The following is a 125,759-nucleotide window of genomic DNA, read 5'->3' as shown; positions in this document are numbered from 1 at the left end:
GGAGATGACTGAGGGATTTTATGGTCCTGTCTGGAAATAAGAATGATGGGCAGTCTTATCAGATTAGTCCACTGCCCCATTACACATAAGCCAAACAGCTGTCCGATGGCAATGGCTAGGGAGACTCCATTACTATCATCATTTCTGTTGGCAATCTGGGCTGGATTTGAACAGCTGGCAACTTATTCTCCTATCAACACCCAAAAAACATTTCTCCTATTTGTCTAGCTTTATGTCAAGTAGACATGCAGTAGCTAAAATACCAACAAATTATGATTTAATTCTTATGTTGTTGAAACTGAAGTGATACAATACCCTGAGATTAGATTGTTTGTATTTCTGAAAGAATGTATGTACCTGTATCATCTTCTCTCTCAGAATGGTCAAGCACTCTAGATATTGGTTATTTTCTGCACTGAAATATATACTCCGCATCTTTTGATTATTTTCTATTTCCTTAAAATACTCACCAGGAAATCTTATGTGACCCAGAGCCTAATCTTAGATCAAATCATTTTCATAGTCTTGAAGACATGCTTTTTTCAATAACCTTCTGATTTTCTCCAGCTTTAGTATTTCTGTAATTGAAAATGCTCAGAGTATGAACTCAAAGCATAAGAGAATATTAGTTTATTGCAAAAGTTACACATCTTCCAAACTTTTCAATATATCAGTATGACTACATCAAAAGAATTTGCTGAAATTTTGTCTAAAATCTAGACATGTGGTGTCATCTTATCAACCTTTGCCTGCAGTTCATGTTGTAAGTCATTCTGTAGGATAGATTCTGTAAAATACATAGATGTGTAACTACATATCCACTTATGTATTTTCAAAGGGGGCAGTTTCTCTCTAAAGTATTCTATTTTCATGGATTTTGAAGCTATTGCATTGGATAGAGCAGTAGCAGCAAAGGATGTGAGGTAATACAAGGGCGCTGGGAGAGCAGGAGGAGCAGGATCTATCCGTGCAGCGATTGTGATGTCTGTGTTCTCCCATCAGTGTGTCCTGTCCCAGGAGAAGCCTCCAGGTTAAGATTCAACAAGCTCAGTTCCTTTTTGTAAAGAGAGTGACAGAAAGGTCTCATAGCATGCAACAAACTGAAAGTGGCAGCTGATAAATAATTACATTCCCTGCTTCCCTCCATTTTAATTCTGCAAACGTATAATTAGGGAAGACAGAAAAAGCTGTGCCATTCTCCTCTCTTGTCCTTTCCCTCACCGAAGTCTGCATCACTCCCATGGTATGTCAGTGGTCAGTACTTTGGAAAATCAGTCCGACTCCTTCCGTCCCTGCAGGTGCTGTGACTCATTCACATTGCTCTGGAGGACACTGAGGCTTTGCTCTGTGCTCATTGCAATGTTTTGAATCACAGCTTAGGCTTGGGTTTGGAATCTACAGATTTTGAAATGGCATGCAACTGAGTGATGGTCCAGAAACTCAGATAGCTCTTCAAAAGATAAATATTTGATAGAAAGGCTACCCACTGGAGAAGAGAAATGAAAAATTAGAAAGAAACTATGTTATAAAAACAATATGCACCTGCACCCTGATACAATCTCCATATCCTGAATCCATCACTCTGCAGTTCTTTGTAAACGAAGGTCTATTCCCTTTTTAGCTTTCAGTGTAGACAGATCCTCCAAGGCATGATATAACAGTGACACAGAACATGCTGGATTCTTTCAGTTCCACATGGTCAAATTTCAGGTTGTGTTTGCTACACGCTACAATGTTCATCTGCAGTCACAAGAGTGAGAAACACACTGTGTATTAAGGGAAGTGAAAATGCTGTGATTCCAGCAGCTGGGGCTGTACCACCCACTGCAAAGCCATGGCAAAGAAGTGTGATGCAGCACATTGCCCTGTCAGCCCAACTCTTCTGCCTGCACAGCAGTTCCACAGGAGTTCATAGGATATTTGGGGCTCCTTCTCTAAGACTTCATTCTCTGGGAAAAATACCAGCAATCAGATGATTTAGTATCATTGTGTGTGCAGCTATGTGACTTGGCAGAAAAAAAATTTCCTTCCTCTTGTTTTTTTAGTCTGGTAGTAACTCTTTAGGATGTGTTGTTAAACAAACCTATAATTTGCCTGGATAATCTTTAATAATTAGCAGTAATTAGACTAAAACTGAAGGAAAGTTCAAGGGTTATACTCAAAAGAGACCCAGGCACTGCCTTCAGTCTCAAGCACTCACATCCATAAAACAGGGAAACCATGGATTCACACACAGATTCACATTCATAGTCTCAAGAATTCCCATCCATAAAGCAGGGAAACAACTCCTACTTGTCTCTCCCATTTTCACAGAGGCCAGGTTTATACTCTGGCTCATATGCTGTCATTAGCATGCAATAATGTAAATATCCAGGCTGCCTTATCAAACAGAGTTTCTCATCTGTTTTTTGTCTCCTGCAGGTTCAAAGAGCTGTGTGTACACAATCACAGGTGTACATGTGGGGTCTGTTTGGGATTTGGCACTTCCTCTTCCACCTCATCCAATCCTCGGGAGGCAGAAAGGAGGGTTTTGTATCTCTGAAGTTCATTTCCTCTTGCTGCTCCTTGTCATTTCCCAGTGGGATATGCCTGTGTGTGTGAGCACACATCTGGGAAGAGGCAGAGGAGCAGAAAACAAGTGGGACCTTGAGATTTTCCCAGGATGCAAATACTCCCTGATTTAAATATTGTGATTCCAGGAATTATAGTTTTATGACCACATTCACCATTTTCTTCTTGGAAAAAAAAAAAAGGAATAGAGAACTGTAGAACTGTCTCAGAATAATTAGAAGAGGTGAAAGAGTGGGGATGTACCTCTAGGTGGAGAAGATGCTGGAGATGAACTAAAGTCAAGTCTGAGCCAAAGTCTGCAGCAAAAGAGCAGCTGAAGGTAAGGAAGTGGCAAAGTTGATGCCAAACAGCAGCTGCCAAACCAAAAGTAGGTACTATTAGACTTGTTTCAGTTTGCACCACGCCATAACTGCCATTTAACAATGAAGTTAAATGACACTGATAATTGAATATAAAAGATACTTTTCCAGACAAACTGTACAAAAATGGCCACCTGAGCTGTGCTAAAGCTGGATCTCTCAATTTCCCAACAGAATAACACTTGGTCTCCTTGCTCCATCTGGGAAGACTAAGCCTTGCCATGGGGCTCTCTAGCTTTGCGTGGTAGAGGGATGCTGCCAAAATGATACCTGCTTATTTCCTGAAATGAGTTAAAAGTAGCTTGAGGATTACACCTGTCTTTGCCAATATCTGTCATTAAACAGGTTCCTGTCTCCAGCTCTGTGCTTTATTTCTTGCTTGTGTATTAGGGATGCATGCTGACAGCAAAAGACAGCGACTGTTGTGAAACATGGGCGTTGCCTGTGGGGCATGTGAGCAGCAGTGGGACAGATTGATGATCCCTGGTGAGACTGCTGCCTTTGTTTCAAACAGATGCGTAGAGTGAGAACACGGTGGCATTGGCTGTTTTGGCCCTGCTCACTAATTGGGCTGAATGTGCAGACTGACTAAAGCATGAGCTGAAGTTTTGGGATAGGCATGTTGAATACCGCTGTCTGCTTGAAGCCACGTATTCTGGCAGGTGCAGAGCCTCCCTTGCTGAAGCTGTTATACTCTGCATGCAAATACTAAATATTTATGACAGCTGATGGTCCCCTGTGTCCCATCTCCCACCTGGGAGCCCTGATTGTTGCAATGCTCTCCCTAGAGCAATCTGTGTTTGAACGCAACACAGAACGAGTCTGGATCAAGACGAGTACCTGCAGAAGTCTTCCTGTACCACACAACATTTTACAAGGCTATGACCAATCTTCTGGGGAAGGGATGCAGGCATAAATCTCTTTGTACAGGGGAAAACAGGCCAGAACTCATGTTTTCTTTGGCCTTAAGACTTGACAAGCCCATAGCACTATGAGGTTCTCCTTTGGGCACATAGATGATTTCTCCATCCCCAAGCTATGTATAGGGTGATGAAAAGAAGCCTACACCTTAAAACCTTTGTAGCAAGTTTCTCACCTGTCAACCTTTGGGGATTTCAGTAGATCATAAGAGCTGGAAACAAATAAAGGAAATGATTTTGTAGAAGGGGTACAACACAATAGAAAAAGATGGTCTAGGAATAGATGCTTTTGTGACTTTCATCCGCTCAGGTGATAAGTGCTATAGTATTCTGAGGTCTAGAGATAGCCACAATCAACAAAACAACTGCAGAATTGGGTCCTTTCTTCAAAAGTTCACAGGCCACAGTGTTTAATATAGTTCAGACACAAATACGTTTTCAGATTGAGTGTTCTTTTAAATCCTCCCCCCCTCTTCTCCCCACCCCCCTTCCCACTTATGGGAGTGCAAAGTAGTGCCAGTTTGGAAGTAATTTCTGAAATGTGGACATCTGTCTTCTGGGATTTGTACTGAAAACACCATATTTTTTCATATGGCTCACCAAACAAGCCATTCATTAGTAACTAGTTTCAATCTGTAATGACTTTGGGTGTGATTCATCCTTGTAACTCTTGAGTGTTGCACCATTGTCAGTGGGGTTTGCGTGAGCATACATCTGGGATGTAGAAGTGAATGTGGCCCTGTTTCTGGTCAGACTAATGATTCTCATGTGATGTCTCACATCTCTTCATCAATCCTCTGAGCCATTCCAATGTCTGAGAAAAAGCTGCAGAAAGACATCTACACCATAACATTGCTCTAAAAATAACAGTTAATCTCCTGTTTGAGATGTTAATTTATAGGAGGAAAGGCTTTGGAAAAAGCCCCAAATCTTGTAATTATGCAAGTGGCTTTTTTTTTTCCTTGAGATTTATAACTAATTCTTCTGTTCCTAGCTTAGAAACAATGCACTATGTGCTACCCCTAGATCTTTTTAGCACTAGGTATTTCTCACTAGTCCACTAGTAAGAAAAAGCTTTTCATCAGTCTGAGGTATGGTATAAACAACCTCAGGAAGTTTGGAATATGTTGTTAAAACTGTTCTGCAGTATCCTTGTTGCAGGGTATTTTGGTACCACAGACTTCTGCACAAGCTTATTATGTAATTCACTCATCAGCTGGCCTCTGATCTGTCCCATGACCTCCCACCAGAAAATCACTACTTTTATAAGCAGGGTATGAAAAGGGAGAGAGTGCATTGCTGTTAATCTAGAATTCCATCTCTCTTGCTTTCCTCTTATCCTAAACCTCTTCTCTTTCCCCTATAACAACCTGCAGTGTCCCTGGTACACCTGCGCCCAAATTCATCCAAGATGGTTTTGGGCACTTCCCTGAGCATCATATCAGGGATGTGCTGGCTTTTGAGCCACATGGCCCTCAATAGAAAGGCTGAAGCACCCACTGCAGGTGTGTGTGCATGTGTGTGATGGGCAAAAAAACTGGCAGAAAAATATGGGTACTCTATCATTAAGGTTGGGAAAAACTAAGGTCATTATTGACCCGTCCTCACTAAGCCCACTAATGATGTCCCTTAGTGTCACATGCACATAATTCTTGAACAACTCCAGCAGACTGTTCCAAGGCCTCACTCTTTCTGAAGAGAAACTTTTCATAATAATCTGAAAGAGGAGTTCCTTGGCTTTCTATTAAAGGGGAGCTGCATCTCCTGAGGGCATGACTTTCTCCCAGCCCAGTAGGTGGCCATCTTAATGCCTCAAAAAGAGAGCCCTAAACTCCTATGGAAACTAGGAGGTGTGCCAAAAAGGGAAATCAGGTGCCCAGATATTTCTAGCTTCTACTAATTGATTTCTCTTACTTTATGTTTGACACACTAAAATGAAGCAAGCCACAGGCAGGCGCTATGTCTGGAGGAGTTTGAGGGTCAAACAAAATGTCAGTTTTGGAAAATAGTCCTAGGCCTTGTAGCTGTGGATATAACAAGGACAGTATTTATTATTGCCAAGGAGGTTTGAGCATATGTGGTTACAGGAAAATATGAAACTACGGAAACATGAATATGAACGTTTATAGTGTTATATGAGGGAAAGCATAAGGTACTTATTTTCTCTGACAGCAAAACTTGAACCAACTAGGTCAGTATGTTCCTAGTATGGCATCTGTCTCACTACTGCCCTCAGAGAGATCTTCAAAAGTCTTCAGGCTTTTGTCAGAGGGCCCCAGTTGTAGCCATCCATTTCCCTAAAAACCTCTTCCCCTTAACATGCTCATCAGGTTGAATGGGGCAAAGGTCATAAATCACCCCACAGATAGAGTAACAGGGATGAATGCAGCCAGACCACGGGCAGAAGAGCATTACCAGCATCACACTTAATTTGGCTCAGGCATCCAGTGACGTTATCTGACGTGACCAGGAGTTCCACAGCCATACAAACTGGCCTTCATCATAGCTTCCTGAACTGCCTATCAGTGTGTCAGGCAGCAGTGGAGTCACAGAAGGAGGAGAAGAGGGGAAAGACACACATTTACAAAAATGCAGGTCTGGATCTTTTTTTCTTTTTTTTTTTCTTCCATTGCTATAAATTTCCTAGGAAATCACCCTGCAAAGCCCTTGTAGGAATTCAAATATTTTTGGCTGCTGGCACCACAAATAACAAATTTCTTCAAGGTCAGATCAATCAGAGGTGTTGTTCAAAGCTTTTAAAATAGCTTGCTTAATGCTAAATCAGAAGTATTTTTTCTTGACTTAGGTTGCATAAAAGGATTGAGCTACAAGCCTTTATTTTAGTCAGACACTCCCTCAGTTTGGCTCCCATCACTTCCTGGTTTTGCTTCCTTTGGTGGAAGTAGATTTTCACAACATCCAAACTTGCACCTACAGTACAATACTAACCTTCCTTAAACAAGTAATCCTCACTCACCCAGTGCAGGTAGCAGATGTTACAGCAGATGTGGTAGCAACAGGAAGGGAGGACTCTGACAAGCTCAGGTGCTATCAGGTAAAGACATCTGTGGGACTTTCTCTTCTTCTGGAACAGCAGAATGGCTTTCCAATACACAGAAGTACCATAACACCATGTAGTTTTCCTTTGCCGAGGAAAATATTTTGTCCCAAACTAGGACTGCACTTCATTGATTCTTTATTAACCTCATGGTTGGTATCAAAGGGTTTCAGGGTTTAAATACTGCCATGTGCTGGTAATGGTTTTCCACAAGTAATTATCACCACAACCTGTGCCTCCTGCTTGCGAAGAGCAAGCAGGCTTTTGCAGAATCCCCAGCTTGGATCTTGCAACATTATTAGTTTGAAATGTCATTTTTGAGAGTTAAAAGGGTGAGGGCAGGCAGGTGGGGTGGCAGATGACAGAAATGTGCCAGTGTAGCATAGGTGTTCCCAAAAAATCTTTCAGCCCCGTGAACTGGGGAGCTCGCTGGAGGAGAAGAGGGTCTGGCTTGACTCTCAGATTAGTGTTTACCGGGCAGGCAGAGGAAAAATGGAAGTTTCACTTGAAATGTTATGAAAATGGTTGAGAAATAATGCCTGCAGAAGTCAGTTCTCAGAGTCTATTCCTGTTCATCTGAGATGAAAATGCAGGCAACAGAATTAAAAATTCTGCAAATCCATTTCCTTTTACTATATCAACCCATGGTTAATGAACTGTAAAAGGAGTTTGAGAAATGCAACTCAGTTTCTAAGTGCAATTATTAGGTTTAACTTTTTTTCTACTCAAACCAGTAGGTTGTTTTTTTTTGTGGTTTTTTTTTTTTTTTTTTTTTTTTTTTTTTTTAAGATGAGCTGGGTTTTTCCCTCTGTAAAACAATAGTTAAACTCAGTACTCATTTGCTTGGCTAAGAGATTCATAGGAGTGAAATCTAAAAATATAAAAGATAGAAACCAGATTTTGTTATCTAAAATATACATCCTCTCCTAACGTGCTGGTAACTTAAGTTCACACAGTGTAAACACAGAACTAACAAGCTCTGGTATTGTCATCTGGGTTAGGGTTTTTAAATATAAACTAGCTCCAAGCAGCTCGCAAGGCTCTCTGAGAGATCAGGTACGTAGATTTCAACACATCTTCAAGTCCATGAGTATTTGATTGATATAGTACAGTACTCCTGTTCATGTAAATATTTGAAGTTGGAGAAACCTTCTGTTTTAAATTCTGTTAAAAAAAGCCAGTTTAAGCTAACTTCCCACAGCAGAGCAGTTCCTTACACGCACACAAATATATGTGCTGCTCTGTTTCTCATACACAGATCCCTCTGCGAACATGGATTTTGTTTCTAACCACCCTTTGTTGTCGGGAAGGCAGCAGGGCCTGATCCCCAGGATGCTGAGGAGCACCGACTGACTTAGAAGATCACTGGATAGATGTAGCTTCAGTGCTCACAGAGGATATTCAGGGTTTTGTGTAAGCATTTCCAGGGAACTCAGACATTGTAAAGTGACTGCTATTGCACTAAAAGAGTCTCTGGTCCTGTACACTTGCATGTTCAGCTCACATGGAAGTATTTGTGTTGCTCTCACTGCTTTCTAAAAACATACGACCACGTTTTTGTCTTCTTGTTACAAAGCAGGGATGATGTTGTTTCTGAATAGAGACACTCTTCATAAATGAATGTCTGAGAGAAAGGAGATGAGGACTCCAGATTCTTGTCACTCTGGGGCATGGGCAAAAGCTGCAAGTAGGAAAATCCAGAAGAGAATTGCCAGCAAAGTAAGAATTTCAGCTGATGTTATAGAAAGATTTCTGAGATGCCTGGTCTGACAAATTCAGAACTGAAAACCATGTGTAAGGAGCTGCAAACAAAGAAAAGATCGTCTAAATGTTACGAAAGTCAAGAGGCTGATCTGTAATCAGGGAAGGCAAAAGACGCAGTAGAGTAGAAAGCATGAGACAAAATGAGGCACAAATGCTCTGGAATACTCTTGTCCTCAGGTTTGTGCTTTTTCCTGTAGCTTCTGAGGTTCTGCATTAGGATGCTCCCATGGCCTTTCAGCAATGAGAATGCCTTCTGTCTACCCACAGCTCCTACTGCACTACTCAGCTGTATCAGATTGTTGCAAAGATGCTCCAAACCCATTCTTCTATGGGCCTCAAACTTGAGGTAAACAAATCCAAGCAGTGGCAGAAGTCAGAGGCGGTTTTTCAGATCAGATCATGTCCTGACACCAACAGGACTTCTGCAGGAGCCGATGAACAGTGTGATCCGAGTGTTGTGATGCTATGTTTGGCACATCGAGAAGATGCTTCAGAATATCAATATCACCACCACCTGTTGCACGTCCTCTACTTCTGTGCAGTCATAGTCAGTGCCAGAGTGATTTGCAGCTCTTCTCAGCCCTGTACCCTTATGCCAGACATCACTTTTACCAGGAGAAATTATTTTGGGGACAGAAAATCTTGGGAAGGATTAAGAGGGTCAGAGGAAGTGAGCTCCAAGGCTTATGCAGAGGTTGCGTGCCTCCTGACATTTGAAACTGAAAATAAATGCGAAGTCTGTGAAGGGCGGCTGCCTGACACTGCTTTGTGATTTTTTTTTTGTTCTGTTTTGTTTTATTTTGTTTTGGTTTAAATCTTGTTCACACAGGAGGACACAGTCCATGAACTGGTTTATTCCCTTCTGCCTGTGACTTAGTGGTTTAGGTAGCTGAGGCATATATTTTAAGATCATTTTCCTTTACAGGAAGTGGGAAGCTGTGGAAAGCAAAATATCATTTTAGTAAAAATAATACTGCCTAACAAAACTTGAATGATTTAGTGTGTGTGTAAAATAGCAGATATACCAGAGAGACTCTCTTGGAAATGGTATTTGGTGAATAAACTTTTTCCACGCTGCATTATTTAAAGTTAGGTAGATCCATTCAGAGAGGCTGACATCCAGAGTAGGCGGTTTGTTGCTCATCACTTATTTCTCAGCCATTGCTCCAAGCATGCACAAAACACAAACAAATCCTGCTCCGATGTCCCCAGCATCCCTTCCACATCCAGAAGAGCCAACCATGAGCCATTTCTGCAGGGTTTTACTCTTTATAATATAGAATTGGCATGGGCAGCATGATGCCTAAGGAAAGCAGGCAGTTCCTTATCCTCAGGGATAAGTCACAGGTAGCCAAAAAGCAAATCTGAATGTATTAGGTATTCATTATTCACTGTTGAGAATTTTTTTTCTCTTCAGATGGTAGGAAACTATTTCTTTTAGCACTTTATTCAGGTTATTCTAAATAACTCTATTCAATCTGTAGATTTTCTGATTATCCAGAAATCAGGCTGTCTGCTTCAGTGAGGATTGGCCACGTGCATGTGTACCATCAGCCTGCTTCTGTTATCCTACAGGGTTGCTTCACACCTGTGCAGAGCCCAGCAAAACCAGATAAGCAGTCTGCAAGCTGTTCATCCATTTATGCTGGAATTAAACACTCACAGCAATTTCACTTGCATGTTTAATTCCACCTCAGCAGTGAGCAGTGAGTTTGCACATGGGCTGCAGGAATGCACCCAGACTTCGCAGCACATGTAACTGAATTTTGGACACAAAGTGCAATTAGAGAAAGTGCATTAAGTGAAGTATGCTTTAGTTTGTGTGTTGCAGAACATTCCTTTGGCAGATAGGATTACTTTCACATGCTCTAATAGGGTGACATTGCTCTGGCACGCATTGTGCACTGTAGTGCTGTCAGAGTGACTTTAAAGCACAGACAAGGATGGATGAGCAGCCAGTGCTGCGCAGGGCTGTGACTATCCCTGGGAGCCCTGAGGCTCTGCCTTGCCTGCCAGGAAAACGAGAGGGGAAGCACCGAATTGCACGGTGCCACGGCAGAAAAGGAATAATAAAGAAGCTGTGAATCCACTGACAAGCCAGGTAACCACACTGAGCATATCTCTGTGATGCAGCTGCCCTTATTTGGGGAAAATAGTTACATTAAATCCACATCAAACATATAAAGCACACTTGTTTCTTTAGTAGAAAAGGATGATAATTCTAATAGTATAGGTGTGAGAGATAACTTCTTATTTCATTAATTTTTTTTTCTATATTAAATCTTATAATAATGCACTGGTGGAAAAACAAAAGCATTACTACTGCAGGTTGTCCCTCATTCTGGCCAACGCCTCAGACAAATACAGCTGCCTAAGAGAGCATTTGGCTTACAATTTTGTTTCTCCTGGACATCAACTTGATGTTTTGAAAGAGAAAAAAAACACATTTGCCTGCTGTTGTCTCATGGATGCCTCATGCCTATTCATTTCATTTTTCTGTTTGTCATACACCAAAGTAAATGCATTCTTCCTGACAGCACTTGATTCTTTTCATGCACTGGAAAAAAGATGACTGGCGGCTGGTGCCTTCTCCTTCCTTGAAAAGGAGCCCAAACCTGCAAAGCTCAATCCCTGTGAGTAATATTCAAAATCAAATGTGACATAGCAGAGGAATTGTGGACGTGTTAATGATTACAAAGTCATTGTGTCCTTATGAGAATACTCTTGGATCTGAGCAGGAAGTGACAAAAATGAAAGTTGAAAGAATAAAACACTAGGAAAGAGAAACCCTGAATGCCAGACCTTCAAGTTTGAAAGTCTACCTACTGCATAGAATTTGAAGGTAAATGGATTACAGGCATAAATGTTATGCCTGCAATCAAGTGCTGAAAAGTTAATTCCATTTAGCCACTTCAGTGTTTGTTTTGTGGCTACCACCAGATGATTTATGGTTACTTCATTTCAGTTGTACCTGGGCATAAGCACTGGCTGTGAAAATTATATTTTGGTGTTTAAAACTCTGAAAGCAAAGGAGATGCAGATATAAGGATGGTGAGTAGCATGCCATGGTTATTTCAGATTTACATGTAACAAACACTGCATTGGTGAGAGTTTGTTGCTTCCAGCAGACATGGGTCATCATCATCATCACTGAGAGGAGGACACTGTAAAGAGAACTACTCAAACATATACTGAAGCTTAAAAGGGACACACCAGGGGGTTGGAACAAGATGATCTTTAAGTTCCTTTCCAACCTAAACCATTCTATGATTCTACTATACCTACTGTTAGAACCATCACATAAAACCTGCTCCTTCCAGTGAGATACAATAAAATCTCTCACCAAGATCAATAATGGAAGGACAGGATCCAAAATCTACAGTCAAGACTACTAAAAGCCATGTGAATGTTGTAGGAGTGCTCTCTGGAGAACAGGACCCGTGTGTGCTTCCTCGTGCCAGTGGGCATACAGCCCTGCTCTGGACAGGGCTAGCTCTGTCCTTGCTAAATGAGTGCCAGGTAAACTTATGCTCACCTGATGAACTACTTGTATTTTCGTAAGGGTGCCGGTGGGCTACCAAATTGAATAATTAAACTTTTCATTTCAGTCATGAGCAAAATATGATTTTTTTTAAACAGAAACCACAAGGGTAGATATAGGCTTTCCAGTAGCTTTTATTTAGCATTACCAAGATGTCCCGATTCACTTGCCATCTATTTGCAATTTCTTTTTAGTTATTCAACACAAGGTCTTCGTTTAAAGCAAAGTGAGAAAACAAAATAATTAGATTTACCCTTCACTAATCCTTCTGAATTGAAATGATAGAGGATCCCACACGCTTTTTAAATTTTCTTTAAAAATATAAATACAGAAATGTCAATAGCCTTTTATCTTGGCCTATCTGTTATGGCTAAGAGATGCATGCAGACAACCTGAAAGATGCATGATACTTGGACCAGATTGGAGTCTCCCCTCCTCTCCTTCCCAGGACCTCTTCTCCCACTTCAGACTGATCTATCTTTGGCTATCAGGCTCAGATACTGCATTGGTGGAAATCGGCTCTTTCCAGAATAAGACCTGGTGCCCCCAGTCCTCTGCTGCTGCAACAAGATACTGATAACAGGCTTCTTGCCTTGGGTTCAGCAACTGGAAACTGGAATAGGAGATATCTCTGAGTTTGGGTCTCCAGAATAGAGAACTGGGAATGCTTTTTTTATCTAGAAAAGGTTTTATTAGAAATTTTATTCAGTGTAAAGCTATTTCCCAGGAAAAACAAACAAAAACAAAACAACAACAACAAAACAGCATTGACACACTAACTGCCTGTGTCTTTTTCCCATCACAAAATTTATCATTTTGCACACCAATTTTCATACTCGCAATTGATTTTTCTTATTCTCACTCTTCTAGGGACATATTCATGTGCAGCTCACTTGCAACAATGTAAAACTAAGCTTTTGGTGCAACGGCGCAGGATTTTTCCTTGCCTGCATTCAGTTCTACTTCCTGGTATGGAAGTCTCACACCTGATATGTATGTATGAAAAGTGCTGCTATGGAACATTCAATTTGTTGAAAAGCATAGCCATTGATTTGTGACTCTTTTCTTCTGCCATAGTCTCATCCATTGTATTAATGCAAATCAAATCACTTTCTTAGTGAAACAATAGCTTTTGTACACGTGTATGGCATTATTATTACAGCTGCGTTTCACAGAAAGTATGGATTTACTTTAGAAATTCATCTTCTATGCTTTTTTTTTTCTTGATTAATGAAGAGTTTAGCCCCAAATAGATATTTTTCAGACTAATTTTTGTTAATCCTGAATAGCCCTGGCTGCTTAAGTGTTTGACAATATGACATTTTTGTTCACAGAGCACTTTTGCTAGTGCTGGTGGCATTTGGTATGGGTCATTGGGAAACTCTGAGGGAAGTTGTTGGAGATATAAATATGTGCATAGATATACCAGGGAATTAACTAAAATAGATTTGTTCCTATATTGGTGTAAATTCTAAAGTTATAAAGCTTTGTTTTCAAAAAATATCCTTCTCACTGTTTAATGACTGCCAGCCACTGCATCCCTCTTCTTCAGGCTGGCTCCAAAGTTTCCATGACACCCGATTACAGTACCAGAAGAAGAATGCCTCGCAGATTCAATTAAAGCGTGAGGGAAGAAAGGTGAATAAGATGGAAACTCGCAGCCACCGAGAGAAAAGCTTCTGTGTTTAAGGAGAATCCAGAATAATATACTTAGCAAAGGAGGATTTTTACCATAAATACAAAATAAATAAATAAAAATAAAAAATGAAATGGAACAGCAGTTGACTGAAAACAAAGTCATTGTGTATTCTCCTGCATGTGTCATTTCTATAGACTATCTTTTTCGGAAGCCGGTTAGAGTTGAGATTATAATTTGCATGTCAAGCGAACTGTCTTAATTTCCTTATTCTTGCTTCACTCCTAAGATGTCTCTGGCAGGTATGTGTTCTAACAGACATGTTTGTCAATGAAGAAATCACAGCAGATGCTTGAGTTAATGACAGTATTAGCTGTTAGATTGGCACTCTGCTCTGACACCATTGGTAGATTTGTCTACAATGATATCCAGGAACAGGCAAACTAAGGAGTTTGCTTAAGAGAGGGACACAACAAGCAGGCTCATTGGATGCATAGAACACTGCCAAGTTCGATATTCCTACTCAGTGTCAAATAAATTCTGAATTTGAAGCAATTTAATATTAGCAGTTCTGATGTGTGCTCTGTACCTGCATGCCCTGCTGGTCAGAAATGCATACAAAACCCAGTCATATAGCTCTCATTTAAATGACCTTGTAGCATTAGCCATTGTTCTGTGAAACCTAAATGCATTGCATTCATAATCAATCCACTGAGCTTTTCTAGCCTGTTAAAAATAAAAGTGAGAAAAAGAAGTTCCTCCCTTCTTCCCCTTCCTCAGAGGGTGAACTGGGAGACAAATATACATTGCAGAAGCTTCAGGTGGTAATGTTAATGACTTTATTGCTTCTGCTCAATAGCATCCTGTCATCGCAAATGTAAAAAATGTGGAAGCAAATGGATCTACAATCAGTAACACAACAATGGTAAGTAAATAACTTAGCCAAGAACAATTTTAATTACACGTACAATGCAATTGTTTAAATGAAGAAAACCAGAAGTGACCAAATGGAAAGAATTTTTTTAAAAAAAAGCAAGTTCAAAAAGAGAAGGAAAGATTTATAAGGGAAAGAAGGGCAGCAGTTTCAGAAAGTGATTGTAAACCAGGTAATACCTTCTCATTTCAGGGTTCAGTGGAGTTAATAATCTTGTACGTTCTGCTCATTTCTGGATCTTCATGGTCAAGTAGCAAATATCTAAACAAGGCTCTTTGATGTGAAAAAAAAAACCATTAAAATGCATTCTGTGCACCAGAATTAATACTACTTCTTACCTATATCTCCAAAGCCTCGGTCACATTTTCATGCATTTGTCTATAATTTCCTGGCTGACTTGACATGCCTTTTAAGCATAAAGCTCCTATCTTCTTCAGAGGATGCCTCTTACAGATAGACTTTTGTTTTAATCAAAACAGGCACAGAAGATCTCCCTGAATTTTGAGAATTCATCTCGGCAGTAGAAAACTTCTGCATTTGCATTGCTCAGGTTAGAGAAAATGTCTAGAGGTTGAGCATATCTCTGTCTACATTTACTTCCAGGTTAAAACTCTTCAGGCTTATGGAAACATAGCTTTTATGTAGCATGATGCTTGTATCAAAAAAGTCAGAACTTTGAAAATGAAACAGGTGAGTTGTGCAACTATGTTCCCTGCCCAGTAAGACTATGAAAAAGATCATGAAAGTAAGCCAGGCCCATTTCAGCCATGTGTGGTCCAAATGAGCGTCTGGCTCTCTATGACCAAAATGAACTTCCTTGAATCTATGGAAGTGTGAAAGTCTTGAGAAGCAATTCTAAAACTTGCTTTGTGTGTGCAACTCTGCATTTGCTGTACAAAACTCAGTGATATCTTGAGTCCTACCTAGATGTATATCTGGTTTATCACGAACAGCATCCCTCAGATACCACCTTGACTCTGAGCTTGAGGTAGGCCCAGTCAGAGACAGGCACCATGAGTTCACTTCCACTCAGTCCAAAAATTAAAAGTGCATCAGAGCAGGCTTATTTCAACCAAAAAGTTTGGGCTTTTTCAGTTCCAGAAACCAGACAGGTGATTTAAGTCAAATGCTCTTACTCCCATGTTTGGGCTGTTTCTCTATTTTTGTCATGGTTTTATAATTTTTATTATCGGTATTCCCAACCTAACATCATGTAAGGCACTGGGAGTTAAAGAGTTAATGCTCCAGTTCCATGGACTGCCGAATTTTGGGTATCTGGTTCTCAGAAGAGAAGAACTACATACCCAAGAGGACTTTGCATTCCCGTTTCACACTCAGAGGAAAAATGAAACTGCATGTAAGTCCTGAGACTTCTCTTTTGCTGGTCATCTCAGCAGTGGAGGTTCTCCAGTTGTCTTGCCTTTAGCTTTAGAGTAAGACCTTCAGTTTTGGACACTCTCCCACTTAATTTGATTTATTAGCTTCAAATCCAATTATATTCTATCATATTGTATTATTTTGCATTATGATATCTTATTTAATAAATTAGTTTTCCTCCTCAGATAGTTGCCGGTGTTTTGTATTTGGGTCCATCTCCCTACACTTTCGCTTTTACCCCCTTCTCCTTTCCTAGGGCATGGGTCTGTTCCTGCCCCATTAGTCATAGAACCAGATCAAACTGGCCCATAAACCATTGACAGATTTTTATCCAGTTGCATCAGCTCTTTCTGGAAAAGCACTGCAAAAGGTGCTTCAGCAGTTCAGTTTTATCTCTCTTCTGAGCTTCACCAGAAGTCACCTCAAAGAGGTGGCTTACTCCATAGGGCATGCTTTACCATCAAGATGCTTATAATAACGGTGTGTTACATGGAAATCCTCTTCTAGTGAAGCTTTCCCTTTAAAAAGAGAAGCCAGTGGGTTTTAAATGTTGCGTCATGTTTCACGTGGCAAAAAGGCCTGATGTAAACAACTGACGCATCACACAGGTTCTTAGCCTTGGTATGCATTTACTAGAATGTGCCGAACACTTGGTGAATAGCTATAACTTTCGGAAAGACCAATGTATCTTTAGTGGTTTTGAGGTAGAGTTTCAAAAGATTTATTGGGAAAAAACAGAAAAGACCATCTTCTAAATGTAGGTAGGCAATGCGTATAGTTTTGAATAATTCCTGTAGTGGTTAGTCTAACTTCCACTTCCATGAAAACCCCAACAAAACTAAGCATCCCATTCTTCTGCACATGGTTCTACTAAAATCTGAAAGGCACTGGAAGAATTAATTATAGATGAAAAGGATATATCTATGAAAGTATTGGGTGCTGAGCAAACATGCCACATATTTTATTTATTTAAAATAGTGAGATCCCACATCCCTGAGGGTGATAATAAATATTTCACCACACAGACATTAGGTGAAATTGAAATGCTCTAATTGAAAGTCACTGAGGACATATCTATTGAAAATTCACCTTCCTAGAGAGTAGCAATGGGTTTCTATGGTATGTAAACTCAATTTTGAAATTTTCCATTCCCAAAAGGTACTTATAAAGAAAAACCTGTCCTGCAGTCAATCACCACTTTTTCTTCCTTCAAAATCTTAATTTTGTACACATCTGTATTGGTGTAGATGTATATTAGCAGTTACAGTCACTAGCAGCTGTGTGCTTTATAGTGCGTTGTAAAGATTTTTTTTCCTAAAGGCCCTTTGCAGCTTGCATCATCTGAACTGAATGAATCTCTCAGTGTTGTACTGGGCTCAGCCATTGAATGTGAAGGCTCTTCCTCTGCCTTTACTGATGCTTGTGCATGGAGCATTGTTGCTGCATTTCCATCTTCCACAGATGGATTGCTAGGAAATGTGTGAAATTGGCTTGGGCACCAAGAAAACAGGGGCATCGAGCCAGGACATTACAAGAGTATTTCCAACAGATGCAGCTGCAACATGCTTTACTCCACACCAAGTCTGACTCTCCTGCCCTGGCCGGGTCAGCTCTCCTTCATCAAAGAAAAAGGACAAATTTCAAGTGCGCACAAATTGGGAAATTACAGTAAAAATACAAAATGCAATCTCCTTTAAAACATATTCAAATTCTTTGCTCAGTGCTGAGAACTGTTGTCCCACTTTTGAGATGAACATTTCCATCAGATCACTCTGATTTAATGCAGAACTGATGAGAATGCAAAGAGAAGTACAAATACCAAAATTAAACAGAGACTGGAATTAGAGTTTTTTAAATCCACATTATTTTTTCCTATTTGTCACTTTTTATTTCTCATCATTTGACTAGAGTGATGCTTGTTGATACATTCTGAGAGGAGAAATCGAGAACAGAACAGGTGAGCCAGTGCAGCATCACGCTGCAAGGAACAGAAAGGAATTACCCATGGAATCTCACTGCTCAGCAGACCTGAGGCGCCTTGCAAGCAAAAGAAACCATCCAAATCTGGCTCTAAATTATAACTGTGGGAGGCTGCAATCCCTGCTAATAGTAGGCTCTTAGAGTTGTACCTGTACATGGAGGAAACAGATCTGTCTGGGAAATAAAATAAATCTCACAAAACTGGAGTTAACTGATGAAATTACAAACCCTCTTAAAGTTTTTAAGGAATTCTTAAAAAAAAAAAAAGTAATATCTACTATCTAATCCAATAGAATTACATAAATGCAATCTACATCAGTGTAAATCATACTGTATCAAGTTCAGGACATAATTCGTCTGATTTACAATATCATCGTCACTGTATTCACTGCATATTGCAATTCATGTCATCATTCTGCATCTGGAATGAGAAAAAAGACAAGGATAACAATATGGAAACAGATGGTATTGCCTCCACCTAGATGAATATTTACATTTCTAGCCACTTAATCTTGAAGGAGTACAGGAGAAATGGAAGGGGTATAGAGAACTGACAAAATGAGAGGAGAACAGGGAAAAGTGCCCTGATAAGAAAGCTGGGCAAGGGGAAGAAAAAAATAAAGAAAATAAACTGGTAAATCCTGATTTGTATTACAAGGAAAAGAAAGGGAGCCAATGGAACTCAAAATCAGTAATCACAAACCTAATTAAATCATCACGCTTTGTCTTTACACAATGCATAATTAATCTATGTCACAGATGTTCTAGAGTCAAGAGAGATTAGACTATTATATACATAATATGAACATCTGCAGCTATGTGATATAGGATGGAAGGCCTCACACCATATGGCACCAACCAGGTACTTACTGCTGCAGCTTTGGATCAAACTTCTGTTATTAACAGGTTATTTTACATCTCCTCTGCAATAAGCCTGTAGTATCTTTCAAATAGATGGCAGACAGCCACCACACCAAGTTCCTGAAGTGCTAAACTATTTGACCTTTGCTGACTTGTACTGTTTGTTACACTTTGGTTTAATGAGAAATATGTATATATGTATTTACTTCACATAATAAAATATTTTCCTAAAAGAAAATCAAACATAGCTTACTTCTTCATGTGGTTAAATGCAAAGATTGCATTAAAAATGCTTTGATTAAAAATATACGTTAATTCTGCATATATTATACTGATTTAATCACATGGATGCAGATCTCTTCCCGCAGAAGGCTGTCTGCCTTTAAGCAGCTTCTGCCTTTGAATGCCTCAAACTCTGGATGTGACAAAATCATTAGTTAGTATTTTAAAAGACTTACAATGAACACTAAGGAGAGACCCCCACTTCCCACATACAAACTTACTAGTGATAAAGAGCCTTTTCAGGCTGTATAATCCTATTTACTGTTCTTAATTGGAGAACTGTGTTTGTCAAAAAGTACAGAAGTCTTCAGTGGTTTGAAAGTAAGTCTGGCTCATCAACTCCCAAGGGAAGAAAAGGACTATTTATTTTAACCGTTGAGCCTAAATGCAAACTGCACAATAAATCTGTCTATCCAAATACTGACCTATTTCATGTAATGTCGGGGTGAGGCTGGCCTTGCTGTATGAGGCTGTTGTTGCCGATAAAAAAGCAAGCCCTGTTCGGGCAGCCCCTCGCAGCTCCCAGGATGGGTATACGATGTATGCTCACTCAGACACCCTCATCCTGAAGAAGTCTGGAAACGAACCTCAGTTACCCAGCTCCATCTAGTGTCTGGGAAGCAAATCACTCCTCACAACCTGCCCTCAGCCTTGAGATTAGATGTCATTGGTTTTCTGTCCCGTTCTGCCTGGCAGCCATGGGAAAACCCAAACTTGCATCGTTTTTCTCTGTTGGAGAAGCTCACCTTGGGCAGAGCTGTTCTGCTCTGGTCTGTGGACTCTTGGGTATCACTGAATTATTTTCAAGGTGACCAAGTAGCTCTTATGAGGTGGTTATGGACCTGGGCATGCTTTGCTTGTTGAGACATCTATGCTTCCAATGGAAAATATCAGCAGCAGAAAGACTCCGGGCCATGTCCAAAGGAGTTGTAAGGAGGTGGTTTGGAAATGCCTCAGAAATGCACCAAGGTGGAAGATAATCCATCTCCAAGAGGAAAGTGCTTCTTGGGCTTCTAGACAAAATTGTCTAAGGCTGTAACCTCTATTTTCCCAAAGCAAGGCTGACCCATAGATAGCAGAACCCAAGAAATCACTAGATAAAGTTATCCTCCCCAAGGTATCCTTTCTGAAGTGCATGTAGTCACCCTCTGCAGTTTCCCTGGTTCACAGGTGATGTCTCTGTGACAGCCACTAACATAGTTCCTGGGAAATATGTAAGAGCTCAGCTGCCAGTCACATTTCTGCAGTTTGACATATTTCATCTGTATATCTTCACATAGAAACAATTTAGGGAAAAGAAATCCATGCCACAACTCTGTCTGAGCATTCTGAATAGCGTTCAAATAGAGCTGCTTATATAAACAACACAGCACTTTTCAAGAGTGAACCAACACTAAGAAGATTCCAGCAAATACATGCAAAATTTCATTAAACATTTCCGCTTGGAGCCAGCTAGTTTTGTTTCTGTCCAGCTCAGAATTTTCTTTCTATTTTTCTCCGTAATATCTCTAAATGTCTCAATTCGCAATGCACTCCTGCCAAATTTCCTGGGAGGTTGGGAGCCTGGCTCAGCAGAAGCGGTGCCGTCCCTGCTCCATCTCTGCAGATGGGCACTGATTATGTCCACAGTGAGCTGACTTTCTTCTGCATCTTCAGTTTGCATCAGCTAACTTTGCCTTCTTACATCTCTTTCCTCCACTCCTAACAGCAGTTGTAACCCCAAAGCAATATTTGTGGAGGAGATCTTTGCTTCAGGGTATCCAATTTGCATCATAGCTGGAGAGATGGTTATTGTGGGAAAAACAGGCTGCATGCAAATCCCTGAAATGCAGGAGGCCAGCAGTCCTGAGAACCAATTACAGATAAAGGAGTTGAGCAACTGCCGCATATGTAATATTTTAGGGGTACATTGCCAGCAAGTTACTTTAAGGTGTCACCACTCCGGACCACCAAGTCTCCAGCCATCTTCAGGGGCCTTGCTCCTCACGCTGTTCAGAGTCACCCAAAGAAGCCCATGTGAAGGAGCCTCTCCACTCCAATTCCCAGTGGACAAAAGGTGTCAAATGCTCCATCCTCACCTCCATGCAGTACCTCAGGCCTACAGATGCACACTCTTTCAGTCAGAGCAATGAGTTGCTCAAATCCCAAGCAGTGAGGCAGCACCTTCCCCTTTACCCCACACACTCTCCCATTTCCTCCTTCTCTAAAGTCTCCTTTAATTAGCCCACAGCTAATCCCATCTATGTCTACATAAAGCAAAGGTGAGACAAACTGCTTAGATTCACTTAATACCCCATACATTCTCCTCCTAGTTTCCTTCAAAATCTTTCAGCTGAAAGCTAATTCTCCTGAAGATGAGCCATAAACTGAAATTATTATGTAGTCCATCTTTGCACAATTCCAGATATAACAGTATGCCTCTTAAATGTGAAAATCAAAAGGCAACATTCTTTAAAACCATAATTTTGCACTCCTTTTCTTTTCCTCTCTGGGATTAAGCTAGCAGACAATATTTAGTCTGCTGAGACAGTAGCATGGGACATTTCAACAAGGAATTTTTTGGCAGAGTATATGGAAGAAATTTGCAGATTTTGGCAGCTGGACTTGCATTTAGCTAGACTGACCTACCATGAGTTTATCAGTGCACAGCTGGGGGGGAGTCAGCATTGCTAAGCTTTTCTAACTATGGTCTCTGGAGAGATAAGCATCAGTATATTCCTTTATCTAGAAAGCTGCTGTAGGTATCATGAGACTTATTGACTCATGATCATTAGTAAAGTCACAAACCCACAGTTACATTTATCTCCAGTAAAACATTTTGCCATCTATGCTATCAAAATATTGCAGAAGTCAGAAGAAATATGCAAATTTTTATCAGAATCTACAATGTTTAGTAGTAATTACAGTTAGGTGAAAACCAGATTGGAAAAAGGCTCACATATTCTTAGGATGCTGGAAGTCAGCTTTGCTTACAGCAAAGATGTCGAAGGATCATTTTAACAAAATTGTTATCATTTTTTGTTCTGAATTTTATTAAAGACAAGGTTCTCCAAATTTGAAAATTGCTATGAAAAACAAAACTATTGGTTGGAGTAATGGAGGAATAGGTTTGAGCCTTCGGCCAAAGCCCAATCAGAAGAATTCTGTCATTTATTGGTCCCATGCTGCAATTTTTTCATATCTAGCTTCCTGGTTTTGAGTAGCAATGGAAGGGGCATTTTGAAAGAGAAGTGGCTTTTATGGTCTTTTGTTCAGAACAAATGAGGAAGTGTCAGAAATCTAGATAAAATTGAAGTCAGAATATAGGAGATTTCCAGACAGATTTCTCAAGTATGAAGTTTCATATCAGTGTGGCTAACCTTTAGATAAGTTTTTCAGCTTGTCTAAAAAGATAAATTCTCTAACTGGTGCCCATTAAAACTGAATGGAGCTTTCGGACCTGTTTTGGATTGGGCTCTAGACCAGAGAATAGCTGTTGGAAAAAAGTCTTAGCTGTTTTAATCAATGTGAAGGTCACATTTATTGCTATTTTAATAGCATTTCCCTGCTTTTCCATAAGAGATTGTTGAGATAATGCATTAAATGAAATGCTTAAACAGAACAAACTATTACTGTGTTAATCAGAAAAGTCAAATATTGCTGTGGCTATCCATGTGCCAGTAATCTAGGTGTTTCTAGAAACCCTGAGGGACTCAGTCACATTGTCAGTATCATAGAATCACAGAATATCTCGAGTTGGAAGGGACTCACAAGGATCATCAAATCCAGCTCCTGTCTCCACACAGCACCACCCACCATCCAAATATCCTTCACATAAATCCATCAAAATCAGGAATATGGCATCATTTCCTGGGAAGCTTCTTAAAGCAGACAGGAGAATCCTCAGCTCTTATTCTCTCCTTGTCAAGAAAACTCACAGCTGGAGATAAAGAAGAGCATTTTCAAGGTTGGGAAATAGCATTCCAATAACATCTGGAGGGTCGCTCCTTGAAGAGAAGAGCAGTTGAATGAATGAGAGAAGTAGGGGCAAACATTGGACGATGTTTTACTTCTGACAGCCAAAAGCTTGAGCTGTAGGCCTGATGCCTGACATCCCCTGGGTGACTACCAAAAGCAAATGACAGGAAGATTTCTGCTGTGCTTGGGAGGATTCACATCCAATAACAGAAGGCAGGAAGAGACCTCACCAAATTTCTGAGGGCTCAACCTCTAACTCTGTAGCACTGCACCTCCTTTCCCCAGTTACAGTACTCCTGGCTAGTCCAGGAAATTACTGAAGCAGAATGTAGTTGAAAAGCCATGAGTGAGTGCTGTGCTCACATCTTGCAGCAGCAAATGGACGGAGCTTCAGGTACCGCTGCTCCTAATCTGCATCAGAATGAAGCTCTTCAGTGAAAACTGTGGGTAGAGTCTGAGCTTTCACATTGCCATCAAGTTTGGGAAATAAAAAGATATTACTTTGTAGAGTTTCTAATGAAAGGCTGAATTCTATTTTAAAGGCTAAATTGTACAGGCTGTGAGAGGAGGTCTGTCTGTTAACAAAAAGTATTTGATTAACTGCTCATAACTGTGCCAGAGGTCTCCTTTCCCTTGGTCTCCCACTTTCTCCATCAGGATGTTCCAGAGCTTCATCAGATTGTATAGTCCTCCAGCCTTGCTGCAAGTGGCAAAGGGTCAAAACAAGCATTCTGGTACATGCTTGTTCACTTGAGGATCATCAGGAGTTGCCTGTTGCAGTATCATTATGCATTCATTTTGTCCTGCTTCATTATTCCTGCAACAAGATGCCGACCTCACTAAATGCTCAAGGTTCAGGATGCGACTTTCAGATGCTACAAGGAAATTGAAGGTGTCTCTTCAGTGACTAATGTGTTGATTATAACATCTGCCTGCTGAATTTTGCATAGTACATATGACAGAACTACAGAAGAGGAAGTCAATAGACTTGGATCAATCTGTATGCAAACAACCAGGTGATGCAAGGCTGTCCCACTTATGATTTGTACAAGGGCATCGTGGTGCAAAGCCGGGCCTGTTTTTCTACATGTATTTTCAGACCAGTGCTGGGAAACTGGAGCTAGACAAGTGAAATTAATGTCACATTTGGTTTTAAATATGGAAAGAAAGAAAAAGGAAAAAAAAGTGAAGAACTAATTATATGTTGCTGGCTGGATCTGTGCTTCACAAATTTGCGTTTATGAATTTTTTTTCTCACAATTAGCAATTTCTATTTGCAGGGGTGAGGAAGTGCTTGGAAGAGTGAATTACTGTTCACCACTGCTGCCAAGTTTCATGTTTTAATTTCAAGTTTCATGATTTTTGATGCATTTCTTAAAACTTACACTCTTGGAATAAAGACTCTGTAACACTTCCAGCTTTTTTAAAATGTAAAACATGAAGCAATTTCACCTAGAAGTTCTAAAAGGCAAATAAAAAGATTCAAAAATGTGTTACTTAAAGCACACTTCATGGTTTTAGGACAGTCTGATGAGACCTGGAAGGCATGATTCCTGAGATTTTAAGGAAATTCTGTGCTTTATTCATATAAAAAATAGTATGTCATTTATTTAGGTAGTTTTTCAAAGCCAGTTGCAGTAGCCAACCAAAGAGAAACATTCACAATGATGGCTACAACAGAGCTGTTTGTTTTGCATTATCATACAATCCATTTCAGTTAGCTCTCAATTTTCTTTCTCTTCAGTATGATAAGCTGTATGAAGGAAAGGATCTGGGATGGTGAGAGAACAACAGTTCAATAAACACAGTTCTTTGCTCTGTCTGTGGACAGGTGATCTTGGGCAGATAAATGTTATGGACAAATTATTAAAAAATCTTTAGAATTCTGGAAGATTTCAGTCTGTCAGCATTTCTCAGCCAGTTCCCTGCTGTCTGCCTCAAGCTCTGCGTTCTTACAAATGTATCCTGTTCAGAGAGATGCTTCTGATCAGAACTCAGGCTCATCCTGTTGATGCATAGACAGGAATTATGGTTTTGTTTTCCTTGGATTTGGGATTTCTTTTCTTCTGCGACGTCTTCGTCTTGTGTATGTCAACCAAGTCTATTGGCCAGTGATTACCATAATATATCAGCCATTACAGTGTAACTGAAGAAACTGATTCAGATTAAGGAGTTTATTGCTGCAGAAATATTCCATTCAGTCCTGTAAAGGCTAAATTAATGTAACAGAAAAAGCATTTTCAGGTCATTCTCAATTTTTTTGCAGTTCTCGTTCCCATTTCATTAAAGGTGGAAGTGCATTTACAGTGCAATATGCAAACATGCCAAAGGAGACATCTGCTAAAAGTAAGATGAAAGGAAAAAATAAAAGGGAAGAAAGAAGAAGGGTTAGAATGTTCTTTTATCTGGGCTGATTGTGAACTGTGTTTAAGTCAAATGACTGTTGGGGTTGCAAACATCTCCACTGCATGTCAGGCTGAGGTCAGTCCTTGTTTTTTAACTGTTTTTCTTTAGGTCGTTGTTGATTCATCATGCAAACAAGCTCAGATTTTCTTTTCTTTTATTCTCAAAGGTCAGATGTAGATACTGTATGCTTTGCTTCCCCATGTTCTCAGTATAAAATGAGGCTATTCTACTCCCTCCCCTTTCATATCTACTTCAGCAAGCTTTTCCTCTAACTTTCTGACATTTTTTTCATAGCAATGGTGTGCTAGCCCTCAAGCTGGATGCTGTGCAAGCATTTGATATAACGTGATCCCAAGAGCTTGCAGTGTTTGTAAAGAAGGATTATGATACGAAAAATGCAGTTGGCAAGCACTTACAAGAAAGCAAAATCCAACTTCTTCATTGGGGGATGACCAAAGTAAAAAGTATCTTATGTGGATAGATCTAGGCCCTGTCACAAATGTCTTGCTGCTTCTCTTCTGAAGGCTCAGGAGAGAGGTCATTTACTGTTGAAAGGGTTTTATTTTGCCACAATTTCAGGCATGTCCAGGAGGGTTTTTTGAGTTTTTTTTTTTTTTTTTTTTTAAATACAGCTGTGATCTTTGAAATATGGGACTTGTGAGAAAGACTATATTGGTGTGATAAGAAAATGTGGTAAAATTGTGTAAATACTGAGGTCAGGACACGTAATGTTCATGATCATACAAAGAGAAAGATTGCTCCCCTTGCAGTATGCACATGGGTTTCTGTAGCATCTGCAGGATCACCAACCTGGGCCCTTATTTGGAACAGGAAAGTCCCTTAACTCACAACTAATTAAAGATCAGTGTCAAGAAGGCTAGAAATATTAAAGCAAAATAGCCAAGTGTGTTGTCTTCTTACCTCTGTTAAATTATGAAGTTTTATCTTTTCCTTTCTTTATGGCCTCTTTTCAGCTCCCCTCTTTTTTCTGTGGATGACCCACACAGAGCAACAGGGCAAAACATGCCAGATAGCAGATATACAAATGACTCTATCTGATGCGCAGATCTGAAAAGTTATCTTTTTATACCATTTCTCAGAACAATCTAAGCTTCATGCAGCCAAGTGGGGTTTCTGAGAAGTCGCAGGGATCCTGTGTGGGCAGCCAGAGCAGAGCTCTCCTGTCATCTCACCAGAAGCGAGGCCAGTGGGATTCCCAAAGCATTCCCCCCAGTTTCTGAGCTCCTGCAGCAGCTCTGCAAAGACAGGTGAAGGAAAGGGAGTGAATACAATTTGATATTGCCAATGGAGAGCCTATAAAGGTAGTTCAAAAACATATCACAGAACAGAGAAATAAGTTTAAGTTTTCACATTAAGTTTTCACAATGACATCCTCTGACTCCATGTTCTGTGACTTTGGGTTGCCGCCTTTTTCATCTGCAGCAAAGTTTTCCGTGCTACAACTTATCTTGTTCAGTGTGTAAATACCATGGCAACCACAAGTAGGGATTTGTAGCAGAACTGGTTAGGAACTGAGCATTTCTTCTTTTTCAGCTTTGTGTGTATGTGCTGGGTATGCGCTATACTTTTTCAACAGGGAGGGGGAGATCACAGCACCTACATGCAGAGACTGCGTTTCTTGTTTACATAGATATTCTTGCCCGCAGTTTTCTTTGTGTTGGGCTCCAGTATCTACAGCTGAAGTTAAAGGTCACTCTGCACAAAAAATAAAACAAAAGAACTGCCCTGCTTTGAGGATCCCACAGTCTAAACACACAAAGCAACCACAGCACAGGAGGAAGAAAGTGCCGTCATTACTCAGATCACATAAGCGTGCTTCTGCAGAACACATTTTCAAATCATTGTATTTCAGAATATGGTATTTGTTGCTTCAAAATTTCAGAGAATCAGTGAATTGTTTGAGTTGGAAGGGACCCTTAACAGCCATCTAGCCCAAATCCCCTGCAGTGAGCAGGGACAACTACAGCTAAATCAGGTGCGCAGAACCCTATCCAGCCTGACTTTGGATGTCTCCAAGGACGGGACTTCCACCATCTTTTTGGGAAGAAAGTTCCAGTGCATAACCACTCTTATCATTAAAAATAAATAAATAAATAAAAATCCTCAGATATTGATTTATTGTTATTAAGTCTATTGAAATTAAATGAGAACATCATTATTTTCCAGATCAGACCTTAGTGTAGTTTCTATCTGCACATTCTCATATATTAGCTAAGGAAGGCATGCCAAAGTCTATTTCTGAAAAACATCAAAATAATATTAAAATCAAGACCGTAGAACATTCAGAAGCCTAAGGAATTTCATTGGGAGTCCTTAAATCTTCTGAATGTGCACATATTGCTGTGAGCTTTTGAGCTTTCAGTATTCTTGCAGTATCTGCCTAGTCTTCTTTGGACAGTAAATCTCATCCCTCAGAGATTGCATCACAGAGCAGATTCGTCAGATGGGAATGGAATTGCAGCTACCTGTGCAACCTTGGCATCATCATTTTGTCTCTTTTGCCTGTTCTCACTCCTGCTCTAGGCTTCTAGAAATATCTCCTCCATCACTGCAAGAAGTGCCTATTCAGGTACTAATTTCTGCCCCAAATGAACAAAAAAAAATCCCATCCCAGCACAAAGCAGGAGCCAGAAGTTGCCTGTTTATGATTTTGAGGCCCTGCTACAGGAGGATTACTAGGCTGCCTGGAAATGCCACGTCTGCTGCTTTCTGCAGGCAGGCAAGCGTTTCCTCAGATCATACACTTCTGATTTGTCAGCCATTTCCCCAGAATTGGCTGGAGACCCCAAGAGGCAATAAAGTTGAAACTAAGCATGAATGACTGAAACAGAGAAATGAGAGTGACATGCAGTATGGCTAGAAATCCCTGACTGAAGTTATAGCCCAGTTTATTGAATGACTGTTTTTCAGTGCTTAAATGTAATTTAAATGGGGAAATACAGGTACCTAAACATAGTGCCTCTGTAGATGACTGTAGTTGCTGGAGCCATCTAACTGTGTTGGCAGCTCTGACATGGAATTTATGGGAGGATCTATGCCCTGCTGGAGCAGCAGCTGCAAGCCAGATGGCCTGCTCAGAGCATCTTCAGTGACATCAGACAGCTCTTACGCTTAGGCACCTGAATGTCTCTAAAAGTTCCTTTCTTGGAAATAAGTGTTTCAGAATCCATTCAGCACTGCTTCTAAGTTACAGGAGTGGAAAAATTGTATAATCAAATACAGATCGGAAAACGACTGAGAAGGGTTACCTCAGGCAGTCTGACATGGCTTCTTGCAATGTGCATTGGGACACAGTCCTTGTGAGAGCATATAATTTTTCCTGCAAAACCAATCTCTCATTCAGACTTTGAAAGTTAGAAACTTATGCAAACTTTTCCCTCTTTTAATTACTGTGTACCCTTCAGCCTTTGCAGTGAATATAAAAATATTAATTTCCTTGCGGGAAATTATTAGTGAATACTAATGAATAAACTTTACAGCATCTCTCCATAAAAAAAATGATCTCGGTTCCCAATTACTGTAGTAGCTGTGATGTCAAAATCCTTGAACTGAAAACAGGAACCAGATAGCGTGAGCAGAACATGTGTGGATGTGCCGCCCAGGACCTCTAGCATGATGAGAAGTTCACAGAGCCACCAAGGCTGGAAAAGACCATCAAGATTAATAAATTTGACCTATTAATGTGCTTCACAGCCACATGCTGTATGCTATGGCAAATTAATGAAGGTTTCAAAGGGTGTGTTATGTCACCTTTTCCTAGAAAGGAATACTAATAGGAGGGGTTATAAAGTTCAAGTCATTACATTTACATTTGCACTGTAAGCAAATTAGGAGCAGGAAGATGAAATAATGTGACACAGATGCTAGGATGTAGATAAATGATTCAGCTTAGAGGAGGTGGGCAAGGAGAGGGGACTACAGGAGATAGATGGCTGTGGGAACACTCACTGCTCATCTTCACAGCCAGGACACGTCAGTGAGACATGCTGAAATGTCACAGAGCCTTCTGAAGCACAGAACACATTGTGTTTAATGTTTTATTTGATCCTGGAATCTCTGTTTTTGATATTGATGTGATTAGTCCTAAAAGCCAAGTCCAAAATTTGTCTTATACTTAAAAGGCAGGGTGAGCATCTGGGAAAGTGGAGATGACAGGGTGCAGTGTCTCACAGCAGTGAGTCAGGAGGAAGGAGGGAGCCGAAGAGCCCACTCTGCAGCCTAGTAGAAGGGACTGGGAGAGAGGTCTGAGTGCTGATGGCATGCAGTGAGGCTGGTAGAGCTCTGTGCTGGTGGAGCTGGAGATTCTGTCAGAGAAGGATGCTTCCACACTGTCCCCAAGGTCATGAAGGTGTTCTGCAAGGCCTCAAGTAAATCCTGAGATGTCACAAGCATCAGGTCTGAAGTGAATGGATGAGGTCAGCCATTAGAGATGTCCATTTTAACACACATCCTCCATGTTTTTTTTTTTATATAACATTGCAATGGCCACAATGCAGATCCTGCCACCTTCACCAGCTGTACTGAGAACCTGGCAGGCAGCTGGAGCCCAATCAAACATTGCAGTGCTGCGCAGAACAGACTCACATCTTTTGTAGAACAAGTCCCAGTCCTCTAAGGCAACATTCAACTGACTCTGATTTACATACAGCAAACCACTGCCTTTTCCACAATATATCTTTCCAGGATCTCCAATAAATGAAATGGATCCCATGGGATAAAAAGAAAGTGTTGTAGAGACCAAGATATGAAGTACATGCATAAAGGGAGTCAAATGAAGATTGTCCAGGATCTCTTAATTTTGCCATTTCCTAATTTCTTCATTTAAATTACTTGTAATGCAGCGTTTGGGGAAAAAAAGACATTTCCTATTTTCCTCAAAAAAAAAAAAAAAGAAAAAAAATTATCCAGACAAACCACAGAAAAAAAAAACCTAATTCCATGGTGTGACTCTGCCTTGACTTGTAGTAGGGTTGGGATTTTTTGTCTATCCTCTGCGTTTTTGTTTTTACATTAAGGCAAAGAAAGTCATGCTGCTTATGTCCTCTGCACACCTCTGAGGCAGGCTAAGATTCAGCCCCATGCTCAGGAAGGCCGTGTGATCTAATGGGCATAGGATCTCTGTATCTCATCATCCTCTCCATCTCCTCTACCATTTCTACATTCTTCTTTCCCCCATCCCTTGTTAGCTCTTTCTATAGTTCTTTCCACTGACTTTCTGGTTCTGTTTTTTGCCTGTCCCATTCACATCACTATTTCTTTTATTTTATTTATTTCTTTATTTACTTTGTCTTTATTCCATGAAGCTGCAAAGTCCCAGCTGATGCAAAAGCAGCTTCCCATCAACTATGCAGGTGGAGTTCAGTCTCCATAAATGAAATATTTTCAGCATAAAAAGGAAATCTTTGCTTTGCGAAGACAAAGCAACAAGCATTGTGGCAGCATGTGTGGGTAATGTAATGGAAGCAGATAAATAAGAAATAGGATGGAAAGTGTTTGGGTTAATGCTGTTCCTGCTTAAATTGCTGCAATAATTTTTGTTGTATGTCTGAGGTAAGACTGTATGCCACATGTTGAGAAAAGGTAGATTTCTGTTTTCTTTACAATGTTGTGCTGTTGGCTTGGCAAGAGCAGTACTGTGTTTGCTCCAGAAGCACATTTCCTATGGCCAATTTAATACTGAATTAACAGGGAGCTAAATCCACAGAGAACAATTTTCAGTGACTGGTCAAATCCCAGGCCCTCTCTGAGAGTCTGAAAAAGAGTCTGAACTGCTTTTGCAGCCTGTTATACTCTTGGACTGAGCAGTTTGGTCATGTGATTCAGAGGGTGCTACAGCCAAAAGGGTTAAACCTCCCAGAGCTCATCTCAGGACCACAGTATGTGTAAAGCATGAGTTGCAGCTGCAAGGCTTGGCATGCACATCTCTGAGCAGTTGCAGGAAACATGCATTATTGCATCCTTGAGTCTATGACCTGATCCAGCTTCCTTGCTGTGGGTTGCACCATTATCACAGTCTGCACATGCCTGTGTCAAAATTATGATTGTTTCATTGGATAAACCAAGCCTGCTTCAGCAACCTTTTACTTCTCACTAGTGTCAAAGAGGTGGGTTCATGTCTCTTATTCATCCCAAGCAAGGTGGAGATTTGAAGTTATTGCCTCACTGCCACAGTGGTTTACCAACTAATACCCTGCAAATAAAGTTATGTTCCTTGCTGTTGTCCTTAAGGATTACTCATGCCCTCACTTTTAAGGCAAGGTAGGAGAGATTGTGCAGGAAATCTTGCCTTGAACTAGGGCTGGTTTTCATCATCTTATGGAAAATTGTACAAAGTAACTGGGAAATAGGGCTCTAACAAAAGCTCTCCATAGCTTTTGACTTTCACCAGCAGGATTCAAATTAATAGACATGTATGTAGTAAGATCAGGATGCAAGAAATCTATGATCAGCTTGGTGAGTTTTGAAATATGCATATTTTTCAAGGTGAAAGTATTAACTACCAGAAAACCTTGTCTGAGGCCCTGGTGGATCCAACCTTAAGAATTATTATTTTTGAATGAAAGTACCATTTGTGAAAGAGTTGCTCCAGATCAAACAAGAACTGACTTGAAAAAATGTGGCTGTTGGTCTGCTAGGTTATACAAGACACCAGGCCAGATGACCACAACTGACCCTTGCAACTCTACTATTAATGGAGATAATACCTAGCTACTATGTGGATACTTATATTTACAATGGGTTAGACAGGTTCTACTTTGCACCCTGCATGCTGTTATGTGAACTTGAGACATTTAAATATAAGTATTTGATGTCATGCTCTTCTATCTTCCTGAAATTTCTTTCCTTTTGAACGTTCTTCCCTGAAGGTAGATGGCTGTCATCTGCCACCAATTACAACATACATGTTTGATTCAGTTCCTACTGGTCAAAGTAGTCCTCATTTAATTACAACAGAGGATTAGTTTCTCTCTTGCCTCCACATGTGTGCCTTTCTCTGTTTTCTCAAATTCAATTCCAGTTTACACAAATCCTGTTATATAACATTTTTCTTCCTTCAATATGAAGTCAGAAAAACATGATTGAAGAGCTCATGTCAGTCTTTAATCAAAGAAAAACTGCAGGCAGATTTTTGAACGCAATATGATGCCCACTTTTGTATTTCTGCCCTCAGCTGCATACTGCAGTGTTTCTGGGAGTACAGGTAACCGTGTTGTAGCTGAATTTGCTACAGACTAACTGATCCGGAGTCCATGTGTCATCATAGAAGTCTGCAAGGAATTTCCTGAATATGAAAGATATAATATCAGGCCACACTTATCATTTTAGTGAAATCTGACTGCGATATTTTTAGATGATCTCTTATTTATTTGTCATATTATCCTGCTGCTTATTGCAAGAAACACTATTTTTTTCCCGTTCAGCTCCCCAAGTGATACATTTCCTCACATTGCAAACCATCCTACCCACTTTCACATCACTCATTCAAGTTTTGTTCTCTACATGCTGTGGTGCAGTTCCAGGTCATGTGATAGTTTCTACAGATGAGGCATGTTAAAGAAGAGTTTAGGAACTAGATCAAATCCACAGTTTACTTAGTGACTCATGGCCTATAGAGAAACAATAAACCAGCTTATCTTAATAGTTCTCACAAGTTGGTGTTGGTATAATTTGCAGTGCAAGACACAGAGCAGGAAGTTATGCTTGAACCATTTAATTAGCTATTCGGCAATCATGCAAATCATCACATTCAGAAAAGAACAGGTTTCCAACTTAAAATCAATTTGGTCTTTCCCAACAGCTCAGCTGCTCTGCTTCTTCACCTCTTTTAGTATTTTCACTCACCATTGTCAACCCTAGGTCTGGAGAAATTGTGTAGTTTGACATGAAGTCTCTGATTGCTCCCATTTACTTTGTGTTACTTGAATTCCTATAGGGGTTTTGATGCATGAGAATGAAATTGAATGGAAAACTCTGTTACAAATGTATTATAACACTTGTGTATCATTTTTATTCAAAGGCATCCACTGCCTTGCAGCACTGGGACCAAGAGATTCTTAACCTATTGATCAGTGCATATTCCAAAGAAAAAAAGGGTTTAACATTGCCGTGGAGGAATCACTCTGGTCTCCCTGTCTAATCCAATATTTCACTCCCTTCCCTGAAGAACCCTTCCTTCCATGTCCATGACCTGTAGGCTGGGACTTCCTTGAGATGCGATGATCACTGTCCCTCTCCAAATATATTCAGTCTGCATAGTGGATGAGTGCACAGTGTTTGGTCCAGGAAATGTTGAGAAGCCAATCTTTATCTTTGCTTTACTGTCAACAAGTTTTTTTCTTACCTGTACCACTTTCTTCCAGGCAGCAGGAAAAAATTTTCCTGTTTCTTTTAATATCCTCTGCAGATCTGACTCAGTTTGACTTTTGGCAATACTCCTTTTATTGAACACAGATTTCACTGCTGATCAAATCTTTTTGCAATACTTCTGAGCTCTCTGCTGGTCTTAATATGACTTTTGAGATGCTGACTCAGTTTTCTTAGTCTGGAGTCCTTCCTAGAAGATTTTCTTTCACTTTAGGATAAAAGTTCCAGATAGTATAGCAACTTTGGCTTAAATGCATTTCTTTCCATTCATGTCATCTATTTCTTCAGATGATTGAATTCATTTTATTACACGAAAGTGCCCTTTCAAAATCAAAAAACTTTTAAGTCTTCCACTAAATTTAAGCTGAATCAGGTTGTAATAGTGAACCACTTTATAACTAGAAAATATAGAGCATACTCTACATTTTCTAATAACTTCTCCATTATCTAAGCACCATTACTGAGCAAAATTCTCTGATATCCCTAGAGCCCCGAATGGCTTCCTTCCTTGCCCCATTTTGAGTGGCCAAGACTCTCTGTGTTGCACTCCTCAAAGGTGTCCTGTGATTCCTCTGCTTTTCTAGAAAACCCTGCACACATAATCTGGTGAAGAATCTGCTGTCCCTCCCTTTAACCATAAACTGATAGCATTTGGTCTCTAATTTACATGTAGAAAATCAGATAGCACATTTCCCAGATGCATGGGCCAGTCATACCTGGTTGCTGTGGCCCATACTCACATACTGACATGAGTGTGCTAGGCTTGTAATGTGAAGCTACTGGAACCACCTTTTTTCACAACAAAGATCCCCTCAAGTCCCCAAACATCTCATTATTCAGGCTTTTCCTGCTTATTTCATGCATTCCAGTCAATTGGTTGTAAATACATTCAAGCACAGCCTTTATCTTCTGAGCACTGGATGCTGGGAATGAGTGCTCTAGCTGCTAGACAATGCAGAAGGGCACAGTGTTTTTATCTTATTTCCTGATGCATCTAGTAAGTCCCTACGGAAGATTGTGATTCCGAGGATGATGTCTCATCATTAGCAAATTAGATGCTATAATCTGCTTCTAAATGAATCTTCTTAGGGGGGCATTACTCAGGGTCAGATTCAAATTAAGTGAGGGAAAGGCTAATTAAAATGTAAGGTGAGCTTCCGATGTGTGCCTCTGGTGGGTGCAACACAACACCCTTGAAAGGGTAAAGGTATTTTTAATCCACTTTTTTTTTTTTTTTATAAAAAAAAGCCTGACAGTTTGGTCTGCTCTGTAACTGCCGCTAAATTATAATGCCTTACAGGTTCCTACATTTCCTCTTCTCCTGGGCCTGTGGGAGAGAAGGGATTTCTTCTTGTGTTTGAGACTGTGCCCAGAGCAGAAAAAGATCTTAATAACTTCAGGGGGGAATTGGTGGCTGTTGTAAGCACCTGCCCTGAGGCTGCAATAAGTAGTTTGAGTCCTTGTGCTCTTCTAGCCACACTACCACTATCATGCAGGGTTATGGGAAGCTGGGCTAGCCAAGAGTTTTGGCTGCATTAGTGGTGTTCCTTTTAAAACACAACATCCCAAGTTAGATGATATATTCATGAGCAAGGTCTTATTAGCCTATTTGTCAAGTCTTAACCTGGCTTCTGAGAGGGAAACAAGCCAATCTAGCTCACAAGAGTTTTCCAGAGGCTGGTTGAACCTCATCAGAAACCCAGACTCTTATCCAGAGGCATCACATGTCCACTTCTGTGCTCCTTGACCCAGATCAACCTCTATTTACCTTTTGTAATCTTGGATTAATTCTGTCTGGATGCAAATGACTGGGATGCCATGCTGATGCTGTTAGAGTAATAAGAACACTATAAATGGGCCAGTAAAATAATATTTGCTTTACATTTTGACTGAAATAAATGACTTAGCGAGCCATTGCATTTCAAAGCTTTGCTACAGCAGATCAAAACCATCCTGTTAATTAACTGCCATGTTAATTAATTAGACGTGTGTTTGGCTGCAGAGTATTCTTCTCATGCTTTACAAATGGCATTAGCATTTCTAGCTCCTTGTGATTGAATATGAAGGGAGTTTATGATAAATAGTACTTTAAACCATCCTTTCACACTCTCTTTTCTGCTCCTGCACCATCCACTAGCCTATAAGCTTCTGCTCCATGACCTCCGTGCATGCAGTCTCAAGGCCACCAGGATAGTCTTATGTATGTGGTCAAACAGCTCTTTCCCATGTCTTGAAAACTTTCTCCTTTATATGGATTTGTTTGCAAAGTGCTCTGATATTGGTCACTGTGCAGTGAATACTGCAAAGCAGAGGGACCAGTCTTCTTTTTTCCAGGTGGGTAAACAGAAGCATGGAGAAGTTGCCTGTGATTATACAGCAGAGAACATTTGCTATTGTAAAAGAGCTGTTACTTTCTCACTCAAAACATCAACCTGTGAGGCATCAATTCCCATCTCAGCACTAAACTCTGTGCTTTAGTTTGTACTGTTTCTGTTCCACCCCAAAAGACCCTCCATAGTCTTGGTAACTGGAGGTCCAGGTCCACACAGTGCTCCCTGAGCTAATTAGCAATGTCTTCTTGAAAGGTTTCCTAATCTAATCAGGTCTCTCTCATGAACCTACCAACAACTAAGGCCTTGCATGAAACAATGAACATTTTGTTATTTTCCTGTTCAGGGCTTCTAATTTCAGAGCTTCAGATTTGCTGGGTGACACATGACATTTTCATGCCAGCGAAGCATGATCCAATTCCTACTACAGTCCGTAAAAAGGCCCCTGCTGACATTTGGCTTTGACTCAAGGCCTGCATCTTTAACAGAAAGCCCCACTGTCTGCCCACTTCTGGAGTCTTATTCACATACTCAGGAAAACACAGGGACAACTACAATAAACTAATGAAACCAGACAACTATATCAACAATCCAGTTTAGGTCTTTTTAGACAAATATTTGATGCAATAGGCTATACCACAATAAATTTTTTCCTTTTCTCTGAACATTCTAGAAAACAGGTTTAAAGTACGGCTGATTTTATAGACATTGTAACAATAGTAGTGTTTATTTTCAGGCTACAGGATAATTTGGTTGCATGTAAGAAAAGACAGCTACTTGAAAAATATCTGTGTTGGCACTTGGACTTCAGGCTCGTCTGGCAGTAAAATGAGGTGTTAGTAAGCAAAAGCAATGTCTCACTAGGAAATGATGATAGTTACTCACTGTGCAGTATTTTCTTCTCAGAGTCTGCTGGAAATATTTTTACCTCCACTGGGAGGTCACAATAGCTTCTCCTGCTTCTCTTGTCTTACTTTCAAGAGTAGATTTGAATTAGATAACAATTAGTCATTACATGGGTTCAGATATATAATTAGTAGACATAGTGTGCATGTGTATATCATAAGCCTCTCTATAGGTAATGTGAAGCATAAAATAATAATAATAAAAAAAAGAGGGATATCAATTAGCAGGATAGGATGAATACAGGTTCAGGTGAGTCTCATGAAAGCAAGGAATAAATGGAGAGGGGCAAACATATTAAAATCTTGGGACAGTAGGTACTACAGACTTCTGAAAGATATGTTTTAGGCAGTCTGTAAACCAACTCCAGGATACACATCTATATCCTGTCAGCTAAGTGAAGAAAGTCTAGGGTGTCAAAAGCCTTTCTTTAAATGTTTTCTTCATTGTGTACTTTTGTGAATATATGGAATAAGTCCATTGCAGAAGACATGAGGACATCTTTCATGATCAGTTAATAAAATGGCCAGAATTAATAAACTTTCTTTGGTAAATGACTGGTAGAAGTTATAGGCTGTTTCTACTCTGATCTCCAATGGTATGAAGTGTAAATAACTCTACTAATGTCATTGGGCTAAATTAGGGAGAATGGAAGAAAAATTAATGCTTTGAGAACAATTCTGTTTCCAATCCTAACACACTTCAGTAGTGCTTTGGGATCCAGTGAGATGAACTGAGCAGTGTGGATGTGAATGTGTCTTAGTAGTAAGAATCTGCTAATTTTATTCAGGGAAATGATCCTTGTTGCTCTTAGTCCAGCTGTGTTTTGCATAATCTCAGGTAAGTGAATCAGAAGCCTCCTTTAAAAAGAGGATATAACCTAAAGAACTGAGAACAGGAAAGGGCATTAAATTATTTTGAATTGCCAGGTGCTTTTGTTTACATTTTCTCTTTCCAGGGACAACTCACTAAAGCTTGTCGAAATAAATGGAGAAAGGGGGGAAGATGAAGAAACAAGAAGCACGTGGTATGTTTAAAGGAGAAATAGCATAAATGAAGACTGAAGAACTAAAAGAAAAAAAGAAAACAAAAAGAAAAAGAAATACTACTAAGAGCAAGCATCTTTGACAGAAAAAGACAGCATTATAATTAGATAGAGAATTTTTTTTTCTAGGAAAAGCAAAATTATTTAAGCTCCATTTTAAAGCCATATTTTTGTTTTGCCGTGTTTCCTGGTTTTCAGAGCATTAATGCCCTTCTATCATTCTACTACGTTCTGTCTCTTACTCTAAGATGCGCTCACTAATAGCAAGCAGAACTACATAGGTACTGGAAGCATTCAGAAAAAATAAACCTGAAATCAAGGACTGTACTCACCCTGCCTTAACTTCCCTAAAGTCAGAATCGTCCAGGAAATAAAACTACTGAATTGAGCAAAACACTTCTCTATCTTTGGTGCTCAAACATCAACAAATTTCTTCAGGTTTTTTTCTCTAGAATTTACATATGGGAGAGTATCTACAAGAAGCAGGGAGAAGGAAATTAGATGGTTTCAAAGAATATGAGGTTCGAGTGAAAAGGAGTGTCCCTGTCTCAAGGCTGTAAATAGGAGCAGCTCTTCCTTCATCAGTAGGTGATTTTCACCATCACTGGAAAATATTTTCTTGTTAATAAAATGTTGTTATTTCTCTTTTTCCTGTATTCTTTTAAAAGGCAAATGCAGAATATAGTAGGAAGTTGTGCTTTCATTTAGTCATAACAAGCCCATCTTTAAAAAAACTAGATATCTTGCTTCCTTATTCCAATATGTTCTACAGCACCTGAAAATAAGAACTTGGTTCTAATTCTCACACAATTATCACTGTCACTATGACATTCAACATATTTATACAGAGCAATCATACTTCCACTTTCTAATCTAAGTTACCCACACTCTTTTCTTCTGCTCTTGTGGAATGAGTGATCCATTTATTTATTTATTAAATAACCATTCTTTGTACTTCTCCCTCTTAGAATTCACTTTTATTTTTTTTTTTTTAGGTTGGACTTGTATGGAGAAGTGCAGATCAGACTGTTACAGTCAGTTGTACAACAGTACAAGCAGATCTCACCTACAGTAAATAGTGAGATGATGCTCCTCACAGTTATCTGTATTTTCTGTCTATATCTGATTGTTCCTGTTCATCCCGTGACTGCCTAAATACCCATAATGTCCTTTTCCTCCACCTTTTCAGCCTAGTAGTTTTGCTTTTGTGTGTTCACTCATTTCAGCAAGGATGACATGAGGCATAAGCATATTGTTCATAGTCATTGAGTTAGCTCCTTCCATCCCAGTCATCTGCCAGGCACTTGAAAGTTCAGTCCAGCCTGAAGAGAAGTTGACCATGGAATGAGACATTTCCTTGTTGTGCCTGTACATTTCACAAATGTCACAGACAGTTCCCATTTCCTAGGGCCGTACACAGAGGAATCACATATGAGAAGGGAATTTCTTCTGCCTGTTCCAGTCCTATTTCACTGAGTCATCTCCCAGTGCTTTTCCCGGGGTTGCACAGCAAATGCTGTTTGTGGAGCTCTTTTAAACTTGATTTTTTTTTTTTGGTTGGCTATCAATTATTGTGGTGCTCGACATGGAGCCACCACAGTGATCTCCACCTCCTGCACTTGCATGCATTGTTCTCCAGTGAAAACGCTCTGTCCATCTGAGCAGTCTTGTTCCTGACTGTCTTTGTGGCTTTGGGTCTTAATGCAGCTCAAAGACGAGTTTCATTACTCCAAGTGAAAAAGGTCTGTATGGAAAACCACGGAGGTCAAGGAGGAGTCGTTTAAATTTCTCAAGGACAGAACTGCAAACTTGGGAAGAAGTGCAAAATACTCAAAATGCTATGCTGAGCTGTATGTACCTACAGAAGAACTGACATAGTGTCATGGTTTTATGATTTTTGTTATCAGTATTCCACATCATAATATCATGTAAGGCTCAGGGAGTTAAAGAGTTAATGCTCCAATTCTGTGGTCTGACAAATTTTCAGGTACTTGGTTCTCAGAAGAGAAGAACTACATACCCCAGAGGACTTTGCATTCCTGTTTTCCACCCAGAGGGAAAAACAAAACTGTACTTAATTCCCGAGACTTCCCCTTTTTTGCTGCATTGTCTGCAGTGGGAGCTTTCTAGCCATCTCACCTTCAGCTTTATAGTAAGGCCTTCAGTTTTGGACACTCTCTCTCTCATTTCATTTGATTTATTAACCTAAATTTCAATTATGTTGTATTATATTGAGTTATTTTGTATTCTGATATCTTATTTAGCATATTAGCTTTCCTCCTCAGATCGCTGCAGCTGTTTTGTTTTTAGGCCCATCTCCCTGCCCTCTCTCTTTTCATTCTTCCCCTTTCCCAAGGCATGGGTCTGTAGGTCCCCCACCCAATTAGTCATGGAGCTGAGCTGAACTGGCCCAGAAACTATTGACATATAGGATGACAAAGAACCCAGTACATTGTAGTATTAGGTTCTACCAGTCTTTTTAGAAGCTGTGCTGCCACTCAAGATACCACTGGGGAAGTATGGGACTTTGGGAATGAAAGCTGTCACTAGACTAAGAAAGATTAAGTTCTTGACTGTAAGATACTACCTAGGAGTTATCTGCCAGTAGAACCTTCTACTAACTGCCTGAATCATGCTGCCTGATTAAATTTTCACAAAGATTGAAAAGTGTCTCATTTACATTGTCAGGGTTCACATTGTTTAAAAAGCATAGGCATGCAGAAGCTGCATGCTATCCCTGTTAAGAATCCCAAGGCTGTGCACCTGGATCTGCAAGTGGTAGACATTTGGTGAGTAAAAAATTTTTGAGAATATTTCCTGTTATCATTCTTCCTTTCTCTCATGAATTGCTACCATGTTTATTTAACATAAGATGTGATGGTTCTTAAAAACTATGGAAACAGTTATCATACTTTGGAGAATGTTCACCATTGTTTCTAGGACTGTTATTTAGAGCAAGTCTCAGGTGTATAGACTAATCCTAGTGGAAGTCGAAGAAAACTCAGATCTAGTCCACATAACAGCGCAAAGCAAGGTGGGTAGGTTGCAGTTGACAGCACACATGGTTGAAGCTGCAAATTTTGATGATGAAAATGAGCTTAAGTTTCTTCATCATAAATCACAGTAAGCAGTAACCTAAACAGGTCCCAGTTCAAAATGCAAAACTCAAAGGAATAGCTCCTATCTGTTTTTTATTATATTTTCTTTGCTCAAACATTGGAAAATCAGTAATGATAAAATGAAAACAACAATGCCATCCACATGAAGCAATGCCAAACATGAATTTTAGGGAAGATAATGAGCATGAAGGGAAGGCCATTTTGAAAGAGAAGTCGATCTATGACATCTAAAGTAACTGATAGGTAAAAAATGAGACCACCGATGTGGACTCAGATCAAATGTAGATGTCCACAGTGACAATATTTGTATGTGAGCTGGCTGCTTAGTATATTCATTGGAAGAAGCACTTTGGGTGTATGTTTAAGTAAATCCAAAAGCAGATGTCTACAGTACTGATGAATTATTTTCTAGAAATGCAGTTTCTCTCTTAGGCATTCTTAAATTGATAGCCAGGAGGCACACATCTATATTGTAGATACAAAGATGTATGAGATGAGCTTATCCAGGTGCCTGTAGCTCAGTGACAGTTTGGGAAACCTGGAATAGTTACTGCTGTTTCACAAATAATCCTCTGTACTGTCTATTTTGTGATCACATAGGCTACAGGACTTGTGCTTGTCCTGTTTCACCTTTTCCTATAAAGGGACAGACGCATCACTGAGGCATAATGGGAAAAATATTGCATCATGAGAGAAGTCCAAGCTGAAAAAACACAAGTTATAGATGAATAAATAATCAAATAGTACATACATGTACATGCTTTTGTCATAGGTATGGAAAAGGAAGCCATTACTTTGAACAAATTGGAGTTCAAGGAGACAAACTCACTCAAGCAGTTTCAACCCTACAAGGGATCCATGCTCACAAGTCCAGAGGTGGGACCATGGTCCTGGTACTTTCAGTATGGGCACTTTCTTATATGGCTGCATCAGTCTCTGAAGGTGTGACCACACTTGGTGTCCATGCTCTGTGCGACCTGGTGTAGGGAACCTGCTTTGGAAGGGGGTTGGACTCGTTGATCTCTTGAGGTCCCTTCCAACCCCTATGATTCTACAATTCTATGATTCTATGATCCAGGAGGGAACTCTGAAACTAGGGGATCACACATAATCTGCTAAAAACAGACAAACAAACACTATTCTACTAGCAGCTATGAAAACATAGGTTTGCTGTTATTTACTATCCTTTTTTTCTGCTCTTTGAGGCTTGTAGTATATGCGTGGCACACATTTAAGCTTTTATCTGCAGCCATTAGGATTGGATTTTTTTTAAATGAATGCTGAGATTCTCACGTAATGACAAGAGCTGGGGAAAACATCAAATATCATGAGACATGTGAAAAACATCTTAAGTTGGCAGTACTGAACATAAAAAGAGAGAGCTCTTGCCTTGAAGAGCTACAGTCCAAACACATGAGACAGAGTGGTAGAAAGTAGCATTACCACAATTTTACAGACACAGCAAGATTAAAGAAGAACTTGTCAAAGGTGAAACTGAGCACAAATCTGTGGCTAGAGCCCGAGCTATAGGGATATATTTCTTCTTCGTTATAGTCTTAGTTGTCACAGAGAAAATAAAATATTTTGAATGTTGCCAGAGGACTGTTTTCCTTGCTAAAACAGGAGAATTATGTTATTGTTGTGACAAATCATGCTAACATATTGCTTCAGTGGGCCATAAGCTTCATAAACAAAATTTGTTGCAGTGTTGGGTATTCATATTTTTCAGTAAAACCAATGAAAACAATGCTACAGCACCCAGTGCAAGTAATTTTGAAATAGATCCAGTGTGCATTTCTCAGCTTATTTGTGTGGGTATATGGAAAAGCAAACAAAATCACATGCCCTGCGATTCCTCAAAGCATCAGGAAGGTGACAGGCTGTGAACTTTCTTCTTGCACTGCTCTGCAGAATACAGTCTAAGCGCTGGCCAGAGAATTGCACAGAATAAGACATTTTTACCCAAAGAAGTGACAGCATCATTTTCCCTGTGGGGTTAATTCCCTTCAGTTTGCCAGATTATTTTAATCAGAAACCTAGCCAGTTCTCAGCTGTAGCTTATTTTGACAGTCAGTGACAACACAGTGTTCCTTCAAGTTGTGGGAACATTGATTATGGCGGCTATAGAGATGAGATAAAGCTATATGTACTTGTTCTGTATTATTTAATGAGTCATTGAAATTAATAACTGTCATGTTCTTATCTTGCATTGCAGTTGAGAAGCACATTGGTTACAGTCAACAGTAAGTTGAAAAGCTGGTTGTTTTGTTAATAGATCTGTTGCACTTGTGAGCTATACGGTCATCACTCAGTCCCCAGAATTTTCCTGTCTTTGTATTCTTTAACAATCTTGTAATATCCAGAGGCTATTTTTTAATTACTTGATTATACTCTACTTCGAGTTAATAGAAGTGAACACTTCTGTGTTAGTATTAACATAATTCAGTTAATCATATTTTAATTTATTTGGTGGTAGTTGCATGGAATAATAAATTGATTAGCATGGTAGCATATGCCATCTTTGTCAATGACTGAGTTGAAAAATAAAACCAATACTGAAGTGAGACTTTGAAACTTTAATTCTTATAAAATCTCTCAGCACTTGATCGATTAATGGTATTATAATAAAGCTACTGGATTAAACACAACTTAACACTAATTATACTGTAGCACTTCCTGGCACTTATTGCTGTGGCTTTTGTCACTGTCTGACCCTATTCCATTTAAGTTTTTATTTTAAGTACAAAATGATGAGTGTGTGAACTGGTTGATAATTGAGTGTGAAAACTACTTGGTAATTGCATTGTTCTGCTTTTTCTTTGTTCCTCCTGTAAAACTGTCTACAAAATCTCAGGGTGACTGTGGAAGAGCCAGTGCTGGTAGGACACAGTGCCTGAGATGTGGAAGGCCTGGAGTCCACCAAATACTTGATCTTGGTGACACTTAGTTTACTTTGCTGGCTTTATTCAAGAGAAACAGATCTTTTGAATCATACCATTGCCATATCTGTCCCTCACTCATGAACAAGACTCATGGCTCTACTCTACCTTCTCTGATAAAAGCATGTGGAGAAAGGCCTTCAAAAATAATAAAGCACTTTTAAGATCTTTTTGAGGTTGAATTTGTCTCTCTCTTTTTTTTTCTTTCCAAATTTAATGACTAAATACATTTGCAAATTGTTTGTTCAGTTGACATAGATAAGTATCATAAAACTGTTCACAGGTAGATAGATATTTCACACCAGTGTTCACTTCCTTCCTAATTTTCTCAGTTCAGAACTACTTCCATCTCTCTGTCCCCCAAGCAACACTCTGGTCAGTCAGGAAATCTCATTGTTACGAAGTAGGCCAAAGAACTCACTTCCCACAAGAAGTCAATCTGATTGATTTTTCTGTCTGTTTCTATTGATTACAAACTTCAAAGAACATTGCTATTGTCATAGTTGCCTCAGTAAGAGAAAATAGAAGGGAGACATAATAACTGTCTTCAGGTATGTAAGGAGGACAGTAAACTTTTTCTCTCATCCCTGGTGGGCGAGGCAAGAAGGCTTAGGGGGCTAAACTGCAACAATAGCAATTCATGTTGGGCAACAGAAAAACTGTTCTCTGCAATGAAATGCTGGAAGACATTGCTAAGGGAAGTAAGAGTTCCTTAGGTTTGGTGGTCTTCAAAATGTGTCTGCAGAAATGTTTCAGGCAAAGCATCTTAGAGGCTGCTGACATTGCTGGGCACAGGCGAGGCATTTGAGTTACCTTCCTGTACTGGTCAATGTTACAGATGAAAATACACCACCACTAGATGATTCAGTATACTGCAAATAAATGTCATAAGTTAATGAAATTATAAAAAATAATTATGTTAATTAAGCAGTGCCAGTCAGCACAACCTTTTCCAAAGGAGACTTTTGCCCATAGCATGAAATTCTAAAGAGCATTTTCAAATATAGCATTTTCCTATCAAGTTGCATGGGCACAGGACACAGAATCTTGTGAAAGTCTTCTTTCATGGTCTGCCAGATAAGAGCAACCCCATTTTCCATGTCAGACCACCCCAGCCTTGCATGACCCCAGAGCCCTCTCTGACTTCTTCATATTGCAGTGGGAAGACCTTGTACCTACGTGCTTTCTGGCATCCACACAGCTTCATGGGCAGCCTTAGCTGGCTCATTCTCCAAGCCAAGCACAGAGCTTTTCCACACCTCCAGCATCCATACTGATATTTTTCTGTTACGCCGCAGGTTGAACGTCTTCATATTCAAGGTGTCCCAGTGCTGGCAGTAAAAGCAGCTGAGACTCAGGCGGTTTGGTGGCTGTTGTCAGACGTCTCAGCGCTGTGTGCTGAAATGACATCTCATCATCACATGCAGACAGGAAGCAGCAAGCAGGCGAAAGAGAAAATATAATAAAAAGGGTTTCTGTGCCTGCCAAGGGAACAGTCCATGTGCAAAATCCTGGCTGCTGAAAGGTAGGCTACAGAATCAGAAATGACAGCTTGGGATTTTCATTACTCTCTTTTAACATGAATTTTCATGATGTATCTATTAACTAATAAAATGTGGGTGAATGCAAACATCACATGAATATCCTTACAGGTTTCCACCAATTAGCTTTTCCTAACTGGTAAATTTCTACATCTACTTCTGCATTTATGCATCTAGATTTTAGCTAGCTCTGTCACACTGCAAGCACATCACATTCTCTCTGTTTTTCAATTGATTTTTTTTTAAAACAAGGAAGTTAAAATGTGCAAATTAAAAAAACTCATTTTTTAGCTTACGAGGGGAATAAAAATTATCAATATTGTTCTCCATTTCTGTTTCACCTCTGGATCTAAATTCACATTCCTCTGGTCTTAAAAAAAAAAAATTCCATACATTTACTTTGTGACGGTCGTAGTAAACTGTAGCACTTAGAGAAGACCTTCTGTGTTTTCTTTTAACATATACCCTGTTCCCAGTAAGAGTTATGCATAAGCAAAATGGAAGTCATGCTAGGCTTTGTGGTTAAAAATTCCTCCAGATTTTAAGCACTAAACTGATCACAGGCCGAAAACTTCTAAAAAAATTGGAAATCTCATGAGCATTATCAAACTTAGAGCTGTCCAAAAAGATATTGCTATATTTTGAAGGAGCCAATCTTTGAAAAAATTTTCAACGTAAAATTTCATTTTACTGATGAGGAAGAATTGGAATTTTACATTTTTCACCTACCTAACCAGTTCCTTAGTCACATTAGGAAATCATTGCTTCTAGTCACAGATGCTGGGAACTTTGGGGAGGAATAAGCCATCCCGCAGAAAGCACTCCATGCACTGTGACTCAAGACTTCTCTCTGAGGAATGCTTTGTGGTGTTCCATTGCTTCCTCCTATATCTCTTATTTTACTTCAGGATGCTTTTCATCCATAGTAACTAATCTATGTGAATATGCGGGTATTTCAGTTACAGCTGTAAGACAGATAATATGTAATATTATGTAATATTATGTATATTATGTAATATTTTGTATATTATGTAATATGTAATATGTAATAATCTAATATTGTTTTACACAGACATCTTTAGATAAGACAAGCACATCTGACTAGTGTGGGACCACAGGAAATACCTGCAGCAGTAACAATGCAGTGCAATACAGGTGAAGGGCAAAGCAAACCAGTTTTGGTGCAGAAGACCTGACATTCATAACACGGACAGTTATGGAGATTTTACTTCAGACTAGCTCTGATCTGGCCCATTCTATCTTCGACATCTGGGTTCCAATGGGTGTGCTCTGTCCCAGAAGAAACCAGCTTGTGCTCTCCAACACTGCTGCAGAAACGATGCTAAACTGAGAAGTTCAACCCAAAAGGCCACCCTGAATTGGATCTGAGTACACCTCAGTGAAGAAACCATGGCACCATAATACAATCATAGAATCATTAAAATTGGAAAGACCACTAAGATTATTTAGTCCATCCGTCAACCCATCACCACCATACTGCTAAACCATGTCATTCAGTACCACATCTAGCTTTTTCTTTAAAGCCTCCAGGGATGGGGAATCCACCATTCCTCAGGAGTCCTGTGATAATACATGCCATCTTGGCAAAAGTCCTCCTTCTTCCAGTATAAGCTGAGCATTACTGAAGTCGGCTAGTGCATTTATCCTGTTTGTTACTGTACAGATAAACCAAGTGATCACTCCTTGGCATAAGTAAGGGGTTATCCACAGTGGTTTGGCTTCATCTTCAATCTCCAGCAACATCCATGCAAGTCAATATGAAGTAGGTGCTCAAGTATCTTCACGGATCTCAGATGTGGACCCCCTTGGTGGGGATAGGTAGCAGTAGGCAGTGGATAGAGAACTGGGGATGCAACCACCCTAAACCTGGGCTTTTCAGGCCTGTGGAAAGTGGAATCAGCTCCACATTTCCTCCATTCACTGTGACAACTCTCAGTCAAGGAGCAACAACTTTTTACAATGTGATTATCTGATTCTTCCTGTTCTTTAGACTGTGGTTATTTTTCATGGGGTCACCCACGCTTGGAAAAACAGGCCTTAGCTAGTGCAAGCTTTCAGGTGGAGAGCTGGCTGCTCCATCTGCCAATGAATTAAATTAACAAGAAATAAGACCAATTTTCTTTCACATGGGAATGTCTATACAGGATTTGAACATGGTCTCCTTCACCTTCACTTAATTTGAAGGTCTGATGACCCTACATCTCTATGAATGCACATGCAGGTTTACTCCCTTCCCCTTCAGTACCAGTGTGACTGCAATAATCTCCTCCGCTTTCTCTGACAGTAACAAAATGCAGCCATTCTGCCACAAATTAAATGAGTCCCTCATAGATAAGACAGCCGTTGCAGCTTTCTGCATGGAGCCCAAAATTTTCATCTTTTTTAATGATCAGATACCGTAAAATGGCATTTTAAATGTATTCACAGCTTTCAAACATCTGGTGCACATTACTGATGTGCAGTAGATGACTAACTTGTATTTATTTTGGAACACAATGCCACAGTCTGGTTATTTAAGAGAGAATATATGAGAAAGAACATCCCAAACAAAGGCTTATTGGTGAACTTACCTGCCACTGCCCTTTATTCATCTGTTGAAACAGTATATGTAAGTTTGCATTACTTGAGCTACTCAGCAGTAATCAAAGCCATCAGCATCCTGATAGCACTGGTTTTTGTCACTTTTATTCAATGAAACATGTACATAGGTGTGCAATACATAACTTTCTTGTGTTTCAAAACTACTAGCAAATAAGAGGAGGTTTTGTCAGAAGCATTTAGTCATTTTTGAACCTAAGAACTACTTACATATGTTTTGGCTAAGCAATTTGAATGTGTACTTTTTTCAGCTTCAGTCTGAACATAAAATATCTAAAGCTTGATAGTTTCTGGAAAAGTAATAGTAGCATGTCTTCTCCCTTCATTTTAAGTGATTTTGTAATTGAGTATTTGAACTTGTGTGTGTTTTAAAGATGTGTTTAATCTGACTGGGGATTTCAGTGAGTAGGTACCAGGTCTATGATGTCTGCTTTTGGGGGTTGAGATGAAACTCTTGTCTTATATCAGCAACCTAGCATTCACGCCATATCGAATGATGAACACATAGAGCCTCAAAAACAATAATAACCTATAAGTTATCATTCACACCTTCACTATTATAAGAATCTCAAAAAGGAATAAAACTGGAACAACTTCAACAAAAGATAAAAAGCTGCTTGTGTGATATTGTATCATAAGAATAGCCATACAGTCTAAGCACACAGCAATGCTCAGTATTCTTGTTTCACAAAGTCATTATTTAAGTTTGACAGATTTGTTTTCCATAAACTTATTCGGATTGGAATCAGTTTTATTTCTTTCCCTTAAAAAACAAGTTCTATACTCCCAGTCCAACAATTTGCTTTGCTTCTAAATAGTGCTGATACACTTGTAACATCTAAGCTTCCTGCTACAAGTTTTTAAAATACTGACACATCATTCACTTTCTTCCAGTCTTTTGGAAACAAATGGAAGTTTTCCAGCACACTGAAAATCACTATTTCTGCCCCCCATTTCTCTTCAGTCAGCTGTCTTACAAATCACAGGTGCAGTTCTCCAGACCTGCTGATTTTAGACGCTTCTCATTGTAGCTGCTGTTTAACTTACTCTGGCTTCATGCTTAGAGTGACAGTCCACACATAGAGCTGCAGTATCACCACATAGAAAGTAATATAAATGTATACATATGCTGGACCAAAGCTTTATCAGTTGTAGTCCAGTAGAAGGATTAGCACTATATCTGAGAGCTTAGACTGGGCTAATACACTGATCTACAGCGTATACATACATCTCAAAATCGAGCTTGTCTTTCATTTTTATGGAAAAAAAATATGCTTTTTTCTGTGAAAGCTGAAAGAAAATCCTATGAATGTGAAATGCATGTGTGCCTGAAGCTGAAGGGAGCCATGAACAACTGTTTGGAGAAGTGGTGGGGGCGGTGGGAGTTCAGATCATCACAGTCAAATGTGAGCTCTGACAGTGAGGGATGCTAATCCTTATCTCACAATGGGTAATGACCTTTCCCTGGAAGAGGAGAGCTCACTTTACTTTTGTCATTCTGTTACAACAACTATTCTACTGACATCTTCCATGAAAATAAGCCATAGGAGAGTCATGGCCCTAACATACCTTGTCCCCAAACTCTGTGGCCCAAAGACTGATCCCACTCTGCTGTCTCCATACGTACCACTGACACTGTGACTCTGAGCAGGCAGAGGTGAATAATTTCAAATGTCACTTAAATGCAAATTGGAAAAAGACTGATTTGATCTGGAGGGGATACCTCATTGTCCTCTAACCTAATTAATGGTGGTATGTTTCCACCCTCTCTTCCTACTTGCCATGATAGGTATATTTTACTCCTGAGTGTAAAATAGACATTTTATGTTTAACAACATAAATATATTGTCTTTGACTCTCCCGTCACACTGGCCATATCCCTGTTTGCAACACCAATTAGGAGCCAGTACGTATCCAGAGCAAGAGACATATTCAGATTTCCAGACACAGCCAAATAGCTTCTGCCCTGGCCTTGTCCAAATACGTGTGCAAGCTGGCATTTCAATTGCTAACACCCCCTACATGCAATGCCTTCTTTGCAAGCAAGTAAGAAGAGTTCAGTAAGTATATGGGTTTAAGCTATAGACAGCCAATACTTCGTTGACACCACATTTTACAATGAGAAAAAAAAATTAAGACCATTCTGGGTCACAGTTCAGATAATGATAAAAGTTGCATACTGACAATGATATTTTAATTTAATGTGGTTTACTTCAAATACCTAATGCTGGGCACTATGTGTTGCATACAAAACCAAAAAATAGCTCCTTCTAATATTCAAGACAAGACATCTGACAAAAATTTCCCAGCATGCAGGTCATGCCATAGCATTTTCCTTTGAAATTGAACATAACTACAGCTGATAGGGAATCCTTTGGTGGAACAGTTTCTCATGAGAAAATGCAGATTCATAAGCATGGAATTTTTTCATGGAAATGTATAGGGTAAGAAAATAGTTTATGACCAGGATAGAAATTCTGGGTCAGAGGCAGACCCTCACATGTGGGTGAAGGGCTGGCTGGAATGGAAGGCGAGCGTCTCTCTGGAGGTATTGGTGAGGTATTTCAGCAACCAAGTACTGAGACAGAGCCAGCAAAGTCAACTTCTCATGTGGTGATTGAAAATGGCAGTTACAGTGTTAGACACAGGTAAAGATTTTCAGTACAGAACCTGCTGTAGGTGTTACTGATCAGGAGTGGGTAAGTGTCTGGGTCTGACAACTGAATTCTGATGACAGTAAGCATTATTGAGCAACCACAGTGGAAAAGCTTTTTTTTTTTTTTTTTCTGGGCTGAATAACATTTATCACCTTCAATAAAGTAGTAATGTTTTTGTTGTCCACATTTGCAAGTTACTCGACCACATGCCATTACAGCATAAAGAGGCTGTTCATTACAGAGCTTAAGATCTATAGACTCTACTGAAGGTGTTCGTGAAGAGACCTAAAATTTAACATCAAAAAATGGCTGTGGAAAAGGGGCAAGAACAAATATGCTATGAATTTGCCACATCTCATGAGAGAAAGTTTCTCCTCCAGCCAAGCTGCCATCACGCACACTGTTTCATGGAGGTGGCTGAGCCCTGGCAGCATAGCCTGGGCTGCATTTGAGTGAATGAAACCATGAATAGCCTAGCAGATGGGCTGAATGATCTCTGAGAGAACAGGGTTATGTCTTGCCAGCTCTGGGTGCCGGCGCAGCTAAAGTGACAGTGCCCTCACCAAGCTGGCAAGCCCACAGATCATCATTAAATGGCATCTATGTAATAAGTCTCTTCTGATAAATGCTAGATCCATGGAAAAATCCGTCTTCAGACAGATATGCCTTTTCCCAAGCTTTTTATCAAAGACGTTAGGAAAAACAAGAACATAAGGTTGCAAATTTACTTGATCTTGATCCCAACAACTCTCATTCGTGACAAAATCAGAGGTAAAACAATGGTAACTTCTCTCATAGATGGTTGTAATTTCATTGCTTAACAAATTTCAAACAGAGGTACTAGTAAACATTTATCCACATTCAAAAATTACCAAGTCACAAAAAACTCTCCCTAATTCCTGAGACATTTCTGAGCATTATCCATAAAAGGAGCAGTGCACCTGGGCTTACAGTGAAGTCTTCAGATGGGCTGATGGGCACATGATGCTTCACATCATTTGACGTCCTTCCACATTAAACATCACACATCTGAATGGTGAGCCCTCAGATGCGCTAAAAATTCCGAACTGCTTCTGGAGGTCAAAGGGTCAGTCCCAAGTTTCAGGAGTGGTTGACCTCTTTGGCCTCTGTGCTTTACAATACAAGGGCAAAGGTATTGTTCCTTTAGCTTTCCTTCTCCTCTTTCTTTCTGGGAGGACACTTGTATAGGAGCACAGTGTTTGTTTTCTCACTTCAACAGACAAAGTGATAAGCCTTTTCCTCTAAATAAACCTCCTTAATTGCAAGTAGCTAGCATCAATCATTGCACCTTTATTAGAAGCAACTTGCCCTTTACCTGGCACTGGGAAGACTTGCACTGTTGTAACTCAACAATACCAGCCTGGAGTGTTGACCACTCTTGTGACCTCCTGCTTTGTTTATTTACACAACAGAAGGAATGGAGTAATTCTTCAAATATTTAAATGGTGAGAAATCTCTCTTTTATTCACTTAAACCACGATTGCTGCACTGCAATATGTTGTTGTTCAAAACAACTACGTCTGAAAATACATGTCTAATTTGACGTACGTTCACAACGAAATGCACTTAACTACACATCCATATATGTCTGGAAGTATAATTGTTACCCGAAGAATATACAAGCCTTATTGCCACAGGCTTTGGAGATCTAGAAAATGCTCAGCAGTATAGTGACATAATAGTGATTAATAATGCCTGCATTTCTAAAGTATCTTTAACATACTTCAAAGGGGGTAGCAAGAAAGGTCCTTCCTTTGAAAATTAGATTTCCTTTTCAGATATGTAGACAAAAACTGAGAAGAATGTGACTAAAAACTTGGCACTCTGTGCATATCCTTTATTTATTTACTTATACTTACCATAAATGATATTAACAATAGTTCACAGAGAATCAAGTAGACTAAGCTGATGTAGAGGATCTTGAGACAGCAAGAAAAATGAATGAATATAAGGCATGTGTCAATCAGAGACCTGAAGATGTTCCAAATAATAGAATCCCAGTAAGACTAGATCTCCCAAAAGGTCAGGCAGTATCAACTTGGCTGAATAGCTAACCATATTGCAATTGCTTGTATAGAACACTTACAGAGTCTGTAAGTTTTAGAAAAGTCTTGAGTTCTTGTGTCAGAACTTCAGACCTACAAACAAGGAATGATTGTTTTAGAAAGCTTTCCCCATGAAGGAGGAAAGGCTTTTTGGTTGTGAAAACATTATAAATGTCCAGTTTCGTTATGCTGTAGGCTTTCAGTTTTCAATTTGCGTAGCAATCTCTATGTCCAAGTCAATCTGGATTCCTTTTGAGACTAAGACTTTGTAAGGTGCTCTATCAAATGTTGTTGTTTTAATTCAAATCACAAACAACCACGTTTTCCTCAGCTGCATGTTTATCAAAAGAATTAAGATCCATGGAAGAAAAGCTATCAAGTTCCCCAAGCGAGTTTTGATCTCTATGAGAAAATGTTTGCAAAACTTCATTCCTATTAAGCGCTGCTGAACATTAAAAGGTAATGAAAAATTAGGCAATGTCTTCCTGATTTTAAATGTGTAACTCAGAGACGAAGGGCGCTTTGAGGACACATCATGCAGACATAGGATCTGTAAGCTTGACATTAATCGTATTTTTTCTGTCATGCTTCACGCTTGCTATATTGCTACATTATTTGCATTATGCAGTAAGCCACAGTCATAAACAAATATATCTGAAAATCTGTACTGAGTAGGCTTCAGGAACTCCTCGAAGACATAATTCATACTGCAACACTTAAAGGCATTGGAAAACTGCTGGTAATTGTTGGAAACATTTTTAATGTTGCAGCAATTTCACTCTTCTCTCACCTTTTCCTTCACAGTCACTTTCCTTTATTTGAAAGTCTTATTATTTTAGTGTTGCTTGTAAAAAGCACTCCGCAAAACCACATTAGAAAGGTTTCCTCCAAAACTACATCTGCCAGAGACACATAACATATGCAGAGGGAAAGTTAATAAAATATTGCATATCTGAATCCAAAGGTTCACTTTTCTTTATATATACATATATATATATATATATTTTTTTTTTTTTCTTCAGGAAATACATTCTCAGGAATCCACCAGCCCCAGATGTAAGACAGCTTAATAAGCAGGAAAATGTAGGAACCTGGAAGCTAACCAGACTCCCCTCAGGCCCTCATTTCTGTTGGAATGAATACTGGGCTGAGGGCTTGCTGCCTTGCTTTCAGGGCTTGGTGGTCCAGGGCCAGCCTTGTGCAGCACTACATGGAGTGACCCGCACTGAGCTCTGACAGGGGCTGTTGGAAGGGGTCTCACCTCTCCAACTTCTATCCAGGAATTACAGAAATTCCCTCCAAATGTGGTCTTTGTGGTGCAGGAGTTAATAGAAAAGTGAGGAAAGAGCCCGTGCAGTTTACATGCTGGAGGTCATTACTTCTGCCCTTTCACATATGGATCTATGCTCCTGTCACTGGCTGCAGTCCTATTCTTTAAAATGACCCCATAAAAATCCAATTCACTTGAATAAATGGGATTCAAGCAATACACCTGTCCACAGGCTCCTCTATTTCACCTGGAGGAATACATGTGGTTACTTGCTTCCTTTCTTCCAGTACTACAGCAGCAGTGCGAGAGGTGAGGACAGATGACAGTGGCTCATTTACAGCACAGCACTGCTTTCCAGGCTTGAATGAGCTCACAGCAGCTCTTTGCAGGGTCACCATTCCTGGCAGAAACTCAGCTGTTTTTGCTAATACTTGAGGTTGCATGGGATTCTCATGGGGGAGCTCCTTCAACTCCATCCCATGATATTAACAATGAAACAATGCTGCCAAAGTACATCAGCCAGAAGAGGATCTGCTAGAATAATTATTTCTATAATCTGACATCAGTTTTAGTAAACTTTGTCTGTCTAATGTGCCCAGTGGGATTTTACAGAGGTTAAATCCTTCTCACATGCATCTGCGGCCTTGGCTTTTGTTTGCAATTTATAAAAATGTGGCTAATGCCATAGCTTCTTACTAAACAATATCCTACAAATGTGAGCAGGAATCTCACCACCTTCATATATATTATATTGATATAAACATAACGTATATCATATTATTAAATTATCCCTTGTTCCTTTCAGCTGATTTGTGTGCTGTTGCTTTAAAATGTGCGCCAAGTTATTAGCATGCAACTTAATCTTCAGCACATTATCCATAAGATTTAAACACCATGCCTGCTCTTCTAATTTTGGTTATAGCTTCTGCGACATTTATACTTACTTTCCCTTTTTCCTATGCTGATAAGTTAACAATGCCCCCAAGCACTCTGCAGTTTATGTCTATGTGTTTGTTTCCATGGAATTACACATCACGTGTTACAAGGAAATATATATATCTGGAGACTTCATAGCTGTTTTGTTTTGGGTTTTTTTTGGCTTTGTTTTTTATCTTGCTGATATCAATAAAACAAAATCTCCCTTTTTCCCTTTTGCATTAAAAAAACGCAATTCTCTTTCTGCTAATGATCATTTTTAGTGGTGTTTTCCATCCTTCAATTTAATAGTCACCTCCTGTGTTTACAGCTCTTTCCTCACAGAACAAAGCATCTCATCTAGGCTGAGTCTATGACAGATTGTCCCTTTGCTAATAGGGGCTCTAGATATATGGCTGAAACATTTGCTTCAGAAATGGATCGCCTGAACCTAAATTCTTCCCACTTCAAAGCCTGGCGGTGACCAGACCAATTCACAAATATATCTTCCTTTTTTTCATTTCCTTACTGTGTCATCATCACATGAAACTTTTAAAGGGTTAGATCAGAAATAATTAGGAAAATGTTGTTTATGATGGAGAAGAAAAAAAAATCCTGAAAAAAACCAACAAATCATCAGATGAAAGAGACCAAAAAGCAAATGGGTGATGTTTCCTCTGCTTAAAGGATAAGAAACAGGTCAAACAAAGCAGGCAATTCATGTGTGCCTGGGAAAATTTTCCTAGGGTTAGGAGAGATGTAGATTTGCTAGGAATATTGCAAACAGGACAAGTTACTTTCTCCAAGTTGGATGTATACCACAAGGCACTCTGGGGAGCAGTTCCTCCCATTCAGTTCTCAGAAGCATCCCACCCTGCATGTCCACAGATCTGTTCTTATTTCTCAGCAGATGTAATAACCTGGGTAAAGCCATCATTTCTTTTAGTTTTTGACAGTTATTAATGACGACACTGATTTTGGCGCTGGTTGCTGGTGACTACAACACAATAACTTTTAGGAGCAAGAATGAGAGATCTTTGTGATCAGACTGCTTATACTTGCATTTGTCTAATCAAAGTCAGGCCTTCGTCCCAGGTGTGAGTCAGCTCTTGGTGTGCCCAGCAACCCAAGACAGACCTGTGAAGAGATATTTTGGCAGCAGGAGCTGCAGAGACTCCACATTCTGCAAGACCTGCAGTAATGTAAGAGGGAGTTGATTGATCCTGTGAGCCTTCCCGTTGAGTCATGGCTCATGTTGAAGGTAGAGATCTAAAGCTTAATTTTAGGCTCTAAATATCTAACTCCTTCTATAGCTAAGCAACCACAACCATGTGCCTCTCATTTAGTTCATATGCACTCTTTAATCAGTGCTGACTACTGCCAGAGACATCAAAGTCCCAGATACTGTAGACTTCCCCTGGGTCATAGGTAATGCTCCATTTCCTTAATAACTTGCGGGGGAGGAATTCAGCACTGAACTTTGTTTGTAGACCCTCATATTTTAGCATCATTCTGAGGACAGTACTTTCACGGTGGATGATTTTTTGACTTGAGTTATCAGTGGCTGAGAAATCTTGCACAAGGGATTTTGGAAGGGTTTTTAGCTAAATGTGATATAGCTAAATGAGTTTTGGATTCTATGCTATATGAGTGGGAAAACTGCGGTGTTGTTTACAGCAAGAGACACTGGTCATATGTTGTTTCTCTGTCTAGGAAACCCAAGAAGTTGCTTTTCAAAACTTCAATTTTGCCACAGGCTGTGTTCTCAGAGAACAACGAGGTATTTGAAGGAAAGTTATATACATGCAATGTGTAGACCAGTAAAGGCATACTGTAAAGGAGTTTAGGCCCAGCACATAGTTTTGCAAAAACAACTGGAACATCAGTCTACCTACAAACTTAATATTCTAAAAGGAAAAACATATTGTTGCCCATTTTCTGCATACTTTTTCCATGTGTAAAAATGAAATGTGACGTGATAATTCTGTTGGTTTAGGCTCCTAATCGCAGTGTTTATCTGAGTCCAAAATTCTAATCATAATGGTAATTGTCAAGGAGTGGTCAATAACATGCAACTCTCAGCAGTACAATCATTCTAGCAAATGCTGCTAGGCTAGCAAAATCGTTTTTGGTATTCCAGCTTTGTTCAGAAAAAATGAATAAGCTCTACTGGGAAATTGTCTATTTTGGTGCAAGAGTTGGGTTTTTTGGGCACATTTCTGCCAAACAGAAGCCGCTTCTGGGGTAGATGAAGACTTCGCAATGAATTCATTTCTTGAAAAGATGTCTTACAATTCTGCATTGTACTTGCATGTCTTGACTCTAATGACATTCTAGTTAAAAGAAAAAATATTCCCTGCTGCCTGGTTTGATTTAGCACAGAAATTAGATACAGTTTGTTTAAAAAAGAGCTTTTAATTGTAGCTCAAAATAGAGTGAAATGGCATAAAAACTGATGTCATGGTCCAAAAATATGATTCTATTTTGAACATCTAAACGGTATCTTTTCTTATAAATGTTTATCATAAAAGTAAAAGAGAATCACAAGAACAGTAAAACTGCTCTTTTATAGATTGGGAGAAATCTATAATAATTTGCTTAACAAAAAGATGCCCTCTAAAGATACACTTGCTTGTTAAAATTGAAATACCTCTTGTATCTGTTGCATTTTTGACTAAAAAGGAGATAGCAAACGTTTTCCTTTTTACCCAGCTTCATTCAATCAAATAGTTCAAGAAGGTTATAAATGAATATAAATTAAAGTTGTCTGTGGAAAACATAGGCTGTGAATATGAATTAAAGTTGTCTGGGAAAACAAAGTGTATAGGTTGAGAATTTTAGAAAACTATACCTGAGAATGTACTGATGCGTACCAGCAATTCATGCTCAGAAGTTACATTGCCAAGACAGTTTTACTTACAATACTACTTAATGTAGCAACACATAAACAGATCATAGAGCCAAGGGGACAGCTTTCTGGTAACATCCCCTACAAGGTGATGACCACACTGACAAGGCACAAGGAGCATCAAGCCAGCCGTTACGGGTTCCTTGGGGTATGCCGGAGCACAGTCAACAGCCAGTGCCAGGAAGAAATTGATTTTGAAACATTTAATGCTGCCTGCCCGTTGTGCAGAGCTTTCTGAGGCCAGATCCTTGCTGTAGCCATAGGAAAGGTAATCCTTCTAACTGCTAGGGGAACAATCTCCATATCCTCCTGTTCTTCTATCTCAAAGGGCAAACAGCTGGGGAATTCTATGGACTGTTGGCCATAGGTTGTTCAGTGCAGATGAGATGGAAAGAACATCCCCTGAGCCTGCTTCCTCTGTTAGAATTCCTGTGAAAGAGAAGCTGAAATTTATATCAGACATCTTCAGTAGAAGGAAATTAAAGCCTGTGTGGGACCAGGGTCTTGCTGAAAACTGAAAACTTTAACAGAGGCAGTGGTCAGAAATCATTATATGAGGCATTTGTGGAAATGGCATGAGAGAGCATCTGCCACCCAGCCTTTGTGCTACGTTCTCCAGTTAGGCAGCGCTAGGTGCTCTCAAATCCCAGTGCCATATGGCAAGTGCAAGGCCCTTTTCATGTCCCACTGAGCAAGGGGACCTGCAAAGCTGCATAAGGCAGTGCCATCCACAGCTGAAAGCTGTGAAGTGTTATGAAGGCCATGTAGCTGGTACTGGTGCAAGACTTGGATAAAACTGTGTTTGCAATGAATCCGTATCTAAATATTTTGTAGGCACCATTTCATATTTATGCACAGAGGAAGCCCTTTAGGTGTCCTCTTAGACACTGAAAGGAAATGATTGTCAACTCCTGAGAATGAACAACATATGCAACTTCCATCTCATTTCAGCCCCCCTACAAGTGCGGTATTATCAAAACAAGTTATTTAATTCCCTCTGAGAAGAAAGATGTCTCTGGAGGATGATCTGTTCCCTGATTTTGCTTGTGTAATCATCATCCCAGAAGTACCTGCATTTCTGCATTAGATACAGAGAGCCTCTAGCTGAGACCCAAGTGAACCTTGGCCTCTTCTGGTTCTTTGCAAGGGGAATTCAGTCTAACAGACCACACAGCAGTATGACATGAATACAAAACAAATGGGCATTTGACATGCTGATCCAGGTCCCTGATATCACTCTGGACACAGGCTGCATCTTTCTATTTTACCAGGGCAGATAGTATCAGCCAACTATTAAAACAGGGACTGAGGGGTGTTGCTAGCTCTGGATATCTCCAGTATTTGTTTGTGGAAAGATTTCTGAAGTGTTTGGAAAGGAACTTGAGATGCTAGTGTTCTTCCAGGCTTTCAGGGGTCAAAATGACACATTCTTCATCATATGATCATGTTAGAAAATCTAAGAAAACATCTGTGAAAGAAGATGAAAGAGGAATTCTAAATATTGTTTACCACATTTTCTGCACATTTCTGCTTATCAGCTGTACAATGGTTGCACAGTGAGAATTACTAACACAGCATCAAGGTTCTACGTATGAAATGCCCCAAGATTTAACCCCAGGTTGATACCCTGACTCACATTTAGGAAACAGTACCTGTTAAATTTGTCTTTGAAAGGAGCTATCCTACCATGTTATTTGACTTCTTGTCACTGCCATAAATCCTGTGCACGTCATCATAGACTAATGAGTGGACATTTACCACCACATCCTAATCGCTACCCTAATTTCAACCCAAAGGCCCCAAACAAATGAACCTCTTTATGACACATGAACTCAGGCATAAGCTAGGGGGGGGGGGGGGGGGGGGGTGAGATCTCTGCTCTCTGAGGCTCCTGGGCTGACATCTGTGTTAATAAAGGACCACATGCGGCCTACATGGAGAGGTTGATGACAGCAGGGACCTCTTACTTCACAGATTGCACCTACGTTTAACATAAAACATTGTAAAATAAGAATAAATCCAGATGACAGCGGCCTGGACTGGGCACAGTACAATTGACCAACTGATGTGCAGCAGGGGAGATAGTTCCAAGAAAAATAAGAGATACAGACTGAGGAGGAGGGATTGCCCCTGCTAAGTGTCTTGGCTGCTTGGGCATCCATCAGAAATGGGAAAGTCACCTGTAAGTACTTTTAAACCTGACCTTAGACAGAGACACTGTGGCATTTCTTTTGGTATTAACAGACTCACTCCTGTGGAATAAAAAGGGTTTACCCCCGTGTGGAGCTAGATCTGGCAGCAAGCCAGCTCAGGTTGCTCCTCACTGCTTGTTCTCATCATTTGTACTCCCTCACTCTGGCAGCAGAACTGTTTGCAAAAGCCACACAGCAAAACAGATCATGGACTAGATTAAGGGCATAAAAATAACCTCTTCTGTGGTTCCACAGAATAACTGTAGCAGCAAAACAAAGAACAAGCAAATTGAAGCGCCACAGCAGGGACAGAAAGAGGGACAGCAGGAACAGAAAGAGGGACAGAAGGGTCAGAACCCACTTGAGCCTATTTTTCTGCCAGTGTCTCACAAGCAGATGTGACAAACATAGGCCTGAATGACATAGGAGTGGTACAGAAAGGAGGCAAAGGCAGAAACCACACTATGTTGTTTAAGTGTCCAGCTCAAGTTGGCTTCCAGCGGAGGCATGTCCACAGCAAGAAAGGGTAACAGGCTCCTGAGGTGAAACAAAACCTGACTTTTACATCTGTGTCATTTATAACCAGGAGCAGAAAGCAAAGGGTGCTGTGTATTTCTGAGTGAATCCCAAGGAATCCCAAACATCAGCTTTAGCAAAACACTTTCCTGTCTCACACCAGTCCTGCATGCTGCCAGTGACATGAGCTTCTTCCCCAGCGACAGAGCATTCTACACTCACTTAATAAAGTGTTTTGGCACCAGGATTAGGGGAAGGAGGCTATTTGGTAACAATTTCTGCATGGTTTAAGAGGGGTAGAAGAGAAGGCAGGACTTCTATGCTGCAAGCACCAAGCCCTGGTGAACTCTAGAATGCACTTTGGTCCAGGTGCTGACAGTCATGACCTGGCAGCAGTATCCTTTGAGCACAGGAACCTGCACACAGGCAGGGATCTGGCTTCATATAGGGACACCAACTAGGATGAGGGGCTTGCCAGCAGTGTTCTTGAATTTGAGAGTAGAAACAACATCCGAGGGGCAACAAGATGAACATATCAGGAAAAAACAGATGTGGTCTTTAAAATATATTTTTTGTACAAATGTGGTTAGCGTCAGATGCAGACAGAAAAAAATGTGCAGAAACATCTGGATAAACATTGCACACCTGGGTAATGCCTCATTTCAATACTGACTTCAAAAAAGAACTGAGATAAAATAGGAAAAGAAAATTTATCCTAAAACTCATTTGACTGAATTTCAGTATACTAAACTGATATGGCCCCATTAAACCTTCGTAAATTCAGAATAGAAGGAGAAAAACGGAGAAGTGGCCATCCCATTTATTGCTTCCTAAGGTCCAAATTCACAACCTTTCTAAAACTAGATGATTTCATTAATATCAGCAGGTTTCACAACACCTGTCTCACAGTGACAAATAACACTTTGATTTCTGGCCATCTTCACGAACAGACTTTTTATTTCTGGTTATCCAGCCTGAACAAACTAAGCCATCACAATGCAAATTCATCAAGAGACAATTCCAGGCATTCTTCCCAGGATATTGGAACCACCATCAGCCAATGAAGAGGTGGTCAAAAGTGCCTGCAAAAGCTCACTTGCACTGAATAACAGGCTGCACATGGAAATTCTGAAGGATGGAATCATCTCAATTTGAAAACTCTTGTATATACCAAAAAGGCTGAAAAACATTTCTCCAGGTGAAAAAAAAAATATTGGGGGCTGGATGACAGATGTGGAGGGCATAACCTTCCAAATGGGTATGCACCCTCAGCTGTCTCTTACTCCACCTGTGCCATGTATGTTTTTCCACACATTCATCAGCACTGGGAGCTTGGGGATTATAATATATACTGCATTGGCATACATACATAGCTGACAAAAAGCTCCAAAGGCCTCTGTCAGTACAAGATAGCTGTATGAAAATGACAAAAAGACTGATAGGAAAATAATCTCTTAGAGACTTTTGGTTACCAAGAACTGTGAAGCTAGATTGCAACGAAAACATAAATATGTTGTGCTCGAGGACACTAAGGCACTGCCTTGCTACGGGCTGAGCACAGACAAGTGACGGTGTCTATGGGATATCCCTACAGTATTTTAATTTCATAGGAGTTACTCAGAAAAGCTGCAGAGGTGGAACAGAGAGTGGTAATGGAGAACCTGCTTGCTCTGTGTATCATTCATGCCACCACCTCATAGACCAATATGGTAACCGAAAAGTACATTGGTTTCTAATAAGCTCAGTTGCCCGTGACTGTCTTGGGAACTGAAAAAAAAACCCACAAACCAACCAAAAAAAAAAAAAAAACAGCAGAAATTGTTCAGTTTTGTGGAGAAAGCAGACATGGAGAAAGGCTTCTTGGTATGTCTGTGAGAAATGCTGAGCCAGTCACATGAACAAGCACTCTTCTGTTTTAAGAACTGCCTTTCCTGAAAGGTTTTGATGCTAATACCCATTGTTTTCAGAGACAGACACTGATACCCTTGTTTCAGACAAAGTGATAGAGTGTTGACAAATCTACCTTGGTGTGCACATTGAGGCTGGCAGGACCAGCACTAGGGTATGATGGAGGCTCCCATGAACCTCCTCTTGCTGGAGCTGAGGCCTGAAGGCCAGGCATGTGAGAGAAGCATGGGCTGAGGGAATTGGGCCCTCAGGTAGAGCCCAGGTTATGAACTTGTAAAGGTGAGCAAAGGGCAGCCAACACATTACCCTAAACTGCATGGGGTTGTAAACAAAGTGAGACCTTTTAAACTCAAAGACAAGTCTCAAAAGGATCCAAATGAAGTCAGACACAGCTTAATAGTGATATATTAAAATATGGTAAATAAAGATACTTGGAGAAGTGATACAAAAAGCAACCAATAAAACAAGCAAGCTTCTCAGTCCATCTATGCAGGGAATGCAGAAATGACACCCTCCCTGTTCCCCAAAGCATACATTTTGACACATCAAATGGGTCTTATTTTTGCAAGCAAATTGGTCTTATTCTTCTTCTTAAGTCTGCATGCAGGTGGATGTAGCTTCTTACTTGACCCCAAATACATACAAAACACTGAAGTTTAACCAAAATGCCAAGGGCGTCATCTGGATCTCATGTGGCTTTAATCACCTCAGAGAAACGCCTGACAGAGCTTCTCTCCAGCCATTTATTTAGATTTCAGATACAGCTAAGGACTGTGAGAGAACATAGAAGGATTCTTTATGAACTGCAAAGAAAAGTTAGTTCCTGTCACAAGATGCGCAGCCTGGACATTTCCATCAACTGAGGAATTAATATCCTGTTCACAGCAGGCAGTGGGGGAATGGAAAGGCTCTTTGGGTTTGCAGGTCCAGTCGCCACTACTGGGAGAATAAGCAAGAACAGAGAACAGCTGGAGGGGAAAGAAGGCAGCTTTTAGGGAAACCAAACCACGGAATCATGAAATCATGGAATCATGGAATCACAGAATGGCTTGAGTTGGAAGGGATCTTAAAGCTCCTCCAGTTCCAACCCCCCGTCATGGGTGCAGCTGCCATCCAACAGCTCAGGCTACCCAGGGCCTCATCCAACCTGGCCTTGAGTACCTTCAGAGATGGGTAATCCACAGCTTCTCTGTGCAGCCTGTGCCTCACTGCACCCTGAGTAAAATATTTCCACTGAAGTTCTAATCTAAACCTCCCCTCTTCTCACTTAAAACCATCCCTCTGTTTCCTGAGAGACATTTCTCTACAATTGTTTTGATTTGTTAAGCTCACTCAAAAAAACTTCCAAGAAACAAAATGAAATAAGACAAGAAAATACTTGAGAAAACAGTCACAGAATCATAAAGACTGCAAGAGATCTCTGGAGATAATGTGGAGATAATTCTAAACCTCTGCTAAAGCAGGTTCCCCACAGCAGGTTGCATCTAGGTGGGTTTTGAATATCTTCATAGAGTGAGACTTCATAACCTCTACGGGCAGACTGTTCCAGTGCTCTGTCACCTCCAAAGTAAAGAATTTTTCCCTCATGTAGATATGGAACTTCCTACATTCATTCCAGTCTGTTTCCATCACCCTTGCTCCATAGCTGGATACCACCAAAAAGAGCCTGGCCCCATCCACCTCACAGCCACCATTTATAAGTGCTGATGAAAACCCCTCTCAGACCTTTCAAACTAAGTTACTGCATGGAGTTTGCAGTACTTTTACAAAAGAATGACATAGCTGTAGCTCTCAGCTGTGGCAGAGGCAAGTAAAACAGTGAGTGATAAAGGCAAGAACCATGCTTTGCAGTTCATAAAGACAAATCTCTTTTCTCAGTAAGATCGCATGCTATAAAGTAACAAAAAATGTTATCAAGAAGATTAGAGCTTTTATTTTCCACTTAAGCTTATACTGATAAGACAGCTTTTACAATAGTGTGTTATGCATGTGATAATACAAGTTGTCTTTTAAAACAGAACATATTTCAAGCTTCAATGATGATTATATCTAGGCTCTTGACATTTGATGCTGGAAAATTCTTTCATTAATTGGGATAGCAATGCTGATTTAAGATCACGAACACAATGGGATTTAGTGAGCATTTTATAAAATTGGATTAGAAAGGGATAAGAGATACTTCCCACTTCGAATAAGACCCAATGCATTCAGTTTGAAGGCTCATATTCCTGAGGGGAATGAGATAAGGTCTACTTTATCTGCATTAATTTTAGAGCCATTCCTGCTAAAAATAACAGAGATTTACTCAGTTAAACTGCATGGACGATGCTAAAATCCTACTATACAGAGATGAAGTCTAAATACATATGTCTGCCAGCTCACGCCAGTTCTCTGCACTCACGTTCCAGTGTGAGGATGCAGAAAGCTGGAGTTTAATAAAACTGAATGCAATAGGACATCTAGAAACCTCCAGCCTTCTAAAAAATCATTCCAGCTGTAATAACACCTTGCTGCGCCAACAAGCTCGACCAGAAACCTTCACGCTATTTTTTTAATTAATAAAGAAAGAGTCTTGAAAAATTCATAGTTACACTTTTGTAGGTTAAAATAAGATACAGCAGAGTAATTAGTGCAGATGGCTGCACCATGGTCATGTGACATTCCCAACAGCCAGGCTTCAGAGGTGTTGTTTTAGATGATCACAAAAAGCAGAAATGGAACCACTTTTCACTTTAAAGAAGTTTAACAAACTTTTATGCCAATGATTAGATAGTTTTTACAACAGCATTGGCAAATCAATAGATGTTTCTCATAATTTCTCAAAGCCTGCAGGAATCACAGATGAGTTAATTCTGGAACACACTGCTTTGCTGGGCCTTCCATTTTATACAGAATAGCAGTGCTCCAGACTAAAAGATCTATTAATCTGCAATTTAGAGACAGAAAGTATAGTCTTTATAGAATTACTCATTATCACCAAGTTTATCAGGTGGGATTCAAGTTGGCATTGATTGACTGTATCAGAAGGGCATTTTCCTCTCTCCTCATTGGATATGGAGGATGAAAAAAATCCCACGGATTATTTATGCTATAAGGGTTTAAAATGAAAAGATTTTCATAGCCCTGCAAATAATTTGCTCTAAACCATCGCACTAGTTAATTTCCAAATGGATTTTCATTCAGATACAAAGATAATGCAAGCCCTTCATTAGGTCACCAGTTGTTCAATGACACTAGCTTAATCTCACCGATATCATTGATCTCTGCAATGTTTATCTCAGTGAGCAGTAACATGGATGTGTAAAAGCAATCTTGGGAATTGACTTGTTGAAGGAGCTGGTCCCCAAATGTTAAATCACTTCAAGGATTTCAAACTGAAGAGAGCTTTCCAAAGAAGGGTTTCATATATTTCTTCAAGCTTATCATTTTTATACAAATCTCTGTCTATTCTCTGCACAGTTTGCAAAACTCTCCTCTTTCTCTATCATGTCCACCTACTGCAAGCTGGTTCCAAGCAGGTAATGAGATGAGATGTCACTCCCTCTCCTGACAGTCACAGCATGTGTTAACAACTGAAGAGAGGAAGATGTGAGGCCAGCTGCAAATGCAGACAAGATCCATGTTGCCTTAAACATATACACTTTGGACAGGAGTAGAGACATAACAGAGAGTCCTCTGCTTTTCAAAAGCTTCCTTTTTCTTCCATGATGCAAGCAGAATACGTACAAGAGAACGTAGATCTTTCAGTGGAATACATTGAGATGGTGGAAAGGTTGACAACATTATCATTGTTATTATTAAAAATAAATTAAATAGCAAGGTTAAAGCTGGTCCACCTATGTCTCACTCGTACTGTAGCTATTTATAGGCAAAATGGATGGAGAATATTGTTGCCACTCTTATCTTTAGACATCTAACTTTCAGCTGATGCTCATGAAAACGAGGCACATGATGCAGGGCCCTGCAAGTGGGGCTTCATGTGATCGGCGTTATGCAGGACAGCAAAGCAGGCCACTAACTGAAACAGCACTAATCAAACAGAGCAGGGAGAGACCTGTCACGAAAATAACATCACATGTTCCTTGATAATGCTTCAGTGGAAACCTCTTGTAGTGTATTCTGCACTGCTTTGGCATCCACAAGAAATTAAACTGTTAATGCTCTGAGAATTTATATGAAAAAATCCATTTTTTTCCTCCTACAAAAAGAAACACGGAAAACATGGAGAGCACTAAAATTTTTAGTATTTTGGCCATTCTGTTTTCACTGCTCATTATTAACTTGATGAGGCAAGAACCTAGTGAGAAATAAGAGTTTAAGATGATGTCTGATTTTGAAATTGTCAGAGTGCTAACAAAAATGCACTCCATTTTGCAGTGAGGGAAGGATTCACCCATCAAAAGAGACTGCTGTCAGAGATGAAAGAGAGCAAAGGAATGGAGAGAACCATTTTAAACATATAAGACAAGACTTTCATCTAATGTGGGACCATATGGGACTATGCTATTAACCTTGAAAAAAATCTGACAATAGTGAAAAGGGAAAGACGTTGAAGAGAAACAACACACACTCACAAAAAAAAAAAAAAAAAAAGGATTTACCTTCAATAACTTTTATGATCCTGTATTACCACGTTTTACAACATCTACATTTACATTTCTCCATGGGTAAAGGTTGTGTGAGGTGTCCACCTTTCTGTACGCTGGGAACTGCTGCTAGGTGTGACAGGCTGCATGATCCATCCCCACTTGCATTTGAACATCTGGGCAGTGCACACCATGCGTGTGGCACAGCAGAGCCAAGGAACGCGTTGCTGCAATTTGTAGGATTTCTGCCTGCAGAGCTCTGCCTCTATAGCTGCATATGAATGCTCCTGGATCCTCCCTGTCAGTTGTCTCACCCGCACTTTAAAAACTCCCTCTGCGGGATTCCACCACCTCCTCTGCTCAGTGCATTTGTAGACTAAATTCTCCCTACTCTTTGCAAGTGCTTTCTTAACATTTAAGCTATTTCTTTTTCTTTTTGCTGAGAACTAAATGGATTACTTTTATCTTGCCCTTGAGGGACGTGAGAAACAATCGCTCGCAATCCTTTCCGTAAGAACCTTTTCCGCGTTTAAGCTCCCTGGCAGCTTTCTCTTTCCCATCTTTCCTTTTGTGTCACAGGACATGCCCTGCATCTCACTTATGTACTGCCCGATCCCTAGCGCCGGGTCGGCCCCAGGCGGGTCCAGTTCGCGATCCCGGCCGGGCAGAAGCGCTGCCGAGGCTCTGAGGGCGAAACCCGCTCCGCACCCACCCTTTGGGGGATGCTTCCTTCTCCCCGAGCCCCGCTCCCACCCTACGCACCACGTAGCCTCCTCCCTTCTTTAACTATTTTTTTATTTGGGTGCGCGCGCGGGTGACTTCGGGGTGGGGTAGGAGTGTTCTTTTCACCCGCCCCGCTCACCACCCCCTCGGGGTCAGCTCTCCACCTGCGTCCATCCCGGCGCGGCGGGGCGGGGGCCTCTCGGCGCGGCGCGGCGCGGCGCGGGGCGGGCGGCGGAGGCGGGGCCGCTGGTGGCGGCGGGGCCGGCAGTACTCCGCAGGCTCCCGCGGGGCTCGGGCATCTTTGCGCGCCGGTGGTGCGAGCGGCAGCCGCGGCGCGGCGGGCTCGAGGGGGCGGCATGGAGGGCGCGCACCTCGCCTGGGAGCTGGCGCACGCCGTGCTGCTGCTGAGCCTCATCCCCGCAGGTGGGAGCCGCGGGCGGGCGCGGGGCCGGGGGAGGCTGAAAGAGCAGAGACGGGCCGGGGGGAGGGAGCAGGTTTCGCTGGACGCCCCGCATGAAAAAAAAAAAAAAAGGAAAAAGAAAAAAAAAAGAAAGAAAGAAAGAAAGAAAGAAAAAAGTCTTTTGTTTGTATGGCGCGGAGCTGGGAGGGGGGCCGGGAAGGTGCACACCCCCAGCTCTCCGAGCTGGGCTGTTTTGACAATAAACTATCTCTTAATCGGTACAAAATGTCCCCATAGTGAAGTGCTGCTGGAACAATAGGCGGGGGGCGGCCGTCAGGTGTCCGCGCTGCCCGGCGGGGCCGAAGCGTGCTCAGGCACCGCGGAGGGACGCGTGCCCAGCCACGGCTCGGAGCGGGGCCGCGTGGCTTCAGCACCGCCGCCTCCGGGAGAAAGGCTCCCGCCCCTTCAGGGGCACTGCGGGCAAAAAGTTTGGTGTGCCGGGTGATGGACCGGGGGATCCCTTCCCCGCAGCCGGGGTTTCCTGCTCCTGCACTAAGTGCAGCACGGGGCTGCGGCGCTGGACGGGTACACGGGTTTCAGAGCTGTCGTGCCGCCGGTGGCACAGTGGTGCCCGAGGAGCGCACGCACCGAGCGCAAGGTCTATTTCTGTGCTGTTAGCTCAAGGAGAACCGAGAAGGTGCGGAAGGATGCCGGGCGCCGGAACCGCTCCGGCCACGCTGCGTGGAGCGGAGCTCAGCGCCGAGAGCCAACAGCAGCCGGCTTTGGTGTGATTGCTTTGCACGGGGTGTGAGGCAGTCGTGGAAGTATCCGCGTTTTCGTGAATATTTTGTTTGGGTAATGTTTCTGCTTTGGCTCCCTTTTGTTTGTTGATGCTCGCAACTAGAGTATGATTGCTGACGATTTGGGTCTTCTTGTTCAGAGTACCCACATGCCATCTGCAGCATGTGTTCAGCCAGAGCAAAGGAAACTCGCCATCAGTGGGCTATTCCTTGACATTCTCTGGAGTGTGCTGCATTGTTCATTAATACCCATCAACTTCCCTTATTTCAAGTACTTCTTGCCTGTGCTTGAAGGTTTCCCTTCCGTTAATGGTTCAACCAGCTGGAAGGCAAACTTGGACAACTGTCAGTGTCCTGGAAGCCATGGGAACACACAGGGGCAAGGAGGGACCTTTCTCTCCATCCTTCCTCTGGTTCTGGGTCAGACGTGTACCTGTAGGAGATGTGCCACCCCACAACGATGTCAGACAAGTGATGTAGACAAAAATACACTGTGTGGCAGGCAGAAGGACTTGCAGAAGACAAGTGCTTCTGGGTAGGTGCATGTAACACCTGTTTTTCACACAGTAGCAGGATACTAGGACTAGCTATGAGATGCAGGAAGCGTCACAGCGGATGCTTGTGTCCTGTTAGGGGGACACCAGAGGCGACAGGCAGGGCAGAGATACGAGGCTGCTCCTGTGTGTCCATGTGTTCACTCAGACTGGGTAAGTTCCCTCAGTCCTGTTGTTTACTATACAAACTTATATTAAGTATCTTTTTTTGGCTTTTAGTCAAGAGCTTCTTCCTTTGGTTGCAGATAGGAAAGGAGGATGTAGAAAACAAAGCTTAAAGTAACTTCTCAGAGAGTAAACCATTCATCTCTTCTGTCCACAGCTCCTTCCTATTTTGTTTTCCTTGCATGTGCTTCCACCTTTCCTTCACTTGGAGATACAGTTTTCTGAAATGATCTTTTCTGTGTTCCTCTCCTGTCCACCCGGGGCTCACCCTGTCCTCAGCACTCCACCAGAGGCTGTGTGGTGTTTCCACCCGATGGCCATGGAAGGCCGGGGACAGTTCCTTCCAGCATCCATCAATCTCCCCTTTTCACAGTCAGCTGCAGAGTAGAAAGCTTTCTCTGTGCCCAGAGGGAAGAATGTCTGTTTCCTTAACACTTCTCATACCTGGCAGCTGGGAGGGAGGAGGACTGAAAGAGGAAGATGGAACCTGGTGGGGGTTCTGATTGCTGTTGCTCAGTCACTACCCTGACCCCCTCAGACCACCCAAATATCCTGCCCTCCCTACCCCTGCTTCATTCTTCCTCCCATCTTTTCTTCCTCTCTCCCTCTGCCAAGAGCAGAATGGTGGTTTCAAGGATTGCTCAATACTTGACTCTTTTCCTTCCGTTGCAACCAGGAACCTTCTCCAAGCAAGTGCCTAAGTGATTTTTCTTAAGGCTTCATAACAAAGAGCATGTTAAATTTGGCAGGGATCAAGGCACACATTTGCATCCAGTTGAAGTACCACTTGCAGGGACTGTGCTCTGTTTGAAGGTAGAGCCTCTCGCTGCCAGATGTGCGCAGCTGCACAGCACTTGGGTGGTGCTGGCTCATTGCAGGCTTTCCTCCAGAAACCGATTGATTGTTGCCTGTTGGAACAACAGTGCTGCTTTGCAGGTGTGTATCAAGTGAAGGATCCTGACCTGCCTCCAGCAGGGACATACTGCATCAGGACACAGGTGGAATCATAAAGGATATGTCTTAAACACATGTAAATGGCAGCCAATGGCAGAGGATGGGGCAGATCTCAGAAGAACTTCTGAGTCACAGGCAGCAGCTTCTCATAGTTAAAACTTGCCCTTTCTCTGTTGTGAGAGGCTGTGTGTTCTCTGTATTTCAGCCTGCTGTATTCTTAAATGTAATGCTTTGTTAGTGCAAGCTACTCCAAAGATTTCTAAGGCATGGCTGCGGTTGTTGAGCCACATACCAAATATTGTGCGTTTGTAGTTCGAAGAAAAGCTTTTTTCCTGCCTGAACTTTCAGTGAATGCAAGTGTAATCTGAAGGCGAGGAATAACAGATTCTGGATGAAACAAGAACTGTGCAATACCAAAGTGTTTCAACAACATATATGTTTACCTACAATACATGACAACCGATCTAATCTGATAGCACTCTTGTAGAAGAGAGGCAGTAATTGCCCAAGGTTAAGGCACTTTTCAGCTGTTTTCTCTCTGTGCTCATGAAGATGAATGCCTCAGCAGAGATCAAGCGCTGCACATTGTCTTGTTCTACGTATGTGACACGCATTACTTTACAGATGTTGTTTTCTTTTTGGTGTAGTACAAACATCTTCCAGGATTTTGACTCATTTCCTTAAGTCTCTTTCAGCTGTTCAAAGAATGGCTGGAGGAAATGAGGTCTAATGCTCTAATGCATTACATTTACTGTAAGAATGCTCTCCGTTTAAGTATAAAATGTTGACTTTTTGTAATTTCTTAATGTCCTTCTGAATATTCCCCTGCACAGGAAAAGCACTACACTTGTTTCTGACCTTCAGAAACTCAGTTCCCTGTGTTGAGTCTCTTTGGCCTTAGAGCCTAAGGTGCTTGCTGTTTGTTACATGAAAGAGGAGATCTGAAGCTAAAGACCAAGCTTATTAGAAAGTGTTGATCCATCTTCAGTCCATTATGTCTTTGGGACATTAAAGAAAGTCTGAAGAGAATGCACATGCACAAAAAGGACTTGACAATTTTTTCTTCTTCTGTATTACCTTATTCCAGAAGTGTGCTTTGTTTTTCAGTGAATTTTAGGAAACAAGAGACATCCTCCAAAAGGTGCCTCACTCTCTGTAACAATGCAACCTGCAAAGGTTTTAGACATGCGAGCAGTTCTGCTGGCTTGCTGTCAGGCACGATGGCAACTGAAGTGCACTGTTTATCCACTGGCCAAGATTGCTGCGGTTAGTGATAAAGGCACAAGAGGAGTGTAAACATCTGTGTTTGAAGGGAGAAAGCAACTCCCATTTTCTAGGCTATACCAATTAGAAAGGACAGTAACTGTTAATCTCTCACTGGATTTACTTGTGAGGATTGCACTGATTTATTCTGTAAGCATAGGTTTTCAGATATACCTTTAGATGGATTTTAATGTTCATTCATTTTAATGTTCATGTTGCAGCAGAACTGTTTTATTACAGCATGTGAGGCCCTTGGTTATGTTATCTTTTACTGAAAAGGGGCACACAAATAACAGATGAGTTTCTAACATTGCTAACATGCCGTGCAACTCCAGGGCTGCTCTGTACAGATCCTTCCTGGAGACCGTAACTAAAATAAAGCATCATCTAGTAGTGTTATCAGCGACAGCGAGTTTTGTCACTGGGGGGATGACAACATTAAAAGTCTATGATTTGATATGTCATCTGACAGCTGAGTCCCTAATCATGTAATACAATCATTAAATATCTGATCGGGGAAGAACTCGCAAGCCAGCTAGGCACTGACAGCTGTAAATCTGAGTGATAAAGAGGATGCATGGGCTGAAGATGTAAAACTCGGGAAACTGGATAGACAGACATTAACACATCTTTTGTAGGTTCCTTGGAACCCTGACAAATGCCAGGTGAGCCCTGTATTTCCTTTCTTTTCCCATCTGTCACTGACTTATGCCAAGAGTGCTCCTCCAGTCATGGTGAGTGACTGTGTTTCATGTCATGGTGGGGACTTGCAGGAAAAGCTTTGTACAAAGCCACTCTGGAAGGAGAAATTAAACTAGCTTAGTGGGAAAGACACTTTGCAAATATCTCCGTCACACAGAACCTGCATGTTCGGGGAGAAGGGCGAGAAGCAGTCTGGGTGAGCTGTGTGATAGCACTGTTTTGAGCATTCACATTCCTAGGCCATTCAGAACTAAGGCTCCTGCTGACCAGCGTCATGAGATTGAATTTGCCTCTCTTAATCTGTTTCTTTGTTCAGGATTTAATGGGTGCTCTTACTTCAAGGATGGAATACTCTGTCTTAAGTCCTCCGGACTGGAAACTTCATTCTTTGCTAGACAAACTTTGCCTTTCTCACACATTAACCAAACTCCAGCAGCTGGGTTTCTAAGAAACTGAGCAGGCTACTAGGAGTCCCCACCGAACTGTAAGAGTGAAGCTGGAGGGGCTGCAGAGATCATCTGGTCTGTCCCTGCCTGTACACCGCTGGGCTCAGATATGGCACATCTTGTGAGGCAGATTCCAGCCTCACCTGCTCTAAGAAACTTGCGGTACAGATTTTCCCACTTGTTTTTGCTGCTGCTTAACTAATTGTTGAAGTTAGAAGTTTTCCTGCCGTCTAACCTCTCCTTCCTTGCTGTTGATTAATTCCTTTTTATTTTGATGTATTTTGGTGGACACAGTGAACTGCTCATCACCTTCCTCTGGATAATAGTGCTTTACATATTTACAACTAATATCACTACTTTGATTTTTTTTCTACAGTAATCAAGTAAGCTTCTTTAGCCTCTTTTTTTTTTTTTTTTTTAGTTTCTTTTCTTTTGGCGCATCTTCTGTAGCCCATCCTCCTCCTGTTGTCCTCAGCCTTCTCTAACTTGCTTGCACATCCCCCATAGAGGACTGTGTAAAGTCCATGCCTGATGCCAGATGAGCCATGTAGTGCTTCCAGGTTTAACAAAGTGGTTACCTCCCCTGTAGCGAGCTGCCATTTGATTCAAAGCATTATAAAGCGGATTTTAATCATGATTTAAATCAGCCAACAGTAAGCCTCGTTTTAACTGTTTTGCATTTGTACTTAATCATTTTGTAAAGAAAGGTTTAACCTCCTTTATTACCATTGAGAGAGTTTTAATTAAATATTGCCTTTGCACTCAATGTTATACTCAGTTTGATTAATCACTGTGCATGTATTTAAGCAATTATGTAGCTTGTTGTATACACACTTATTCTGATTCTTCATGTGTATGTTTTAGTATGAAGACAGAAAGTGTTGACATTTCTTATGTATTAGATAATTGATTTTTTACTTATGATTTGCATTGATTACAATGGAAGAGAACAGAATTCTGAAATGTTCTTCTGTTAAGACAAATAGCAGCACTTAGAAGCCAGCCAATTCCAAAGAAAAAACTCATTGAGAAATGTTTTGAAATAAAGAATTAGAGTCTGAAAGCCCTATCTGTAGTCAAAACTGGCGGTCCCTAATCACTGCGCTGCAAAAATTTCAAAACTAGTCGATCTCATCCTTTTCATACTTAGAATGGAAATGGGAAGATGCATTCATGTTTATTTTTCGACTCTTCACCAGCAGCTCATCCATGAATGGACGAGTTGCTTAATAGAGTTGTACTGCATGAACTGAAGTCAGGAAAATATTTTCTCTGCACCTGCTATGAAACTCCGGATGCCAAAGGCTGCTTGGTTTGTCACTGAAACACAACCTGCCTGGAGGTGCTCAGCTGCTGACTTCCATCAGCTCAGTTGTCTGATTGCCTTTAAAATGTTGGTGGAGGATGTAAAGCTTGAGAAATATACTACCTTTATTTTTTTTTTAATAGAAGGTGTAAATTTTAGCCTGTAAACTCAAAATTTGGTTTGAATATTTTTGCTTTTAAAAGGAAAATATGCACTAAAAAGTGCTGCCCTGTCATTTTTAATGGAGTATTAAAATATGAATGCATTGTAATGTGCTGTTTCTGATTGAAATGAATCCATCTGCCTTAGAACTGTAGATGCCCCCCTGCACTAGCAGCTAGTGCTAATGCATTCTGTTTCCGCTTCTTGGTGACTGCCCAGTTCTTTCCTTTACTTTTTCTGCCCAGCTCTCTCCTGTTTTATATGGCACAAAAGTGCTTTTTGGGCCTGGATGCACATAACTTTTGAAATTTGAAAATAAATCACAGTATCTTCAACAGAATAAAAGCTTCCTCCCAGCAGTGTTCACAGTAGCACAAGCAGTTGAAGTTTCCTATTCCATAGTACGTCTGACTTCCAGGTATTATATATAAAGCTGCTGATTAAGCAGTAATGCCAATATCGTCATACCTAGGAGGTGGGGTGTGCAGCACAATAAAAAAGGTCAGATTGAAGAAGTAAACTGTATTTCTGTTCTCCTCCCATATACTAAACACCATCATAAAAGAAGCTGAAATGGGATTCCCTGCTTAAGCAGGTGCTTGGACCGTACTCACAGCAGGGTGCTGTTTCATCCATCAATCTCATCTAGAGTAGGAAGGAAGACAACCTATTTAGTAAGTACCTACCCACATCTATACCACATATGCAGTTTGTGGTAGGACTGTGTTAATAACTAGGAAAGAAAGTACAAATCGCAGTCAGGATATATGTAGGACTTCTGCTGACATTGGAGATGAAGTTATAAGCCTGCGTTGTGTATCTCCTTGCCAGGAGAAGACTTGAGAAATGAAACTGGATTGTCAGAAATATATCCTATTCTCTGTATTCAAGGCACTTCCAAGATGCTGTCACTGACAGATCTCACTGGGTGTCAGCGTGATTACCCAGGGCTGCATTAGTTCACTCTGGAGGTTCTGAAGAACCTGCCAAGGAATCCTAGATTCGTTTAAGTTGGAAGGGACCCCTAAAGGTCATCTAGTCCAACGCTGATCCTCCAGAAGCCTTCCGCACTGCAGTACGTGTACATGAAAAATAGCTGCGCCTTTTCTGCAAAATTCGGTGGGCATGTTTATCAGTCTGAAATTCTTATTTATTGCTGTAATCTTCTAGGAAAAAGCACCAAACTAAATATTTAGAGAAACTAAAAAGCAGTGCTTCTTTTTGTGGTATTTAATGTGGTCCATCATAAAAACAATGATAACATAATTATGCAATTATTGGTAAGTTTTCCTCCCTAGAGGCCTTATGTAGATGATTACCAGTGCACCTTTTAATGAAATTGCTACTATTTGATAAAATTACTGCCAAGATTTGAAATAATTATAATTCTCATTGCCAAAAGTCTTACATCTCTTTCCTCAATTGAGCCTTTTCCAAATAGGCATTAGTTCAGATTGCAAAACGATTCGTTTTTCTCCAGTTTCTCATTTATCTCCATTAAAACCACATTTTCGATGAATTTCAGAAAACACGCTTTCAAACCCATGTTGTTCATTACAAGGAACATTCATTCGAAATGGAAGTTGAAAGATACAGCACCTTTTAATGTAAATGTCAGCAAAAAGAAGTGAGAAGGAAAAGCTATTAAAGAAATAGGCTGGATGAGTGACAGCTGTATTTGAGTACCCTGTGCATTAGTGCAGTTCTTGATTCCTTTTAATTGTTCTCTATATATACTTTATAATTTGTTTATTTATGTATCTAACAGCTGCAAAACTGTAGGAACAGCTGTTCAATAAGTAATTTTTGGAAATTAGAGGGGTAAAAGGAAATACTTCTGTAGAAGAATAAGTCTAAATGTTGTTTAAATCTCTGAGCTGACAAATGTTGTGTCAAGCAATTACTCTTTCTTTCTGTAAATTCTACTTAAATGTGTGTACATACACATTTATTTGTCTTTCCTCTGTAATCTTGCTGTGAACAAGAATTAGCAGGTAGTTGTTCTAAGCTCAGACCATTCTTTTTGTTTGGGAAACTGAACTCTGTTTTTGTTGATGAGCACACTTCGGACTGATGTAGTGCATACCGTGCCTACAGAAAGAAAAAGGCCCAAACCTGTGGCTTCTCAGTAGAAAACTATTCAGACATTGTCATTTACAGCTATGGGAAGGAGCTTGGTGTTTGGTGTGGCTGTGGCTTTACAGTATGTGTGCTGAACTCGAGTTATGTTTAGCTTCATGTCTGCCTTTGCAAAATGCCTTTTTTAGCTGCATTAGCAGAGTAAGTCATGTCAGTCAGAAAGGGAATGCTGCTTTTGCATGGCTTTAGTTTCCTGCTCCAGCAATGAAAAACAAAGTTGGGGAAGAGGAAGGTGCATCTCCTGCCTCTGGAAAGTGCAGGTACTTCCTTCAGCCTTCTGCCTCAAGCAAGCTATGCATTAGCTTCTAAATCAACTCTTGCACTTTTGTGTTGTGGGTCATGAGCAGCACTTGCTCTGCTCAGCCTGCTTCTGAAATGAGAAAGCCAAGTGCAATTAGGTGCATTTGTTAATTGTTGACCCTACAGCAGGACCTGCTGGCTTCTACCCACTTGCACTTGTCCTGCCTGAAAGTCCAGTAAATGTTTCTTTTGAAGACTGGGATCTGCAGGGATTAGGGTGTGAACTGGGTATGTCTTCTGCCCTGCCATTTGTTGCCACCTGGCCCCAGGCTTGCTGTTTCTGCTTAACTATGTGTCATTCAAAGGGCAGGTGATCCCTGTTTGGCTGTAGCTGGATGTCTTCTTAGCAGTCTGAGCTGTCCTCAATGCTTTTTATTTGTCTTGTGGAGTACCTTCACAGGGCATGAGATACTTAGGGATACAGATCTGTGTAAGAGGAGTACCAGGACATAGAGCAGAAGACTTCCTGTGGAATGTCACTGCAAAAGGAGATGGCATGGAAGGGTGTTCCCCAGCCCAGGCCCCGCTGCCCCTGTGGTTCCTCACTCTCCTGCCTCCATGGACAATAAAGACAACCTTTGTTCCAGGCTCCATCCATTTCCTCTCTGGAATTTGCTGTGGGTGAAATTGGCTGGCTCCACCCTTGCTCTTTGTGTTGGGATATACCTATTTCTCTGTCATGCTGCCTACAGAAGAAGTCTCTTCTGGCAGCTGCTTTGAGCACTAGAAGAGCGAGCTCCTATCTCCTGCTCTCTCCATTGCTCCACTGCTGTTCCCTTCCCCTTGGGGTGAAGGGCTTGGTGCAGTGGAAACGCTGTGTGAGGAGACAGTGATTGCCCTCATGCAGCTGGGTAAACATAAAAGTCCCCACTCACGCTCTCCCCTGCTCTTCTGCTTCTTAGCTTGGAGCCTTAGATTATCCAAACCTTCAGTGAGTATTTCTGCACTGGAAATGTGGAGTATCTGAGAGAGAATTCAGTTGGCACTGACTTTGTCAGATGGATTATAAACAAAACAGTTGGGTCTGCAGGGCAGTTTTATCAGTCTCAACCCTAAAATACATACTTGGTGACTTAAGTTAGCTTTCAGTCTCCAAGATGCAGATGGGGCAGGTCAGCATTTCTGTCAGCAAGGAGCTGTGTTCATGTGTGCTGAGGTTCATATATACTTGCAGAGAACAGTCATTTCTTTGATCTTTTTTGATCTACGTCTTTGAGGACACTAGACTGGCTGTTGGCATGGATGGTTTCTTCTTCAAAGTAAGAGGCCATACTGCTGGTGTTGTTTTCCCCCACAGTGTAGCTGCAGTGGTATATGGTGTAGCTTTCAGATCAAATCATTGAAAATTGACATTTGCCGCTGCTAAACTTTACATCTAGCATAAGGGAGATTGTCTGTTTAGTGAAGCGGAACAAAACAAGTAAGCATATGATAGCATCTCTCCTTTGAAAAATCTGGGAGATTTATATACACCAGAGTAAATTAAATTTGCTTCAGTGTGATTAACATGTAAGTTTTACACTTTGGTTTCTTTGGGGCATAAAATGTAAGGATAAAAAAAGTCTAATTGAAAAGGTCTTAAATTCAGCTCCACAGCAGCATGTGTCAGGCGTGGAGTGGCTTTCACAAATAAGAAAGAGTTGGGACAGCATTACTCTTCAGTTAGACCAACTGGTACTGCATAGAAAATGGACAGGCTTGTTTTTGACTTCAGCATGTGAATTTGAGCCGCTTTTGCTCTTTTAGATTTGCAGGAGACTTGTGTGTCTGAAAACAAGCTCATTGTTCCTGCGGCACTGGGCATGCTGAAAGAGGATATTACCTCTCTGCAAGCCATGCCTTGCTGATATCCCTAGACCGCTGCATCTTCAACGGTGCTACTACTTTAACTGATAAAGCCTATCTCTTGTTTCTGTTCTCTTGTGTTGTTGCAGATGAGAAACTGAAAAATGCGGTGAGGTCTGCGTGATATCCCTTGAAACTAAGTCAGTGCCCAGAATGATCAGGCATAAAAAGAGAGTAGTGTAATTGCACCCAGTCACTGCAGTCTTATACAAAAGTCACTTTGTCCTTGAAGTTTAGATCCTCAGTGTGTTTCTCATGCAAAATCCCAGATCTCTGTGGGGACTCCTTAACCAACAAGCAGCATGGCAGTAGAAACATAAAGAGAAATTACAGTTAGGTGTTGATATGTGGTGGCTGTACTGTGAAGCTGTGTTGTGCCCAAGTCTTCAAAAGTGTTGGAGATAAATATAATGTAGAAGGGGGTGGGACAAAGCATGTTTAGTGTTTTGGGGTTTTTTTGCTTATTTGTTTTGGTTGGTTTTTTTTTTGCTCTGGAGGCAGTCTGTTGTGTTATAGAGCTACCACAGACTCCTTGTTCCTTTTAATGTTTAGATAAGTGTTGAAAAAGGAAGCAGAGACTAAACTACTGGCCTAAGGTTATGGTTGAGCTGGGAATAAAATCCACACTGCCTGACTTTTTATCTTATTCCATGGCAGTCCCACGTCCTTTGTTTGTTCAGTAGCTGGAGATGATCACCAGTCGCTTATGAGCGTGATGGAGTTGTGCACCTGATGTGCCTTTCCCTGCTATGGCCGTGTTGTGGCTGAGGCCAAGAAAGCTCCCACATAAGCCACTTTTTTTCCAGGATGATACACTCCTTAGCCAAAGCTTTTTTGTTTGCACATCCCTTAATTGTTACAGGAGCATTCTGCTGTCCTTAATCACATCCCTGCAATTTGACCCGAATTTCCTATCAGTATTATCTAGAGCTGTTTCATTTTCTAACTCCTCCAGCCTGGTTTTCCAGATGTTCTTTCTGCATGCCAAAGTCACTAGTGCTGCACTCCCCCTCATTCCTCATTCTCCCTCCATTTATAGGGCTTAGGAAGCTTCTTGTAATATATTCATATATTCTGCTTCTGTTTTTTTCAATTACACAGCCTGGTTCACAAGTGATCCCAGCACTGTAGTTTTCAACTCAAATTTGTTAGTTTAAGAATGAGAAGTTAGGATAGTGAAAATGACTCTTTCTAGTTGTAGGACACAGATTTAGAACAAAATTAGTCTTGGGCTGTTCAGCACTAAGCTTTGTAATTTATTTCGTGGGTAATTATTTTTACTTTGTTAATTTGTTAATTGCTAGCATATGGTAATTACCTGCTGGTTGTCCTAAGGACAACTTCAGAGTATCATCCAGAGCCCCTCTGTGGTATTCTGGTTATGCAGTGCATGGTGAGGGTTGTATGTCTTATGGTGAGACCATAGCCAACAATACAATCATATTGTAGCCCACAGGAGCCATAGTGGAAGGGGGCAGATTTTCTAGGTTCTTCTTCTCCTGTGGAGTCCCTGTGGCAAGGTGGGCTTCTCTGAGGCTGGGGCACTTATCATAATAGTGGGATTGTAGTTCATGTTCTGTTCCAGGATGTTAGATGGTAAGGAGAGAGTGGAGGCGTGCCAAGATACATCCTCACTCTATCTGCCCCACACCTGGAAATCTTCAGTTGAAACATAGCTGTGAATTCTTTTATCCTGTTGGCTCAGAGAAAGTTGGCAGTCCCATTGGTGACTGGCAAAGTCATGTTTCTTCCTCCGGTGAATGTGGAGCCCCAGAGGGACAGCAGACTCCATATCTCAGCCCCAGCATGTAGCCTGCAACAGACCCAGTTCCCAAGTTATTAGTGTTACCATAATGGTTATATGTTTATAATTGGTGTTACTGGAGTGCATAAGAGCAACAATGAGTCTGAAGAGCACCTTCATGCTTCAGGTGCAGTGCAAGTGGAGCAGCCTTAGATGTGAGGCATTAGCAATCCAAGAAAGATCGAGAGATGGCAAATGGACATCTGCTCCAGGGATTAATACATTGGATTACAAGTTGTTGGTTAAACTCTCAGATTTCTGCTACTTAAGCATTGCTCCAAACGGAAGATACAAATCCATTCTCATCTTTCTAAGCACCTCTTTAATTCTCCTTTAAACATTGTCGATATTTAGGAACATAACGCTAAATGCATCTGATGGACCTTCCTTTTGCCACCTGTTGTCCTTAATGCTGCTGTATTTGTTTTTTTTTTTGAAGATACCTGGTTTTCAGAAGGTGGCAGAAATCTTTAGACTGTTGAAATCTTTTTTGGGTGGCATCCATTAAATTTGTAAATTGTTTTGCAGAAAAAAAATGTAGGTTGCATAAAAGAACCCATAAAAATTGTTTCAAAATGTGCATGGTGGCTTTGACTGAAATACCGTGGCTTTTGTTTTGGGATACCACAGCGTGCTTATTCTGAATTTTCCTTTCTTTCCCCTGTTACAGTATATAATGTATTTCTTGTACCCCCAGACAGTTATGTTTTGCTTTGTTGTTTACTCCCTGTAAAAACTACCCACCAACTTTCTTAGATGGTCCTGGTAATGAAAGTTAGAAAAATTAGAACTTTTAACCTGAGTGATGATCAGTGCCGAGGAAATAAGTAGATAAAAGTCATAAATGTTACATAAAAGTATGAAATAATTTTTTTTAATCTTTCTGGCAAATATTATTTCTAGGATGCTTGTTTATATATTCAGTCATGTGAGTTTGTGTAGAGGATTAGTGGACTTCATGTGGAAAATTTCTTGTGTACTGGAAAAACATGCACTGATGGACTGCCTGCCTGTAGGGTTGTAAGTAAATATGTAAATCAGAGAGAGATGGGGAGAGAACAAAGACTCCCCCCAAAGCCCAGACCACAAAGGAATTAGGCTGTAGTGGTGTGACCTTCCTTTGTTTCCTTGGATTTGTCAAGAAGAGGGGCAGTTACCTGAGCTGATCTCAATCCAGTATGCACCTTAAGAACAACTAAAGCTGTGAGATAAGTGAATTAAGTCTGAACTACATAATCTTGTCCCAAGTAATTATCCGATTGTTTTGCTTGAGCATCTGTTATCATCAGTGTGGGCAGGGAAATTCAGCCTCTGAAATGAGCCCTAGAGAGTATTTGAGGATTCAAGTGGCGATGTTTTTTGAGATATGTTTCTCTTTTTCAAATGGGAATATAACATGTCAGGTCCAACTGTGTCATGTTTTGCTACACTTTAGAAAGGCATGAGGTCATGGTTACTTGTAGGATTAAAGAGCTGGTCTTCAGAAGGGACAGGTTTGCTGATGTGACACTCCTCAGCATTTGTGCCCATCACAGTGATGCATGCGATTTAGACAGATCCACACTGCTTTTGTAAGTTGGTTAAAAATTCACTCTATGCAACACCTACCTATGGTCTGTCCCTTACCTCTGTGAGTCTATGGATTAAGCCTTACATTTCATCTCCATGCACCCTTGTGCCCTAGGGCAGTGGGTTTGAGAAGGAGGAAAGCTCCATGCCTGGCTGCAAAGTGCATTGCACTGCAGTCAGGCTGTGTGTGGACTGTTTGGAGCCTGTGATCATGCTGTGTGTTGTTAATCTGCTGTATAAATACACCTGGGAGAAGCAGAAGCAGAGGGAGCAGTTCAGCAAGCCAAGCTGGCTCAGTGTTTCCTCAAGGGCAAGTAAATGAGTTTACTCTCCATATAGTCCTTGAGCTCCTTAAATAAAGTTATCACTTGTTTCACTGAGTGTGCTTCTCCACTGATGCATGTGAGAGATGTAGAGGCTGCAATGAGACCTAGTGAGGGAGCATCACTTGCGTGCACAGACATTTGGCTGCACTGTTTCTGCTGCTGCGAGTGCATCTCTGTTCACATGGCGGTGATGTTGTGTTGAGATGGTGGTTGTTGAATGGGGAGTGTTGGGTGGAGATCCCAGTGGCCATCCCTGTGTTTTCTGAGAGGCTTCCAGTGGGTTCCCCTCAGCTCATTTGATGAGTGATGCTGGGAGCAGGTGATGGGCAGCTGCTGTCAGTATCAACCCTGGTGCTTGTGAACGCCTTTGCATGGCATGAGCAGAAGTGTTGGTGTTTGCATCACAGCTGCAGCATGAAAATGTAATGCCAGAGAGGCCATACAACAGCACAGCTTGTGTCATCTGTCACTGGAGTACCCAATGGTCAGTGGGAGACATCAGGGAAGTCTTCTAAGGGGACCCTCATGAAGCACCTTTGCAAAGTTGCATGAGATCTTCTAAGAAGTCTTTGCCCTCTGCCTTCTCAGGTCCCACATTTTGCTGACTCTAATCTGAGGGGTTTGCAAACCAGAGGTCTCTGTGCCTCTGCCTGCATCAGGCTCCCCTGCCTAGTGCAGTGGACTCTTCCTGCTTTCCTGCCTGCAAAGTCACTGTTGGCTCAGGACCATTGCTCCAGAGGTGCTGGACTTTCACCTTCCTTGATCTAGCTGCTATGTCACAGCTCACAGCTGTACTCTGAGGTGCAAGATTTGAAATTAAAAGTGATTTTTTCTACCTTTTTCTACCTGGCAATTATTATTTCTAAGATGCTTGTTTATGGATTCAGTCTCAGAAATGTATATTTCAAATTAGTAGATTTCATGTGGAAAATTTGTGGTGGTGCTGGAAACTGCCTGTTGGGTTGAGCACTAATAAACAAATTTTCATCAGACAATGAGGGATCCCTCCAAAACTCAGACCATGAAGGAATTAGATTGTGTTGATCTGATCATCCTTTGCTTCCCACTCTGTTCTGGCTGCTGGGATTGTCAGAAAGGGGAGCAGTTACCTGAGCTGGTCTCAATCCGATATGTACTTTAAGAGCAACTAAAGATGTGAGATAATTGAATTAAGTCTGGTCTACATAATCTCATCCCACCTTATTATCTGATTGTTTTGTTTAAGTGTCTGTTGTCAACTGTGTAGGCAGGGAAATTCAGCCTCTGAAATGAGCCCTGGATAATGCTTTTGAATGCAGCTAGTGTTTTCAGTGACCTAACTGCTACTAGATAGGGAAATTGTACAGTTTTGCACAGTTGTGCTAAACATGAAAGGGACATTAGCTGTAAACTAAGGGTCATTTGTAGGACTAAAGAGCTGCTAAAGGGGAAAGGCTTGTTCATTAACACTACCTCAATATTTGTTTACATCATTATGACGTTTGCACAGGTCCATGCCAGTAAGAATTTATCTGATTTTTGGGCTATGAACTCTGTTTTGTATGTTCACTGACACTTTCCTATAGGGGTATGCTAACACAGAAAACCCCTACTGGACAGATCTAAATAATGGAGCAAGGGGAGCCTGAAAGTGCTTCCTTCTCCAGGTACACATTGTAATCTGGGGGGTGCTTGGCAGCTGTGAGCTGTGAAGCCCATAATTTTACACAGCTTCATTTCCTGAGAACTTTTATAAAGTTAAGTTACTATGTATTCAGCGAAAGACATGGATGTTCAGTGAAAGCTCATGTTGTGGAGCTGTGGTGGCTGGGAGATGGTGCCTCAGTGATAATAATTCAGTAGTGTTGGAATGGAAGATTGAAGGAAATTTCCGTGGTTTGTTTGTTTGTTTGTTTAATAAATGTCAAATTACTACCTCCACAAAAGAAATAAGCAAGTGTGGAAAGTACATGTCAGTGCTTTCATTAAAGTGGACATTTCTAACTGAGTGGAGCTTCTGAGTGTATGAGAGAGCAGCTAGAAATGATAACTGTTGAGCAAGGAAAGTTTAGTTCTTGGCAACATACTGAGTAAATGACAAAGAATGATTAAAAGTGCTGCCATGTAGAATCAGGCTCATATGTTCTTGAATTTAATTTTTAAATAGCTTGGGTCTGTTCCCATTCAGAAGCCAAACCATTGCAGAAACTGATACATAGTTTTTTTAAAGACCACTCTCCATCTGCAGTGGTTATTTAATGTGTGTGCAGAAGGTCTTAACAATGCAAAAGGAGTCTGTGGAATTGTACAGAGTACCCTTGCAGCTTAGTACTTTTAAAAATCAACTCCAAAAACTGTATATGTAAATCGTAATTTCATTGCAGAAAAAAAGAAAAAAAAGCATTGTGTCGATAGGCATTGCATTCTGTGCTTTTGTTTTTTAGGTGGTTCGGTGCCTCATGAAGAATCCTCACTGGTTGTGAATAAAGGAGAGGAATTAAGGCTGAAATGCAATGAGGAAGGACCTGTGACTTGGAATTTCCAGAACTCAGATCCATCGGTGAAAACAAGGATTTCCAATGAGAAAGAGTGGCACACCAAGAATGCAACAATCAAAGACATAGGCAGATATGAGTGCAAAAGCAACGGGAGCATTGTCAACTCTTTTTATGTTTTTGTTAAAGGTAAATATTCATGAAGACTTTATTTTTGCTGCTCCCACCCTTTCTTTCTCCGAAAATAACAGGACAGTAAATGCTGAAAGATGAAATGAAAATGAGGCACAGGGAGAGAACACAATCTGATAGGAGAAAACTTCTTCCTTGTCCAGCAGACAAAAAAGTTATTGCTTGCAGCGTCTTTTTCATTGGTTCCAAGTTTCGGATGAGTTTTGTTTTACGTCCTTGTTGTTTTGTGGGGAGATACAATACCAGAACTCTCTATCAAGAAGCTAGTCAGGTGACATAAATCAATTGTGTGTGTCAGTTGTACTGTGAGGAAATGAGTGGTATGTATGGAAATGTCTTTTTTAATTCTGTCCCATCCATCAATATGGAATCACGTAAGGTTTGGCCCCAGGCTTTTGATTTATTGAGTCAGTTAGCTAAGGGATTTGGCTTTTTGAGGCTGCACTCTCTGGGGTTAAGCCAGCAGGTAACAAGTAATTCCTCTCCCTCCAGCTCCCGATCTACCTTCTGTCTGCTCAGAAATGTCTAGGGGAAAAATGGCTCTGCTCTGATGCACTTTTCCAGTCCTTTATTACCCTTCCTTTTTGTCCAGCATTTTATTCAGATTTCTTCTGTACTTCTGTTGGCTCTTGATCTGTGGCTTCATCAGCTGTCCTCAAGCTGCCAGTTTACTGACAGCTTGGCATTCCTGGCATTCCTTTTTTTTTTTTTTTTTTTTTCTTTCTAAGAAAGACAGTTGTTTTGTATCTGTTTGACCTACCTCTGGAAATGTTGATGGAAAGAAGTTCTACCGCTTCCACCTGCTTAGAGATAGCATTCCTCATCCAACAGGGCTTACCTCAGATAACTTCCCTTGAAACCTGCCGGTCTTTTGGGAATTCCTGCAGGGTTATTCTTCAAGGCAGGGAGATAGCACAGTACGGTGCAGAGTGTCTTCCTAGTTAAAGATGTCTGACGTACTGAAGAATACAACTTACAGAACTGCATAGCCTCTGAGTGGTCCAAATAACCATGCAGCTACCATGGATGATTTTTCTTGACCTTTTGTGTTTCTTGTAGACTATGACCAAAGGAAATCTGGCATATATTTTACCCATACATGACATATATTATTGACTTTATCTTCCTTGACTGTTTTCGGAAGGTCATGGTAATTATACCAGACAGCTGTGATCAAAGATATGCTTGTGTCTTCCATTATGCCAGTGACTCTTTCACCTTAGCACAACAGGCAGCCCTCCCACTGAGCGTGATTACCAAAGCATAAGAGTAGCTGTGTAGTCCTCACACAATACATTAACTTCTTTGTCTTAATAGTGCAAAAAATGTTCAAGCTTCACTTTGTCAGGTTCTTGGAAGTAAGATTAATGTTTGTGATATTGGAAATAATTTTGCAATTTGATGGCCACTGTGGCTGTGGTTCAATTACATCTCTGAACACTTTGAAGGTGCCATGTGCTCACATGCTTATGAGGTTGCCATAAGCACCCTGTATGCTTTGTGCTTGTAAATCTGAAAATGAAAACAGGACCAAGAGTAAAACTCTAGGAAAGCCTCAGTCCTGCACATCCACAGGTGACAGGGAAAGTGGTGTCAGGTCTTTATCTCATATGCTGATCTAGGTCTACTTGATCACAAGGATGACACAGTGTTGACAGACTGTAGGCACATACTTCTTTCACCTCTCTGCTTTGGCAGAAAGTGACTATATTGCATCTACAGAAGCAGTTTGTGACCCTGACTGAAAAGGTTCAGTGAAGATCAAGTTAGTTAAACACATTCATAGCAGATCAGGTCATCTGTTCTTGATTTCAAGTCTTTTCAGACATGAGCAGTGTCTGACATGAGCAGTGTGTAAGCACTTCCACATCTTGTTCTAGAAATCTGGGATAAGCAAAGAAGGCACACATCCCAATGTATGCCTTGAGTGGTAAGCTGTGAAGGAAATAACATTATTAGCAGCCTTATTTGTGCCAGGATTCCCTATGGAAATCCTTTCATTTCTTCTGAATGTGAGATTTCCGGGGGAGAGATGGAAGATGGGAAGAGAGCTTCTCAGTGAATCTGTTTACCCCAGCAAAGCCTCTTCAGAAGTTTCATCTGTCTTTGTTGCTGTGTTCTGTGTTCAGGAGCACCTGTTTTTTTCCCCTAGGGAGCCATACTTTCCATAGAGTGAAGATATCTTGGCTCTGTTTGTACTGGGGAGGAAGTGGACTCTGAGAAAAGCAATCAGTTATGTTTCTGTGAGCAGGGACATTTAAAAGAGTCTTCTAGTCTGTAGTCCTCTAGCTTAGGAGTTACAGCTATTCAAGCTTGTCTCTGTGTAACTCTTGAGTGCAGAATGTGACACTTCAGGTCTGCTCAGACAGGCTTTACATTTCCGTTTCTGTTTGTGGTCTCAATTCTCTAGCTCTAGACTGGTGCTTCAAAGGTTTTAGTTTCTGTGTTCTTCCAGTATCAATAGAGGCAATATCTACATCCTCATTCTCCTAGAAAACAGCTGCTAACATCTCTATTTTGTAGTTAACGAGCTTTACCTAAGCACAGTATACTTTGTATTCAACCTGATACTTCTTGTCTTAAACCAAATTAATATTATTTGTAGTCTAAGTGGCTTCTTTAAGTCTTCTCAGTTAAGTCATGGTTGGTTAGATCTGTAGCCACTCAAGACGTACAAGGCCAGTTTTGTAAAAAAGAAAATTTTTCCTCTGTTTCTACAGTTTTAATTCACGCTAACTGTAGGGAGGGCAGATGAGAGCAGAATTATGCTTTTACAGAGTGTTTGTCATCTCATCATCCTTTTTTGTTGCATTTGCTATTAATGGACAGGTTCTTAGCAACTCAAGGTCATCACCTGCATGACTGACTGAGATGAAATGCTTTAGAGAAGTTATCATGGAAAGAATTACCTGATGATTTTTCAGTCAAATGTGCTGTTTGTATGTCTAGATTCTTCTAGATTTTGTATGCTGTCTTGATTCTACAGAGGTTAAAAATACTCCTGGTTTAGTTAGGAGAGAGAGAGAAATTGGTGCTTCCTCTGTTTGCCATGTGTGTTGATTTAGATTATGTATTTTACAGAAGTGAAAACCGTAATTTTGGTGCTTTGCAACTTCCATTTGCTCATAAATTTCTTCAGAACCCTCTTGTGGGCATGAAACCTTACAGCCCTGCCACAAGCTAAAAGCAAGTTACTTTTAATGGTCTGTGAAAATCTGTTTACTGCTGGTGAGGGTGGACGGTGGGGGTTTGCAGCTGAACAAGGCAAAATATATGTATATATATTCCATCTCCAAACAAAAAAGCAGTAAGATTATTTTTAGTGTGCATTATTCTTTAATGTGTCTAGTACTGAATGCTACTGCACATCTCCTGTTATGCTTCTCTTTTAGGACAAAAGCTAATGTATCTTGGAAAACTTGAATTGGGTAATACTGAGTTTTATTGTCTAAGTGTAAAACTTTATTTGATGAAAGTGCCTGATTGCAGTGTTACAATGATGAGAAATACCCTCTACAGTGTCAGCTTATCTAATGGGTCTTTGTGTTTCCTCACAGATCCAAATGTGCTCTTCCTTGTTGATTCTCTGATCTATGGGAAAGAAGACAGTGACATCCTGCTGGTGTGCCCACTAACAGATCCAGATGTTTTAAATTTCACCCTGAGAAAATGCGATGGCAAACCTCTCCCCAAAAACATGACATTCATTCCCAATCCACAAAAGGGTATAATTATAAAGAATGCACAGAGGTCATTCAAGGGCTGCTACCAGTGCTTGGCAAAGCATAATGGAGTTGAGAAAATATCAGAGCACATTTACCTGAATGTGAGACCAGGTAACACTGGAATTTTTTTCTTCTTGTAGAGCACCTGATTTTCACCTTCCCTTCCTATGAGCTGATGGGAGGTGCTCTGAAGAGAAACTTCCCCTTGTGTCCTGACTTTACCATGGATGGCGATTCTTCTGGGGACTTACAGAGTCCTCTACTCAAAGCCTGATGTGCTTCTGCACCAAGCAATTGTTTTGTGACATGTCTGAATGCTGCAGGCAGCAGTTGTGTGAGGGCACAGGTTGTCTTGCGAGACTTGGGTTGTAACTGTTCTGAGCAGGTTTGGCCACAGTCACTCCTATCTTCTGTTTAAGGTGATTTCCAGATGTTCTTTTTTCACCATTTAAGAAATGTGGGTTTTGCTGTTTAACTTGGAGGACAAACCAGTGCCCTGAGGTTTGAACAGGCTTGTGCAGGCAAAGTGAAGATTTGTATGCCTGACTCATGTGTCTGTTGCTCACAAGTGACAGTGTGAAGAACCTGATGGCCATGAAGAAGGAAGATTCAGCAGAAGCAGGGCTTGAGGGAACACAGGGATATTGTTTGTTTCCATCTTCATGGTCACAACAGCAAGTGTGCTTCCAGATCATGAGTGCATTGTGTTGGCTGCAAGATGCACCTCTGCCAACCTCTAGATTAAGCCTTCCATTTCACCTTTGTGCACCCTAGGGCAGTAGGTTTAGGAAGGAGGAAATCCCCATGCCTTGCTGCACAGTGCGTTGCAAGTAGGTTTTATGTGGAGAGTTTGGAGCCTGCTATTACAGTATTTGTTAATCCACTGTGTAAATACTCTCATGGGAGTCAGAGAGTGGTTCAGCAAGCCGGTCTGGCTCAGTTACATGAGTTTACTCTCCATATAGATCTTGAGCTCTTTAAATAAAGTTATCACTTGCTCCAGCTGATCATGTGTCTTCGTTGACACATGGGAGATGTAGAGGCTGCAGTGAGACCTAGCGGGGGAGCATTGCTTGCGTTCACAGACATTTGGCTGCACTGTTTCTGCTGCTGTGAGTGCATCTCTGTTCACATGGCCATGGTGCCACATTGAGATGGTGGTTGTTGAATGGGGAGTGTTGCGTGGAGATCTCAGTGGCCATCCCTGTGTTTTCTGAGAGTCATCCAGTGGGTTCCCCTCAGCTCATTTGATGAGTGATGCTAGGAGTAGGTGATGGGCAGCTGCTGAGTGTCGACCCTGAGAAGGGGAGGGCTGCCCTTCCAACAGTGAGAGATGTTGTTTGCTTCATGGCTGTGGCAGTTTGACCTGCTTGGACTGGTGCTCCTCAGCACTGGGATGGACAGCAAGGGCTGCCTGAAGCCTGCACTTTTATGTATCAAATTGAAGAAGCCTTTCTCCTGTTTTTTTTGAAATTAATACTGAGCATTTCAATGGATTTTAATAAATAATAAAATATTTTAATTAACGAGAACAGAAGTTTAATCAATCAGTACAGACATCTCTGGCATTCTCCTCTGACTTAAAAAGATCAAGTCCATTCTTGCTCTCTCTAGTATTTGCTCTGTAACTAAAGTTTTTTTTTTGTTTTTTTTTTTTTTCTTCAGGGATGATCAAAGAAAGAAACTGCTTAACAGTTGATTGACACAACTGACATGTCTCTGTCGTGGGAGAATGCAAGTTCTCCTATTGGTGTATTTCACTTTTATGAGCTAGAAGTCTGTACTCGCTGGATCTAGTGGTGACTTCAGACAGCCAGGCGCTGGCTTGGCATCTGTTGCTGGCAGCCTTCTAATGGTGTACAGCAGTAGGTGGCCTGCAGGACCCAGACACTGTTCCCCTTCTGAAGAGAAGTGTTCAGTGAGTGGAAGCATCTGCTTAAGCCCAGCAGCAGCAAAGCAGTGCCATGGTGTTGTCATCCTCATAGTTGTCATTGTTGTGCTGTAGTGCCAAATCCATAACAGTGAAAAGACCCACTTTATTCTTATCTAAAGTTTTCACTTTTAGTAGGCAATGCTTTTGTAGTCATAACCATGGCACTTAAACCCCCAGCCTGAGCTTCTGGTGCTGAATAGCAGGAGGGGGGCCCATGAAGCAAGGAACTGTGCTGCATATTCAGACATATACTACTCTGGTACTCTGACACAGGGAGTGCTTACGTCCAGCCCTTTTCTAAACAATGAGGAGCTTTATAGCCTTTTTTTTTTCAATCCATAGATGTTGCTGGCGGGTGAGAACACAGCATGCATTCTGCACTGGCTTCCCCATGTCCCTTGGGTACTGCTGGGGCATGATTTTTTGTGTGGGCATTTATATCTGAAGAGAGCAAACATGGTTCTTTGTTCCCTCCCATAACTGCTTGCAGCAATATGAGGAAAACATTATTGTTAAAACATGAATGGATGAGAAACATGGCATTTTTCTAAGTTTTATATAATTTACTTAATACAACTACAAACTCTGTGTTGGAGGCAGGAAGAGAGTCTGGAATGCTTTATCTGATGCACTGCAGTTGCATTTTGAAAATGAGTTTTTCTGCATAAAAGTCCCAGTGAGAAGTTTACTTCTACCGTCACAAGCCTGGAGTTTCACAAATGAGAAAAAACTAAAGAAAGTATTAAGAAAACAGAAAAGCAAATTGTAGAAAGTCCAAAGTGTTAAAGAGCTTTGCTGAGATTAAACACGTAGTCCTCAAGTATACTTGAGTCATGACTGGGGTATAGCAAGCCCACAGGGCTGTAGATCTGTGACATTTTCCTGAACAGACCATTCCAAGTGTTTTGTAAGCACCTGCCTTTCAGGTGACCGAGGTGTCAGTGACCATGGCTCCAGCCACCCCTGCTTCTGTGAAAGCCATTTGTGAGTAGAGGTTGTGGTGCTGTCAGAGGCAGATGTGCTGAAAGCCTCGAGCTGCATGTGCCCTGCCTGGGGACGGAAGCTTCCAAGCAGGTCTAGCAGGTGCTTGCCACGGACCTGCCAGACAGCGCTTTGCGTCAGCTGCTCTATTTCATATTTCAAAGCTGCAGTTAGTATAAGGCTGTGGTTCTTCAGTGACTGATCTTCACTGAGTTTAGAGTACAACATTTTAATTGCTGTCAGGGAATGAGTTGTCTCACTGATGGTTCAACATTTTCAAGTTTATCATGCAAGTTACTAAGCTCTAGCAAGTATTACCTAACTTTAAATTTAATTTGAAGGGGAATTGAAGCAGAAATGTGCCTGTTGTAAAGAAACAACTGTGTAATATGTTAAAGAAATTTGAATGCCTCTTGGAGGCCTGAAATTTTATTGGAAAGTTAATGAGTGTTGATTTTTATCCCCGCTTGGAAACTCTGAAGCTAATGAAAAGTAATGCACTTCTGAATTGTTTTCCAGTTCACAAAGCTCTTCCAGTCATTACCTTATCCAAAAGCTATGAGCTTCTCAAAGAAGGGGAAGAATTTGAAGTTACATGCATAATCACGGATGTGGATAGCAGCGTAAAAGCTAGTTGGGTTTCTTACAAAAGTGGGGTGAGTGCCTTTATTCACATCTTGTGTGCCTCAGCACAGTGCAAACTGTTTGTGAATGTTCATGTACTTGCTTTGCATCCCTGGCGCGTGGTCAATTTGGATTTGCTGCCTTCTCTAAGGGCCACATCCTACAGACTGGTGAGGGTTCTCTGTCTGTCCTGAGCCCATGTGGGCCTCCACGATCACTGAGCGTGGCTAGAGGGAGAGCATCGACACTGGCTTCTCTTCACAAAGAGAAGCTATAGTTCAGCTCTTCAATGTGAAGTTTAGGTGACCTCTGTTGGGCTGCCTAAATACAGAAGCACGGAGTGCCTACACATCACATTGCAATCAATGGGAGCTGCAAATATCAACACATGGACTGCAAATCACATATTCTAGTCGTTATCATTAACAGTAAAATACCTGCTAATTAGCATAGGATTGTATGTGACAGGAATAGTAGTAAGCAGTCACAGGAATGATTAATTCATTTAAATTATATGGTGTGCCTCACTAACTAGGAAAGTTCTGAAAAATGTACTAGTGAACTGCCTGTAGTGATCACTGAAGTTGCTGCTGACATGACGGAATGAAATTATGGACAACATAAATACTCCAGGGGAGTTGGCTACTAGCAGCACAGCTCTGATGAAGACCAGCAACAGAGAGGTCCCCTCCATTGGTCACCTTGGTGCTCGAAACACAGGGCTGGGTTTCAGGAAAGAAAACCGTAAGAGAAGACCCAGGAATTATCAGGCACTGGTTTGTGCTTAAGGACACTTTTTACTCTTCTGAATATACCCCAAAATTTAAACAAATTAAAAACCCTTGTGAAAACCTGTTGGTAACTCCTGCCATATATGCTTCCATGCTAATTAGTTGGACCTTTACTGTTAATGCATAATTTTCTGTCTACATATGCTTGGAAAAAAAAGGATTCTATGATTGTGTGACGTTTGGATAAATAGCATAACCTCAGGCAAATAGTGAACTGGAGGCTCACTCCCTGGGGCTGGTTATCTGGCACAGCCTCTCTTGCTAAGTGGTTGTGGCTCTAGAAATCCCATCACACAGCTCCAAGGGCTGGGGGAGCACTAAGTGAACCAAAGGTAGTGTGGTATCTGCAGATGGGGCTTCTGGGTCTGTGCCAAGGTCAGTCGCAAGTCTTTCGTTTAAGGACTGCACTTCTTTTCTTGCTCTTCTCTCTGCTTTTCTGTGTTAGGATGTGATGAGACCTAGAGTCTTTCCTTAAGTTTTCATTCTTTCTCTTTTTTTGTTTTATGAGTAAAAGCCATTTGGAAAATACTTCTGACCAATAAGTTTGACCTTCCTGTCCCTTCTGGTAAATGATTGGGATGCTATCTTTTAAATATTTACTATCGTCACATTAAATTTGGTACAGAAACAGAATACATAACATTCATGTATGCAGAATTTTTCCTGAATAGGTTAAAGGAAAGAAGTTGAAAGGAGTTGTTACCACTTCTAAAAATTGGAGACTTGTAAGTGAGCACTTCCACACAGAGTAGATTTCTGTTGGTGGTTTGTGTAGCTCAGAAGGAATCAAAACTGCATAGAGAAAATAAAACCCAAACCTTACTGTGTGATTCTGTGATTTGTTAGCACAAATAAAATCTTCTGTCAGTTCCTCACCTGCATCTTCATTAAAAGTACAGCCAGAGTGATCAGGATCTGGCTCGGGAAATAGGGGTTTAATCTCTGCGTTTTGGGTTGGTCTCACTCAGGTAGGTTCTCCAGGTCTTTGTGGAGCTGGAAGTGCTCTGTCTCGAAACATCAGATGTGAAAACATTAAAGTGCAGTGTGCCCTAGAGTGGGATTTTGAGACAGGAGGGGAAGGAGTATAACTTCGGAAAGGACATTGTCTCTCAAAGACAGTGATCACACACTTGTTTTGCATAGAGAGATTCTAGTGACAGGTTTGTCGTGATGGCTTATTATTCCAGTTTAAAGTCATGAATATTAATATAGTGAAGTCATAATTACTTCTATTTTTAATTTATCGAGGAAAGATGCTGCATACACAGTGTTTTAGATGTTAATTGTTTTTTACCGACAGATTGTTACAAGCAAAAGCAGAAATTTGGGTGATTACGGATACGAAAGGAAATTAACATTGAACATCCGTTCAGTGGGAGTTAATGATTCTGGAGAATTCACATGCCAAGCAGAGAACCCTTTTGGAAAAACCAATGCCACGGTAACCTTGAAAGCATTAGGTAAATAGTTCCTGTAGAAATCGTAACATTTCTAATTATGGAAGGTAGAAAGTGGAGATACTGAGTGTCTTTCCCTTCCTTCTCTCTCCTTTTCCCCAAACATGAATGTGTAAGTTACTTCATTAAAAGGTTAATGCAGACTAGGTGCCATATGGGGGTGGTTCAGGAAGGGCTGTGGAATGTGCAGCTCCTTTAATTTCTGCAGCCTTGTGCGTGTTATTGGATTGTGATATTAGAACAACCACCCAACAGTGTTTCCATCTCTCTGTTTTTTCTCATCTTTCCTGGTTTAATTTAAAATTTAATCCAGTCTTAATGAAGCAAGTAATTTAACTTTGCCTAGTACCTATGCTTTAGTGAATTGGCAGCACAAGCACAAAGCATATCTTCAGTACCTGCCTTCCGAGCATGGGACATTTCGCTGACATCGGCATGTCAATGTTTTTTTTTTTTTTTAAATTCAGGAGGAGCTAGATATGTATTTGTATTTAAATTTATGCTGTGGGGAACATTGAAGTGTGCATAGGCAGCATGAAATGGCTCCAGAGCTCACCACTGTGGTAAATCCAGCAACTGTCACTTCTGTAGGTTTGGGGATCATATTCCTTAACAGTTAGCAAGCTCCCCTCCTCCCTTTGTTTAACAACGTTGTCACTTAGACCTCTTCTGCTGTGTATTAGCTCGTATGGTATACAGTGCCATTCACATTTTAAAGCTGCCAAAAAGTGCTAATTTGATCGTCTAATTAAGGACATATGCTTGATAATTCTGACCAAGTCTGTGTAGTTGGTTAAAATAGTTTCAGTACCTTACCTTTCAAGACAACCAAGGGCAACTGAGACTGCAGCTGTGTGCCAGGCCTCATATTCTCTTCCATAGTAAATCTATTTTTCTGGAGACAAGTTCCCCTGCAACGTTGCTTGATTTGCTTTCCCAGGTAACATAAAGAAAACAGAAGCACTTGACTTCTGTGGATAGATCTCCAGCCTGAGTGCGCTTAACTTTGCTATAGCATTTGAGGGGGTAGAGCTCATGACACATTTTTTATTTATTTTTTAACAGAAGAGACTAGATTCATATGTAAAAGAGCCAGACTGTATTAAGTATGAAATAAAATCTTTTCCCCAAGGAGAATAATATGAAAGCTTTTGTTATAAGAGGAGGGAAGTTCTGAACTTCAAGAATTATTGGGAATACTATGCATGCAAATATGGTTTTAAAAAAGATTGACTTCAGGAAATCTGATGACTGAAATAAAGCATAGCATTGTAGAAAGTAGAAAATAAATCAACAAGTTTGTATTTGGCAAAATACAAAGTTTGTTCTTAGTAAAAATCAGAGAAAAGCTGGAATATTTCATTTTTTCAGATACTTTTCTCCCTAAACCCTCTCAAATTTGTCCTAAAATAAAATAAACTGTCTCCTAGTTTCCTTTCACCTTTTGTTATCAAGTTAGCTGTATCTTTCTAAACCGTGCCAGTTCCCAGCATCATGGGAAGTGATCTGCAGAACAAACTGGGGGAACCCTGGGATTGTATCAGAATCTAAGTCACTATGGCTTTAATGTTATCCTAAAGATTTCAGAGGGATAAGGTTATGTTGGTACATTTCCTGGTTGCTTCTGTAAACAATTGGTTTATCTAACCATGAACAGTTTCTACAGTAGAGTTTTGGACATTGATGGAATGAAAATATTTTTTTTGGCAGGCTCTTGGGTACAATTTTTAATATGTGATTGAACAGAAAATAGAAAAAAGGTCTCAAAGGGAATAAAAGTCTTAAATTTCCAGATTTAAAACCACATCTCTCTCTCTCTCTCTCTCTCTCTCTCTCTCTCTCTTTTTTTAAATAATAGTGACTATTTTATATCATACCTGCTTGCATTGAGTATATGTCTTCCTTTCTTAGAAACATCTGTCAAGTGCTCTGTTAGCTCCATATGGTTTCACCAAGGCCCATTGCCTTCGGTTTTCATGAGCTCAGGTGCCCAGCTGGCTACCACAGTTTGATCACCAGAAAGTGGGAAGAGGCAGGAATTTGAGATTGACTTGAGGCTGAATTCAAGCTTTCCCAGCTTTTTCAAGCATTTTTCTTTGTTACTGCAGTCTGTCTGTCAGACTGATAATTCCCATATGATTTTGTGCAATAGGACTGAAAAAAATTTGTCTTTCAAAGTGAAGCTGAAGTGAAGCTGATGAGTTCATTAATGAAATTAAAACTACTGCTGTAAGGATGCTGCTCCATGTGATATTTTGGAATGGAACTACTCAGTGATAAATGGTATCCACCAAAGAAAAGATTAAGACCCAGCAGTAGATGAACAGACAGTTGCTATCCTGACCTATGGACTTAGTGCATTTTTCTCTAAATACAGATGAAGCTATTAAAGACTGTAATGTCATTCTCAATTACACTTGACAAAGGATTGTTGAGTCTTCTACTATGTTGTCATAAATGATCAATTTATCTTGCTCTTTTTTAGTGTTTCTTTTGTGCCATAGTATTAGTAACTCTGATTTTTTGAAAAATGTAAACATTGGAGTGGTATTGAACATGTGTCTGCATTCTTCCAAAAGCACATAAAGGTTATTTATCACCAGGAGATGGAAGCCTTTCTGTTAAAGCATGCAAGCTTGCTTTGTTCTCTGCCTCATTGTTATATATAACTAGCGGTCTTGGTTTCAGCAGATGAGGGCTCAAGTTCTGCTTAGTAGATCAGGTTTCCTGTTTCACAGTTGAACGTGTGATCACTGATCTTGAAGTAACATAAGTGTGGTTAGAGGGCTGGCAATCTCCTAAATGGTTCTGAAATTGTCTTTCTTTTCCTATTATGGCTGTCAGCTAAAGGATTTGTCCGTTTGCTTGCAACAATGAATACCACAATAGACATAAATGCAGGACAAAATGGAAATTTAACAGTTGAATATGAGGCGTATCCAAAACCAAAGGAAGAAGTCTGGATGTACATGAATGAAACATTACAGAATTCTTCGGACCACTATGTCAAGTACAAGACTGTGGGCAATAACAGGTAATAAGAATGGCTTTAAGTGCTATTGATTTCACTTTGAAACAGCAAACAAGAGTCCACTCTAAAAAGGTGAAAGTGGAGATGGCAAGAAAATTGTTTCTGGAAGGTCTTGCCAACATGTGGCTTACCACAGTACCTGGTATGAAGTCTGCCAGCCGAGGTGTGGAGCAGTGCTTAGCTGAGTGTATCATCTGAGGGACCATCATGCCTCCCAGCTCACTTACCTGATACCATTGCTGCCCATAGGCTAAAGTAAGAATTCAGAGTTTGTGCATGGAGGCCCTCCACCACCACACAGAGTATGCAGAAGACCATGAACTATTTATTTCTATCTTAGCTTTTTGTTCAGCAGTTAACTGTTGATAGAAAGTTCTGAGCATCACTAATGCTTTTTTTTTTCTCTACAGTTATACAAGCGAACTTCACCTTACCCGATTAAAAGGAACAGAGGGAGGCATTTACACATTTTTTGTGTCCAACTCAGATGCCAGCTCCTCTGTAACATTTAATGTCTATGTGAAAAGTAAGTGAACAGTCTGAAATATTTCATTATAACAGTAATTGTATTTTATACAACATAATGTATGCACAAGATGTCACAGCATGGTTCAGCATATGAGATGCTTTCTGAAGTGAAGCACATGCTGCAAAACTATTTAAATGTCAAGATATAAAAGTGCAGAGTACTTACACAAATCCACCTACCATCCAGCATGACCTTACATTCTGGCAAACATACTCCAGAGGTTACTGGAGAGCAGATAGATAATTTATACAAGGAAAAAAAAAAAAAGAAAAATAAAGGTAGCACCTGGAAAGGAGGTCTCAAAAATGAGCATGTACCATAAACCTTTGATAATTTAAGGTGGAGCAGGATGTATGAGGATTGCATATATATAACTTGCATTTTTGGCTGCCAAGTTAAGCTATTAATTTTCTTCAAGTTGTTTGAGTTGCTTGTACAATTTGAAAATTGTCAGTAGAACTATTTGTTTGTGCCTTTTAGCATCTAAGTGCTTCTACATGATAATATAGATCTCCATCATTTTAGAGAAATCTGCACAGCTTTACCAATGCATACACTGTCATCTTTATGTGTTTGTAAAAAAAAAAGGGCATCAATCTCAGTTTCAAATACAATTCTTCAAGACAAAGGCTAAACTTGAAAACGAGTTAAGTGAAACCTTCAGGAAACTGTCCTTTGTGACAGAGCCATCCTTTTAGAGAATTTCATATTCTCAAATATTGGCAGTGGATATACGCAAAGATTAAAGACTGAAGACAAACTGGAGAAACTAACCCAAGGTAGATAGTGATGCCTTCAAGTATGGGGTGACAGAAAATGTAGGAAGTGCAGCATGTGCTGCAAATACATTGTTGCAGTGCTTTAGCAGTAAAAGGTCTTTCTCGGGGCATGGGCTCATGCAGAGGACCATTGAGACTTCTGCACATGCACAAAATCCTAGGTATTAACTTCTGTATTGTTCCCATTTGTCAATAAATGTCAACATCTGAAGCATCAGTGTCATATTTCCAATGCTGTAGTTTGTGTCTAGAATTATCATTTTGGCTCCTTTTGAAACATGTCATTTCTTTCATTCTTCATGAATGCAGTCATTTGCGTTGTGCATTTCACTTCCCTAGATATTATTTTTGTGGTGAGGGCACTGGCAACCTCAGCTATCCTTTGCCATCTTGGATGAGTGTGGATTGCAGTCACAAGGGAGAATTCAGCTGTTGTAGAGGTTAACGAAGCTAAGTGTTGAGGTAGACATTTAGTTTCTGGGAAGAAATGGAAGAAATCACAGGTTGTCTGTGGAGTCATCAGTTCCCATAAGGCTGAGTGATGTTTCCCAACTTACAGCATCATATATGTACTGGGAACTGGTCACTGTGGGCTCTTCTGGCTGCTCAGGAGCAATCTGGGAAAAGAACTTAGAAAAATGGCAAGTTCTGCCAACATCAGATGTCAGTACTCAGTGTAGAACTCCATGTTGCTCCTTTCGAGGAGACTACTACTTTATAAAGGCTGAAACCCCCAAAGGTCATGTTAGGAAACCACACTAGGAAGGGCACATGGAAGCATTATGGTCGTGACAGGAGGGAGAGTGCATGACTTAATTTTGACAGACTTGTCTATACAACCAGCAGTAATCAGGTATCCTTAATTCTTGCACCAACATGGAAGTTATCAGCTTGGAAGTCTTGAAAGCAGTAAGATCGGCCTTGGAATAAAATGAAGAGATTGAAGCCACCTCAATACAGCCCCGGTTACCATGTAGTGTGGCCCTGGGTGGGCTGCTGATGTTGCTGAAATGGATGGATTTGATGCACTAAGCTCAGAAATAGTTTTTTTTTTTTGTATTTTGAATCAACTACTGCAAACATTTTTTTCCTTTTGAAAAGGGAAGTTGAAGCAGATCGATCCTTCGATATGTTTTTAGGAAAAATATAACCTCCTCTTTTCAGTAGCATGTAAGGTATGAAACAAACTGCACAACAACATAACATATTATTTCAAATAGCAGAGTAACTACAGGAGGTCAGTCAAGTGCGGGTGGGCCAAATGCTGATCTAATCATGTGTCCTGACCTGGCCTTGTTGTCACTGGGAACTTTGCATAAATAGCTAGGATCTAGCTTCTACTGTTTACAAGTCTGGCTCAGGTATGTAATCAGCAGAAAGCAATCAAACAGGTAAAACAGGATTCATAATCAGGAGGATATCTTCATGTAAACACAAATCTGTGATGCTGAAGCATTTGCTGAAAGATGTGAAAAACCCAGTGCAGAAAGACTTGCTTTAGATTTAAACACATTTAGCAATTGCATATGCTAATCTGAAACAATAATAAATTGCTAAAATAAAATGTAGTCAGACAGAGAGAGTGTTAAATTACAACTTGACAAGCAGCATGCTTAACTGAGTTACAATTGAGAAATTGTACAAATCTCCCAGAGTGGCAAGTTACCATGCATCTAGCAATTAGTGGAGGAATCTTCAAGCTGATATCTGCATTTAATGCAAAATAATATCTGTCTATAATCATAGTCAACAAAATAATGTCTGTGCAGTTGGGGCTCATGCTGCAAGGAGAAAAATGGTTACAGCATTAGAGGTCATGTGAAGCTCAGAGTTTTTCTTGTCATTGCAATATGTAGTGATCAAATGAGGAGTCACTGTAGTGCTATGGAAAGATTCAGTCCAGTCCAAAAAATGTGGCTGTAAAAGGAAATTTATCTCTGAGCTGATAGAAAATACCTATTAAAAGTTTTTAAACATCTATCTTCCTGTGCTAATTATGAAGAAAGTGGTAATAAAAAGCTATTGAATCCACAACGGTGTTATACAGAGCACGGTGCTTAAAGAGAATTGGCCTATTTTGAATCTTTGCTATGTTCAGAATCAGCATTGATGCAGAGAGCTAAAAATCAGTTCAGAGATGGTGAAATGAGAAGTTCAGGGCATCGTTAAGAGATCTTTATGGTGCTGGGACATGACACAAAATTATATTGTGTTGTGACACTGCCTGACACACAGCATATACCTAAATGCACAGTTAGTTTCACAATTCAACCATGTAGATAAGACTTTTGGAAAGCTGAGTTTCATATAATCCATGAGTGCTAGGACTGTGTGAGATGCTGCCTGCTATCAAAAAAGTTCTGCTCCAAATGAGTAATGTTGAAAACTGGTCTCAACATTTTGTAACAATGTTTGGTTCTGGGTGGTTTGCATAAAACACAGCATGCGGATTTAGAAATGAAAGAACATTTGGTTCTTGTAACATGACTCATGAGAAGATGCTACGTGATTGAGAGTATACGTGTGTTTTATTGCCTCCAATTTAATCAGCAAGTAGAATATTCATTAAAAACGGTGTGCAGTCTTGGCACATGGATTTTATCTGAAATAAATTTATCTGAAATAAAATTTTTCCACAGTTGTCAATACAGTCTCACACCTTCTTAGAATATTAGAAGCTCTCTAAGATCTTGGTAAAGTTAATGGGCTATTAATTTGTGCCAAGTGAGCAACATCTTTGGCATATAGTCTGGCTTTGCCATTAATGCCTCTTTTTTTTTTTTTTTTAATTTGCAAGGAAGCTAATACAGCTGTGGATTCTAATTCTATTTCTCCAAGAAATAAATCTTTCTTATATTTGCCAGAGCTGTGTAGGTGTTGTCCTTGCCTGAAGGCCTGTGACATTGGGCTAATGACTCCAAAGTCCACCTGATTGCTCTGTTTTCCCATCGTACTCAACACAGCAGCTCTGGTCTGCATACAGCACCAGCCCCAGTGCAGAGACAAGGAGTGCAGCGTCATAGCATGGGGCACCAGCTGGCTGCCTTGCTTTGTAAACTGCTAGAGCAATCAGAAATTACAGCTTGGGCAGCTAATACAGCCAGCCAAATATTAGCTTCCTCTACACATGGCATTTCAGACAGTGAGCCTGTTAGGCCAGTGTTTTACTGGGATGCATGCTCTCTGTGGAATCAGGATAGGCACTTGTTGTGTTGTTCGGCAGTTTCTTTTCTGACTGTGGTGGTAATGTTAAATAGAGGGCAGATGCAGGAGTGGTGCAGTTTGACAAGATGTAGCACACACAGCTGTGGATAACCGTCCTTTTTAGAAGCTGGTAGAGTTCCTCTGCAGGAACTAGAGCTGCTTTCTCATTCAGAACACATTACTTTGTTCTGTACAGCTCTTGGCTTTGCTGGTTTAGGATCTTTCATCAGATCAAAAGCACGGAGAAGGTAAGGTGCAGTGAAATCCAGTAGAGGCATTCAGCGTAAGAACAGAGATTTTTGCAGCTGGTCAGTGCTGCAGGACCATGGGAAGCTCAGTTCCCCTGACTCTGTGGGTAATAACACACACAAGTTACTGGGGTGATGAGTATGTGGCAATGCAAATTCTGTATTCCTTTAACATGGGACTTTCATTTGTGTGTGTTGCAGCAAAACCAGAGATCCTTACCTTGGATATACTTAGCAATGACATTCTTCAGTGTGTGGCAGCTGGGTTCCCAGCCCCTACCATTTACTGGTGTTTTTGTCCAGGAACTGAACAGAGGTGAGTTAAATAACCAGAGGCTCCAAAAACTTATTCTAGATATAACACACATTAATATACAATTAAAAATTAAAACTGAAAAATGACTTGGCAGCAGTTACGTTGCATCACTGTTTTCATCAGTTTAGGTATTGCATTATTTGCAGTGGTTTGAGAGGAAGAGAGCAGTACATTTCAATACCCACCTTTGCATCCCATCCTTGAAGGGGGAATAATTAACATTTTCTGCTGTGGAAAAACTTCCTCTCTGCTGCAGGCTAGCTAATTTTGATATCAGTTTGGCCCCAGATGACACACATTCTCTATCCAATTTCACAGAATGACAGTCACAGAATCACTTGTGAATACAGCTGTTATCTTTTGTCTTATTGTGTAATGATATAATTTTTCAAGACATAAAGTAATTAGATTTCTTTTCACATGAAGTGTCTGACAAGTAAACAAGTCTGAAATTATTATATGTAAAACCTGATGCCTAGTTACCACATTTCCAAAAGGCCTGCAGAATTTCACTGTGAAGTGAGCATCTGTGAAGCACATTTTCAGATTTTTGTTGGCTTGCACTGTGGTTGCAAATCTTACACTAGCAAGTCTCCCACCTGCATCATTTCATTTCACTAGAACAAGGTTGCCCAGTGATGTTGCGGTTGTCCTCTCCCTGAAAGCATTCAAAGCCAGGCTGCATGTGGCTTTGAGCAACCTGATCTAGTGGGAACATGTCCCTGCCTATAGCAGAGGGGTTGGAATGGGGTGATCATAAAGGTCCTTTTCAACCCAAACCATTCTATGATTCTGTGTTTCTATGCTGATTTAATGGTTATAGAACCCGTGGTAGACTGTGTGTACCCCTAGCCAACAGCAGGCACAGACCTCAGGGTGTCTGTATGGCTTGTTCTGTCAATTTCACCTACTACATGTAAGATAAGGAGACACTGTGAGGATAAGCTTTTAGGATAAGATCTTCAGCTGAGTCTCATTGCGGAGCCGTGTTGCTTGAGTTCCTGGTGGTCTGGCTTTAACTGCCTGCCTTCCCAGCAGGACCTGTCATTCATTCCTGGGAGCAGTTTGCAGCAGGTAACTCACAGCATTGTTCTTCCCAGGTGTTTTGACTCACCAACAATATCTCCCTTGGACGTGAAAGTTAGTTACTCAGATTCATCGGTGCCATCCTTTGAGCGGATCCTGGTCGAGAGCACTGTTAACACCAGCATGTTCAGGAGCACTGGCATTGTCTGCTGTGAGGCATCCAGCAATGGTGAAAGTAGCTCTGCTTTCTTCAACTTTGCTATTAAAGGTAATGTCTGCAGTGAATGCTGGTGCTGTGCTTCTCTTGCTGTCATACAGGAATTCATCTTTTAAGTGTGTTGCCTTTGCCACAATAAATTTTATGGTTGTGTGGCTTCAGCCACATGATGTGATAATACATTGTGGTACAAGTTCTGCCTGTCAAAGTGTCGCTTTCTCTTTTCAGTTAATATTATGGTAATATCTTCAGAATTGCAGAGCAGCAGTTAGCTGGTTTTCTTCTGCCTGTGCAGTGTGATCTAGACCAGGAGCACACCACCTTCAGCATGGCACTGGTCTGCGTTTTCTCTATCATTTTTTCTTCTCCTGTCTTTGTTTTGACTGTCTAGGTCCTAGGCTCTAGGCCATAATCTTTTTCAATACAAGACTGCATTTTTTTCTGTCTTTTACCACGTCTCAGGAAAATGTGGTCCCAGCATTGACTGGAGTGTAAGGGCTCTGCTTTTGTAAAAGGAGTAACGTATTGCAAATGTGCTTATGAGTTTTGTAGCAGTTTTGATAGGTTTGTAGAAATATAAAAAGTACTAGAATATAGGTGACTCAAAATGCATTTGTAAATCTCTGCTTGCTTTGGAAAAATTGCTGCTTTTTTTCACTAATACCCAGATGTAACATATAAATAAGCTTGAGTCAGGGCAGAGCTGTATTCCTTCTCTATCCTGTATGACCTCTGCTATTAAAGACTGGGTTGTAGAGATTGTTCTTCGGGGAAGAAAAGAGAAATCAGGATTTAGGAGAAGTCCCCTAACTGAGCTTCTTTCTTTGACTGTAAGCACATATTAGCTGATCTCAGTGTCATGCCTTCTGAGCTAACAAAGCTGAGGCCCTAGGGGAGCAAAGGATGCAGATTCTGTGCCAGGGCTTTCCTACAATATCCTAAAGATGGACTGTGATGGATTCATAGCACTTCTGGGAAAGTGAAAACCTCAAATGATGTTGCACAGGGAAGACTTGAGGAAAGCTTTTTCACTTGAAATTTTAGTGCATTTTTATCTTTTCGGTATTTAGGCAGGATTTTCTCTGTTTCTTTCTAGAGCAAATCCGTACCCATACCCTTTTCACACCTTTACTAATCGCATTTGGGGCCGCCGCTGGACTGATGTGCATCATAGTCATGATCCTGGTGTACATATATTTGCAGGTAAAATCAACAGCTCCTCTGGCCAAGTTAGGAAAGACTGGGAGCTGCCTGGGGGAGCATCACTAGTGACAGCTGTTCTCTTTCCTTCCCAGAAACCCAAATACGAAGTCCAGTGGAAAGTTGTTGAAGAAATAAATGGAAACAACTATGTTTACATAGACCCAACTCAACTTCCTTATGATCACAAATGGGAATTTCCTAGAAACCGGTTGAGTTTTGGTTAGTTTACATTGATTTAACTTCATCTGTGAGGTGAAATCTTCAGGTCTCATATGAGACCTTGGTCAAACATAGCAGGGTTATGTCAAAAAGATGTTCAGGAATGCAAATAGTGATAATAGCTCAGACTTACCATGGGACAAAAAGCAAGCAGATGTATCTACACTAGTTTCCCTAATACCATGAAACATAACTCTGATCCCTTCCCAAAGAAGTGCTTCTATTTGCTACAGTGTATTGTTTCACTTTATTAGGTAAAACCCTTGGTGCTGGAGCTTTTGGAAAGGTTGTTGAAGCCACTGCTTACGGCCTATTTAAATCTGATGCTGCTATGACAGTAGCAGTGAAAATGCTGAAACGTAAGTGGCTGTCATCTGCTGCCCAGTTTTATCTAACTTCCTTCTGGTAGGTGCTATTTACTGAGAATTGCATTTTGCCTTGCAGCAAGTGCCCATTTAACTGAAAGAGAAGCCTTGATGTCAGAGCTTAAAGTTCTCAGTTACCTTGGTAACCACATTAATATTGTGAATCTACTTGGAGCTTGCACTATCGGAGGTATAGTATCAATGGATTATTGATTATTTCTGCTCTTTTTTTTTTTTTATTGTTGGAAGGAATGACCTTGCAAAGGAGAATCCATTGCTTCTAAGTACAGAAATCTCGAATATATGTCTTGCCTAGGCAGGCTGCAGATCATCACGACTGTTGTCTGTGAAATACTGAATCTAGGTTTAAGGCTCATCTTAAAAACAATGATGAGACTGCCGTGGCTGCAGATAAAAATGAAGCATGTTGTTGTTCTCTTTCTTGTGAACCACTCTGTGTTTTATTTCTGAGACTAGAAAATATAGGACTTAAGGTTTTTTTTTCTCCACCACTGTGTTTCTCATGAATGAGAAGAGATATGTGAACTTGCTGGTATCCAGGGTGTGCAATCAGCAGTGCAGCCCTACTATCTGTGGTGTTCCAGTCTGTGTATCTGTAGGGTACCACCAGAGTCACAAAGTCTAAAAAGCAGAAAGCTAAGAAAAAGAATTTCCCAAATAAACACAAGAACCCAAGTGTTTAGTATTTAATATTAACATCAAAATAAAGATAAAATACAAAACTTTATTTTCATATATAGTAAAAGTTACCAGACAGCTGCGGTGTCTGATACACAGTGATGCTGTCCCATATTTTTAACTTAGGTGCTTTCAAGTATGAAAGTTGGTGTTGTTTTCTTACACAGATAATTGCTTTTAAAGTTTTTTCTTCAATTTTCAAATAAAAGGTGCATGTAAGAATTCGTAGCTTTGGATAGAGGGAAAATGTTTCTTACTTTCACTTTTAATGATTTAAAAACTGGATGAAGCAGTTTGAAGTAGTTGACAAAGCAGAGTTGCTGGCCTGAGTGCACATCTCTGACAACTGAAGGCACGTGGGGTTTGGGAGCAAATCCTGCCACAAAAGCTGTATTCTCTATTACGAAAGCTGTAATTATTAACTGCAGAAAAGTGGAAATAAACTGTTGAGGTTAAGAAATGGTGGTGCAGAATAACCTTATAGATGAAATAACACACAATGTGATTACACATTCAAGGGCTGTTGCTGCAGTCATTCACTCAGAAAACATATATTTGATCTATAAACATCCGTGCTGGAGATGACTTGATTCTCCTTTCCGATTTCATTTTAATATTCTAAGACCTTGTGCAGTGTAGTTTTCTGTCTCAGCAGGCTGTTCTATTTGAATGATTTTTCCTATTATACTGCAGAGTATAACACTCTATATCATTTCCAAAACATTACTGAAGGAGTGTGAAGCTCTACTGTAAACAGAAGTGAATCAAAAGGATTAATGTTTGAAGCTTGAATTACTCGAACGTTTGGAACAAATAACTTCCTTCAGGAAGTGAGCAAAATCAAACAGATGTGTCTGGCCAGAAACATTATCACTTGAAGAAAAAGACTTATTTGTTTAATTTTTTGTACAATGCAATACTATTGGGGAGGGTGGAAATTAATTGAGAGTGACGCAGCTTTCACTGGACAATAGCTGTGAAGGGAAGATGCTGGATCACTTGTTTTAACTTTTCACGTCTAGTCAGTGTAAGGCAGCGAGATTGTTAATAGACTAGTCTGTGTGCTTTGCTGAATGGTATCTTTATGTAAAGTTTTCTGCTTTGGAAATAATGCCCACCTGCTTTCTCAACCTTGTGTACATCCATAGGGCCCACGCTGGTCATTACAGAATATTGCTGCTATGGTGATCTCTTAAATTTTCTGAGGCGGAAGCGAGATTCATTCATTTGTCCAAAGCATGAAGAGCACACAGAAGCAGCCATTTATGAGAACCTTTTGCACCAGGCAGAGCCCACAGCGTAAGTGTGAACTACTGAAGTGTGCGTGTGTTCAGGAGATGGAGGAGGGGATGTCGAGGTTCATTAAGGATGAGAAATTGGGAGAACCCTTTCATGCATCAGGCTTTGAAGGTTCTTTGCTGTGTAAGGAAACAGTTTAGTTAAGAGATGATTTGTACAGTGGGTGGCTTATTCTAACAGAGCTCAATTCATTGTATACACTCTGTGTTTTACTTCTGTGTCAAATTTCCTGTAGTTGTTTCATGCAGCTCCTTGGCTCTCATCTTCATATGTGTTTGTGTTTATCATTACTGTTAAACATTGGCAGTGCTCATTTAGCAGTTTGAATAACAGTCTCCCCAGTGTTGTGGTGTTAGTGTTCTGGGTTCTCGCAAGTTCCTGCCTTCAGAAATGACTTTCTACAACCAAAGCAGTGTTCTCCAGTGTTAGAGGCAAACTGCTACTGGTAGCCCATTAGATTGTGTGGTGCCCTAGCCTGTGTCACCATTCAGAAACTGCTCGTGTGCTTTTATTTTCCAGTTATTCATCTGTATATTCTTAGCTCTTCTGTTTTAGATGCAAGTCAAAGTTCTTTCTGAGTACATTTTCAAGCAGAGTTCCTGCTAACTCCTTCATTTTCCAAAGTAACAGTTATGTAACTTACCAACCTGGGGGCTGTGACAATACCTATCCATTTTTATTTTCAGTCCATTCACTGCCCCAGTGGCCTGTCACTCTTGATTGGCAGGCCCAAGAAAGCCAGGAAGCCTCTCAGGAGGTGTTGAAGACCTTTCTTCACCAGCTTAATTCTGGTGAAGCTGTTTGGGACAGTATATGGATTACTGGTGATGCCAGGGTTGTTGGTGCCAGTGAACATGAACACACAGATATGAGTTGCTACAGGATGTGTGTCCTCTTAGTGCAGGAATCTTGCTGCTTGATATGTTTTGTAAACTGAGGTATTAACTAGAAGGTATTTACTAAATTCTTTTAGTATTTGCTGCAACATTGCAGCTGCTGAATGCTTCCTATGTGTTTGTGGTTTAATGGTGACTAAAGCTGTTAGTGATCTCATGTCTACTTTCCATGTTAGCTGTGTGGCTGCGTTTATTGTTCATAAACTTAGGATCAAGAAGGACTATGTGTATGAGTTCTAATGGCAATGAAATGAACTATGTTTTAATTATATATAACAATAAGAAGACCTAAAAAATGTAGCAGATAACTGTGTCAGGCCTCATATGATTCTTTGAAATACATATGAATCCCCTCTGGGACTAGGGAATACCCGAACTTCATATTCTTTACCATTCATCTTCTGCATTTCAATTACCACCTTATTTGCTGAAACATGCTGGTAGAAGCCAGCCTAAGCAGAAGAAGGAAGCATTAACAGGTCCTGTGAAACATCTGGTTGTTCATTTATAGACTGAAGGCTATGTGAACAGCATACACACAAAAGATTTTGTTTGCTTTCCTGAGCTGAACTCATAACTTTGAGGGTGTTTTGTTAACTGCACGGATAAACTTCTCTCTCTGTGCAAGCCTTTTCTCACTATTACATGCTCATGACTAAAGCATTATATTTGGAAATTTGGTGCAACATCAGCTTTTTGTTTGGATGGCTTTTGAGATGTTTTTTTCCCTAAATCATGTTTAATTTCATCTGGTGCCTTTGCAGGGAGGCTGTCAATGAGTACATGGACATGAAACCAGGAGTGTCATATGCAGTGCCCCCAAAAGCTGATAAAAAAAGGCCAATGAAATCTGGTGAGTACAGTGATGAAAAATTGTTTTCTTCTGGGAGTGTAGAGAAGAGGGCTTTATGTATATTTTCACATTAAACTTTCCTGTGGTGGATGGGGACAATTCAAACTCACAAAGTGGTATCAAAAGGCTTAAAAAAGAACAATATGGTGAACTACAGTGTCACCAATTTTTTCACACTTAATTGGAGTGTAAGGATTATATTTTGCTTTTTGGCAATGAGCTACTCATGTGGCTGTAGTCTAGTACTTTCTCAAATGGCTGATTTGTTTAATATAAGACAAATCTGTTTCTAAATGATGATATCTGGTCCACTCAAAAGCTGTTGGTGTTTATATTGCATAGGATCCTATACCGATCAGGATGTTACCCTTTCCATGTTGGAAGATGATGAACTTGCTCTAGATGTTGAAGATCTATTAAGCTTCTCTTACCAGGTGGCAAAGGGCATGAGCTTCCTTGCCTCTAAAAACGTAAGTTCATTTTTATTTTAGGAGGTAGCAGACAAACCTTTCCAATCCTGGGTGGTGCCTCCTGGGGGCTTAAACTTTAGCCCTTCACTTTCTAGAGCACACAGTTTCATAAGAATTCCTGGTGGCTTTGGAGACACTGAAGCCCATGGGAACGTTGAGGAGCTATTTTTTTCAGGCTTCTCTGCTGTATGGCAATTGTATGGAATGCATGGCAGAAGCAGAAAAGCGTAACATGTGGACATCTTCAAAAACAATTAAATCTTTAGATTTTAAGATTTATTCTCTGCACTGCTGGAGAGTTTCCAAACTTAAGAACAGTGTGAAGACAGCTGAAAAGCTATCTGTTTGCTTAAAAGCGCCTTGAGTATCTGTACAGTTTTAAACAAAGCTACACTTGTTACTTCTCACGCTGCCTTAAACAGGGGAGTTATCACACCATGTGCTCGTTGTTTCTAGCATTATGGCTTAATGTACATGGTACATCTTATTTTTAATTTTCTGAAAAGAGGATCAGCCTACAGACCCACAGATGAGCTTCTTCGGCTACAAGGAGCATAGCAGACAATTTTTGGGTTCTTAGGAGTGGTACTGCCTAACAGAAAGGGTCTGGTAAAGAACGCAAATCTTAAATGATTTATGATCTTCCTACAGTATTTCCTACATTTTACTTTTGAAATATTACTAACGATGTAAACTTTGTGACATCGTACAATGTACAGGTGCACCTTGGATAATGTGCAAAACACACAACACTTGAGCAATTTAAGGTAATCCTGTGATCCTGCACTGATACTGGAAGATGTGGTTCTCATTCTGATCCACAGAAAGTCTGCATTAAAAATTGCACTTCATTTTCCCCCCATTCTTTCTTCCTCCAAACCCTTTACTGCTGTTTTGTTATTGTTGTTGTTGTTTTCAGTCTATTGCCAGCTTCAGAACAGTCCCAATAGACAAACACATTACATTACAGATTTTAATGGTCTTTACCAGACTGCTGCATCCTGGACTGTTCAGGACATCCAGTGCTTAGCACACATATTTGTTATCTCATCTTATTTTCCAACAGAATAGCCCCAGGAGTCACTATGCTGCATTCCCAGTGATGATTTTTGTTATATTTTTTCCACTAATACGAACAGGCACTGTAGTACAGGCACTGTAGTATTGAGTAGCAGAGGCAGTAATGAATGTAACACCACAGTCGCATGATCTTGGGAAGCAACACACAAAATCTGTTTGGCAGTACAGAGTTACAAGCTTTGTTGCAGAATTCAGTTACAGTGTACTGACAGATTACTGCACTTGGTCTTTGGTCATTGTTGGCCAGGTTGGATGGGGCCATGGACAGCCTGATCTGGAGGGTGGCAACCCTGCCTACAGAAGGGAATTGGAACTGGATGGATTTTAAGGTCCTTTCAAACCCAAACCATTCTATGATTGTGTGCATACAGGCTATTAGCTTCTGCTAGGGAGTTAAAAGTGGTTTGGGCTGATGGATAAAAAATGCTTCACATTGCCTTGTGCCCTCAGGGATGGTGGTCCTGAAAGCCCAGTATCACAGAGTGCACCCAGCTTTCTTCTGCAACATGATTGTGATCAGATGCATGAAAGTGCTTTTGTGAGAGAGTCAGGATAGGAGTCTGTCCTGAGGTTATAAGTCTCCTGTTAAGCACATAATGCCTTGATCACAAGACAGTTCCTCCTCCAATGGACAAAACCTTTATTTGATACCAGTCACACTGCTTTGGGAGGAGGAAGGCAGAGAAGCTGGACATTTGGCCATTCCTACACTTTACTGCTTCAGTGCAGTTGCTCTCGTATGCAAAATGAAGATTTTGTAAGTAATTGTCCTTAAACTTACATCCTCATGTAAGCATACGAGAGGGACAGATTCAGTTGCTTATATGACCTGCAGTTACTGTTTTGTGGGTAAGATTTTCTTAACTTTCTTGAGCTATATATCTGAGGTGTATGTATGTATGTTTGGTAGGGAATTCCACAGATCTTATATTTCAAGGAAAAAAAAAAAACCACAGAGAAAAAATGAACAATCTTCAGCTATTTTTTAGACAGCTGTGCCTGCGGATTGTGTACCATCAGCACAGCAGGAGCTTAGCACTGTCCTTTCTAGATGGAAAAAGAGATTATTTCAGTAGAGAAATACCTCAGTTCTCTAGCAAATACAGATGGGCTCTGGCTGCATACAAAGGAAACACAACTGCTGGAAAACTCAGCCACCCCTCTGGAGCTGCAGCTACAAAAACATGCACACACTCAAATGAGTGCTGAAACATAACCTAGCAAGGTCATTGAACGCATGTTTGTTTTTAGAAAGATTCTGACATGAAGACTGCCACCGCTGTAAATATTTAGGCCTGCTTATAAAAACCTCCTAGATACTTAATACCTTATATTTTCCAAAGGAGTATGATTTAAGTGGGATTCAGTGTTATAACTTGTCTACCTTGAAATTTTCACCATAATTTTCACCATTTTCAGCTTTTCAGCACTTTCCCCTCAGTCACAATGGCTTCTTTATAAAAGATTATTTCAGAGATAAACCATGTTCTCTCCTTACTTGTCCTGTGTTAGGAAACATGCCAATGACTTCTTGATAAAAAGTTGGAGAAAAAAATTCTGTCCCTGGCATAGTACAAGTGTATTAAAATTTAGCTGCAAACATGAATTGCTGGAAATTCAAAGTGAGTGCAAGTGGACTTTTCTAAAATAAATGCATAGACTGCCTGAACTGTGTGGTCAATGTCATTAAAGTAAAAATACTCGACAGAATTTTTAGTCATTTGAGTGAGCTTATTAGCACATGGCTTCATTATGACTTTCAGCTTGTCACAAAATGCATAATGTAGTAAGTTTATGCTAAGAAAGCATGTAACCAAGCAACAGGCTGTTATGAATATTAAGAAACAACATTGTTTGTCTGTTTGTTATTTAGTGCATTCATAGGGATCTGGCAGCAAGAAATATTCTTCTAACTCATGGTCGAATAACAAAAATCTGTGACTTTGGCCTGGCAAGAGATATAAGGAATGACTCAAATTACGTGGTTAAAGGCAATGTAAGTACGTGGTACTTTATTCTTGTGGCTTAAGTTAGGGGTGTTCCTGTTGACTTGACTTGAAATGAATCTCTTTCTTATACAGAGATTTAGATTTCACAGATCTGCTGTAGATCTGTTCTCATCAAAGTGAAAAGGGGCAATAGCTGATGGAGATTTGTGTACTAGTGTATACATGTTGTTATCCTGGATAAAACAGCCAAATGCATGTCATAGGCAAGGAGATGTTGCTGTATCAGTAAAAATGCACCATCTTCCTCTTACATACATAAATGTAAGCTAAAGCTGTGTTAGAAACTGCAGGCATTACCATTGCAATATTCTGATAGGTAGTCCTAAAAATAATTATTTTTCAGTTTTGCTATATTTGTACATTACTGAAATACCTAAATAATCAGGGTTTGCATCCTGATTTTTGCTGTAAAACACAACTCAGAAACTGGATTATAAAGTCTGAATTTATCGATTAGAGCACAGTGGGAGGCAAAAAATCCTTCATTTTCTTTGATTTCATACACAGATCTTAACCTCATTTAGGTAAAAAATACAGCTTTAATTTGCAGTTATAGGTCAAACTCTTTAAAAGGACTGGAACAAGACAACAAAGGAAAAATGTTTAAAACCTCCTATGCAGAGGAGTACCCATTACATTAGTGCCTTCCAGGCCTTTGCAGAGGTACAAAGACACTTTGAAACTGCAGATTGCAGTGGCAGGACTTGAAGTCCCCTTTAAAGTCCTATAGTAGTAAAATGAACCTTGCTATAAAAGAAAATCTAGTCTGTCTGTGACTAGAGAAGTCACTCTAGAAGAACTGGAGAAATGTGCTATAAAGTACAGACCTTTTGCATCTCAAACTCATTTTTGCTGCCTAGGTGAATGTTTTAAATCTGTGTCAAATACATGCAGCCATCTACTACTGCCTTCTAGGTGCACACATTTTTCACTTGCACCATTTTTCAAATAAAAGAAGGTCCTCCATGCTCCAGCTGGCTGCTCAGCGCTCAGGGCTCCATCAACTGTTAGGAACGTGACACATGCCCAGCCAGGCTTTCAGCACAACGATGAAGAGAGCAAGTTTCACTCCTGTGTGCTTCTTGCTCAATTAGCCTCTCTGTTCCTGGCACCTCAGGTGCCTCAACTATCTCTGCTGCTCTGCTCTCACCCTGCAGTCCTCTGTTGTCCTGGGTACCTACAACGTCTCCCATTGTAGCCTGAAGGAAAGAGGGCTGTATTTGTTGTATTGAAAAACAACATTTGTACCAGCCGCTGGGTGCCTGGAGGTTGAGGTTAGGGAACAACAGAAGCCCAAAGAATTCGGGAGTGGTTGTCCTGGCAATATATGGAGTGGGATTTAGTGTAAGAAAGCTGCTTCTGGGCTCAGGGTCAGACCAAGAGCTGCTTGATCAGCCAAGGCTGCTCAGAGTGGGAGGTGCAGACTAGCAGCTTAGGAGGGAAATGGGCAGTATGTAATTAAGTTTTATGCGTCTAGGCTACAATTTAAGTTTTCTGAGTCATCTGAGAACAGGATTTTACTTAGCCTGAAAGGGTCAGAGGAGGATAGGCTGCATCTGCCCAGGCAGAGGAACAGTGGCTGCAGGAGGCATCTGGGTGCAGCTGGCCCGATCTTAGCGCAAAAGAAGGCAATTGGGGCAGGGCAGATGTAAAGGGCAGAAACCTGGCTGGCTCCCACTGGCAAAGCAGAAAGATGAAAGACAATTTGTACACAAACATGTGAAAAATGTCAGTACATCTTTCATGCGAATTTTTGCTGAGAAGCTAAAGCACATCTTAACTGTTGACTAAAGCTTTGAAGTGTCTTGGGGATGATAGTCAGTCCACAGAAGACTTTTGTGTTTGCCTAAGGAACCACACCATGTGCATGTAGATGAATTTGTTCTCACTTCCTGCCATCCCTAGTAAACCAGTGGGATTCACACAGTATACAAAATACCACAATACGAGGAACTGCACAAGTTTGGTAGTCCCACAGAGAGATGATTCAGTAACAGTACAGCACATGGAGACTGAAATGCAGGGATTTCTGTCTTTGGATGGATCTTTCTATTGATTTAGAATGTATTGGGAGTATATAATAGGTTTAAAAGCTCGATTCTGTGTTGCCCATTGTCTTAATTTAATCCCTTTTCCCTGGACAGGCTCGTCTCCCTGTAAAGTGGATGGCACCTGAAAGCATTTTCAATTGTGTTTACACCTTCGAGAGTGATGTCTGGTCTTATGGAATACTGCTTTGGGAACTCTTCTCTTTAGGTAAATTCCATCAAAATCTGTAATCCTGGGGGTTTTTGTTTCACTTTGGCTTTACTACATCTATAGAAACCACACAACTCACCTTTTCTCCCAACAGGAAGCAGCCCTTACCCGGGGATGCCAGTGGACTCCAAGTTCTATAAAATGATCAAGGAGGGATATCGGATGTTCAGCCCTGAGTGCTCACCCCCTGAAATGTAAGCGAGCAACCCCTACTCACCAGACATAAGCAAAGATCTAAAGGAAGGGAAGCTTCTGCATTCACATGAAGACTTTTTGTATTAACCCAGTGTCTTCAAAAAATCTCTTCAAGTCTTAAATAACAAATCTAACTAATGTAGTAGATGCCTCTGCTGTTAAAAGCAGTGTAACACACTCGTGCCTTGTAAAATCTGATCACTTTGTCGTGGTACATGCTCTGTGTAAACAAATTATCGACAGATCACAGCACATATGAAACATTTTTAATTCTGATAAAGAGTCAGTGAGCTATCGTAAGGCTGTATGTTTGTGCTGTGCTTCCCCACAGCAAGGAGTCTGGCTCCTTATCTTCGTCGTGATCTGTCTCCAATTCTTTATGTTGGAAATGGCTTGGCACTTAGCAAGCTGTCAAAGAAAACTGTCCAGAGACTCTCATTAGCACCAAGTCCTTTGTTGTCACAAGCATGGCTGTTAGCAGTACTATTCTTTTCCTAGAACTCATTTAAGGAAGCTAAACTGTGCAAGTGGGTCACGTTTTTCTGTCGAATAATAATGCAGGTAAGATAAAAGCTCTCAGGCTGTCCTCCTTGGCACTACTTAATTGCAGTATCTTCTCAGGTATGACATAATGAAGAGTTGCTGGGATGCTGATCCCTTGCAGAGACCCACATTCAAACAGATCGTGCAGCTGATTGAGCAGCAGCTCTCAGATAATGCCCCCCGGGTAAGTTTGGGCTCCATATGGGTCAGCAGTTCTTTGGAATCAAATCAGTTTCATGTAAAACATGAGACCAGAGCTGGGAGGAGCAAATATCTTCCATTAATTTTCCAGTGTCCAGTATCATTTATGCATCTTTGCACAGTAAGTGTAGGTAATAGGAGGGACCAGCTAGACAAGGCTCTTTGCATGGCTGGTGTTTCTCGCTTAAAATATACTTGACAAGAATTCTGATGTTACGGAACACAGTGGTACTGCTTGGAGTTGCCTTAAATGCATTAGTCTGGAAAGGATTTCAGACATTAAATATACTTAGCCTTAGTTAGAAAAGCTTTCTGGAGGAGTAGGTTGAGCTTTTGGCACCCTCCTCCCTCTTGCCACTTACTTGATCTAGCTGTATTTATTTAACCTTGGACATATGTTGTGATTTAGTGTATGTTCACTGTTCTTTCCACCATTCTCTAGTAAAAGCCTGTCCAGAGGGTAACCGGACAAAAGAATTCAAAGAGAAAGTGGATTCATCAGACTTGATTTTTTTTTCACAATAACGCTGTGTGTAGTCGAGTTTTATAAAAGCAAGTTTAAGAACCAGTTTAAAAATAAGGATTTCTTTTACCTTCTAGATGTTGTGTTTGAGTAGAGTGCAAGGTTTCCTGACAACTTGAGAAAGAGGAAACAAAGCTGCTGGTGTTCGATTGCATCCTGTAGCATATTTTTAGCAGGTGCAGGCATCAATAAAACAAAAACAAAGAATGTGAAGTAAACATTAAAGAGGTTTCTGGAGGCATTTTAGTAATAATCAGAGCAGTATTTTTCAAGCTCAGTTTAAATTTTGTATGCAATTGTAAGATTAAGTGTTTTTGAAATGAGAATGAGATTCTTGACTCACTGGAACAGGTTGCTCAGGGTAATTGTGGATGCCCCATCCCTGGAGGCAAGGCCGAATGTGGCTCTGGGCAGCCTGGTCTAGTGGTTGATAATCCTGCCCACGACAAGGGTGTTGAAACTAGATGATCCTTGAGGTCCTTTTTCAATTGAGGCCCTACTATGATTTTATGGCTCTTAAAAGAGCTGTTGAGCCCACATATTGAAGCAATGTGTTTATATTTGTAAAGAAGCCCCTGAGTTGGGTGCCCTTCATATCAGGTAGCACAGAGAGGAAGATGGCTCACTAAGGTCTGAAGGGATGGGGCCACTTGCAGGGTATTGACAGCAGTGTTTGGCTTCTGCAGGTGTATGCAAACTTTTCCACTCCGCCTTCCAGTCAAGGCAACACTACTACAGATCATTCAGTGAGGATTAACTCAGTGGGTAGCAGCGCTTCCTCTACTCAGCCCCTCTTGGTACGTGAAGAAGTTTGAGTGGCATCTGGAAGAAGAGGAGCCCAGCTGCACTTGCTGTTTGTATTGTATAGGGGTTGAGAGAGGGAGGACTTCTTTTTCTTTTACTTTTACTCACTACTACCACTGTGTAGCTGAAATGTTGTTGTAATACTGTCTTTTACCACACACTGTTACACATAGACTTAATGTGCTGAGCACGGTTACAGGCATCATTGCAATGTTAACAGAAGCTGTATATATTTTGCTATATTGTGTGTATTTGCAGTAGAGAGCCAGATCTGAAGAAGAAAAACAAAAAAAAACCACAAAAGAAACCCTGGGACAGGGTGTTGAATGAGATGACTACAGATCAAACCAAATCTGCAGTGGTCCTCATCTTGATCCATGCCTGGAAAGCATGTAGTCATTTTCCAGTTAATCTTGTTTTGTTGAATTTCAGAAATAAACATATATAAAGCAATGTGCTTTGCAAACCCCTTTCCATATCCAGCCACACCTCAGAGGCTTTCCCCAGCAGACACTGCATGTTGGAGGCCAAGAGGAGCAATCCCTGGGCAAGAGGTGGGGAGCCAAGGGATGGGCATGAGCAGCCCAGCAGAGAACTTCCAGAGGCTCTGGGGCATGAAGCAGACCTGGAAGGGAAAGACCTCCATCTTTATTTCCTACCTGGGCTGTCAGCCAGGCAGACCAGACAGTATGTTTCTTTGGGTACCTGCACCACATCCCACTGGCATTCCACCACAGAACATCCCCCGCAGTCAGAGCCGCAGGGATGAGATGCTTGATTTGCTTGGAGCCATGACCAGAAATGTTCACCAAAGATAGGTGGACCCAGCTGAGCTGGTCAAATGGCAGGAGGAGGGTTGCTTATAGTAGATGGAGCATCAGAGAAGCAGAGGCCGTTTAACGAGACATCTTATCTTGGCAGGAGCAGAAGCAAAAAATTCTGTCCTGAGGGCCCTTCACTTATCTTGTGATATGCAGGTGAATATTTCCCACAGGCTAGTTTGGATAACGCTCTCAGGAAAGGGCTATTCCTCCAACAAGTCATTTCATCTTTCTGTCTCTGTAGTGGTGCTGAGATCCTAACGACGAAGAACTTAACTGGGAAGCACTGAATTTTAAAATGGAATAGAACAACGTATACTCTCAGTCTTGTATGCTGAAACATGAGGCTGTGGGGTCAGTTTATGCTGGGCCTGGGATTGTGCTTAAGTATTTTATAACTCCTTTCTGTTGGAAACATTGTTGGTTCTTTTTTTTTTTTTTTAACCTTTGTTTCTGACACCTAGAGTACTAGTTAAGTACCTATTTATTTACATTGCACTTAAGCACTCTGTAACTTATATTTTACCAGGATTTTGGTTGAGTTTACATACATTTTAAATGTGTAACTAACTGCCCAAAATGCAAGACATTTGTAAATACACACACTGGTAATACATTTTAGGTAGTGTTGAATACCACACTCATTATATGCCTGTGCATTTGGTTTATTGTTACAGGAATTCATCTTTCAGAGTTAGTCAAGAAGTAGCCATTTGCACTGAACTTACTTAGGCTGTTGCACCTTTCCAAAGTTAGCCAGTTGTTTGGAGGCACTCTTATGCATACTTGTTGTTGAGCATTTTCAGTTTAATGCTATAAAAGCTCTTTCGTAGTGTGTTGGCTTTCAGAGCAACTGTAGACAAACTAGTTTTATAATCATAGATGTCTTGGTACTTTATGGACGTTTAGCTGAAAAAAGTTTGGGTTTTTTCTTTCTTAAAATTTATATTTTTATAATTTGGGGGGGTTGAAACTTATTTTGCAATGGCTTAGTGTTTGAATGGTTTTATGCATTGTTTTTGTAAATATGGAAATGTAGCAATAATGTCCTTTTGACTATTCTCAGTCCTTGAGTCTCAAAAATATTTTTTTATATATATATATGCAGAAACTATATGTATAAATATGTAAGTGTTTGAAAGTTTATGAAACACTTATGGATATGTTGCTTGGTTGTAGAATTGCAGTTCAGAAGAGTTCAAATAAATCTGTAAATATGTATTCAGATAATACCGATGTGTACTATGCTAAGATGGAATATTTTCATGTACATCTTAATAAATTCTTGGGTTGAAGCAAAATCATGATGTCTGGCCACACAGATCAGGTTGGGTATTCTAAAATATTTTCCAAATGCATGGCAGAAAAGCTTGATGTTTTTTTGTCAGGAAAGTTCTTTACTTAGTGTAATTTGGATCTATGGGACAAATGCTTGGATGCTTGGATGCAGCTGTGTGCTGGAAAAATTTGCAACTCGAAGATTGATCCTATAGACTGTTGATACAGTCTATATGTTGTGAATAATATTATTTAAAATTGAACAAAAATGTCTTGAAAAATCTCCATTATTCAGAGTATGGTTGTAAGTTGGTGCCCCTTTGCACACACTTCCTGGGTACTTGGGCTAGATTGGCCATATACAATGTCTCAGGGAGAACACACTGTTTTGTTAATTTATCATCTTTAATGACTCAGTTCCATTGTAATGTGTTGTTTTCCCAGTAGTAAGGGATGTAATTAATGGCCTGCATTTTGTGATGTCTATCTTAGTGAAATCCGAACTGGACAAGTGTCCATTAACTGAAAAAATGAATGGCAACTGCATTATAAACCTAAGCTCTGCTTTTTGAAAAAAAAAAAAAAAAAGTTCTATTTTCTTTTACTACAAGTCTTGCAATGATTACTGCCTCAATTCTCATTCATGGTCACACAGACAATTTCCTGCTGTATTATTTTCCTGTGCCAATTTTAGGCATTTGCTTACACAGAAAGGCACATTAGGAAGGTATTTAATAGGTATTATATTTGTCTTTTGTAGCATTATTGTACCCAGATATAAAGAAAAATCAGCACCATGTTACCAGCATGGATCATCAAATGCCTGAAGGGAACCTGTAAAGGGAATGTATCTGGGCTCTTCCCAGTGCTGACCAGTGTCAGGACAGATGGCACAAGGTGAAACGAAGGAGGTTCCCTCTGAACATCAGGAAACATGTTTTGACTTTGAAGGTGCACTGGCACAGGTCACCCAGAGGCTGTGGATCTTCCTTAGAGATCTGCGAAAGATACCTGGACATGGGCCTGGTCACCTTCTCTGGGTGTACCTGCTTGTACAGGGTTGGGACCAGATGGACTCAGATGTCCCTGTCAGTCTCAGGCATTCTGTGGTTCTGCAGTCAGCAAAGGCACTTAGGGGAATCTTGGCTGTAACATTCACTGGTCTAGAAGTGGAAAACAAAATCCCACACACACTGAATGCTGGGGAGCAACTCTTCCTCCATTCACATTACTTGTTTAAGGAGAAAATAGTTATAGGATGATTTGTGAGAGAGAAGAATAAAGATCACGGATACACTACAATATATATGGAGGTTCTCACCAGTGTCTTGCATCTCCACCACCAGTCCTGCAGTCACCGAACTAGAGACAGATACATCTGAGTGACAGCAACTGAGTGCTGACTATATGTAATGCATGTAGTCCTTGTTTAGTGAAGACAGTTTAGATAATGAAGAATCCATGACCAGTTATGGCTGGAATATATTTCATACTCCAGAGCTCTGAATATGAAATATTTCAATTAAAACATGTATCCTGAGCCTACAAGTCAGAAATAGCTATCAAGTTATTCTTTCTCATAACTGAATATATAAGGCAAATAGAAGGCCGTCTGCTTGTGGGCTCTGACAGCCAAATGTAGAAGTTATGCTGGGGAAGGAAGCCAACAAGTGGTGCTGGATTTATGAACAAACTGGCAAAGCCATACCAAAAGAGAAACAGCATAAGAACAGATGAATGACAGCTAAGGTCTAGCTAAGTGAAGGGGGCTAAGGGTCAGGCTGCAAACTGTGATAGTTGTGAAAATCAAGACTTTTTTTTTCTGGTTCTCCTTCACACCAGTAACCTATATAGATCTTCGGGAGAATTGTCTGTAAATGGAGATATGATGCTGCTAGCCAAGTCACTGGAGAATGACCTGTCATGTCCTGGAAACGTTCACAGCAATCACTGGAAAGGTTGGAGAGCAGTAACCTTATTTCTGCTGTGTCAGAGTGAAATGGAGAAAGTGAAATGTTTCCCCCTTCCTGTACATGAATTAGGAAACTTCCTACTTGTCCTGTGGAGAGGTCTATGTCCAAACTCAAGACAAGGCGCAGTTGCATTTACTTTATAGTCCCAACTGAGATTGTAGTATAATATAAATATGAAAAGCTACTCTGCAGTTCTGTTGTGGTTTCCACAATTGGCATGCTTCCAGAGCATTAATTTCTTAAGAGATTACTCCATAACTAATAAGTTTGTGTCCAAAAATTGCTCTGAGGATATATTTTTTTCTGAAATATTGTCTATTTCTTGAATTGATTATCAGTCACTCTTTCTGATGATAACTATTATCTGTCAGCTGCCAGCCAGTCAGCAGAGATTATTTACTAGCAGCAATTTCTCCTGTGCCATGATTTTTCTATCCATGTGCTGCAAATAATTTCAGTTGACTTGTGATGGGGAGCAAAAACCAGCTGACCCAAAGGTTCTGTGTGTAGGGGGTTTAGTGCTACTCAACCACAAGGGAATAGCTTCTGTGGTAGATCACTGTAAATCAGTGTGAGCTGCAAGTTATTGCAGTATTTTCTTTAGCTGTTGAAAGTGCAAAATAATCTTCGCTTCTCATATATATATATATTCTGAGAAACACAAGCACCTTTGTGGGTTACACTGCTCCGGGCTGGTCTAAACATCCTTAGCAAGCTGAGGGGCTTCCTTGTAGATGTGGCTGTGGTTTGTTTTGGGGTTGCTGACAAAAATAGAAATTTGCTTGCTGGGACAGCTAGGCCGTCTGGGTGGCAGAGGAAACATGAGACATATGGTTTGTGGACTCAGGGTAAGGAGTACTGAGCCAACATGTTCACCGTGCCTAATGAGCTGGGGGTGAAGGGAATGAAAAACTTCCCTCATGCCTCTGGAGCAATAACAACCCCTTGAATGCTTAGTTTTCATTTCTCTTCAGAGTTAGAAGAGCAAAGCAATGCAAACTCATTTATGAGATGAAAACATTTTTGTATTTCCCACCTTCAGTCACTTTTCATTCAAAAGCTGTTTGCAATACACTTATTTGCAGGAAGGCAGCAACCAAACATTACCTTGTTATGTTGTTCTAGAACTGAGTTTTTCTTGGACATTTCCAGAGTTCCTATCCAGCTTGTTCTAGTTTTCAGCTCACTCTGGCAGACAGAACTTCACTGAACCAAAGCACCAAAGCAAAACGCTGCATTGCAAGCAAACCTGGGTGGGGAACAGCAGATAGAAAAATAGCAATTGTTCCACCAAAATCAGTAACAAGCCACAGAGCTGTTGGCCTACCTGAGGACATCCTTTAGGTGCTGCATGGCTAAGTAGCAGAGGAGCTGCTGCAGGCACAGCCTGCACTTTACTGTTGCTCGTGCCAGCAGAGGTGTCCTTGCTTATCCCTTCCTTTGTGTGTGGTTTCAATTTGAGAGACAGGAGCATTAGTCACGCTTTCCCTGTGACTGCCGTGTCTCTCGTCCCCCTTCCTCTGTTCTTGCCATCTCAGAGGTAACAGGTTTTTTCAATAATTTATTTATTTGTGTTTATGTTTCTTACTGAGGTACCAGTTTGTCTTGTATTGAGCTAGCTGTTTTTCTGTATGCAACTCTTCTTATAGAAGTAAGTAGAAATAATTTAATAAAAATAATAGAAATAATTGTTTACACAGCAAGTTAGTGTACTTTGAACTATCTTGAGGAATCCAAGTATGGTAAAATCATAAATTTCTTCATTGCAATTAGTTATTTCATTCATTTTGGAAGATTCATTCTCTTCTTTTGGAGCTTCTATCCTTTGTGGGAATGGAAATTTATATAAATATGAGCAATATTGATACAAATCCCCACGGGAAATTAGTAGGATCCTGCAGTTATAATTACTTTCCAGAAGCCCCCTGGGATTTCAGAGGGCTGGAGGCAGTGCCTGGGGGTGCTGAACCGCTGTGCAGCACAGCTGAGTTTCAGGAAGGCAGCTCCCATGGCAGCCAGGGGACATGGCTGAGTGCTGCAGAGCAGCGCCTTCCTGCAGCCCATGCCATCCACTATCAGCTCTCTGGAGGCTCCTTAGTCTCCTTAGATCAATGAGCAGCTGCTGTGCCACCAGCATATGATGGGAGTCGCATGTTTCTCCAGGACTGGTGGAATTAACCCAGTGGATTTGCCTTGCAGGTGGCCTCTGGTCTTCTGACAATTCCAACAGGAAGCGTGTTACCTGCTTCTTTACAGGTTCAGTCCCAAATAAGTGGGAAAAGGAAAAAGAATAACTACCTGTAGAGCTTCTTTCTTTTTCTTTTTCTTTTTCTTTTTCTTTTTCTTTTTCTTTTTCTTTTTCTTTTTCTTTTTCTTTTTCTTTTTCTTTTTCTTTTTCTTTTTCTTTTTCTTTTTCTTTTTCTTTTTCTTTCTCTTTCTCTTTCTCTTTCTCTTTCTCTTTCTCTTTCTCTTTCTCTTTCTCTTTCTCTTTCTCTTTCTCTTTCTCTTTCTCTTTCTCTTTCTCTTTTTCTTTTTCTTTTTTTTTCTCTTTCTCTTTCTCCTTTTCCTTTTTTTTTTTAATCAAGTTACCTCTTAAAGTCTCAGATCTTGCTGTGTTTAATATTTTTTATTTTTCTATTAAGGCCCAGCTATGCAACCCTGGGGAAGATAGTGTTTTTAGGCAAACAGTGCCTCTCCAGCAGCAGGAAAGCTCCAGCTCCCTCCTTGCGCAGTGTTATTTTCCTTCTTAATATACCACAGCTGCAGAAAGCACCATCCCACAGGCAACTGCTCAAGGAACAAATCCCCCTTTAATCGTCTTTGTCAACTGTTGTGATTGTGTAGGGTTCCCAGGCCATGTGATCACCATGTTTGCTGCTTACCACCCGGGCACTTTTCTAATCACAAGTGATGGATGGATCCACTTCTTGGGATCAAAGCAGCTTTGCCCTGAGCAAGGCGGCTGTGGATGGCCATATGACAGTGGTTTAGAGGGGCTCTTATCTTTTAGTCAGAGAAAAAGGCACTTAAAATCAGCTCCTGAAGAAAAGAAGGGAGGCAGAAGGCAGCAGGGGAACAGTGTGTTCTCCCATTTTTCACTGCAGAAAATAATCTAGGACTATATCACCTAATTCACTTGTTTTCTCACACACTGCTCATAGTTCAGGGGTCCTGAGGTAAGTATTTTGCATTGCACAGGGCAGGGTCTTATCAATGAGATCACAATGATGGAAAGAATTTCAGAAACCACCCTTATTGTCTAGTGCCTAGGCAGCTGACAGAGCCACTTCGGTTATGTAACAAATACCTTAAAAAACAGCATGGCAGTATGGCAGAGGCTGTTTTCTGATCTGCTGCAGAGGTCTTCTCAAGATGGGGTCTTTTCAAGATTTCCCTTTATGATACGGGTAGTCTTTTTGGAGCATAGCCCACTTTTCATAAGGTTCTTCAGTAAGCACAATTAGGGTTGCAAACTGGGATCAGCACACCTTCTCATGGAATTATAGAATCACTAAGGTTGGAAAAGACCTCTAAGATCA

The 125,759-nt window shown here is 40.6% G+C and overlaps 1 protein-coding gene across 1 annotated transcript; it reads left to right on the top strand.

Annotated features, from left to right (window-relative positions):
* Positions 1–68,624: 68,624 nt before the first annotated feature.
* KIT (KIT proto-oncogene, receptor tyrosine kinase) lies at positions 68,625–120,798 on the top strand. Its single transcript, XM_065737023.1, has 21 exons — positions 68,625–68,691; positions 85,427–85,666; positions 89,227–89,505; positions 92,828–92,964; positions 95,024–95,183; positions 98,025–98,214; positions 98,622–98,737; positions 103,173–103,287; positions 104,388–104,581; positions 105,627–105,733; positions 105,826–105,952; positions 106,207–106,311; positions 106,397–106,507; positions 108,165–108,315; positions 109,976–110,064; positions 110,407–110,534; positions 113,488–113,610; positions 115,768–115,879; positions 115,977–116,076; positions 116,699–116,804; positions 118,031–120,798. The coding sequence occupies exons 1-21, from the start codon at positions 68,625–68,627 to the stop codon at positions 118,157–118,159; spliced, it is 2,886 nt and encodes a 961-aa protein (XP_065593095.1). The 3' UTR covers positions 118,160–120,798.
* The last annotated feature ends 4,961 nt before the right edge of the window (positions 120,799–125,759 follow it).

This window comes from Cyrtonyx montezumae, unplaced genomic scaffold, assembly GCF_038088225.1.
Source record: "Cyrtonyx montezumae isolate F1298 unplaced genomic scaffold, pur_monq_1.0 scaffold_2, whole genome shotgun sequence".
In the NCBI taxonomy this organism is placed as follows: domain Eukaryota; kingdom Metazoa; phylum Chordata; class Aves; order Galliformes; family Odontophoridae; genus Cyrtonyx; species Cyrtonyx montezumae.
This window is presented reverse-complemented; position numbering and strand designations above follow the sequence as displayed.

Coding starts and splice junctions, on each gene's coding strand:
- KIT (XM_065737023.1), top strand. CDS start 68,625: ATGGAGGGCGCGCACCTCGCCTGGGAGCTGGCGCACGCCGTGCTGCTG. Junction 68,692..85,426: donor GCTGAGCCTCATCCCCGCAG/GTGGGAGCCGCG, acceptor TTTGTTTTTTAG/GTGGTTCGGTGCCTCATGAA. Junction 89,506..92,827: donor TTACCTGAATGTGAGACCAG/GTAACACTGGAA, acceptor ATTGTTTTCCAG/TTCACAAAGCTCTTCCAGTC.